General features: G+C 39.7%; 3 protein-coding genes across 7 annotated transcripts; 2 read left to right on the top strand and 1 right to left on the bottom strand.

Annotated features, from left to right (window-relative positions):
* Nucleotides 1-46,090: 46,090 nt before the first annotated feature.
* Nucleotides 46,091-48,538, top strand: SP9 (Sp9 transcription factor; the record flags this gene model as incomplete). The annotated part of the gene is made up of 2 exons (XM_081242396.1): nucleotides 46,091-46,138; nucleotides 47,126-48,538. The coding sequence occupies exons 1-2, from the start codon at nucleotides 46,118-46,120 to the stop codon at nucleotides 48,536-48,538; spliced, it is 1,434 nt and encodes a 477-aa protein (XP_081098522.1). The 5' UTR covers nucleotides 46,091-46,117.
* Nucleotides 48,539-58,410: 9,872 nt separating this feature from the next.
* Nucleotides 58,411-98,962, bottom strand: CIRSR (corepressor of RBPJ and splicing regulator). Its single transcript, XM_081242974.1, is given in 12 exon segments — nucleotides 58,411-58,722; nucleotides 58,724-59,394; nucleotides 59,396-59,402; nucleotides 60,575-60,660; nucleotides 61,721-61,827; nucleotides 82,534-82,651; nucleotides 87,647-87,695; nucleotides 88,069-88,133; nucleotides 88,221-88,231; nucleotides 89,037-89,110; nucleotides 94,179-94,273; nucleotides 98,816-98,962. Coding segments are annotated over 12 exon segments (1,395 nt in total). The 5' UTR covers nucleotides 98,888-98,962; the 3' UTR covers nucleotides 58,411-58,682.
* Nucleotides 98,963-99,002: 40 nt separating this feature from the next.
* On the top strand, nucleotides 99,003-141,881 carry SCRN3 (secernin 3). Of its 5 annotated transcripts, none has more exons than XM_081243001.1 (8): nucleotides 99,003-99,081; nucleotides 101,044-101,120; nucleotides 103,201-103,382; nucleotides 104,178-104,377; nucleotides 107,051-107,263; nucleotides 134,189-134,351; nucleotides 135,637-135,811; nucleotides 139,304-141,881. In XM_081243001.1, the coding sequence occupies exons 3-8, from the start codon at nucleotides 103,282-103,284 to the stop codon at nucleotides 139,472-139,474; spliced, it is 1,023 nt and encodes a 340-aa protein (XP_081099127.1). In that variant the 5' UTR covers nucleotides 99,003-99,081; nucleotides 101,044-101,120; nucleotides 103,201-103,281; the 3' UTR covers nucleotides 139,475-141,881. The 5 variants fall into 5 exon arrangements, with proteins under 5 accessions (XP_081099127.1, XP_081099123.1, XP_081099124.1 ...); XM_081242997.1 differs by having other exon boundaries at nucleotides 99,008-99,081; nucleotides 100,952-101,120; XM_081242998.1 differs by lacking the exon at nucleotides 135,637-135,811 and having other exon boundaries at nucleotides 99,008-99,081; nucleotides 100,952-101,120; nucleotides 139,304-139,464.
* The last annotated feature ends 2,298 nt before the right edge of the window (nucleotides 141,882-144,179 follow it).

Here is a 144,179-nt window from a genome sequence, read left to right as displayed (position 1 = left end):
ACCACTGAATTGTTTGTACACTTTAGAAGGGTGAATTTTATGGTTTTTTTCTTTGATTTTTCTTTTTTGAATTCTTTATGAATTTTCTTTTTAAAAAGAAGAGAAAAATACCGGAAAAGTGTCTTTATCAAGCAGAGTATTCTGAGAACTGAAATACTCTATTGATATGGATAACATGGATTTTTTATTTGTGTCAAATAGAGGTGATTGTTTAAAGCTGGAAGAATGTAACAGAATTGGGCATTGAGTGTAAATCAGTATTTGAAGGCCACATTCACATTGTCCCATGAAGATAATACTCTGGTAAAATTTCAATTTGTAAACATCTGGATGTTGGACATTACAGTCTTGACATTTCATCAGAATATTTTGATATTTAGACTTAATCTCTTTCCCAACAGTATCCATTATTTGATTCATCTTTTCAAATACTATATATGCAGTAAATATATGTGGAGTTATAAGTGTTGACATAGTCACTGGCTCATCTATATAATACTGAGTTCCAATTATCACTCAAAGCAAGAAACCCTGGGAAAAGAAATTTTTACTTCTGAATCTAGAGTGTAATGATGCTACAATAACATTGAATGTTGAAATATATTTCAGTTAAACTAAAAAAAAATCACTAAGTTCTGATCAGAACTGATTACTTAGTTACCTGAAGTAACCATATCCATAACTCATATTCTGAGAATTCTTGGATTTAATCATGTTATAAATCAGATAAGAATCAGAAAGTGGCAAATGCTCCCCGTTCATGATCTTCCTCTGATGTCCCCAGGAATGCTCTCAATTCAATGTTACTTTGCTCTCTTCCTGCTCCCAACAGACAAGGCCATCAAATTACCAGGACAATTTCTGGTGAGCAGCTTAATTCTAAGGTTACATCTGGTCTCATGGATCTTGGCACAAGGTGATAGATTCCTGATGGATGTACCTCCAAAGATCCTAGCAGTTAGCTCCCCATCATGATATCCTATCTTACTGTTTCCTACCACTGTCTGAAAGCCTGAAAGCAAGTTCCATCTTGTGCTGTTATCCTTCCCACACTTTTTTGTTCCCATTATGAATTATGGGTCACCTTCTGGCCAACACAGCCTTGTTCCTTGAGGGAGCAATATATGCAGAGAGCCTAAACACTTTAGTGATTTGATTTACATGAAGCCGGTCCTTTCATCTACCACAAAAGAGGCTGCAGAAGGCCAGCAGCAAATTGCCATCCGGTGCAGCACTTCAAAGGGGACAGGATAGTTGTGTGCAACTTCCAGAAATTCAGCCAAATTAATTTGTAGTATTCACCCACCATCAAATGGATTTTCTGGAATCACATGCTTCCTGGATACAATCTTTGTGACAGAAATAGGAAATATGCAGGGAAACAATATACTTTCATTATTCTTAAAAAGAAAAGGCCCGCTGAAATAAGGGCTGTAGAACAGCTTTCTCCTCAGTTTCACCCATAAAAGACTCCTATATGTAAAACACCTGTAGAGCATGGATTGTCTGATATGTTTACCATAAGTCCACTACCCAGTATATTGCTTATCCAGTCATGAACCTGTGCAAACATTTGAAACAAATGAAAGCCAAGCATTTGTAGACCTGGAATCTGAACACCACTGAACACATTTGGTAGCCCTGAAAATCCTGCCTGTTTTTTCTTTGATGTTGCCCATGAAGAGTGAATTAATTCTCTCCAAGCAATAGAATGAAGCAGGGTTGGAAACAGGTTCACGCTGGTATATCCTGTTCTTCACAGAAATTTCCAGGGCACAAGAAAGATTTCTTTTTTCCTTTTTTAAAGAATCCTACTGGATTTTATTTTACACAGAATACAAAATAGCTTCAGGAATACCAAACTGAAAAGACAAAGCAGAAAAGACATGGTTCTACCTAATTTATAATTATGTAACAGGAGGGCAAGTCATTAAATGCATAACAAAAAGTTGAGCTTAATGGAAGAATTCTCCTTTCCTGGTACACATACTTTTGGAATTCCCACTCTCTGCTGTCCAACAAACACACCTGTTATGTTCTGAGCCTGCGGAGATGCAATGGAAGTGAAAAGAACGTTACAGACTCCCCATGCAACAGCACACTGTTCAGAAGTAGCAGATGTCTGGTTAGCTTGACATTCTATGCAAAGAACCATAATGTGGTTCCTGCAGGTGGCACAGTTATCAACCACAATATCCCAGGCCCAGATTTTCCACTTTTTCATTCCATCTTTTCACTTCAAATTGCTTCTCACCCACACCGCTGGTGGAGCTGCTCAGGATATCCACGACCAACACTGCTGCTGTCTGGAAATGCACAGTTGGTCTTCTGGCCACTACAAGAAATATTTCTTAAATTGCTTAAGAATATGGGTAGTTTTACCTGGGCCAAGCGAGACCACACTTCCCCTGCAGGAGACTTAACCCAGGAACTAAAACATCTAATGAAAAAGGAGAGAGAAAGATAACCCAGCCTTCCCTAAGGAGGCAGGCTCCAGATCATCTGATTCCTTCTGCTGCATGAGTGAACAGAAAGTACCAAAAAGGAGCAAAATATCTGAATGGGTTTTTTTGGTTGGTTGGTTTGTTTTAAATTTTATTTGGTTTTGGCTGTGTTGGGTCTTTGTTGCCGCGCACGGGCTTTCTCTAGTTAGGGTGAGCGGGGGGTATTCTCATTGCGGTGGCTTCTCTTGTTACAGAGCACAGGCTCTAGTCACGCGGGCTTCAGTAGTTGTGGCTCACAGGATCAGTAGCTGTGGCTCACCGGCTCTAGAGCACAGGCTCAGTAGTTGCAGCACAGGTGTAGTTGCTCCGCGGCATGTGGGATCTTCCCGGACCAGGGCTCGAACCATGTCCCCTGCATGGCAGGCGGATTCTTAACCACTGTGCCACCAGGGAAGTCCCTATCTGAATGTTTTGGGCAGAGGCCGTGTCAGCTCATTACATGAAAGCAAGGAAGAGAGAAAATCCATGTCTTTAATCACAGTGACCCTGCCCACAGGTAATTGTAGTCTAATAAGTTTCTTGACTTCTGACAAGAGTATCAACTCCTCCTCGGTGAAGAAATGGACAGATTTCCCTTTCCCTTTTTATGGTTTACAGAACACAAAATCGTTATCTAAGAAACTAACTTTCAGCCCCAGATAGGCTTTGGCTGACAGAGCGCCCACCTCCATGCCTTGCTCCAGTCTGAGTTAGATACTTGGTGAGGTAGATACTTAGCAGTCAGAGTGCTAACCTGAGCAATATCTGGGCAGGCACCAACACCAGAACTGACAGAATTCTTGTCTCTTCCAGGAACCATCTGCTGGTTCTTATCACAGGATGTGGGCCCAATGCCCTAACCGGTACCACCAGCCACTTTGCTTCTTGAGTTCTGCCTTTTCCTAATTGCCTAGAGACAGAAGAGAGACTTCTCTCTCTGGTTTCAGAATTCCTTGGAGGAATCCTGTATTGATTGACTAGTCATCTCTTTCACATTGGTGAAGATGGGGCCTTTAACCTTGACCTTTTTCTCAGTCCCTTATAGGATTTCTGAAGCCCTTTTGTTGGTGAATTATAAAGGCTTTTAAGAAACATTTGCTTTTTCAGCAATTCCATTCATCTTAGTGCTCAAAGCATGATTTCCATCTTATGTCAGCATCCCACCAGGGGCAAGCAGAAGAATTTCTGACTCTTCAAGTTCAAAGTTTATGCCTCACTGTTGGATCTTCCACTCAGTTGATGTTTTTTTCTTTTGGAAACCTCGAACTCTCCACTCAAGTGCTTGGCAAAGATAAGAGGTGAGTTCTAAACAAAATGAATAATCTTACCTTTACCTATATACACTATCAGAACCTCCCATTATCCAGAATCTCTTTGATGACTCAACTCGTCCAAAAAATAATGACCAATTTCTCTATAAAAGCAGCAGCGTGGGGTGGGATGGCGATAATTCTCTCATGTGCACTAATAAAGAAAATTTAGCAATAATATCAGGAAGACCATCATATAATGGAAACTGAAAAACAGGGCGGCATCAAGCTACAGACAAAAATTAAGGCCTTTGAAATGCTGGCAGAGCTCAGTCTCTCCCAAAAAAATATAAAATTCAACATCACGCCAAAATACTTGAATCACAAATGAAGACTTACAAAAACCATATGGTAGCAGAGCTCTTCAAAAACAATTCCCTGCCCAGGACATGTGTGTGGCATCAGAACAAACTAGCTCCTACATGATGAGCCAAAGTGAAGGTGTGGGGATGATTACAAGCCAGAAGAATTGTTGGAAGGATATTCACTGACATTTTGCTTCAAACAATGTGGCCTCTCAGTGGAATACTGGAGAAAAATCAATGACAGCTCTTCTTGAGGAAAGATTTTGAGTAGGGGACAAATTTTAACCTTTTTTTTTTTTTTTTTTTTTGCGGTACGCGGGTCTCTCACTGCCGTGGCCTCTGCCGTGGCTCACAGGCCCAGCCGCTCCATGGCATATGGGATCTTCCCAGACCGGGGCACGAACCCGTGTCCCCTGCATCAGCAGGTGGACTCTCAACCACCGTGCCACCAGGGAAGCCCCTAGGGGACAAATTTTAAAGGACAGAGTTACAGACAGTAATAGGAACTGTGAATGGTGGTGGCTGCCATACATTTTAACAAGAACACGTGAGCCTCGGCTTCCCTGGTGGCACAGTGGTTAGGAGTCCGCCTGCCAATGCAGGGGACACGGGTTCGAGTGATGGTCCAGGAAGATCCCACGTGCCTCGGAACAACCAAGCCCGTGCGCCACAACTACTGAGCCTGCGTGCCACAACTACTGAGCCTGCGTGGCACAACTACTGAGCCTGCACTCTGGAGCCCATGCTCCGCAACAAGAGAGGTCACGGCAATGAGAGGCCCGCGCACCGCAACGAGGAGTGGCCCCCGCTCTCCACAATTGGAGAGGGCCTGCGCACAGCAACAAAGACCCAATACAGCCAAAAATAAATAAATTAAATAAAAATAAGTTTAAAAAAAACATGTGAGCCATATGTAGGAAGAAATGCTTTACAACACCACTGTTATTAGAGAAGAGTCACTATCTTTGGCATAACTAGTTAGTGATTGATCTTGTTAAGGAGACTTTTCTCCCCCATGTTTCCACCAAAAACAACAACAACAACAAAAAAAAAACACAATAGCACTGAGTAGCAATGGTTTGTATTTCACTAGAAGTTCCATGATTCTTAAATTGAAAGTGCAATCATAAAATTTCAAAGGATGCTATAAACCATCAGATCGGTCTTCCTTGAATAATCAGAGCAGAGCAGTCTGTTCAATTATTTCTTCATCTGATGCATCCCATTTAATAATGGTGGAATATTGCATTATTGTTCTCAGCTATTCACCACACCTCCTGTAAGAGAGGTGCATATCCTACACATTTCTATGTGGCTTGCAGTCTCTTTGTATAGGAGACACATACTTCCTCACTTTATTAACATTGGGTTTAGCCATGTGATTTCCTTTGGCCAATGAAATGTGAGGTGTAATCGACATGTACATATAAACAGAAGCTTAAGTGCCTTTGCACAGGTCAACCATTACACCATTTTCCCTTTGCCACAATAATGAGTGTCCTTAATAGGTGTTGCTCCTTCAGCCTGGATCCTGAAATGAACACATATTGAGCACAGCCACAGCTGACACATTCCATGACTGACAAATAAACCTTTGAGCCACTGAGATTTGTGCATGTTTCTTACTGCAGTATAAACTATCAAAACTCATTCATACAATAACCATGTAGGGAACTCCCTGGCTGCCCAGTGGTTAGGACTCCATGCTCTCACTGACAAGGACCTGTGTTCAGTCCCTGGCTGGGGAACTAAGATCCCACAAGCCATGCGGTATGGCCAAAAAAAAAAAAAAAAAAAAAAGTGTAAATTAGTACAGTAGCTATCCATTAACAATACTTGTCAACTATTGCAATACATATTTTGAAGTGCTAGACTCCAAAGAGCTTAGACAGAAACATGCCTCACAAAGAAATATAATTGATGCTAATCTTAATTTTCTGCCTAGGAATTTTTCACTTATTTGGAAGGTTGATAACAGGTTGTAGAGTATAATATATCCAGCTTCTTCATCTTCATTAAAAAGAGTTTCACTGTACTCAAGTCAAATTAAGACTGTTATCAGACTGGTTCAAGATGGCGGAGTACAAGGACGTGCGCTCACTCCCTCTTGTGAGAGGACCAGAATCACAACTAACTGCTGAACAATCATCAACAGGAAGACACTGGAGCTCACCAAAAAAAAGGACCCCACATCCAAAGACAAAGGAGAAGCCACAATGAGACGGTAGGAGGGGTGCAATCACAATAAAATCAAATCCCATAACTGCTGGGTGGTGGGTTACTTACAAACTGGAGAACACTTATACCACAGAAGTCCACCCACTGGAGTGAAGGTTCTGAGCCTCACATCAGGCTTCCCAACCTGGGGGTCCAGCAACGGGAGGAGGAATTCCCAGAGAATCAGACTTTGAAGGCTAGCGGGATTTGATTGCAGGACTTTGACAGGACTGGGGGAAACAGAGACTCCACTCTTGGAGGGCACACACAAAGTAGTGTGCACATCAGGACCCAGGGGAAGGAGCAGTGACCCCACAGGAGACTGAGCCACACCTACCTGCTAGTGTTGGAGGGTCTCCTGCAGAGGCACGGGTGGCTGTGTCTCACCATGAGGACAAGGACACTGGCAGCAGAAGTTCTGGGCAGTACTCCTTAGTGTGAGCTCTCCCAGAGCCCGCCATTACCCCACCAAAGAGCCAGGGTAGGCTCCAGTGTTGGGTCACCTCAAGCCAAACAACCAACAAGGAGGGAACCCAGCCCCACCCATCAGCAGACAGGCAGATTAAAGTTTTACTGAGCTCTGCCCACCAGAGCAACACCCAGCTCTACCCACCACCAGTCCCTCCCATCAGGAAGCTTGCACAAACCTCTTAGATAGCCTCATCCACCAGAGGACAGACAGCAGAAGCAAGAAGAACTACAATTCTTCAGCCTGTGGAAGGAAAACCACATTCACAAAAAGACAGACAAAATGAAAATGAAGAGGACTTTGTACCAGATGAAGGAACAAGATAAAACCCCCAAAAAACAACTAAATGAAGTGGAGATAGGCAACCTTCCAGAAAAAGAGTTCAGAGTAATGATAGTGAACATGATACAGGACGTCGGAAAAAGAATGGAGGCAAAGATCCAAAAGATGCGAGAAATGTTTAACAAAGACCTAGAAGAATTAAAGAACAAACAAACAGAGATGAACAGTACAATAACTGAAATGAAAAATACACTAGAAGGAATCAACAGCAGAATAACTGAGACAGAAGAACAGATAAGTGACCTGGGAGACAGAATGGTGGAATTCACTGCTGCAGAACAGAATAAAGAAAAAATAATGAAAAGAAATGAAGACAGCCTAAGAGACCTCTGGGACAACATTAAATGCACCAACATTTGCATTTTAGGGGTCCCAGAAGAAGAGAGGGAAAAAGCACCCGAGAAAATATTTGAAGAGATTATAGTAGAAAACTTCCCTAACAGGGGAAAGGAAATAGCCACCCAAGTCCAGGAAGTGCAGAGAGTCCCAGACAGGATAAACCCAAGGAGAAACATGCCAAGACACATAGTAATCAAATGGACAAAAATTAAAGACAAAGAATAATTATTGAAAGCAACAAGGGAAAAATGACAGATAACATACAAGGGAACTCCCATAAGGTTAACAGCTGATTTCTCAGCAGAAACTCTACAAGCCAGAAGGGAGTGGCATGATATATTTGAAGTGATGAAAGGGAAGAACCTACAACCAAGATTACTCTACCTGGCAAGGATCTCATTCAGATTTGATGGAGAAATCAAAAGCTTTACAGACAAGCAAAAGCTAAAAGAATTAAGCACCACCAAACCTGCTCTACAACAAATGCTGAAGGAACTTATTCTAAGTGGGAAACACAAGAGAAGAAAAGGACCTACAAAAACAAACCCATAACAATTAAGAAAATGGGAATAGGAACATACATATCAATAATTACCTTAGTCGTGAATGGATTAATTGTTCCAACCAAAAGACACAGGCTTGCTGAATAGATACAAAAACAAGACTCATATATATGCTGTCTACAAGACACCCACTTCAGATCTAGGGACACATGCACACTGAAAGTGAGGGGATGGAAAAAGGTATTCCATGAAAATGACAATCAAAAGAAAGCTGGAGTAGCAATACTCATATCAGATAAAATAGACTTTAAAATAACGAATGTTACAAGAGACAAGGAAGGACACTATATAATGATCAAGGGATCAATCCAAGAAGAAGATATAACAATTATAAACGTATATGCACCCAACACAGGAGCACCTAAATACATAAGGCAACTGCTAACAGCTATAAAAGGGGAAATCGACAGTAACAAAATAATACTAGGGGACTTGAACATGCACTTACACCAATGGAAAGATCATCCAGACAGAAAATTAATAAGGAAACACCAGCTCTAAATGACACAATAGACCAGATAGATTTAATGGATATTTATAGGACATTCCATCCAAAATAGCAGACTACATTTTCTTCTCAAGTGCACATAGAACGTTCTCCAGGATAGATCACATCTTGGGTCACAAATCAAGCTTCGGTAACTTTAAGAAAATTGAAATAATATCAAGCATCTTTCCCAACCACAACGCTATGAGATTAGAAATCAATTACAGGGAAAAAAACGTAAAAAACACAAACACATGGAGGTTAAACAATATGTTACTAAATAACCAAGAGATCACTGAAGAAATCAAAGGCGAAGTCAAAAAATACTTAGAGACAAGTTACAAAGAAAATACTACTATCCAAAACCTATGGGATGCAGCAAAAGCAGTTCTAAGAGGGAAATTTATATCAATACAATCCTACCTCAGGAAACAAGAAAAATCTCAAGTAAACAATCTAACCTTATACCTAAAGGAACTAGAGAAAGAAGAACAAACAAAACCCAAAGTTAGTAGAAGGAAAGAAATCATAAAGATCAGAGCAGAAATAAATGAAATAGAAACAAAGAAAACAATAGCAAAGATCAATGAAACTAAAAGCTGGTTCTTTGAGAAGATAAACAAAATTGATAAACCATTAGCCAGACTCATCCAGAAAAAGAGGGAGAGGACTCAAGTCAATAAAATTAGAAATGAAAAAGTAGAAGTAACAACAGACACCACAGAAATACAAAGCATCCTAAGAGACTACTACAGGCAACCCTATGCCAATAAAATGGACAACCTGGAAGAAATGGACAAATTCTTAGAAAGGTATAACCTTCCAAGACTGAACCAGGAAGAAATAGAAAACATGAATAGACCAATGACAAGTAATGAAATTGAAACTGTGATTAAAAGTCTTTCAAGGACTTCCTTGGTGGTGCAGTGGTTGAGAGTCCGCCTGCCGATGCAGGGGACATGGGTTCATGCCCCGGTCCGGAGGATCCCACATGCCACGGAGCAGCTGGGCCCGTGAGCCATGGCTGCTGAGCCTGCACGTCAGGAGCCTGTGCTGCACAACAGGAGAGGCCACGACAGTGGGAGGCCCACGTACCGGGAAAAAAAAAAAAAAAGTCTTTCAACAAACAAAAGTCCAGGACCAGATGGCTTCACAGGTGAATTCTATCAAACATATAGAGAAGAGCTAACATTCATCCTTCTCAAACTCTTCCAAACAATTGCAGAGGAAGGAACACTCCCAAACTCATTCTATGAAGCCACCATCACCCTGATACCAAAACCAGACAAAGATACTACAAAAAAAGAAAATTACAGACCAATATCACTCATGAATATAGATGCAAAAATCTTCAACAAAGTACTAGCAAACAGAATCCAACAACACATTAAAAGGCTCATACACCATGATGAAGTGGGATTTATCCCAGGGATGCAAGGATTGTTCAATATACGCAAATCAATCAATGTGATACACCATATTAAGAAACTGAAGAATAAAAACCATGTGATCGTCTCAGTCGATGCAGAAAAAGGTTTTGACAAAATTCAACACCCACTTATGATAAAAACTCTCCAAAAAGAAAAAAAGAATAAACAGAGACAATAGGATAGGGACGGGACCTGCACCAGTGGGAGGGAGCCGTGAAGGGGGGAAGGTTTCTACACACTACAAGCCCCTTCGCGGGCGGAGACTGCAGGTGGCGGAGGGGGAAAGCTTCGGAGTAGCGGAGGAGAGCACAGCAACAGGGGTGCGGAGGGCAAAGCGGAGAGATTCTGGCACAGAGGACCGGTGCCCTCAGGCACACACCAGCCCGAGAGGCTTGTCTGCTCGGCCGCCGTGGCGGGCGGGGCTGGGAGCTGAGGCTCGGGTATCAGCTTTCAGTCGGAGCGCAGGGAGAGGACTGGGGCTGGCGGCAGGAAGAGAGCCTGAAGGAGTTAGTGCACCACGGCTAGCCCGGAGGGAGTCCGGGGAAAGGGTCTGGAGCTGCTGAAGAGGCAAGAGACTTTTTTCCCTTTTGTTTCCTGGTGCGCGAGGAGAGGGCATTAAGAGGGCTGCTTGGGGAAGCGCCGGTGACAGGCACGAGCCGCGGGTAAGGCACGGACCTCGGAGACGGGCGTGGGCCGCCGCCGCCGCCGCCGCCCGCCCGCCGCGGCCCGCCGCCGCCGCCGCCGCCGCCGCCGCGGGGCCTGTGTGCGAGCGCGGGTCACTGTCCGCCCCGCCTTCCGGGGGGCCTGTGCACCCCGCCACTGCTGGGGTCCCCGAGACCCGGGGACGGCTTTCCCGGGAAAGCGCACGGAGCGCCACGGGCTGCTGCAACGTCACGCCGGCCTCTGCCGCCGCAGGCCCGCCCCACACTGCGCGCCCCTCCCTCCCCTCTGCCTGAGTGAGCCAGAGCCCCCGAATCAGCGGCTCCTTTAAACCCGTCCTGTCTGAGCGAAGAACGGACGCCCTCCGGCGACCTACGCGCAGAGGCGGGGCCAGGTCCAAGGCTGAGACCCGGGAGCTGTGAGAGCAGAGGCAGGGAAATCTCTCTGTGCAGCCTCGGAGGCAGCGGATTAAAGCTCCACGGTCCATTTGATGTGCCCTGCGTCTGTGGAGTGCATGAATGGACAGCGAATCATCCCAAATTGAGGAAGTGGACTTTGAGGACAAGATTTAAGACTTTCCCCCCTTTTCCTCTTTTTACAACGAATTATTCCAAATTAAGGAGGTGGACTTAGAGAGCAAGATTTCAGACTTCTCGCCCTTTTCCTCTTTTTACAACGAATTATCCCAAATTGAGGAGGTGGACTTGGAGAGCAAGATTTTTGATTTTTCCCCCTGCTCTCTTTTTGTGAATGTGTATGTGTAATCTTCTGTGTAAGATTCTCTCTGTATAGCTTTGCTTCCACCATATGTCTCAGGGTTCTATCGGTCCGGTTTTTTTTTTTTTTTTTCAATAATTACTTTCTAATTTTAATAACGCTACTATATTTCATACTTTATTCTATTTTACTTTACCTGCTCTTTCTTTTTTTCCTACTCTCCCTTCCTCCCTCCCTCCCTCCGCTCCTCCTTTCCTTCTTTCTTTTTCTTTCCTCCCTCCCACCCTTCTTCTTTCCACTTTCTTTTTCTTTCCTTCCTCCCTCCCTCCTGTCTTTCTTCCTTTCCTTTCTCCCTCCCTCCCTCCTTTCTTTCCATCCTTCCTCCCTCCCTCCCTCCCTCCTTTCTTTCTTCCTTCCTTCCTTCCTTCCTTTCTTCCCTTCTTCCTTTCTTTCCCTCTCTCTTTCTTTCTTCTACTAATTCTTTCTTTCTACTTTTTCTCCCTGTTACTCTGAGCCGGGTGGATGAAAGGCTCTTGGTGCTGCAGCCAGGAGCCAGTGCTGTGCCTCTGAAGTGGGAGAGCCAACTTCAGGACACGGGTCCACAACAGACCTCCCAGCTCCACATAATATCAAGCAGCGAAAATCTCCCAGAGATCTCCATCCCAACACCAGCACCCAGCTTCAGTCAACGACCAGCAAGCTACAGTGCAGGTCACCCTATGCCAAGCAACTAGCAAGGCAGGAACACAACCCCACCCATTAGCAGAGAGGCTACCTAAAAACATAATAAGGCCATAGGCACCCCAAAACACACCACCAGACGTGGACCTGTCCACCAGAAAGACAAGATCGAGCCTCAACCACCAGAGCACAGGAATTAGTCCCCCCCACCAGGAAGCCTACCCAACCTACTGAAACAACCTTAGCCACTGGGGTCAGACACCAAAAACAACGGGAACTACGAATCTGCAGCCGGCAAAAAGGAGACCCCAAACACAGTAACATAAGCAAAATGAGAAGGCAGAAAAACACACAGCAGGTGAAGGAGCAAGATAAACACCTACCAGACCTAACAAATGAAGAGGTAATAGGCAGTCTACCTGAAAAAGAATTCAGAATAATGATAGTAAAGCTGATCCAAGATTCTATTTCCATGATCCATAATCTTGGAAATAGAATAGACAACATGCAAGAAACAGTTAACAAGGACCTAGAAGAACTAAAGATGAATCAAGCATCGATTAAAAACACAATAAATGAAATGAAAAATACTCTAGATGGGATCAATAGCAGAATAACTGAGGCAGAAGAACGGATAAGTGAGGTGGAAGATAAAATAGTGGAAATAACTGATGCAGAGCAAAATAAAGAAAAAAGAATGAAAAGAACAGAGGAGAGTCTCAGAGATCTCTGGGACAACATTAAACGCACCAACATTCGAATTATAGGGGTTCCAGAAGAAGAAGAGAAAAAGAAAGGGACTGAGAAAATATTTGAAGAGATTATAGTTGAAAACTTCCCTAATTTGGGAAAGGAAATAGTTAATCAAGTCCAGGAGGCACAGAGAGTCCCATACAGAATAAATCCAAGGAGAAATACACCAAGACACATATTAATCAAACTGTCAAAAATTAAACACAAAGAAATCATATTAAAAGCAGCAAGGCAAAAACAACAAATAACACACAAGGGAATCCCCATAAGGTTAACAGCTGATCTCTCAGCAGAAACCCTACAAGCCAGAAGGGAGTGGCAGGACATAATTAAAGTGATGAAGGAGAGAAACCTGCAACCTAGATTACTCTACCCAGCAAGGATCTCATTCAGATTTGATGGAGAAATTAAAACCTTTACAGACAAGCAAAAGCTGAGAGAGTTCAGCACCACCAAACCAGCTTTACAACAAATGCTAAAGGAACTTCTCTAGGCAAGAAACACAACAGAAGGAATATACCTACAATAACGAACCCAAAGCAATTAAGGAAATGGGAATAGGAACATACATATCAATAATTACCTTAAATGTAAATGGACTAAATGCTCCCACCAAAAGACACAGAGTGGCTGAATGGATACAAAAACAAGACCCATATATATGCTGTCTACAAGAGACCCACTTCAGACCTAGAGACACATACAGATTGAAAGTAAAGGGATGGAAAAAGATATTCCATGCAAATGGAAATCAAAAGAAAGCTGGAGTAGCAATTCTTATATCAGACAAAATAGACTTTAAAATAAAGACTATTAGAAGAGACAAGGAAGGACACTACATAACGATAAAGGGATCGATCCAAGAAGAAGATATAACAATTGTAAATATTTATGCACCCAACATAGGAGCACCTCAATACATAAGGCAAATACTAACAGCCATAAAAGGGGAAATCGACAGTAACACACTCATAGTAGGGGACTTTAACACTCCACTTTCACCAATGGACAGATCATCCAAAATGAAAATAAATAAGGAAACACAAGCTTTAAATGATACATTAAACGAGATGGACTTAGTTGATATTTATAGGACATTCCATCCAAAAACAACAGAATACACATTTTTCTCAAGTGCTCATGGAACATTCTCCAGGATAGATCATATCTTGGGTCACAAATCAAGCCTCGGTAATTTTAAGAAAATTGAAATTGTATCAAGTATCTTCTCCGACCACAATGCTATGAGACTAGACATCAATTACAGGAAAAGATGTGTAAAAAATACAAACACATGGAGGCTAAACAATACACTACTCAATAACGAAGTGATCACTGAAGAAATCAAAGAGGAAATTAAAAAATACCTAGAAACAAATGACAATGGAGACACGACGACCCAAAACCTATGGGACGCAGCAAAAGCAGTTCTAAGGGGGAAGTTTATAGCAATACAATCCCACCTTAAGAAACAGGAAGCATTTCGAGTAAACAACCTGACCCTGCACCTAAAGCAATTAGAGAAAGAAGAACAAAAATACCCCAAAGCTAGCAGAAGGAAAGAAATCATAAAGATCAGATCAGAAATAAATGAAAAAGAAATGAAGGAAACGATAGCAAAGATCAACCAAACTAAAAGCTGGTTCTTTGAGAAGATAAACAAAATTGACAAACCATTAGCCAGACTCATCAAGAAAAAAAGGGAGAAGACTCAAATCAATAGAATTAGAAATGAAAAAGGAGAAGTAACAACTGACACTGCAGAAATACAAAAGATTATGAGAGATTACTATAAGCAACTCTATTCCAATAAAATGGACAACCTGGAAGAAATGGACACATTCTTAGAAATGCACAACCTGCCAAGACTGACTCAGGAAGAAATAGAAAATATGAATAGACCAATCACAAGCACTGAAATTGAAACTGTGATTAAAAATCTTCCATCAAACAAAAGCCCAGGACCAGATGGCTTCACAGGTGAATTCTATCAAACATTTAGAGAAGAGCTAACACCTATCCTTCTCAAACTCTTCCAAAATATAGCAGAGGGAGGAACACTCCCAAACTCATTCTACGAGGCCGACATCACCTTGATACCAAAACCAGGCAAGGATGTCACAAAGAAAGAAAACTACAGGCCAATATCACTGATGAACATAGATGCAAAAATCCTCAACAAAATACTAGCAAACAGAATCCAACAGCACATTAAAAGGATCATACACCATGATCAAGTGGGGTTTATCCCAGGAATGCAAGGATTCTTCAATATACGCAAATCAATCAATGTAATACACCATATTAACAAGTTGAAGGAGAAAAACCATATGATCATCTCAATAGATGCAGAGAAAGCTTTCGACAAAATTCAACACCCATTTATGATAAAAACCCTGCAGAAAGTAGGTATAGAGGGATCTTTCCTCAACATAATAAAGGCCATATATGACAAACCCACAGCCAACATTGTCCTCAATGGTGAAAAACTGAAACCATTTCCACTAAGATCAGGAACAAGACAAGGCTGCCCACTCTCACCACTCTTATTCAACATAGTTTTGGAAGTTTTAGCCACAGCAATCAGAGAAGAAAAGGAAATAAAAGGAATCCAAATTGGAAAAGAAGAAGTAAAGCTGTCACTGTTTGCAGATGACATGATACTATACATAGAGAATCCTAAAGATGCTACCGAAAAACTACTAGAGCTAATCAATGAATTTGGTAAAGTAGCAGGATATAAAATTAATGTACAGAAATCTCTGGCATTCCTATACACTAATGATGAAAAATCTGAAAATGAAATCAAGAAAACACTCCCATTTACCATTGCAACAAAAAGAATAAAATATCTAGGAATAAACCTACCTAAGGAGACAAAAGACCTGTATGCAGAAAACTATAAGACACTGATGAAAGAAATTAAAGATGATACAAATAGATGGAGAGATATACCATGCTCCTGGATTGGAAGAATCAATATTGTGAAAATGACTCTACTACCGAAAGCAATCTACAGATTCAATGCAATCCCTATCAAACTACCAATGGCATTTTTCACAGAACTAGAACAAAAAATTTCAAAATTTGTTTGGAAAAACAAAAGGCCCCGAATAGCTAAAGCAATCTTGAGAACGAAAAACGGAGCTGGAGGAATCAGGCTCCCTGACTTCAGACTATACTACAAAGCTACAGTAATTAAGACAGTCTGGTACTGGCATAAAAACAGAAAGATAGATCAGTGGATCAGGATAGAAAGCCCAGAGATAAACCCACGCACATATGGCCAACTTATCTTTGATAAAGGAGGCAGGAATGTACAGTGGAGAAAGGACAGCCTCTTCAATAAGTGGTGCTGGGAAAACTGGACAGGGACATGTAAAAGTTTGAGATTAGATCATTCCCTAGCACCATACACAAAAATAAGCTCAAAATGGATTAAAGACTTAAATGTAAGGCCAGAAACTATCAAACTCTTAGAGGAAAACATAGGTAGAACACTCTATGACATAAATCACAGCAAGATCCTTTTGGACCCACCTCCTAGAGAAATGGAAATAAAAACAAAGATAAACAAATGGGACCTAATGAAACTTCAAAGCTTTTGCACAGCAAAGGAAACCATAAAGAAGACCAAAAGACAACCCTCAGAATGGGAGAAAATATTTGCAAATGAAGCAACTGACAAAGGATTAATCTCCAAAATTTATAAACAGCTCATGCAGCTCAATAGCAAAAAAACAGACAACCCAATCCAAAAATGGGCAGAAGACTTAAATAGGCATTTCTCCAAAGAAGATATACAGACTGCCAACAAACACATGAAAGAATGCTCAACATCATTAATCATTAGAGAAATGCAAATCAAAACTACAATGAGATATCATCTCACACCAGTCAGAATGGCCATCATCAAGGAATCTAGAAACAATAAATGCTGGAGAGGGTGTGGAGAAAAGGGAACACTCTTGCACTGCTGGTGGGAATGTGAATTGGTACAGCCACTATGGAGAACGGTATGGAGGTTCCTTAAAAAACTACAAATAGAACTACCATATGACCCAGCAATCCCACTACTGGGCATATACCCTGAGAAAACCATAATTCCAAAAGAGACATGTACCAAAATGTTCATTGCAGCTCTATTCACAATAGCCCGGAGCTGGAAACAACCTAAGTGTCCATCATCGGATGAATGGATAAAGAAGATGTGGCACATATATACAATGGAATATTACTCAGCCATAAAAAGAAACGAAACTGAGCTATTTGTAATGAGGTGGATAGACCTAGAGTCTGTCATACAGAGTGAAGTTAGTCAGAAAGAGAAAGACAAATACCGTATGCTAACACATATATACGGAATTTAAAAAAAAAATGTCATGAAGAACCTAGGGGCAAAACGAGAATAAAGACACAGACCTACTTGAGAATGGACTTGAGGATATGGGGAGGGGGAAGGGTAAGCTGTGACAAAGCGAAAGAGAGGCATGGACATATATACACTACCAAACGTAAGGTAGATAGATAGTGGGAAGCAGCCGCAGAGCACAGGGAGATCAGCTCGGTGCTTTGTGACCGCCTGGAGGGGTGGGATGGGAAGGGTGGGAGGGAGGGAGATGCATGAGGGAAGGGATGTGGGAACAGATGTATATGTATGACTGATTCACTTTGTTATAAAGCAGAAACTAATTAAAAAAAAAAAAAAGAGAAATCTAGAAACAATAAATGCTGGAGAGGGTGTGGAGAAAAGGGAACACTCTTGCACTGCTGGTGGGAATGTGAATTGGTACAGCCACTATGGAGAACGGTATGGAGGTTCCTTAAAAAACTACAAATAGAACTACCATATGACCCAGCAATCCCACTACTGGGCATATACCCTGAGAAAACCATAATTCCAAAAGAGACATGTACCAAAATGTTCATTGCAGCTCTATTCACAATAGCCCGGAGCTGGAAACAACCTAAGTGTCCATCATCGGATGAATGGATAAAGAAGATGTGGCACATATATACAATGGAATATTACTCAGCCATAAAAAGAAACGAAACTGAGCTATTTGTAATGAGGTGGATAGACCTAGAGTCTGTCATACAGAGTGAAGTTAGTCAGAAAGAGAAAGACAAATACCGTATGCTAACACATATATACGGAATTTAAAAAAAAAATGTCATGAAGAACCTAGGGGCAAAACGGGAATGAAGACGCAGACCTACTTGAGAATGGACTTGAGGATATGGGGAGGGGGAAGGGTGGGCTGTGACAAGGCGAAAGAGAGGCATGGACGTGTATACACTACCAAACGTCAGGTAGATAGATAGTGGGAAGCAGCCGCAGAGCACAGGGAGATCAGCTCGGTGCTTTGTGACCGCCTGGAGGGGTGGGATGGGGAGGGTGGGAGGGAGGGAGATGCATGAGGGAAGGGATGTGGGAACAGATGTATATGTATGACTGATTCACTTTGTTATAAAGCAGAAACTAATTAAAAAAATAAATAAATAAACTTAAAAAAAAATGGAAAAAAAAAAAAAAAAAAAAAAAAAACTCTCCAGAAAGTGGGCATAGAGGGAACCTACCTCAACATAGTAAAAGCCATATGTGACAAACCCACAGCAAGCATCATTCTCAATGGTGAAAAACTGAAAGCATTTCCTCTAAGATCAGGACGAAGACAAGGATGTCCACTCTCGCCACTATTATTCAACATAGTTTTGGAAGTCCTAGCCATGGTAATCAGAGAAGAAAAAGAAATAAAAGGAATACATATTGGAAAAGGAGAAGTAAAACTGTCACTGTTTGCAGATGACATGGTACTATACATGGAGAATCCTAAAGATGCAACCAGAAAACTACTAGAGCTTATCAATGAATTTGGTAAAGTTGCAGGTTACAAAATTAATGCACAGAAATCTCTTGCATTCCTATACACGAACAACTAACAATCAGAAAGAGAAATTAAGGAAGCAATCCCATTCACCAATGCAACAAAAAGAATAAAATACCTAGGACTAAACCTACCGAAAGTGGTAAAAGACCTGTACTCAGAAAATTAGAAGACACTGATGAAAGAAATCGAAGATTACACTAATAGATGGAGAGATATACCATGTTCTTGGATTGGAAGAATGAATACTGTGAAAATGACTCTACTACCCAAAGCAATCTACAGATTCAATGCAATCCCTATCAAATTACCAGTGGCATTTTTTACAGAACTAGAACAAAAAATCTTAAAATTTGTATGGAGACACAAAAGACCCTGAATAGCCAAAGTAGTCATGAGGAAAAAAACCAGAGCTGGAGGAATCAGACTCCCTGACTTTAGACTACACTACAAAGCTACAGTAATCAAGACAATATGGTACTGGCACAAAAAACACAAATATAGATCAATGGAACAGGATAGAAAGCCCAGAGATAAACCCACGCACCTACGGTCAAATAATCTATGACAAAGGAGGCAAGGATATACAATGGAGAAAAGACGGTCTCTTCAATAAGTGGTGCTGGGAAAACTGGACAGCTACACGTAAAAGAATGAAATTAGAACACTCCCTAACACCATATACAAAAATAAACTCAAAATGGATTAGAGAGCTAAATGCAAGACTGCACACTATAAAACTCTTAGAGGAAAACATAGGAAGAACACTCTGACATAAATCACAGCAAGATCTTTTTTGATCCACCTCCTAGAGTAATGGAAATAAAAACAAAAATAAACAAATGGGACCTAATGAAACTTAAAACTTTTGTGCAGCAAAGGAAACTACAAACAAGACGAAAAGACAACCCTCAGAATGGGAGAAAATATTTGCAAACAAATCAATGGACAAAGGATTAATCTCCAAAATATATAAACAGCTCATGTAGCTCAATATTAAAAAAAAAAAACCCAATCCAAAAATGGGAAGAAGACCTAAATAGACATTTCTGCAAGGAAAACATACAGATGACCAAGAAGCTCATGAAAAGCTGCTCAACATCACTAATTATTAGAGAAATGCAAATCAAAACTACCATGAGGTATCACCTCATACCAGTTAGAATAGGCAGCATCAGAAAATCTACAAACAACAAATGCTGGAGAGGTTGTAGAGAAAAGGGAACCCTCTTGCACTGTTGGTGAGAATGTAAATTGATTCAGCCACTATGGAGAATAGTATGGAGGTTCCTTAAAAAACTGAAAATAGAATTACCATATGACCCAGCAATCCCACTACTGGGCACATACCCAGAGAAAACCATAATTCAAAAAGACACATGCACCCCAATGTTCATTGCAGCACTATTTACAATAACCAGGTCATGGAAGCAACCTAAATGCCCATCGACAGACGAATGGATGAAGAAGATGTGGCACATATATACAATGGAATATTACTCAGCCATAAAAAGGAACGAAATTGGGTCATTTGTAGAGACGTGGATGGATCTGGAGACTGTCATACAGAGTGAAGTCAGAAAGAGAAAAACAAATGTTGTATATTAACGCGTGTATGTGGAACCTAGAAAAATGGTACAGATGAACCGGTTTGCAGGACAGAAATAGAGACACAGATGTAGAGAACAAACATATGGACACCAGGGGGGGAAAGCAGTGGGTGGGGAATCGTGGTGGTGTGATGAATTGGGAGACTGGGATTGACATGTATACACTGATATTATAAGATAAATAACTAATAAGAAAAAGAAAAGAGTGATAAAATTTGTTGGAGGCCAACAGGAAAAAAAAAAAAAAGACTGTTATGAGCCTAATATCTCTCCAAATAGAAACCACATGCTGGGGCTTCCCTGGTGGTGCAGTGGTTAAGAATCTGCCTGCCAATGCAGGGGACACGGGTTCGAGCCTGGTCCGGGAAGATCCCACATGCCACGGAGCAACTAAGCCCGTGTGCCACAACTACTGAGCCCACGCACCTAGAGCCCATGCTCCACAACAAGAGAAGCCACTGCAATGAGAAGCTCCTGCACTGAAACAAAGAGTAGCCCCCGCTCCCTGCAAGTAGAGAAAGCCTGCACACAGCAACGAAGACCCAACGCAGACATAATGAATTAATTAATTAATTAATTAAAATAAAAAACCACATACTGACCTTTAAGGGAATCTTCATTTTAGGACAAAATATTACTAATTTCCAGTATAATTGTATAGAGTAAGAAATGAATTTATGTTTATGAGTTTTAATAAATAATTCAATTGCTCTGCGACATTCCAAACAGTATTAGAAGCAAAGTCATATATTAGACCAGAGCACAAAAGCAGTCGGAGCCAGACAACTTTCTATGGGTTTTTATAGCTCATGAAGCTCCAGACCATAATTAGTTCCTCCCTCGGTTGTATTTTATCATGAGAAGCCATCTTTTAGAATTTCTAGGCTTGGCATCTTTAAGGCCAAATACTGCAGCCTCAAGTGTTGAAGGAAGAAATTATTTCAAGTGCTGTATCTGCACAATGTCAAAATGATTGGTGAAATCAGTGAACATATTAGGCAAATCAGTTGTTTGATATAATGTTGGCACAAAGTAAGTCCTTATTCCTGGCTTTGGTCTTATATTTAGAAATATCTTTGCTTTCCTGTGATTAGAAAGATATGTATCATTTTCTTTGGGTTCTCATATTGGGGATCAAATTAGAAGACCTAGGGAAGTGCAGCCAGGCCTCTCTGTAGAGGGTGGCTCCCTGCCCACTAGCATCACCTGGGGCGGCAGCCCCACTAAGCCAGGTGGGGCTTTGCCATCTGAGGATTGACATAGCCAGGTCCTCCTAGCTTGAGGAAAGACAACCTGCTGCTGGTCTGTTCCTTACCATGTATCCTAAAAAGGAACCTTCCTGGATGCCTATTCCCCAATCCCAGCCTACGCTTGGCCAGGCCTACCCTCAGGGCCTGCTGTCCTGGTGGCCTGGGGACTGAGTGAAGGGGACCTTCACTCAAAGGGACACTCAAGCACTGACCTACATCATTGCTGAGGAAATCCATACCAAATGCCTGTACAAATCAGCCTACACCTTCTTTCCTTTTCCTTTTCCTTTTCTTAGGAAAGAAAATATTGGCTTTGTACTTACCAATGGAGAGCTTGACTCAGCCTCTAGGCCAGACAGGTTTTCTAATACTTCTACTAAGTTTAACAAATCAGTCAGTCACAGACAGAGCTCCTGGACCACCCGCCTTTGCCTCCCCTCCAAGCAAATCGGCGCTTTGCCCTATTGTTGTCATGCATTTTACTTCCACATATGTTGTAAACCCCACACTACATCATTTTGTTGTTGTTTAAACAGTCAATTATCTTTTTAAAAGATTGAAATAATAAGAAAAAAATCTTACACATTTATCTACATTTTTACCCTTTCAATTGCTCTTTATTCCTTTTGGTAGGTCCGTATTTACAACTGATAATGTTTTCCTTCTGCCTAGAAGATTTCCTTTAACATTTTTTGTAATGTGGATATGAATTCTTTCAGCTTTTTAATGAATGAAAAGTTCTTTATTTTGCCTTCATTTTTAAAATATATTCTAGTATAGTATATATATGACTATTTTCATTTTTTAGTAAAGATGTTGCTCCACTGGGTTTTTGGTTTGTATGTTTGTTTGTTTTGTTTTGTTTTTTGCTTACATTGTTTCTGACAAGAAATGTTCTGTCATTACCTTTGTTCTTCGTACCTGTCATGTTTTTCCACCCCCTCTGGTTGCTTTTAATATTTTCTCTTTGTAACTTGTTTTAATGAATTTGATTATGATGTTACCTTGGTGTAGTGTTTCTTGTTCTTGGGGCTGGTTGAACTCCTTGGATCTAGTTTTTATTGCATTTGGAGAATTCTGGGCTTTTATTTCTTCAAATACATTTTTTCTGTAAACCCCTCCCCCTGTCACCTTTCCATCGGGGCTCCAGTTACATATACATTAGGCCACTCGACGCTGGCCCACAGCTCACTGAGGCTCTGTTCCTTTTCTTCCCCCAGAGTTATTTTTGTCTGTGTTCATTGTGTATAGTTTATATCGCCATGTCTTCAAATTCACTCCTGATTTTTCTGCAGTGTCTAATCTGTTGTTACTTAATCCTATCCAGTGTATTTTTTCATCTCTGTCATTGTTGTTTTCATCTCTAGAAGCTCAGTTTGTGTCCTTTTCACATTTACTGTGTTTCTACTTAACATGTTCTATCTTTCCTCTAGATCAGGATCTCGCAACTTCAGCTCTACTGCTATTTGGATTGAATAACTCTCTGTTGCGGAGGCTGTCCTATGTATTGTAGGATGTTTAGCAGCATCCTTGGCTTCTACCCACCACATGCCAGTAGCACCACTACCTTCAGGTTGTGATAATCAAACTGTCTCCAGAAATTGCCAAATGTTGGCTGGGGGAAAACAAATCAGTCCTCTCTTGAAAATTACTGCTCTAGATTTTGGAACATATGTGATACAGTTATGATAACTATTTTAATGTCATTATCTATTAATTCTATCATCTGTATCAGTTTTCTCCAATTTCTATTGTTAATTTTTCTCCTTATAATTTTCCTGCTTCTTCACATGCCTGATAGCTTTTTTATTATATGCTGGACAATGTGAAGTTTACTTTGTTGGTTATGGATATTCTCATATCCCTATAAATATTCTTGAGCTTTGTTCTGGGATGCAACTAAGTTACCAGGAAAAAAATTTGATCCTTTCAGGTCTTGCTTTTAAGCTTCATGAGGTAAGACCAGAACAGCATTTAATCTAGGGCTAATTTTGCCCTGCTACAGAAGCAAGACCCTTCTGCATGCTCTACCCAATACCCCATGAATTATAAGGTCTCCCAATACGGCTGGTGGGCATTGGCACTCTTCGTGGCCCTGTGTGAGCTCCTCATGGGTGGTCCTTTACATGATCTAGTATAGTGTCCTCACACACATGTGCTGGTAAGCTCTCAGGTGAATACTTCAGGGAGGACCTCTGGACATTTGGGGGGTTCTTTCTCTCTGAGAAACTTTCTCCTCTCTGGTTCATTGTTCTTCGAACTCCAGCAGCTTTGGCGTCTCTCAACTTCATCTCTTCAACTCCCAGCTCCACCTGCTCCACTCAGAGATCATTGCATTCTGCTTGGGTTCCCCCTCCTGCACTGCAGCCTGGAAACTGTCCCCAGGCACTAAGCTGTGATAGTCAATGGGGTCGTTTGCTGTGTTTCCCATCTCTCAGGGATTACTGTCCTTCATTATCTCATGGCCAATGTCTTGAAAACCATTGTTTCATATATTTTTTTTTTAGTTGTTTCAGGCAGGAGGGTCAATCTGGTCTCTGTTACTCCATCTTGACTGGAAATGAGTACATTTTTGAGTTACTTGGAATTGATGTGGGTGTTAAACTTTCTGAATTATTGAATTTCTGAGAATAACTGTACATTGCTCTTACTCTTTTTTTAAATATTTTATTTATTTATTTAGTTAGTTAGTTAGTTGTGCCGGGTCTTAGTTGTGACAGGTGGGCTCCTTAGCTGCAGCTCACCAGATCCTTTGTTGTGGCATGCGAACTCTTAGTTGTGGCATGCACGTGGGCTCTAGTTCCCTGACCAGGGATCGAACCCGGGCCCCCTGCATTGGGAGTTTGGAGTCTTAACCTCTGTACCACCAGGGAGGTCCCTGCTCTCACTCTTGATTGAAAAGTTTGGATTGAAATAAAATTCTACTCAATATAATTTTCACTACAAACTGAAGACATTTCCCCCTTGTTTTAAGCATCCAATGGTGTGTATGGGAAGTCTGATGTTTGTTTAATTTTTTTTTTTTTTTGCGGTACGTGGGCCTCTCACTGTTGTGGCCTCTCCCATTGCGGAGCACAGGCTCCGGACGCGCTGGCTCAGCGGCCATGGCTCACGGGCCTAGCTGCTCCGCGGTATGTGGGATCTTCCCGGACCGGGGCATGAACTCGTGTCCCCTGCATCGGCAGGCAGACTCTCAACCACTGCACCACCAGGGAAGCCCTTCATTTTTTGTTCCTTTGTAAATATTTTTTTTTTCTACAGGATTTTAGAATCATCTCTTGACCTACAGCGTTCTGTAATTTCAAAGTGATCTGTTTAGGTTTTTTTTTTTTTAATAGTACCTGTGAAATCATGAGTTGACTAATTAATTTTACAACCCATTATAAAATAAATATATGATCATTAAGATACAAAACATTTATCCATGCCACTTAAAATCATCTTTAGTATCACTAGTGTTATATCTTCTACCCTTTGGAAAACTTTGGATTAAAGCATAGTGTTAAACAGCAAAGGAAACCATAAACAAAATGAAAAGACAACCTACAAACGGGGACAGAATATTTGCAAATTATGCAACCAACAAGGGATTAATTTCCAAAATATACAAACAGCTCATACAACTCAATATCAAAAAAAAAACCAAACAACCCAATCAAAAAGTGGGCAGAAAACCTAAATAGACCTTTCTCCAAAGAAAACATACAGATGGCCAACAGGCACATGAAAAGATGCTCAACATCGCTAATTATTAAAGAAATGCAAACCACAACTACAATGAGGTATCGCCTCACACTGGTCAGAATGGCCATGATCAAAAAGTCTACAAATAATAAATGCTGGAGAGGGTGTGGAAAAAAAGGGAACCCTCCTACACTGTTGTTGGGAATATAAATTGGTGTAGCCACTATGGAGAACAGTATGGAGGTTCCTTAAAAAACTAAAAATAGAGTTACCATATGATCCAGCAATCCCACTCCTGGGCCTATATCCAGAAAAGATGAAAACTCTAATTCGAAAAGATACATGCACCCCAATGTTCATAGCAGTACTACTTACAATAGCCAAGACATGGAGGCAACCTAAGTGTCCATCAACAGATGAATGGATGAAGAAAATGTGGTATATATATATATATACCCAAAGGAATATTGCTCAGCCATAAAAAAAGAATGAAATATTGCCATTTGCAGCAACATGGATGGACCTAGAGATTATTATATTGAGTAAAGTAAGTCAGACAGAGAAAGACAAATATTATATTACATCACTTACATGTGGAATCTAAAAAATAATACAAATCAACTGATTTATAAAACAGAAACAGACTCGCAGACATAGAAAACAAACTATGTGGGGGGAGGGATAAATTAGGAGTTTGGGACTAACAGATACATACTACTACATGTAAAATAGACAGGCGACAAGGATTTACTGTATAGCACAGGGAACTATATTCAGTATCTTGTAACAGCTTATAATGAGAAAGAATCAAAAAATTATAAATATATGTGTGTATATATGTATAAGTGAATCACTTTTCTGTATACCTGAAACTAAGACAATATTGTCAATCAACTCTACTTCAATTTTTAAAAAGCATAGTGTTAAGAAAAATTATAATAGATCATCAGGGAAAATTCAGAATGGGTGAAGATTACTAGGTATCTTCTCAATGGATGTTGTCTAGGTGACCCTTTGGGGTTTTCTGACTATATAGGTGTCTGTGGTTTTCATGATCTTCAGGCAATTTTACATCCAACTCTAAGTCATATAAAACTGACGCAAATGAGTCTTGTCTGTAGACGTGACAATAAATTGTCTCTGGTGAAGATGCAATTGACTGTCACCATGTAAAAGAGATGATTCCAAACATTACATTTTATTTCCTGTAAATATTGTTTTATCACCTATTGGCAATTTCATTTCAGCATTCCTGGTTGCTACTATACGTGTTTGTTCTTTGAATTCTCTTTTGAAAAAGTTTTAACCTCTCACTGTTTCTCTCATTAATTATTAATAAGTTAAATAAGATCTTTGACCTGTGTGTTTTTGTATTTACATGACAACTATGATTTTGCCTTATTTTTAAGTATATTTTATTAATAGCATATATGAATTATTATAATGTGCATTATTACTCTATTTATCATGTTTGAGAGGATTTGGAGAACACTTCAGACTGGACTTTGGAACAAAGTGCCTTTTTGCTAAACCTTGGCTTGGTATCAAATTCTCTATGACAAATCTGGCTGGCCACCCATTTTGTAAATAAAGTTTTGTTGGCACACAGCCATGTTCATTCATTTACCTATAGAGTTGACAGTTGTAACAGAGACCATATGACCCACAAGCCTAAAATATTTACTATCTGGCCTTTAATCGAAAAAGTTTGTCGACTCCTCTTTTACTATATGACACCAACCTGCTTTAGCATATAAACCGCAAATGAAAATTCTATTACTTTTTTAGCTTGAGATGGTTAGGGTTTTCTGTACTTCCAAATGGATGTACAATGCCATTTGCAGGGATAGAGGGAACTTCTTCATTTTGGGAGACTGAATATCATAGTGTTTAATATCTCCCACTGGCCTTGAAGTCAGAGTGTCCTGGGTTTGAATCCACACTCTCTCACTTACAGCTGAGAGACCTTGATCAGGCTGTTAAAACTTCCTAACCTTTAACCTTCCTAAGCCTCAGGTACCTCATCCATAAAATAGGGATAATGATATTTTATATGGTAGTTGTAAGAATTAAATGAGCTGTAATATGTAAAGAGCTTAATACCCAGAACATAGAAATCCATGTTGTTATTGGGCACGGGCAAACTTCGGAAAGCACAGAATAATTAGACTTATGCCTGTTTTTGTAACCTTCAAAATAAAGTCCAATATCTGTCACCAGCCTACCCAACTTCAAGCTTCTCTCCACTATTCCAAAGAAATTCTCTTCTTCTTACTCAAGAGGTAAAATACTTTGGTTAGTTGGGGACACTCCAAGAGGAAACCTCACTAAGGTATCACTAGCAAAATCTCATCTTTATTATGGTAGACTGATTGCAAAAAAATGGCCCCAATTCTTCTCTTCCAGGTATGCATGTCTCTTATGATGTGACTTTGCATCCCATGTAGAAGTGGAATCTATTTTCCCTGCCTTTCTCTGCTGGCCTTGTTACTTGCTTAACCAGTAGAATACCGCAGAAGTGAATGTGCCAGTTCTGAGCTAAGGCCTGCAAGAAGACTTACACACTTCTGCTTGCTCTTTTGAACCCTGCCTTCACCATGACAAGCATGGGATAGCCTGCTGGAGAACAAGAGTGCAGAGATGAGTCATCTCATCCATGAACATCCTGTTTCAATCAGCTCCCAGCTGACCTGCCCACTGAGATCAACCAAGACCAGCTCAGATCATCAGAACTACCTAACCAATGTATAGATTCATGAGCAAAAATACACATTTATTGTATGTCAAAATAAATTAATGTCCGATAATTTCTATCACTGTAATCTTGGCTACTGAATGATTGCTCTCTGCTGTTATTTGCTAGGGGAGTGTTGAGCATACATATCTCACACATAGGACTAGAGTGATAATCTGAAAATGTGGTCCTAACTCAACCCTGTTGTGTCAGGACATTGCTGAAGTGATTGATCCAGATGCATACTCAGGTAGAGAATTTCCCATGAAAGACTTGGACAGAAGTCACAGCTCTTGGCTACAGAGATCGTGTAACAGCATTATGAGAACTTTTAAAGAAAAGAGGTAAGTAGTCATTCCATTTACAAAACCAATTCTTACAATAGTGACCATTAGAACCAAAATGTTTGCATGACAAAAGGACTTTTGAGCCCCCTCTGTTTGGTCTCCTGTTTAGAAATAGTAGTTAACAAAACAAAACTGAGTACTGTTAGAAAATGCACTGTTCCTTGGGACTCTAACAAGAAGTGACGTGATTATATTATGGCATGTTTTTCCCAAGGTAGTTAAAAAGAAAACAACATTCTTTTCTGGGTCTCTGGTATTTCCCTTGTAATTTTGAGGATGACTATGCCTTTGCCTTTCCACTGTACTGACCCTCTGCCACCGTGTGTCACTTTAAGCCAGTCATTTAATATGTACTATGGATAAGTTCTCATGTCTCTTCTAGCCCATGTCAGTTGCAGATACAAATTTTTTGCTTACTAATTTTTGTTCTCAGTCATCGGACATTTATTTCGTATCTATTATGTGCCAGGCATTTTACTAGTCACTGGAGATACAGCAGTGAATAATGAGACATGGCCTTTGCCCTCACATTAATAATGATAACAAAAATGACAGCAAGCATATCATTAACAATAACTGATACCATACTACATTATAGGTTCCGAAACACTTTCACAGACATTTTTATGTTTGACCCTTGCTGTGGCACTGTTAAATGGTTAGGACGAGTTATTATCATCTGCATTTTACATATGAAGAAACTGAGACTCAGTAACATTAAGTAACTTGGCCAAGGCTACAAGGAACTCATATTATCACTTAGCATCTAGAAATGTCAATCCTGATTATTTACAAAAAAATATTTTATAATGAAATGTTTCAAACTTACTAAAAATTGTAGGATGATAAATCCCATATACCTAAAACCCAAAATTTTAAATTATCAATATTTTGACCATATTTTCATCTTTCCCCCATTTTTCCTTTGCAGAAATATTTTAAGCAAATCCAGAGATCATGTTATTTCATCCCTTCATACTCAACATAAATCTTTAAAAAGTAAGGCATTATGTGGGTAACATAACCACAATGCCATTTTCACACTTAACAATATCAATAATAATTACTTTGTCTCATTTAGATACAATTTTTTTTTTTTTTTTTTTTTGCTGTACGCGGGCCTCTCACTGCTGTGGCCTCTCCCGCTGCGGAGCACAGGTTCCGGATGTGCAGGCTCAGCGGCCATGGCCCACGGGCCCAGCCGCTCCGCGGCATGTGGGATCCTCCCGGACCGGGGCACGAACCCATGTCCCCTGCATCGGCAGGCGGACTCCCAACCACTGTGCCACCAGGGAAGCCCTATATACAATTTTTGATGTTTACTTGGAATAGAATGAAATTTAAAAATAATTTTGCTATTCACATACTGACTAGCCCAATGTTGTACAAATTTGCCTCACCACAACAGTTTGTTGGATTCTAGATCATCCCTCCTCCCTCAAAGCACATATCTTGTGGTAGAGGATACTATTTGGCCTCCAATGTCTCATCTCTCCCTTTTCCTTATAGATTTGTTACCTAGAAATATGGCCATGAGGAATAAAGACTGTACTTCCCCGCATTCCTTGCAGCTGGATGTGGCCATGTGAGTAAATTCTACTACTACAGATGTTAAGTGAAGTGTTAAATTAGCTCCTGGGTAACATTCTTTTTTTTTTTTTTAAGATTTATTTATTATTATTTTACTTTATTTTTTGGCTGTTTTGGGTCTTAGCTGCGGCACACGGGATCTTCGTTGTGGTGCACAGGCTTTTCTCTAGTTGTGGCGTGCAGGTTTTCTCTAGTTGTGGCACACAGGCTCCAGGGTGCATGGGCTCTGTAGTTGTGGTGCATGGGCTCTAGTGGAGGTGTGCGAGCTCAGTAGTTGGGGCACACAGGCTTAGTTGCCCCGCGGCATGTGGGATCTTAGTTCCCTGACCAGGGATCAAACCTGCACCTGCATCCCCTGCATTGTAAGGTGGATTCTTTACCACTGGACCACCAGGGAAGTCCCCTGGGTAACATTCTTAAGGGGAAAGACTATGTTTTCTTTTCCTTTCCTCCTTTTTGCTGACTAGAATGTAGAATCAGTAGCTGGAACTTAACATCTTGACCTATAAGGCTGTGTCCTAAGCAAAATAGGTGAGACATCAAGAGAGGCGGAAGATCCCTGATGATCATGGAGCTGCCATATCAGTTTAGAAGTAAGTTTCTATTTTGTAAACTTCAAGCCAATGTTATTTATCTTGGTTTCTGGTTGTTTTGACACATGTAGCCAGATGAATCCTAACTTTTATACACTTCTGTGTACATCTTCCCCATCCCTCAATTATGAAGGAACTAGCACACAGAAAAAGGGGTTAGCTCTGAGCTAATGCCTCCAGATCTAATTTAACTATTCACTGAGATGTATTCCATTCAACTTGATGCTTTAAAATGACAAATTGTCAACTTCCAAAACTCCTTTCCGTTGAGTCTGTCCTTGTAATATGATCAACATCTTTTCTGTCTTCTTAATTGAAAGATCACCCAAACGCACCAATTGTTTGGTTCTTGAAAAAGGTGTTTTGTTCATAAGATTTGCAGAAAGGATTTGGAGAAGAGTGGAAAGGGCCTGGACTATTGTATGCATAGCAAGCATTGGATAGTGAAATCAAGTCCAGCCTTGTGACATGTCTCAGATCTCTGAAAATGCATCACTGATTTCAGAGCTGGTCTGGGTGAGCTGCAGTGAGCTGTCACAATTGATATTGTCATTATCAGAAGATCACAGTATATGTACAGAAGTGAACTATTGTTAACAGTTCTACCTTTAAAAAATTTCTTACGGAATTTTACAGCTGATAAATCCACCCCTGATGACACAGTGAAATAGGACCAGGATGTTAAAGCATTTAAACATGGGTTTTTAATTTGTTAACCAAACATTAGGACATTTCCTCAGTCTTTTTTCATATTAAAAAAAAAAAGACTTGCAGTAACAAAGAAAAGTATTAAAGTTTCTTTCAAAGGTGCCCGCTAATTTTGAATATTCCAAAACTTTGCATTATATAATCGAATAGAAGCTAATAAAAAGGAGTGCACAACTGAGAGACCGGGCACTATATTTTTCTATTATCATTAATTCTCTATTAAAGCAGTCTATCACATTTTACTTTAAAGAGATGCGAGTGATCGAGTTATTAGATCAATACTTTTATTACAGTATTTTGAGCCAAAAGAGAAACTCTGGTAGTTACTGAAATTCTGTACTTGCTGTTGTTCATCTGCTGATGAGAAGTTTAAAGAATTGTAATGCGCTTGCCAATTATGCGTGTGAGAGCAAAATGTTAATAAAAACACTGCAAACTTTACACTTGCAAGAAATTAGTGGAAAATAATTCTTAATAAAGAAAGCATAGGGAAGATGTAAAATCCTGCTTTACATCTCAGACTGACTTTATTATTTTTTAATGGATAACACAAAATATTTATTTCTCACTTCTATGAATTCCAAAATGGGTGTTCATGTTTGGTGAGCAGCTGCAGAGGAAAGACTTTATTTTATTTATTTATTTTCAACACTTCATTTTTTAAAATAAATTTATTTATTATTTATTTATTTATTTTTGGCTGCGTTGGGTCTTTGTTGCTGTGTGCAGGCTTTCTTTTTAGTTGAGGGGAGTGGGGGCTACTCTTAGTTGCAGTGTGCAGGCCTCTCATTAAGGTGGCTTCTCTTGTTGCAGAGCACGGGCTCTAGGTGTGTGGGCTTCAGTAGTTGTGGCACATGGGCTCAGTAGTTGTGGCTCATGGGCTCTAGAGCGCAGGTTCAGTAGTTGTGGCACACAGGCTTAGTTGCTTCGCGGCATGTGGGATCTTCCCAGACCAGGGCTCAAACCCATGTCCCCTGCATTGGCAGTGGATTCTTAACCACTGTGCCACCAGGGAAGCCCTATTTTTTTTTAATATTTATTTATTTAGGCTGTGCCGGGTCTTAGTTGCAGCATGCGGGGTCTTAGTTACAGCATGTGGACTCTTAGTTGTGGCATGCAGGATCTAGTTCCCTGACCAGGGATCAAACCAGGGCCCCCTGCATTGGGAGCACGGAGTCTTACCCACTGGACCACCAGGGAAGTCCCAGAAAGACTTTAATTTTCAACTGCCACAGACAGTGAAAAATAGCTCTCAGATGTTAACTCTCTGCACTCTGTTAGGAAGCTCCCTTTACATGTATATACACATGTTATTGCAGACAGTATTTTCCAAAAGGGACTGAAACAGTATCTTATACCCTGAGTGCTCTTTTTACAATGTGATCTTAACACTCCTCCCATGGAGAGGTGGAGTTTATGTCCTTTCCCCTCAAACCTGGGCAAATACTTGTGACTGTCCCAATCAAGAGATCACAAAAATACCATGCTATTTCATCTTGCTCTCTTGGGACACTGGCTCTAGGAATTCACACGCATGCTGTGAGGAAGCACAAACTAGCCCATGCAGAGAGACCACGTGGAGAGACCATGTACAGATGTCCCGACCAGCATCCACTGCCAGATGTGTGAATGAAGAAGACTCATCCTGATGATTCTAGTCCCTGCTCTTTGAGTTTTCCCAGCTGAGGCTTCAAATATGGTGGAGCAGAGACAAGCCATCTATACCCACTGTACTCAATCTGAATTCCGGACTGGCTGGGGGGAGGAGAAACAAGGAGATGTTGGTCAAAAGGTACAAACTTCCAAGTCATAGGATGAATAATTTTGGGGGATCTAATGATGTACAGCACGGTAACTATAGTTAACAGTATTGTACTGTGTACTTGAAAGTTGCTAAAAAAGTAGATCTCAGGGCTTCCCTGATGGTGCAGTGGTTAAGAACCTGCCTGCCAATACAGGGGACACAGGTGCGAGCCCTGGTCTGGGAAGATCCCACATGCCATGGAGCAACTAAGCCCGTGTGCCATGACTGAGCTGCGCTCTAGAGCCCGCCAGCCACAACTACTGAACCTGTGTGCCACAACTACTGAAGCCTGCGCTCCTAGAGCCCGTGCTCCGCAACAAGAGAAGCCACCGCAATGAGAAGCCACGCACCGCAACGAAGAGTAGCCCCCGCTCACCGCATCTAGAGAAAGCCCACGTGCAGCAACAAAGACCCAATGCAGCCAAAAATAAATAATAAATAAATTTATTTTAAAAAAGTAGATCTCAAATATTCTTACCATCACCATTACCAAAAAATAAAAATAAAAAGGTAATTATGTGTGGTGATGAATGTGTTAACTAATCCTATTGTGGTAATCATTTCACAGTATACATTTGTATCATATCAACATGTTGTATACCTTACATTTACCGAACGTTATGTGTCAGTTATAGCTCAAAAAAGCTGGGGTGGGGGCGGGGGGGAATGAAGCAGTAGATTCCTTTAATGATTCAAGTAGTTAAGAAAAAGCCCTAGCTGATATTGCTGTTTCTGCTTTTTTTTTTTTTTTTCCTATTTTGACCTAGAGAGGAATGTGCATATGTTTGCAAAAAATTTTGTTGTTGTTCAGGGTAAGTTTACTGTACAGAAATTACATTTTCCGCAAATGGAAGCAACATTCTCTCTTTCCTCTCTTTTTTTAGTTCTTACCCTGGCTCAAAATGTAATTCCTCAAGTCAAAATATTTTACATAGATAGGGCCATCTAAAATAAAAAGGAAGGACTGGAACCTTCGTTTTGTCGAGCCATTACATTACCAAGGAGGACTTCCTGGCCCAGGAGACTCATAAGGGGAGGCATCTTACCAACAGGAGCAGAACTGCCCAGCACTTCTTTTGCTACCTTTTGGCTCATTCACACCATAGCCCCAGGTCTTGAAACCAATCTTCCTTCTAGTCAAGAGAAAGGATTTGGATCTTTGTAATTTATAAAGTCAGTTTGTTTGTTTTGTAAAGAAAAAGGAATCGAGAGTTGTGTGCATTAGACACATGATTGCGAGGGGAATTTTATTCAGATGGAAATGCATGAATATTCTTACAAATGCTCATAGTCTAGTTGCTCCAAAAAGCCCTAATGTACAGCTTTTTTCCTTGCTGAGTCTTCTCTACTTCACCTCCTCGAAATACTAACACATGTTTTATCAGATCTATAAAACTCAACGCTATGTGCATCACCCCCTCGCTTATTCCGTCATCTCACTAACTAATGTCATTGCCCGCTTTGGCAATTGCTCCCCTACCAAGGTGTTTCCAGAAAGATTCCATAGTAGACTATTGGCTCTTCTACTCACTTTTTTCCCCCCCCTCTTGCTAAGTCTCAAGGGACTGATCTAATGCCCTCTAACCATCCTCCCTCTTATTTTTTAAATAAATGAAGCCTTTAGGTTTGTTTTAGTGTTTCCTCTCACCTAGAAGCTCCACTGGCAGGTTGAGGCCCTTGTATGGTATCCAGTGATAGGTGCTGAATCCCATCCTTACTGGTATTTGCTCCTTGGAGGTAAAAAAAATAAATGTTTTATAAAGCTCAGATTGGCCTTATCAAACAAAACATCTGCTAGATCAGTGAAGGACGGGTGACAGCAGGAGACAACAGTGCTGGCCTCTCCAGTAGAAGTCACTGCGGTTAATGGAGGCTATTACAGGAAAATTCTGGCAATAAGTTTTCTTTTTCTTTTTTTTCTCCTCCAGACAGCTAAAAAATTTTTTAAAGAAAAAAATATATTCAGTTGCTAGGGTAACTGTGGTTTCAAAACTACCGTAACAAAAGCCAGATATCACATATCAAACTACCAAATTGTTAATTTGACTGGTATTTTAAAATAACTACTTAAAAGAGATGTGTTTTTTCCTTATCTAGCTATGGAGAACAGAGAAAAGGGGAATATAGGAGGAAAATAAGGAGGAAAGAAAGAAAAAGGAAACTGGTAGATTCGTTTAAGAAATGTTTTTGCTTTGCTAAATATTTGTTGGAAATAAAAATCCCCTCACCATGTCACAGATACATATGAATGCAGGAATTATTTAGTCAGATTCAAAACAGAAGGAGGATACTGGGTTATCCTGTTTTCAATTTCTCTTCCCACATTCAAACCCTGCCTTGGTTTGAAATGAACAGCTTTCTGTGTACGCTTAGTAAAGGAACTAGTCACTTAGGGGAGTTAGACATGTTCCGAAATCTTTTATGGGTGATTGTGTTTTTCCTGTGTCTTGCTTTCCATCATTTGATTTAAAGGGAATATAATAAAGCCATTAAGCACTTGGACTCTGGAGTCAGACATGGCTGGGTCTGAATTCCTTTTCTATCTCTTACTAAATTCCTTTAACCACTATGAGCCTGTTGCTTCATTTATAAAAAGGATAAATGATTAGGTTACTTCAATAAACAAATTGCAAGGAAAGAAAAAGAGGGAGAGGGACCTCTGATTAAAAGAGACATGAGAGACTAAATGTGTGGATATTGCTTAGATCTGATTTTGAAAAAAAAAGCAATTGTAAAAAATCATTTATGAGATAATTGTGAGGACTTGAACACTGATTAGATGTCTGATAATATTAAGGAATTATTTCAAATGTGTTTATGTACGATTATAACATGGTATTGTGTTTTCGGTCTTTTTTTTAGTTGTCCTTTGATATTTTGATAGTAATGGAATATTTACAAGTAAAATGATATGATGTCTGAGATTTGCTTTAAAATAAGGGAGGAGGAAATGGATGGGGTAGGGATTAAAGAAGTCTGGCTATGAGCTGACAATTATTGATGCTGGGTGATCAACATAGAGGGGTTCATTATAATATACTCTCTACTTTTAAATATATATTTGAGATTTTCCATAATAAAAGTTTAAAAAGAGAGATATCAATAATACTCATAATACTTACCTGATAAGATTATTGTGTTCATTAAATCACATGCTGTGTGTAAAGCACTTGGCAGAATGCTTGGCATATAATAAGTGCTCAACAAATGTCAGCTATTATTGTTAGAGACAACATCTCCTGTTTCCCATGTGCAGACCTGTGAAAGCCAGACCATAAAATGTGTTGCTGACTGGAGCAGCTAACCTCACTCCTTCCCAAACAGGCAGCTGCTAGCTGTTGTTGCATTCGTCCTCCTCCAACCTGATTTTGTACTAGGCCCCGTACTTCCCACACACACTAAAATTCTGTATTATAGTAGCTGTTGATTTTGCTTTTAGTTCCACAGTAAGTTTTAGCTGGTAATTTCAATGGAAAATGGAAGGCAACTATTAATAAGTATTGAGCAGTTGCTAGGAATTTCCCTACACAGTTTTATTTAACCCTTCTAAAAATCCTTCGAAGTCGAAATTATGAGCTTCATTTTCGAGAGGAAGAAACTGAGAAGCTTCCTGGCCCACCCAAGGTCACAGCATTAAGTGGTGGACCTTAACTCACACCCAGGTCCTGAGAGCCCCAAAGGGCTTGTGCTGATCCAGGAGCCCTGGCCATCAGCCTCCTTGCCTTTCTTTCCTTGTCCTCGCTTAAAAACAACCACAATCCAGAAAAAGTTAAGTTGTCCCCAGTCAAAGGAGTCCGATACCATATTTATCTGTCCTGTGGACTTCCTGGCAGGCTGGTTTGCCGCAGGGTGGTAAAAGATCTGCACATCTGATAAGGAGAGTCACAGGCTTGGGTGGGAGCTTGAGGCTGGCAGAGGGAATTCTCAGGAAGAAGTATTAGAAAGAAAAAGGACTTCAGGATTGCCCTGACATTTGTGTTTAATTTTCCTCTTGTTCTAAATGCTATTCAACTTTTATGGGAAGGAGAAAGCAGAGAGAGATACCTTATACGAGAGCATTCAATTCCAAAAATTAAAACCAGGCAGCTACCATCCAAAACCGTGGGCCCCAATTCAAGCCCCAGCTGTCATTTAGTTCCGTGGTTACGCCGACACCCTAAACTTGCAAATCATCAGTTGACTTTAGAATCCAGCTTATTGAAAGCGGGTCAATTCCGTGCTAGGAGAGTATCTGATTACAACCGGAGTTACTGGTTGTTTATATCGAACATTCCCGGGAATGGAGCGGAGAAAGAGACACCAGGAGAAACAAACTCCAGCGACCAAGTGCCCAAGGAGATAGTGCCTCAAACTAGAGGCTCAGCCTCTTGGGCCCCGCTCCAGGGCGTCGGGAGGGGTTGGGTTCTTCCAAAAGCCGCCGGGAAGTGGCCTAGCTAATTAACCCTTTCCCTTCAGAGCCCAGAGGCCCTCACTCTTAAGGCCACTCCCGCAGCCGAGCTGCAGGAAGGCGTCGACACCACCCCTCGCCAGAGCGGACCGCCCACCTCCCCAGGCCTGCCTATTCCCTGCTGCGAATCCGGGTCTCTCCGCCTAGCGCCGGGCTAAGGTCCTCTTAATTAGGAAACAATAGCTGTTTAGGAAGAAGCGCAAATATCCCGAGCTCTGCGCACCCAAGCCTGGCATTCTCGAGAGTTCCCGCGGGGCGAGGAGCCCGGCAACTCAGGGCAGAGGGAGATGAAGAGGCGGAGCCCGCTTGCGGAGGTCTGGGCATCAGGAATAGCCCGACCTGTCTCCCGGGGCCCTGCCCTCAGCCTTCCCGTCTGGCGGGGACCTGCCGGGTGGGGAACCACCCTCTTCACTGCTGCAGATTTGGAGGGGAGGGGCCAGAAGCCCTGGGGGAGAAGGCGCGGAACGCGGGATTTAGCCCCTCGGACGTCAGGGCGGTCCCCAGTCCAGCCTCAGGCCCCCGCGCCCGGCGCGCGGGGTCACAGCCACGAAGTCCTTTTCCTCCCCGAAGGGAGCCGGCCCTCGATCCCTCGGAGGGTGGAGATTCCTCACGTTCCCTCTGCTCGCTCCCCGGGGTGGGAGAAGAGATGTGGGATTAGGCTGGAGTGAATATTCCGTGTGCTCTGTAATCACACACACAGTGAAATCTTCACCGTTGACTTAAGTTACTTGGCGCTGCGAGGGCTGGTGCCCCGCGTACTGATTAAACGCAGCCTCTATTTACCTAAACAACAAATGTAGAGATTAGCAACGTTCACTTGATCACAATAATGGGGTTGACAATTAAGGGGCAATGCATCCCAGATGTAACCGAGCCTTGGAGGAGGGCGGGCGGGCGGCAGGCTTCTTGGAGACGGGCGCTCGGGGGTTGCGGCGGTGAAGGTGCGGAGCCGGACGCAGAGCAGGGGGCGGCGCGGGGAGCGCGGCAGCGAGGCCTCCGGCCACGCGGCAGGGGAGCCCCGCAGCTGGCTTTGGGGGACCCGAACATCCCCACTCCCAGGGTGGCATCTGGAGCGCGGAGTCTGCCTCCCTGCGGCGATGTCACCTGCCTCAAGGCCGTCTCGCCTGCTGCCGCCTGGCAGGGAAGGAGGATCGACGCCGCTGACGCGTGCCCGAGTGAGTGTGTCAGTGTCATCAGTGTGCATTCTGCCTGCGGCAGCGGGGGAAGTGGGAGGGGCAGGAGGAGGCGCACGTGTCTAATGTGTGCGGAGCCTGCCTCTGCCCCTCCGTGTACCCGGCTCTCGATATTTCAATAGGCGAGTCAGGGTGGAGGTGTCAATCTGGCCTCTCGATGGGGGTGGCTGTGACAAGAGAGGACTCTAGAGTGGCTGAAATTCAGAAAGCATGAAAGTGTCGGCCCAGGACAGGCCTGTTCTCGGAGATGTCACAGGAGTACCTGGGTGCTTGGTGGGACTCTTAACCGACCTTCTTTCTCAATCTCTCACTAAGCTGTAGAGCCCTGAGAAGTCCTGGGAAAGGGGGCGGGGTGGGGAATGAAAGGAAACAACTCAGGAGAGTAAGATATGGGGTAATAAGGGACAGATGAGAGCGGTTGTGGGGAGAGGGGTGTGTGTGTGAGGTCACCATCCGCCTAGAAGAGTTTCCGTATCCTGGGCTCCCATCGCAGGTTGGCTGCAAAAGACACAGGTGGCAACTCTCCCAACGCATGTAGTTTCTCTGTTTTTCCCCTCTTCCCTCTGTGCCCCATTATCAACCCGGAATGCTTCCCATTCCACATATAGACACAAACAAAATGATTTGTCCCAGACACCCGTGGACAAGCCAGGACGAAGCCCTTTCCCGCCAAACCACTAAGGCCGGGAAATAAACTGCGCCTGCCCAGGCTCTAGGCGCTGGAGCCCGCGAGAAGACTTGAGTGGTAAGAGGATATAGAGTATTGGAAAAAGGGAGGGAGAAAGGAAGAGAGAAGGTTGGGAAAGAGAAGAAGAGAGAGGAGAAAAGGGGGAGAGGATCTACAGGGACAGAGTTGGACGTGGGGTTCGGTTACTATCGTCCCCTCCGCGCCCAGGGTCTTTAGGCCCGCTGCCTGTCCCCCATTTCGGAGCTGAGGGCGGACTGGGGGAAGAGGAGATAAGACAAAGGGAATTCTCCCCTGGGAAGTGTGAAGTGCGTCTGTCCTCTCCTTTCAGGCTCTGGAAAAACTGGCTGGAATTTCCTTGTCGTGAGAAGACCGACGAGTCTGCAGTTCAGGAGACAACTACAAACAGACTTTGGGGCGGGAAGAAGGGCGGGAGGAGGGGGCTGGCAGGGGCCTGCTTTGATCGCTTTGGCTCGGTTGTAATTTTGTCTTCGCCAGTTAGATTAGCTGAAATAGTCAGCCCGAGCGAGGAGGTCGGTTCCGAGGAGTTCTCTCCCTCCCCGCCCCCCGTCCCCCGCGTCGTGTGCAAGCGGGGAGCTGGGTCGCGGCTCCTCCCCGAGTCGCGCCTGAAACTTCAAGGGCTAATGGCTGTGTGTTCCTGCCGTAATTAGGAGGCCACACAGCACTCGAACACTCCGTTAAAACAAATCTGTAAGTCATCCTCCCCCTCTCCGGGGACAGACCCGGGGAAAGGAGGCAGCTGGGACTGCTCGCGGCAGTGTCCTCCGCTGGGGGAGTGGCGTCGCTGTGAACCCCGGCCTCGGTCCTTCTAAGCTCTTCCTTAAAAAGGAGAGAAAAGGGGCAAAGAATGGGCACCTCGCAATCCATCGAACGAGCCAGGGGAGCCTGTGTCTTTGCTTGAAAAGTTTTCAGAATAAATCGCTCTGGTGGTTCTAAGCAGTGACGAAGAGAGGCTGGGCCCGTGTTTTCTCCAGAACATTGCGATAATGTGAAGGATATGGAGTCGTCCTCCCCCCACCCGCCCCTTTTCTTTTTCCTCTCCATATAAATCAGCCATATAAATCATTTGCATTGTTTAAGGTACATTGATCAATCTAATGGCTTGTAATAGGCTCCTAATTGCCACTTGCAGAGTTCTGAAGGCTCCGGTTTGAACGGGGAAGGTTCTCGATTCCAGACCAAGGAAGAGCACCACGGTGACCAGGTCATCTGCAGTCTCAGAGCCTCAGGGGAGGGAGGAAAGGGGGCTTACTAGGGATATTTGCTATACCTTTTCTTCTTTCTTTTTTTCAAATTTCACTAATGAGCAAAGCCCAGGCTGTGATTTATTGATTAGTGTAGACAGGATGATTTTGCTTTTATCAGACAAGAAATCTTCCTTATTTGCATTCCTTGTGTCTGTATATAATACAGTAAAAAAATTCCTTAGCCACAAACCGCTCTTAGTCATACCTTTTCTTTTTATTTACTTATTTCTCACAGCGTAGGATTAAGAATTGTGATAGGAAATAATATGGGGGAGGGGGATGCTGTTAAAGGAAGGAAGAAAAAGCCAAACTTTCTCCAGTATGGAGTCCTGGAGATATGCCTAAAGTCCTGTTTCACAACTTGCAGTTGTGCCTCCTTCAAACCCTGAAAGGAGGAGGGAGAGTTGGAAGTCTCTTCAAAGCCTGCCTATGAAAGTGTAAAACTGAGGAAACTGGTACCCTGGCTGGGAGAAGCTGATGAATGACCAGAATTCCCTGGCCTTTGGCTTTTTAAAAAATATTAGCTTAAGGTCTGAGTGAAAAGATTGCTTTAATATCTCCAAAGATGGTTCGATTAGAGTTGGCTGAGACACAAATGTGCTCCATTTTGGTAGAAATGCCCTAAAAGAGAAGAAGGAAGCCAACAGTGAATGGCACATTTGCTTAGGTCTAATACCCCTCTGTGGTTGTTGGTGAGGGAGGGAGGAAGGTAAAACCCCAAGCCGAATAGGCCCCCCATAGTTTCCAAGTAAGGCAGTAAACAAATCTATGATGCTTGTCGAATAATCTTCCAATAATTGCAGTCATTAAAATCATCACACAGTCTACAGTCACCTTCCTTCCTTTGACACACCAGAGTCTTTCCTTTAATTGTTCATGCATTTTTGGCTCAGATAAACAGATCAAGGCAGGCTTAAAATATATGGCCCAGATACATCTAGCAGCAGAAAATTAGTTGTGTAGCAAATGTTTGGAGTGTACTTAATAGACTAAGGGTTTTCAGTTTCTCCAGTAGACCTTATAGACAAAACGGATTTGCATCTCCTGCCATCTCTAAATAGCAGTAACACTTCTGAGATGGAGAAAAGATGAAAGTTCCAATGGCCTGGTGATCTTTCCTGGCTCTTTTATTTGCAAGGGTTGGGATGGAATGAGGGTGTTATAGAACAAATATTAAATGAAAGCTCAATGGAAATTGTGGGAGAGTTCCTCAGTTTTCAATTTATTTTCTCCACCCAGTTGATCTCAAGGCTAGTGCTTTTAAAAATATAGATATGTTAACTATAAAAGATTCCCTTCTAATCAAAAGCTGCATTTCATTTTCACCCACAACTGACAAACTCCAACTGAGGAAAAGACTCATTGGACTCAACAGGCACTATAGTCTGTATTGGCTTCCTCAGCCCCTGTTCATGGCAGGTGACTGTGGTACACAAGGGCAGCTTTTCGTGTGTGTGGTTTTTTTGTTTTGTTTTTTAACTCGTTATTAATGTATCTCCCCAAATCCCACACTGTGCTGACCTGATAATCACTGCTGTAGTGTAGATCATGCAAATGAAAAGCATAATTAATTGCACAAATTACCCAGAAAGGGAGAGTTGTGGCTAAGCAAATAAATAAAGGCATGCTGGAGGACGACAGGTCAGATAAATGCTTTATACGGGCTCCTCTCCCTGCCTTCTCCTTTCCCTGCTCCCGGGCACCCAGGTCCTGGTGGCTGAGGCTTTGGCAGCAGCCAGCAGAGCCCAGACGAGAACCTTCGGTTCCTCCTCCCCAACCCCTCCCCTCCTGCCCACATCCTCTACTCTCCCCAACTCTACCTCACCCCACCCCTGTGCAGTACATCGCTGCTCAACTCTGCGACTGGCCAAAGCCCCTGGGAGACTGGGCAGCCACCTAATATTTCGAGTTATTCAGAAGATAACTGTTCCTCCCCTGTCTCCCTGTGCATCAGGGAGAAGCTGCTTTTTTTTTTTTTTTTTTTTTTTCCTGTGGCGTAGGAGCTCCAATCCTTCGGATCCGCGCTAATGACGGAATTGTTTCCCCGGTTTTGCCCACTAAATGCAGCAACTTGAGCAGTTGCTCAGATCAAAGCTCTCGGGAGAGGCAGGATGGGGGAAACAATATTTGTTCAAAGGAAGTGAACTCTCTCCTTTAATTACCCCATTCTTCTTTATTAGGATTCCTATTGAAATTTTTTGCAAAAAAATTATGTTGATTTAACCATAGTGTATTTACGATGTAAATATATTCCAAGATGAAAACGTCACGGATCAATTGTAAAGGACCCGGATACATAATTTTAAAAAATCAGTTTCAGTGTATATGAGGTTCTCACCCCACTTTCGCTGCTCAGTCAGATTTGTTTATGCAGAATCGACATTTAATAGTGCTAATTGCACTCCAGTTAAATTGCCCTGATTGCAGAAAGGGAAGCAATTTTCGTGCTCTCTGTCTGGGTTTGGAAGAAATTGTTTTATATTCACCTCTTTATAAAGAAGTGGAGATAAGGCACCGGGGCCTTTGCACAAATTGCACTTAGAGGCTGACTGGCAGCATTCAGGCGCTATAATAGAGCATTATTTGGCCGTTTTGAATAATGTAAAGCGTTTGCTGAAAGCTATTCTCTTGAAAATTGCTTTAACTTTTAAAAGGGTGATGATTCACTCCAAACCAGGCCTTTGTTACATTGTCATTATTTCCCCAAATGTTTTAACAGTCAGCTCAACACTTCAGCATAACACATTGATCTTTGTTTAAAAACTAGATTTTTTAGAGAATGAAAAAAACTGTCACACACACACACACACACACACACACACAAACTGGACTTCTTCTGAAAGATTTCCATGGGGGCCCCACTTTAGAGTTGAAGTGCCCGGAGCGTCTGCCTGCGATCGTTTGGAAGATTTCCTAACTTTTATTGTGATCCGGTGATGTGTATCTAAAGGAATATCCGAGTGCCCACGTAGAGAGTCTGACAGCTGGAACTACACTGAAAACGGAGGGAGGAGGAGGGGGAGGGGAAAGGAGGAAGAAGAGGAGGAGAAGAGACAGGCAACCAGGGCGCCGGGAGCCCGAGGTGCCAGCGTGAATTGTTTTAAATGGTTGACTTGAAAATGTCACGAGTGCTAAGTGGCTTTTCGGATTGTCTTATTTATTACTTTGTCAGGTTTCCTTAAGGAGAGCGTGTGTTGGGGGTGAGGGAGGATGTGGATGGGGGAAACCTCCGCGCTTCTCCTCCCGGGGCTGCACTGGGTGAGTCGGCAACGCCTGGCTGCCACTTAACAATCCCTCTATTAGTAAATCGACGCGAAGACTCTACGCGAAGCCGAGCACCAGTCTGACCTTCCAGGGCAGAAGTCACCTGTTGGGAAGGGGTCCTGGGTCCCACTGCCGGGCTTTCTGGCTCTTCTGGGCTGCTTGGACTCCCCCTCACCCCTCCACCCCGAGTGTCCCGGGGGGCTTTTCACACCTTTCCCCGCCCCCTTCCCTCGCCGATTGCTACCACAACCCCCCAGGACACAGAGCTTCATTATAGCCGCGCGGGTCTTCTCACTCTCTCCCCTTTCTCTGTCATACTTGCCTCGGTGCTTTCGCCACCTTAAATCAAAGTGCGAGGGGAGGCATTTTTGAGCAAAGATATTCTAACGACTAGCAAAGAAAGCAACCCAGATAGCCTTCTCCACCTACGAAGTGCTCCGGGATACACGCAGGCTCCATCTCAGGGCCGAGAGAAGAGCCACGGTGGTCGCACTCTTGCGCCAAGAGATATTGCAAAAGAAGGAAGAAAACGCTGGGGGCATAGTTCCACGTCCTCCTCACATGCTCCCCCTCCTCAACAACTCGCCTTTTGCACCCAAGCATCTGAGGTTCGTGGTTTAAAATGTCTTTGAAAGCAGGATGTGGGCTTTCAGGAGAATGTGGTACATTAAAACCAGTACCCAGGTCTGTCGAGGGCACTGGTATTTCTGGTTCAAAAGCTGCTTCTGGCTGCCCAGAAAAAGAAAGAGAAAGGGAGACCCAGAAAGAAGAAAAACAAACAGCTCAGCGGGTGCCGAGGGGCTCCAGGATGCTCAGTTGTCCGTCTGAGGACGTGTCTCCTCACACCGACAGGATCCGGAGAGGACTTCAGGATGCTTCCAGCCTGCAAAATGTGGAGGCGCCCACGTGTGGCCTCGTCCCAGGCACTCGTGGACAGAGGTCCGGGAGAGAAGCTCCCTAAGCACGTCCACGAAAGCAGGGCTAGGGGCGAGCCCACTTCTCAACCCGGCGCCCTTGCCCTGCAGAGGAGCCTCTAGGCCTAGGCGGTCTGCAGTGGGAGTGGGCTGGAGCTGGGGCAAGAAAACTCGCTTCCAGGCTGAAACGTGACATGCAAATTTTCACCGGGTTAAACAAACAGCCTAGCAAGCTGCAGCTTCAGCGGGGGTGGCGATGGGGGCGGACGCGGCTCGCGCGGGTCTCTGTTTCCAAAGTCGTTACACTGTGAAAATAAGCAGCTTCGTGCAGCGTGTTGTATGGGCTGATGACTCCCACCCCCACGCCAGCCCCCAGCGAAACCCGGCAGATAATCAGCACGTCCCACTGTTTAGTCATATTTGACAACTGGGTTAGCCTGGTATCTAGGCGCTGGCGAAACGGTACAAAGGGTGCCCTCAATTACCACTAGAAGCTTCTGGTGTGAGTGGCACTTGTATTACCCCCCGGGTCAGAGGCCAGAGCGACAATTAGGAAGTCACTTAGGCCGCTAGGGGAAATGGCGGGATGCGGGAGGCTCCAGGCCCTCCCAGCAAGTCTGTGGGTGTAGACCTGGACGGAGAGGCCTATTTCTCTCCTCTCGGAGGAGCTGTCCCTTCGCCCCTTTCTCTTCAATGTGACTCTGAGAGTAAAACTGAATCCAGTGGGAATAAGGAACTAGGTAGACAAATGACAATGATAAAATCGCAAGCGAGAATGATGGATGCCAGCTGAAGTTGTGCTCCGCAGGCGAGAGCCTGGACACACAAAGTGAGCGCTGACATTTCCGTCTCCACTTGGGTCTTGCTGGTGCGGCCTCAGCCTCGGGCCCCCTCCCCTCCTGCCTCCTTTCCCACAAGTGGAGAGTCGAGGACTGTCAGTCCTAACTTGCATCATCTCGGGGAGGTTCGGGGGTCTTGTGGCTCGGTCTCAACGATAGTTAAACCTGGCTTGGTGCGTGTGTGTAAATTTTTAATTGCACTGTAATTTCTTCAATCTCTAGCCCGCGAACCCCCTCCCCCCCCGCCAGCCGCGGTGACTGGCACGCGCCAGGAGCCCGGGCTCGGGCCCCTCGGCGCGTCTGATTGGCTGCGGGGCAGCTCCAGTCTGCTCTGCCTGCGCCCTCATTGGGTGAGAGGCGCCGCCAGCGGCACTTCAAAGCGGGTGCTCCTAGCACTTAGGCTGAGTTTAGCCGGCGGGAGCCCGGAGTCCGCTCGGCGCGAGCGCGGGGACACGGGAGCCGTGCGGTACCCGAACAGTTCTCCCCAGCAGCCGCCAGGTTCAGCCCCGCTCCCGGCCCCGCCGCGCCGCCCAGGGACCTGCTATGGCCACGTCTATACTTGGGGTAAGTCGGAAGTGCGGCATTTGCTTGTTTTAACTGGAGTAATTTTTCGTTATGGCTTCTCCGGGTCCGCGCCTCTGGAGAAACTGTTGCTGCCCGACTGCAGCCTCAGCTTCTTTTAGCACTTTCCACATTTCCAGGACTGATTCTTCCCAAGTTATTGGAATCCAGGAGGTGCCTTTGTAAGAAAAGGATTTGTTAAGCAAGTCCTTTTAATATTCGGTTTTAGAGGTTTCTTTTCTGCACCTCGTGATTTATACCCCATCCCCCCGTGCTTCGGGGATTGTTGCAATTACGCGACATTGGTGTTTCCAGAAAACAGCCTTAATTGTTTTGCAGTCCATGTAGTCACGTTAACAAACATTTACACTTTTGCGGATCCCCAGTTCGTCTGTGACTCTGAAATCCATCGCGGGGGTCGCTTCTACTCGGACTTCTTCTTTTCCTAATTGTGTGTGTGTGTGTGTAAACATTTAAAATGTTTTCTGTTAAAAAGAGTCAAGTCCTAGACACCCTTGGGAAGAGTGCCCCAAGTTTCCCTCACCCCCGGGTCGCTATTTCGGCCGCCTCTGCCCTCACCTGGCGTTTGTTGTCGATGTGTTTACCTCCGTGCTTCACCCCGAAGGGTGATTTGGGGGCTTCTGTGAGAGGAGCGGGCTTATGGCGAACGGAAGGCGAGCGACTCGAGTCCGGTTTGGGGCAGGGTTTGCAGCGACTGAGGCGGGGAGAACCGAGACAGCTTTGATTTGTAGTCCCACTGAAGAACAACTTTCCAGCGCCGGGACCCTCGCCCTTGTGATCGCCTCTGCCCCGCGCGGGGTGCGGCGCATCCTCGGCGAGCGTGCGGGGAGGAGGCGCGAGCCAGGGAGCCACGACCCCCCGGGACCAGCCGCGGGAGGACGAGGCTGCTCACGGGTGCACTCTGTGTCTTCCTCTCACTTGTTCCTGCCCTCCTCCTCCTTGCTCCCTCCCCCACCCCACCCACTCTAGGAAGAGCCGCGCTTCGGAACGACCCCGTTGGCCATGCTGGCGGCGACCTGCAACAAGATCGGCAACACGAGCCCGCTGACGACGCTGCCGGAGTCGAGCGCTTTCGCCAAGGGCGGCTTCCATCCCTGGAAGCGCTCCTCGTCCAGCTGCAACCTCGGCTCCAGCCTCTCGGGCTTCGCCGTGGCCACCGGCGGCCGCGGCTCAGGCGGCCTGGCAGGCGGCTCTGGCGCAGCCAACAGCGCCTTCTGCTTGGCCTCCACGTCCCCCACGTCGTCCGCTTTCAGCAGCGACTACGGCGGCCTCTTCTCCAACTCGGCGGCGGCCGCGGCCGCGGCGGCCGGGGTGTCCCCGCAAGAGGCGGGCGGCCAGTCGGCCTTCATCTCCAAGGTGCACACGACGGCGGCCGACGGCCTGTACCCGCGCGTGGGCATGGCGCACCCGTACGAGTCGTGGTACAAGTCAGGCTTCCACTCAACGCTGGCGGCGGGCGAGGTGACCAACGGCGCGGCGTCGTCGTGGTGGGACGTGCACAGCAGCCCAGGCTCGTGGCTGGAGGTGCAGAACCCCGCTGGGGGGCTCCAGAGCTCGCTGCACTCGGGCGCCCCCCAGGCCTCGCTGCACTCGCAGCTCGGCACCTACAACCCCGACTTCAGCTCGCTCACGCACTCGGCCTTCAGCTCCACGGGCCTCGGCTCCTCGGCCGCCGCCGCCTCGCACTTGCTCTCCACCAGCCAGCACCTGCTGGCCCAGGACGGCTTCAAGCCGGTGCTGCCCTCCTACTCGGACTCCAGCGCCGCCGTGGCGGCCGCCGCAGCCAGCGCCATGATCTCGGGCGCCGCGGCCGCCGCCGCCGGGGGGAGCTCGGCGCGCTCGGCCCGCCGCTACTCCGGCCGCGCCACCTGCGACTGCCCCAATTGCCAGGAGGCGGAGCGGCTGGGCCCGGCCGGGGCGAGTCTGCGGCGCAAGGGCCTCCACAGCTGCCACATCCCGGGCTGCGGCAAGGTGTACGGCAAGACGTCGCACCTGAAGGCGCACCTGCGCTGGCACACGGGCGAGCGGCCCTTCGTGTGCAACTGGCTCTTCTGCGGCAAGCGCTTCACGCGCTCGGACGAGCTGCAGCGGCACCTGCGGACTCACACCGGGGAGAAGCGCTTCGCCTGTCCGGTGTGCAATAAGCGCTTCATGCGCAGCGACCACCTGAGCAAACACATTAAGACGCACAACGGGGGCGGCGGGGGCAAAAAGGGCAGCGACAGTGACACGGACGCCAGCAACCTGGAGACGCCCCGCTCTGAGTCCCCCGACCTCATCATGCACGACTCCGGCGTCAGTGCCGCCCGGGCGGCGGCGGCGGCGGCGGCGGCGGCCTCGGCAGGAGGCAAGGAAGCCGCGTCTGGCCCCAACGACTCTTAGAGGCCGGGCGAGAGGCGCGAGCGAGCGAGTAGAGACAGCGAGAGCGAGCGAGAGGTTCGGAGGGCGAGCGGGGTATGGACGGGCGGGAGCTCCACGGCCGCCCCCAGGCCGGCGCGAGGTAGAGCGGCATCCGGCTCGCGGGCCGCCGCTTGCCGGCCACGCCAGGAGCTCCCCTCTGCTGCCCGAGCCCAGACGAGAATCAAACGCGTGGTCCAGGAACAAAAGCGAAGCATCTTTCGACACAAACAACACTTTAAAAAGCTGCACGCACAGACACACACACACACCGGAGACCTACAACCACAAGCACGCACACGAGCGCGCGCACACACACTTAGCACTCGCACAAACTTCTCGAGCGAAGAGCAATACACAGAAACGCTCCCTCCTCCCCCACCGCCCACCCCCTTCCACCACCCTTCTCTTTCCTTTTTTCCAAAAACAAGCCACCACCCTGCAAAGGACTGTCAGAACATTTGAGAACAAACGGGACCTATAAAAACAGACCCTTTGCGTGGATTATATTATATATAAAATGCTCCAAGTCCTGCTTGATATCTACTTACAATAAGACTTTTTTTCTTATAAAAGGAAGCATCAAAAAAGGCCGAAGGTGAGAAATTAAACTGGAAGTCTAGTGACAGTTTCTCTGTATTTCATAACATCTGTATAAATAGGGTTCAAAAGATTGTGTTCTCTTTTATTTTCTTGTAAATGTTCATTCGAATAGTTTTTTTGGTGAATTCCTGAAATTCAGGGAGTTTTTTTTTAATTTTCTGATGCACTTTGTGAAAGTCAGTATATATGTAAAAGATATTTAAAATGTTGAGTTATCATTTCACTCACAAACACGTAAGTTAAGGTCATCTAAAGAAATTAAATGCGTTTATCTGTATGAAGAAAATCTTGACATCATATTTTCACTTTGGTATTATTAAAGGACTCTGAACAATACACTTTCTTTTTTTTTTGATCCTGTTACCCCCTCAATAACCTTTAAGTGGGCCGACTTTTTTTGTTGGGAAGAATTCCCTTAATGTTAGTTTTAGGTGATGTAAGGTTTATGTGAGTTATAAAAGCGATACGTTTTTGAGAAGTGAGAATTATTTATTTGTATATTAACAGCGTAAATTAAATTAGGTTATAAGAAGGTGTAGTTGTATTACTAAACGAGAGAGCTCTCAAAAGGTGACATTTTAAAACTCTGGAGCCCCTTCAAAAAAGCAAAGGTCCTTGACAGCTTTAACTGGGGAGGTGCCTGGTCAGACGAAAACTCCAGTGGGTTTGTTTGTTTTAAAAAAGCGGTTTTAAAACAATCTGTGAAAGGAAAAAGCTTTTTAAAAGAAGTCGTAGCTCCCAAGACCCTCTACGTTGGGAGGTGACTCAGGGGAATAAATCGCTAGAGTCAATACCCCGGAAAAGACATTTCATGCCTAAATGAAAATCTTGTTAAATGTTATTAATTTTGACTTAGAGCACACAGCAGCCCCCTGTGCCTTGTATTCCCTTATTAGGGATTCATGTCTTATCAAATATCTAATTAATCTCCTAGACATCATTTGTTCTGGCCAACTTTATCTCAGCTGGTCCACGGGGAAAACTCCAAATATTCTCCGTGACAAAGCTCCCTTGAAGATCTTTTTAATTGTCTAAATTAACTGCACCAAATTTGCATGTCAAACGGTAAAGGGCAACCTGAGATAAAATGTAAACGTTTTAAAAGCCCCCAAACTAAGCACTTGATTTGATAACTAGGCTTTTTAATGTTATGGAAGACAACTGCTCCTTTCCTTTTCAAAGACGGCTGATCTATGCAAATAGTGAATTGGAAATGCCTAGGTCCCCGCGCCGTCAAATGGCCCTCGCAGGTTATTTGAATATCAGTGGCGCTGCTTCTGAAAAGGTTCAAGGATGCTCTCTGACTTCTTTGTGATTACTCAGTGCGGCGTCTTATTCTGAAGAAAAAAAACTCAGGAATAATTAAAGGCTGGGATCAGGCCTGGGAACACATTTGGGACAGGAATCTCATTTAGACAGTCTCTTTCAAAATAAGGCACAGTTAAATTGACCAGAAGGCAATTATTGAAATGAAAATTATTTTCACTCTCTTTGTCTTCTGACCACCAACTTAACAGCCCCAGTTTAAAAGAGAGGGAGAGGGAGAGACGAAAAGAAAATTGGTAAATGAGATAATTTCCCAATTCGAAAAAATGTTAGTTTAGAAAATAAAGTACATATTTACAGAATAAAAATATTTCTAAAAAGCTCCCCACACAATGGGAAATGCAAGTAAAGTCAGCCGCAGTGGGGGGGAATTTTTTTTATTATTATTACTGTCTTGGGAACTTGAATGAATGTTTTTATTTTTGGGGGGGAAATAAATTGTTGTTATTAATAGTCAACCAAATTTTTCTCGCAAACTGCAGTGAAAAGCCAATTAGCAAAGTAGCGATAAAACGTACAGCGAAGGTCCCCAGAGAGGCGTTTGCAGCGTGGCGCTGGGTGGCTTCTTCCCGCTCCTCCTTCTTGCTGTTCCCGCAGCCTCGGCTGCCCCTCTCTTCCTCGAGTGTTTCTTTTCTTTGGCCATTTTCGCTCCCCGCTCAAACAGTTTATCACCGGGCGCCCCAGCCCACACTCCTCGCGCCTCTGGTCCAGGTCTGGCCTGGAGCAGCTGGCCAGGGGGACGTTCACCCTGGGGGCTCGGGGCCGAGGTGCTGGAGGCCGGGAGGGTGCCTGGCGTGTTTGGGGGCTGAGGGCGGGCGGCGCGGAGGTGAGGGTGTGGTGGGGTCTCCCGAGGAATGAGGGCGCCCGGGCGTCTGTCCCAGGCAGCTTTGTTTCTCGTGGATAATAAAAGCAGATCAAAGGGACTGGCCGTGCAGGTCCCGCTCGCCGCGCGGCTCCCTCCGCAGCCCAGTGATCAAGGCCTCTGCGCGCTGCCTCTGCCCCGCGGGTCAGCCGACGTCCATCACCGCGGCTCCCGGGAACGGCGGGCGGCGGCCGGGCCCGAGCGTCCAGCCAGGGGGTGGGGCAGAGCTCGCGGAACCTGCACGCGGAGGGAGCGGGCCCCTGCCCCCAGCCGAAACCAGCAGGCAAGGCAAACCCCCGCCCTCCTACCCAACCCCCAGCCCCAGGGGGCTCTGGGGGCGCGGGTATACCTTGACTTGAGCGGGCAGCCACCCGCTGCGGCCGAGCAAATTGGAGAGAGCGTGCGTGGGAGGAGAGCCCACGAACCCGGGAAGAGTTCGGTCTCCACCCGAGGTGGAGCCGCGTCTCCCCTGGGCCACCTGGGGGCTACGGGGCCCGGGCCGCTCTGGCCGCGGCCAGGGGTCGGGGCGCAGACGGGGGCTGCTGCTCGAAGGCCGGTGTGGGGCGAGGGGCGCAAACAGGGGTCCTGAGTTCGCTCAGGCCCGGGTGAGGGGAAATGCGATTTCGTTTCAGCCGGTTTCTCCCAGCGTTTCCTGTGCTGTAGCTTCCTGCGTAGTAGAGGAACGAAGACCAAGTTTTCCTCGGCTCTTCGCCTAGCCAGCGCCGATCCACACCCTCCCCCGGCGATTTCCTTTTCTGGCTTTACATTTTCCCCCTCGGAGTGAATTGGATCCTACCTGATGAAGGGAGAAAAAAAGAAAGAAAAAAGAAAGAAAGGTTTTTCTCTCCTCAAGGAGGGAAAACAACATTATTTTGACACGATTAGATGGTGCACCTGAGCGGCTTGTCTGGACGTTCCGTTAAATCGTTAAGTCGTGTAAAATTGAATTTCTTTTTATTCAGATGGAAACTTTATTTATTTTAACTCTAATCTTATTTGCATCTATTATCTGTATTCACCAAGGCTCTCTCCCACTACAAAAATGCAGATGAAGTAAATCTTACATAAATCCCGCCCATTTGTGTAATTGGTATACTAAGTGTTTATTTTAAGTGAGAATAATTTAGCTACAAATTTTCTTAAGGAATAACATTCTTAACACATTAAAAAAACTGAAAACTCTGATTTGCTTTTATGTTTGACAGTCGCTCTTGATTCCCTTAAGAGGAGCTTGGCGAGTGCGGCTCGCTGGCGCCATCTAGAGCTCCGGGCTGGGAAGGCCGCGCTGTCCGCCCTTGCTCGCCGCTTCGAGCGCGGAGTCGGCGTTTGCCGCGAGCTGCAGCAACCCAGCGAATCGAGCAAAGAAAAGCGAGTTTTTGTGCTTCGTGGGGGACAAGCCCCGCTACTGGGCGGCACTGCTTAGTAATGGCCGGTATTACTGCTCCCAGGAAAGGAAGTCTTTTCTGGAACTTGCTAACTGAAAATCCAAACAAAACACTATAACGCCCTGCTTGGCCCTAGTCTTAGAACTGGCGCACTTAACATTTCCTTCAAGGCAACTTCAGGGTCTTCCAACTTGGAGTTGAGCACGCTGGGCGCTGTCGGCGGCGACGTGGACCCCGGCATGGGGACCCGGCCGTGGCTGCAGCGCCCCCGCGCTCTTCCCCCCAACTACCCGGATCCGAAGGCTCCCTCCCGGTCGGCGGGACCCACGTGGGTTATCTGGGACCGACCGAACCAAGTTGATTAAACCAGGCAAGCAGACCGTCCCAGGTCCCCAGGCCCCCCTGTGAAGGAAAGGGAAGCGAGGGACCCGTAGTTTTCTCCAGCCCAGACCCGGGGATGGCCGAAGCAGCCTCCTGCCTCGCCCCTGTCCTCCGGGAGCCGTCCCGCCCGAGTCGGGTGCTGGGGGCTGCTGGGCAGGCCGGGGCCCTGCGGGGCGCGCAGGGCCCCCTAGGGCTGCCAAAAGTCCCGAAACCCCTGACCCCAGACCCTTGCGAAGGGTGCGCACTCCCTGCCGGCGCAAACTGACCCCTTTGACCCCCACCTTTTCCCTTTGAAACCCAAATCTAAAATCGGATAACACTTGGGGGCGTTGACCAATTTTCTCTCCACTCTGCCTCACCCTCCTCCCGCCGCCCCTTTCCCTCCTCTTCCTAGTCCACTACCCAACCCCTCGTCTTCAGACGTCGTGCAGTGGCTTCTTCCCCTCCTTTCTTGTCCCCCACCCTTCCCGCACGTTTATTGTATTTTAATCTTGAAAGCTACACCTCCAAATCCCGCGCCAGAGGCCGCAGAGGCGCCGGAGCCCGCAGCAGCTAGAGCCGGCCCAGGCACTGGGGCGCCGGGCTCCCCGATCTCGCGCCAGGGAAACGCCGTGCGTTTCCGGGAACTCGCAGCCACCTTTGCAGCCGGTAACTCGGTTGGGTTTGTATTTGCTGTTTTAATACAAACCCCGCCGCACTGCCTGTTTCAAAAAGATGTGCTAATTACTACTTGGATAGCAGGGCGCAAAGTCCTTGTCCATTTCCCAGTACAAAGTAGGTTGCTAGAAAATTTGAAATTGCCTTTCAGCCTAAAGCTGCCTTACCTGAATGTCATAATTACAGTAATTATGTACATCCAAATTACATGCTAATTAAATTAGAATCAAATCGTTCTAAATCGAAATCAAATGAGGTAGTGAAGAATTAATCAATGACAACATAAATAGAGAGCTTCCTTCAGAGATATTTATTGTAACGATCCAAGGAGGGATTTGATCTGAAAAAGTCACCTGTTTATTTACTTTCAAATTAGTAATCAGTTATTATCCCTTCTCCATAATTTTAACCGTTCGGGGTTATTTACCCCCACCCTTTCCAGACGCTGGAGTTTATAGAAATATGCATGAGGTAAATACATACAGACATGCCTACCCTATATGTTATTGATATAAATATATACAGTGTGTTTGCAACTCCAGTTAAGGGGAAGGTTTCAGTAGGTCTGTGGAAACATGTTCCGTCAGGGCCTGTTCTCAGGGACCCGGGAAAGAAAAACAAGGTTTAAGATTTTCCAAGACCCTTGCACTCATACCAGGGATTTTGCATTGTTTTGCAAACATCTAACCGTTCCAGGGTGATTCATTTATAAAAGAAATGCAAAGTGATGTGTTGTCCCCCCCGCCCCCCTCCTCGGCAACCCCAATTTGTTTTCTGCTTGCAGATTGCTGGCGAGAGTCAACATTTTCACTTTTGCCCCAGGAGCGAGAGATTAGCAGCGGCGTCCTAAAGCGCCCTCTTCACCTGTGGAGCCCGAGAGACAAGAGAAATTCGCTCGCTTTCCTAACTAGTGAAGGCAAGTCCACCCTCTGACCTGCGTAGGCGAAAGGCGCTGGAGGCCGGGCGAGCTTAGGCTGGAACTGGCAGGCGAGGGCGCGCGGCGGCCCAGGAGTGCTGGTCCCCAGGGCGCAGCTCCCGTGGTCCGCAGCCTGGAATTTCTTCTGAGTGGGCCACTGGCAGGGTCGCGGGGGAGGGAGACCCTTGCCGCGAGCTAGCCCGCATCCTTTCCCGTTACACTTTGTCGGTGGGGAGTCCAGCGGCCTCCTCGCACGGGAGGCGCATATTCTAGGAGGGAGACGCTCCCCCTAATTCTCAGGCTTTCATCTGGGTTTGAGGTATGTTCAGAAGGTTGCCAGGCGCGCGTCTAGAAGGAAAGCACCACCGTACGCAGGGGTGGAGGCGCCTGTGGGGATGGGAAGGGGCACGCCAGCCCGGCACTCACTCCAGCCCCCTTCCGGCCTCCGGTCTAAGGCGAGGTCCTTGGAAGCCTCGGTCCGGTCAGCACCCAAGCCGCTGGACCTCCACTTCTGACCACCCCCTCGGGAGGACCTTCGAACCGAAAGGACTGGGTTCTTTCCGTGCCTACGAGTCGCGGAAAGGCGACTCACGGGCAATTTGGGCCAGAGCGTGCGTTTTCCATGACAAGCCGTTCCTGCGTTTCACCCCACACCTCGCTTCATTATTACTTTTACATTCTGAGGGTGATGTTAAGTGTGGCGTGAAGGGAGGAGAAAGGGGGAAGGGCACGAGGATCTGCTTCCTTTTCTGTCAGCAGGAACGGGGTTTGAGGAGCTTCATCAGCTCTCAGTTGCCATGGCATTTCCCAAAACTTAAGAGTTCCCTCGGTCTTATTTGTTCCTCACAACTTTAAAAAAGCATTTCTCCTTTTGGATCCGAAAAACCCGCTCCCAAGGTCTGCAGCTATTGCATACCTTTAGCTCTTTTCAAGAAGTGGTAACTATCAAGGTTTTCTTTTCAGAAAACCGAAATAAGATTTCTTAATACCCCTCAGCTACTGAAGCTAAAATGCAGCTTTCTCCCTGATCTTAAACACAGGGTGTGGAGGACGCGGCCTTGTTGAGCGGCCTCCACCTGCGTCTTGGCCGAGTGGTCGTTAGGTAAGGAGAGTCAAATGGCGCAGGTGGATTTGAAATCTTTGAGATTCAATGCTAAAACATAGTAAATATTTGGTGAATGAAACTGGGAAACGCCGAGCTCCCAACAGCGTGGACTGATGTGATTCACTATCAGCAAGCCATCTCATGGAAGAACAAGGAAGGTCTCTCCAAGCCTTTCAGATAAAAAGCTTTCTTCAGATTAAAACCGTATGATACAAAGTAAGATCTCCATTTCCTACTGCAAGGTAAGCGGACCTGCCACTATGCTGCAGCAACCTCTGCCTATTTTGGCACATTCATTAGATGAAATTATGACTAACTTACCACATAGACATTCAGATAAACAAGTCCTAACCTAGTAACCTGATCGTGCCTGACCATTTGTAAATCGACAGCACCTCCTACAGGAATTAATTTGCTAGTGTTAAATTATGTTAAATGTTAGGCCAGGGAAAAGGGGAGGAGGGGACCCCAATAATGTCTCCCAAGTTGGCCAGTGCAGTGCCAGGACGCTGGACAAATGTCACTAGGCACACCCAGATTTCTTTAAAAGAATTTCTCTATTAAGGGTAAGAAGAATGACATATCACCAGACTTTTCCTGTGGTTTTCTAAAAAAAAAGTCACTCACTGTTGGGGACTCTTGTTCTTGAATCGTACTCATTAAACTTGGAGGACTCTTTTTTGGCGTTAGTACTTAGGGGAACCTCTACACATACAACTAGATATCTTTTTTATTATGAGGTTTATCTCTTTGGTTTTTACCTTGTATTTCAAAAGCAAAAGTGTAATTAGATGCTTAACATTTTATTTAAAAAATCACTTTCAATTCCTTTTACCCTTATCGTTAGAGTGTGCAGAACAAGTCAGGTGAGCCTCTTAAAAGCTATTTATTACCATGTTATGATTGTACGTGAAAATGCCTCCCCTCAGTTTTTAAGTTTGCCAAATTGGAATGCTAGCCCCTTGGGGCTGTCTAGCATCCTTCGGTGACCAAGTCTGAAAGCCAAACAGCAAACCAACATTTCCTATAATTACATGGGAATTTTTCTCACCACTGGATAGATAAGAATGTTGGGGCTATTGGTACTTTATAGTTTCTCAATCTTAACTGTGAAGGATAAGTAAACCAGAGATTTGAAAAATTCTTGCAGTCACTTATAAAGTTAAATCCTTTAAGGCAGTAAATATTGCATAGGTTTTGATATTATAAAAATTATAAAGTCTAAAGGCATAAGATAGAAAATAATCCGTGCAACACTGATGAACTCAAGGTGTAAATTAGTGGTCTTTATCAATCTCAAATGCATGCTTTCTTTTTTTAAATGAAGAGGGAAAGGGATCTTTGAGGTGCACCGTAAGTTATTGAAGAGTACCGTAGAAAGAATTCAAGTTCTCCCCTCCCAACTCTCTTAAAAATGTAAATAATCAAAGGGTTGCTTATGCCTTTAGTTAGCTGCTTGTAAATCAGAGGACATCTCTGTGTGTGCATATACAAGACAAAGATATATATACCAGACTACACAGAGAGGTTTTACTTAATTCTTCTTTCAAACTTCTTTTCTATAAAATTTATGAAACTAGGACTTCCATTCTCAAAACCATCCAAACTAATCAATATTTGTATTGTATTAAATAAAAGGTGTTTTTAAAATGTGGAACCCTGATAACAATACTTGTGTCCATCCATGATGGTTAGTATATATTTTTTGGAATGGCATGTTACTTGTAATTTGAACTAAATGATTTTTTTCTATAGTTTTCCTTCACCATATGCTTTGAAACACAAGGGGAAACTTGCAGCTAAATTTAAACATACCTTATATACCTATACTTATGAAATGTATCTAAACAGTTTACACTGGTTCATTTGTGACGTTATGTAAATGCTTCACCTTTAGAAGTAAAATCTGTAATAGCTGAATGTCAGTAGTAGAAGGGCCATCTGTCCTAGGTAGAATAATGGTCCCTTAATGACATAGCAATCCCAATCCCTGGAACCTGTGAAGATGTTAGGTTACATGGCACAGGGCAATTAAGGTTGCAGATAGAATTAAGGTTGCTAATCAGCTGATTTTGAAATAGAGAGATTCTCCTGGTGGGCCCAATGTAATCACAAGGGTCCCAAAGAGTGGAAAACAATGCAGAATGTGAAAGTGTCAGAGTGATTAGATGTGAGAACTTGACTTTGTTAGCTTTGAGATGGAAGAAGGGGCCAGGAGCCAAGGAATGCAGGCGGCCTCTAGAAGCTGCAACAGGCAAACAGACTTTCTCTAGAGCCTCCAGAACCAAACCTGCTGACACCTTGATTTTAGCCCAGTGAGACCCATTTCAGATTTCTGATCTCCAGAACTGTATTCGGTTACGACTGAGGTTATTTGTTATGGCAGCACAGAAAATTAATAAATCATCCAAATGTAAATAGCTTCTGACCCTAGAGCAAAACACCTGAAGGGAATTTAAAGTCTTAAATACTGACCAATCCATTACTTAATTCATAGCAGTGAATTCCTACAATGATTACACTTGGCTTCAAGTAAATTCAAATCTTAAAAGTAATAAATTTGAATTGAAAAAAAAAAACTATACCCATTCAATGTACTGTCTGTCATTCTTTTAATGATGTTTCAGAATAAAGAAAATGTCACGCAGTTACATGGGGCTTTTGTTTTAGTATAGGGCACAAGAAATATTAATGAACAGAAAATATTTTTACAGCCCCAAAATAGATCACTTACAAATATTTGCCAAGTTCATTCTTATGGGATTCATGTAGTTTTGTAGTTGATATAACAGTTTACAGAGATGAAAAATTAAAATAGAGCTTTTTTATTAGAAAGACGATAGTACATAATTTAGCCCTTGCTAAAGGTATTCAAAAAGAAAGTGGAGATATTTTTATTTCCAGGTAATTGTCACATACAAGTCTCTATTCTCTACTTCTACATTCTCTTTGCATCACTCTAGTGTGCCTGTCTCCTGATAATGCTCTGTGCATTTTCCCTCCTCTGTATCTATCTGTGTCATGGCTTCTGGCCTCATTTCTTCTGTCCCACTCTTCACTGGGACTTCGCCGTGGCCGTCTTCTTGTTTCTCTTGGCTTGTAACCACCATGACTTCTGCTTCGGCTTCTCCTCCTCCTCTCATCCCTGCTCTGGCTCCTGCTGCCTCTCTCATTTCTTCCAGATCCTCTCTCCTCTGGACTCTGGTTATGGCTTCTGGGCTTTCTGTCAGAATCAGAATGCCTCCATTTGCTCTTCTCCCCAGAATTCTCTTGTTTTAAAAACCTAGGCTTTTCCTTGTTACTGTGACTGCTAGAACGTTCTTCATCAAGTTTTCTCTTCTTAGACTTGTCCGTCTCTTCAGAACCACTGTTGTAATTCCCTGAACGCTTGTTTTTCTTTCTTTTCTTCTTCTGTATTTTTTTTTCTTTGTTGTCACTCTCACTGCTGCTTTCTGAAGTGCCACCAGAGGAGGAAGAGGAGGAGGATTTGTTTTTATGTTTTTTGTGTTTACTTCTGCTCTTCTGAAGCTTTTTCTTTTTGCTATCTTTTCTCTTTTTCTTTTTTTTCTTCTCAAGTCGATCCAATTTCCTGTTATTGGGAAAAAAGTGACAGGCTACGTAAAAACAGTCCTTTCACCGACAAATATAAAATTTTGAATAGACAATATAGTTTCTTAGAAGCTATAAAAGTGGTATTCAAATACAAATACATTCTTTACTTTTATTAAATGACAAATCATTTTCTTCCCTGTAAATTATTCAAGTCACATATACTATAAGTTTAAATTAAAAAATGCATTAACTGTTTCAGTTTACTTTCCTCAATAGTAATGACTATTAAAAAAATTCTTACTGAATTAGAATTTGAAATTATATAGTACCCTAAATAAATGGTCATCCTGGCATAAAGAAAAGTTTGTAACATTAGCTGGACCAACTGCAAACTGAAATATAAAGCTCTAATCAGATGAAACATTAATTTTATGTATGTACTATTTTAAATATGGAAATACTCATCAACATTACACTATCAAATTTCAAGGGCATTTTCTCCAGAAAGTCTGAATAAGTATAATACATTTTACATTTTTTTAATATTCTAATTTAGTTACATAAAATAATCACATATTAGTTTTCAACAATTGTTTAGACTTATAAATAAATAATTAGGACAATTCTATTATGACATTCTGAATTTCTAAAGAGTATTTCACATTCTCAGAAGAGTAACTTGTTTATATGATATGTTTGAGTTACTCTGAAATAAAAATGTCTTCACTGGATTCTGTCCAGCCATTCTCAAAACTCCACATATTGAAACATCATGAGCTCCCTCTATTGGACTCAGCAGACATTTCTTGGATTCTTTGATGCTTAACACGATTCATACTGACTTTAAATTTAAGCATTTTTCGGCATTCCTCATAAAATTGTACAAAATGTAAGAAGAGTAATACACGGCCCACAATTTTCTAAGAACAAACCGTATGCAAAGATATACACAAATCTATGAAAACTAAAAGCTACAAATAAATCTATTTCCAAATTAAATGTTCTGAAAAGTGCAGTGACTTTGCGGTATAAACTGAGTATATAATCTCACATTCATTTTCATATTACTGAAAGAAAGATAAAATTGTACTACTATAGCTGAAGAATAAATCAATAAATGAATGTGATACATGGTTTAAGTACCTTAAACTTAGGATCAGAGTTGAATATGACACTAAGATGAAACATAAGAAAAAATGTAGTTGAATTCATTAAACAGACACTTTTTAATCACCTGAGAAGTTTCTGTTTTTGTTTGGTTGTTAGTGACTTTAAAAATTCGACTTCTGGATCTTCTTCACCCTCACTTGCAACATATTCCTAAGTCAACAAAGACATCATTAAATTGCCAGATTACAAGACAAGTTAGTTATCAGACAGGAAAGGAAACATTTACAAATAAGAAGTTTTATATTAGGGACATACTGTAAATGAGTATGACATTTTGGATTGGAAAGTGGAATTAAAAAATTTTTGTAGTCTACCTGCCAAGGAGGATCATAATGCCCTAAGAGGTTAAGATGATTGCTTTGCCACCATTAACAAACTTTATCAGGAGAGGACGACAGAGAAGCATAGACAAAATGTTTATAGCATGGCTTCTACACTCTCAATTTTCTTTTTAATTTAATGGAACATAAAAATCAGGAAGATCGTGAACTTTAGGGGAAGGTCAAAACATGCACAATTTTTGCCTTTACAAATTCAGTAGTACATTATCAAATATATTAAACAGTACAAATACATGATATATACGTTATACGTACAATCCCTAGCAATGTTTGAGAAGGAATGTGACTCTTTCAGAGCAGCACGAGTTTACGCCAGTGGGAGTCTGGGTTTTAGTCTCAGCTCTGTCTCTAAAAAGCCACATGATCTCAGGGAAATCACTTAACTTCTGTGGGCTCCAGTTTCCTCATTAAATGAAATAAATGGTTTGTATTAGAACATCTGCATTTAACCCTTTAAACTCAACCATTTTCTGGATCTATGTACACTTTAAGCAAGTAACTGTTGAAAATATTTTCCATATTTTTTAGGGGTTTGCTTTTATACACTTCTTCCCATTGGTTCTGTTTAGTGTCACTTCATGGGTAAGTTAGCAGGAAGGAAAAAGTAACAACCTTATCACCAGATCAGTTAGATATTTTATCTACATAAACCCAGAGGAGCAGGTTTGTTTATTAAAATATAGGTTTAAAAACAATTTCTCATTTAGGTTAAAATAATAAGCAAAATCAAAATACGTTTTAGGCATTTTCTTTGCTCTATGTTGCCTTCCTATGGATATATACATATTGGAAAACATTAAGTAGCAATTCACAAGCAATCACATTTAGATTTATAGACATTTTCAGCTTACTGATAAAAAGATCATTACCTGTGATGGATCATTTGCGGTCAAGTTTCTCCCCAGTACGTTTCGTTTCAGTGCAAACCCACTGTTTCTCATCTCCGCTATTAGCTCCGAGGGGTGCATCGATGGTCCTGTTCACAAAAATCACAGTTTGAATGTATCATTTATATCTCTCTCTACCTTTTTCAGACTCCACAGTAGGAATGGAGCTGAAGCTTTCTTAAGTAAAATCACAGCTAAATCAACTCAATAATCTTCTGCTGAGCAAATAATCAGATATGATTTTCTAAAACAGCAGTCTGGAGATTCAGAATAGAAAATAATTGCATTTTTCTTACGTGCTAGGGGATTCTCTTATGTAACTTTGTCATATTGAAAAAGATACACTTAAGTGTTATCTGCTTGGTAGTTTTTAGTATAAAATCAAAGCAAAGTGATAAAAGACTGCAATTAAATTTTTAATAGTTATTCTCTCAGTAAGAATTCAATTTGAAAGATACACATATGCTATCGGTAACGATCAAGTACTTTAGTTAATCTTGCATATATACATTTTCAGAGTTTGAAACTTCTAGTCATTAGTTTGGGGTTGGTGACAAGCAATTTTAGGCTAGCTATAGGTGTGTATGTGTTATACTTTCTACAAGCTGTTGTTTCCACTTTTACAAAATCCCCAAACTTTTTGAAAAGTGAGCTTGTTTTTGGTCACATAATATGCTCTAAAGACAAATAATATGGACTAAACATAGATATAATTAAAAATAAAAAATTTTAAACATCTGCACCCTTCCCTCAAACATTATTATGTTTACATAAGATAGGAAAGATTCTTTCCTCCTTCTTTTGTATATTCCAGTTTCATTTTGTTTTCCCTGCAAGTAGCAAATAATGACAACATTTCATGGAAGCTTTTTAGTTTCTGGCCTAAATCATTACACTGGCTTAAAAGAACTGTACTGGGCAATGTATCTGGAATACAGGGAAGAATACGACAGTTCCTGCCAACAAGGAATTCATAAGGGAGGGTGGGGGATAGAGAAACATTCAGAAACTGATACTCTAGTTTGTTGATTAAATACGTCATCTAATTTCTTTACCTTTTCCCTGATTTATTGGTCTTTTACTACTTATTTTGCATGCTCACTTACATGTTACCATAAAAAAACAAAAGGCAATAGGCAATATAATTTAAATCTGTTCTCTTGCCAATAGCATCTTTGGTAAAAAGTTTGGTCAGACAAGTTCAGGTGTAGGTTAATAACTTTTATTGGACTCTGGGCTTTACCATTCTACTCATATTACCAAAAACAATTGAAAGCTGGCTATAGGTATTAGGGAGATAATTAGAAAAAACTGCCTATTACTGGTGTATGGGAAGTATTAATAATGTGATGCTTTAATTTACTGGGGGGAAAAAGCCTTATTTAATTGAAAACAAAACAAAAACATCATAAAGCACCATCTTTATTTCATTGATATTAATATTTCATTTTAAAACAATACTGGATTTTTGGTTTGTTTTTTCTTTTATACAATTAATTTAATTTCCTGTGGATTACTTCAATGACTTCTAGAAAAATTATTCAATTTGGTTGATAATACTGATAATAAGACGTTAAGTAAAAAACTGAATTTTATAAATTCGTTTATTTTACTTATTTTTGGCTGCATTGGGTCTTTGTTGCTGCGCGCGGGCTTTCTCTAGTTGTGGCGAGCGGGGGCTACTCTTCGTTTTGGTGCGCGGGCTTCTCATTGCGGTGGCTTCTCTTGTTGCAGAGAATGGGCTCTAGGCATGCGGGCTTCAGTAGTTGTGGCACGCAGGCTCTAGAGCGCAGGCTCAGTAGTTGTGGCACACAGGCTTAGTCACTCCACGGCATGTGGGATCTTCCTGGACCAGGGATCAAACCTGTGTCCCTTGAACTGGCAGGCGGATTCTTAACCACTGTGCCACCAGGGAAATCCCAAAAATTGAACTTTTAAATATTAGTATGAAGTGCCTCTAAATGGTACTGAAGTGCTAATACAATTAATAGCTTTAAATTAATTATAGAGTGTTTCACTTTGGTGGCTTCTCAAATTTCACATGTAGGAACCTAATTTTATAAAGTAGAAAATGTCTTTCCTGAAGTGTCAAAACTACATTTCCTTGTCAACAACTTTTTTAGATGTTCAATGAATTCAGAAAGCAAACATGCTAAGAATTAGGATAAAAACTACTCCAGTAAAGGGCTAAAGAGCTTGGCCATTATGATGAAAGGGTACTGATTTCATCAGTTTTCATCAAAAGATGGGTAATTTTAATAAAATGCTTTAGAAAACATGCTTTAAAATTTTTCATTACAGTACTTCCAACTACTTCAAGAAAATGATCTCTCCTTCCCCAGGCTGACAGAGATTATTCAGATGGTAAAACAAACATTACTCTTCCATCATTTGTATTTCTCCAAAATCTCAACTGAAATTTTGTAGTACATATGCTTAGCATATACTTCCACACTGTAAGACTCTAAACAATGTTTAGTGAAGTACCTAACAAATAGTAACTATTATTTTTGTCAGTAGCTATAAAACTTTTGTGATTATTATATATTTTTCACAAAAAATGCTCTTAATAGTAACATTTTTCAAAATCCAGTCTTACTCACTTCTTTTTGTACTTAAACTTTCTCCTTCCATCATCAAAACTTCCAGAAAGATATGACAAGTCAGGTTCAATTAAGATATGTTCAGCAAGGTATCTTTATACTTTCATGTTACTGTGATAGTGGCTATGTAGAGTTAACCTGACAGAAATGACTCCAGCTCTCTGAGAACTCAAAATTTAATTTATATAATATGAATAGATTATATAGGTATGTTGAAGACAGATTTTACAATATGTTCAAATGCAAAATGACTACTTTTTTTGGATGCCTTTATAATTTAAATTACAGATGGAGCTGGGGTTCAGGAAGGTTTGGTTTGCTCTTAAATTTGTCATGGAAGTATGATTCTAGAGAACTCAGAAAAAGGGCGTTTGTTTTAAAATGTAGATTTGTGAAGGCTCCTTTCTAGATCACTTCAGTCAGGCTGGGTTAAGCCTCCATAGCTTGAAAACCAGTGTTCCAACTTAGAAAAGTTGGTCCACTGAAGAAACTGTTTTCAACATTCATTAATTTTGCAAACTTTCTTTGCTGTGATGTGGGTAAGCACCAAAATACTAATTGTGACTATGGTATTCAGTTCTATGCCCTTATTAGACCCAGACTATTTTCTACTAGAAAAAAACATGAAGTCAATGTCACAGAAAAAATAAATTCTCAGAAGGCAAATTATGGCATACAAAATTATGTTTGTAAAGGGTTTAATCTATTCATTAAGAGCATTCATTTTTATAGAACGAAGCAATAGAAGGTAAAAATTGTTCTGTAGTAAAATAGGTATTTTATCAGAGAATAATATAGGAGTCAAAAGTGCTGGCCGTGACAAAGGCCCTGTCGCCGACTTCCCAATTAGAGGACAGCAGTCCCAGGTGAATCCCACAAATGGCACAGGAGGGAGACTAATGCTGAAGGCAGAGATATTCCTGTGTCTCACTGTTAGCCTGGGCCCATCTGCTCTTCCCAAGGACAGAGCTATCTTCCTTCCAAAGTTCACTGTTCCTTTCAAATAAAGCATTACCTTCTACAGTTTTATGGTATTCAGTGGGAAAGAGGACACTGAGTTACAGGTTAAGTATGGCTGTATTAGAAATACTTTCCCCTCCTTCCCCCAAATTCAATACAGTAATTTATAGGAAGCTACTGCTTCCTGAGACTAAAATTCTATTCCTAGAGTGAATATCATTTTGTTTGTGATGACAGTGGTGATTAATTATGTTCCTTCTCATTCTGTGTGTGTATTTTAACTTGATACAAAGAAAAAATCTCAAACCTAGGGAGAATAAAGAGTTCTATATATTCATCACACAGCTTCAACAATTATCAATGTTTTGCCATCCTTGTTTTATTTATTACCTCCAGGGTTTTTTGTTTCTTTTTTGATAGAGTATTTTAAATAAAATTTCAGATGTCACTTTGGTATATAAATCACTAATATGGGCTATTTCTTAAAAATAAAGCCCTAACACCTTTGTTACACTTATTAATAATGACAGTTTTAAAATCTAGTAGTCAACATTCAGATTTCCCCAATTATCTCAAAAAAAATTTTTTTTTACAGTTGGCTTGTTCACATTAGGATCCAAACAAGTTCCACACATTGCATTTGGTTTATGTATCTCTTAAGTCTCTCTCTCCCTCTCTACTTTTGAGGTACAAATGACACATATCTTAAATCTTTTTTCATCTAAAAAAATGCAGCCACTTTTCCTCCACTCCCCCCTTATTGCTATTCATTTGTTGAAGAAACTGAGTCATTTGTACTGTAGAATTTCCCCCATTCTGGGTAGTGATGTCATTTAATATGTTCTTCTGGCCCTTGTATTTACTGTAAATGAGCAGTTAGATCTAGAGGCTTATTATTAAATTATTTTGGGATTTTATAACACATACTTTAGGGGAATAATGGAAAGTTTTCTAAAGTTTGGATTCAGGAAAATGACACCTGAAAAAAACCACATTTTTGCTAATGAACTAGACTAAGGAAAAAAGGCTGAGACTTCAACCTGGTATGTTCTTGCTTTCATCATGTATTTATTGTAGTCACAGTAACAGCGATACAACCTTAAAAATGCATGGGTTTGAAAATAAACCCCCAAACACATCACAAATGAATTATGATTCTTATTTCCATGAAAAGTATGACATTTATTTCTTCCTTCTTTCTTACGGTTAAACTGACTATATATTGTGAAAAAGCCACTCCCTGTCACTAAATGTAAAACGGACACTTAGAAACACTAGTAATAGTACATGATCAAGAGGGAGAATTATCACAATTATCTTACATTTGTATCTGAATCCTAATATTACCCAACCTTTTTGCTTTAAAGAAAGCTTATAGAAAGTTAAAAAGACTGAAAAGGGGGGCACAGCGTGCAGCACAAGTCCCAGGGAAAAAGTGAACAAAGCTATTAATAAAGTGTGTGGGTGATTTTTATTTATATAGATGAGAATGTTTTATGTATGATTTTCTAAAGGTTATGCAAGAACCAATTGTACTGAATTGTAATAAAACTGCTCCATACTGAGAATTTTCCTGACACGTTGCCAGTTCATCTTAGTGGAGGCTGGAAACAATAAGGTTTCTTATTGCCCTTATCCTGAGTTCATACTGAAGAAAGCTAATTTGATCTCTATTAAGACATACAATGTAAAGGAAAAATTAAACATTTCATTTTTGTCTGTGTGTCTGGAAAATACACAAAGGCAGGGAAAGATGAAACTGCCCTTATTGTATGCTAGTGAAAAACACTTTATAAAAAACAACCTTGCCTTACAGAATCAATAATGTTAGAGATATTTGAGGTATATCTGATTATGTCTTTACACTTATATTTTCAACTTAATTTACATGCAGGTATTTTACTGATGATACAACTATCACTAAATAATAAAGTGAATAAAGGTAATGAAGTGAATTCATAGTCCTAGAGGACTAAGAAAAATCACTTGTGTTGTGATGAACATGAAGTATTAGAAGTCAGCACTATGTTTTAAAGAAGTTATGCGAATATGAACACTCTTGAAAAGCTGTGCATCCATGAACCTCAAAAACAATATGTTGAGTCAAAGAAGTCAGACACAGAAGAACACATACTCTATGATTCCATTTATATGAAGTTCACGAACAGGTAAAAGTAATATATGGGATTAGAAATTAGAGTAGTAGTTGTAGGTGGAGGATGCCAACTGGAAGGGGATAGAAGGGTATTTACCAGGGTGACAGCAATAATGCCAGGGTGACAGCAATGCTCTATGCTCTGTATTTGTCAGAAACATTGGTTACATGGGTGCATACATTTGTCAAACTCAATCTACACTTAAGACCAGTGCATTTTACTTAAAAATATATTAAATCAGTCAACAGTAATTACTGAATGACTGAGTTACTATAGATTTTCACTACATTTCTATACTAGATCTCTCTCAAAATATGGAGAGAGCCCTGCATAGGGAATTTCAACTTATTCTTCCCTAGTATAAAACATAGAAAGTGATTTTATAAATCAATATGTATTATTGAGGGCTTCTTATTTTATCTCGCTAGGTACTTGAGAAATAAAGAATGGAGAACTTGGTTTTTGCCTTCAAGCTTATAATCTTTTTTGGGAAAATTAGTTAATATAAAAGAATAAGAAAAATATAAATTGAAAATTTGTGTTGTAAGATATATTCAGAGAATAAGATGATAAACAGTGATGTTTAGTATAGCTAGCAAAGCCTTACTCTTCAGCCACTCACTAAACTATTATTTACTAAGCATGTGCATTGTGGAAAGCACTGGGAATACAAAGATAAATAAGATACATTACATATTTCAGAAATCAATACTTTCTAGGAAAGAACTAGAAACTGAGTTTGACTTTCAAACTCATAGGATTTAGAAAAAGGTAAAAAATATGGCATTATAAATGAGTGGAACATGACGAAGGTTCATGTTAACTTAAGTCTGATTTGGGTAGAATTATTAATATTTACTAGGTAGACTACATTTCATTCATTCTCCTTTACCCAGGTAATCAGTAGTTAATTTCCTTTACTTGAAGTTGGCAGACCTTGAGTAGATGGAATGATATTAACAGGAAGAGTCATATAAAAGAGAGTTATGATTGGGATCTGAGAATCATAATACCCCTTTGAGATTATGGGAGGTGTAGCCTCCACTAGCCCTACATATGCCTTTAACACAGAGCAGAGCCATTTACTGACAGAACAGGATTGCAATTAATTTGTTAATGGAATTTCAAGGCATAGCCACTCTAACAACAAATTTAATCACTGAATTGTAATAGTGCCTATAAATAGTTCAAAATGAGTAACCATCTGTAGTCACTTAAAATAGCCAAAATTTAAAGTACTAATCAAGAGCATCAATTTGACCTTTGAAACACTATGAATTGACAAGTTTTACTGAGTAATCTCTTTAGTAGGTCAATATTTCTTTTTAGATAATTAGTTTTCTCATGCATTTAAAAACATGTTGTTCCCGATTTATCAATATTTTTTAAACTTCTTATTTTATGTTATTATTTTTTTAATTTAATTTTTATTTTTGGCTGCATTGGGTCTTCGTTGCTGTGCACGGGCTTTCTCTGGTTGCGGCGAGTGGGGCCTACTCTTGGTTGCGGTGCGCGGGCTTCTCACTGCAGTGGCGTCTCTTGTTGCAGAGCACAGGCTCTAGGCACGCGGGCTTCAGTAGTTGCAGCACGCGGGCTCTAGAGCGCAGGCTCAGTAGTTGTGGCGCACGGGCTTAGTTGCTCTGCGGCAGGTGGGATCTTCCCGGACCAGGGCTCGAACCCATGTCCCCTGCATTGGCAAGCGGATTCTTATCCACTGCACCACCGGGGAAGTCCCTAAAACTTTTTATTTTATATTGGAGTATAGCCGATTAACAATGCTGTGATAGTTTCAGGTACACCACAGAGCGACTCAGCCATACACATACATGTACCCATTCTCCCCCAAACTCCCCTCCCATCCAGGCTGCCACATAACATTAAGCAGAGTTCCCTGTGCTATAACAGTAGGTCCTGGTTGGTTATCCGTTTTAAATACAGCAGTGTATACATGTCAATCCCAAACTCCCTAACTATCCCTTCCCTCCACCCTTCCTCCCTGGTAACCATATGTTCGTTCTCTAAGTCTGTAAGTCTGTTTCCGTTTTGTAAATAAGTTCATTTGTACCATTTCTTTTTAGTTTCTGCGTATAAGCGATATCATATGACATTTCTCTTTCTCTGACTTACTTCACTCAGTAGGACAATCTCTAGGTCCATCTACATTGCTGCAAATGGCATTATTTCATTCTTTTTTATAGCTGAGTAACTACTGACAAGGGCCTAATTTTCAAAACACACAAAGAGCTCATACAACTCAATAACAAAAAACCACACAACTACATATTAAAGGAGAGAAGAAATGGTGCCTGCCTAACTTTCCTTTTTATTTTGAGGTCAATCCTTTATTAGTTTTAATATCTACCTATTTGAAGAGTTTAGCTTTAAAGGGATTCTGGTAACACAAATACTTTTTCTGCTGTAGAATTATGTTGAAGGATTTAAAAAAATTCTGCCATCAGATGTAGGGCTATCTCAGTAGCTATCCTGGGAGGATTCAACTTCTTCAAAGAGTTACATAAAAGAACTCCATAATAGATACGGGCGGGATGTGCCAGAAGGACAACTGAGTTTATCATCTTTCTTTCTAAACAAAGTCCCTCCAGCATGTTCCTAGGTGTCCTTCTAGTACAAGCTTATGATCAGACAAATATTTTGTTAAATTTCCCAAACATATTCTCAAGCAACAAAAATTCCTCCAACATGATAGGTTGATGGAAAGATGGAGGAGCAGCATGTGGGAGTACTATTGCAGGAAACTGCTATTAGTACTACAGCTTAGTGTAATATTCTTCAACAAAAATTAAATCAAGACTTAGGGGAAATAAGGCAAGGAAAAGAGCACCGATATGTAAACAAACGTTTGCAACAAGTATAAAATAATACTTGCCTCAATTTAAGCTATTCTTAATTTTCATATTGTTTAAATGCCCTAAAACCTTTGGCGTACACAAGACTGGTTAGAGAAACCTGAAATATTAAGTACCAATCATCATTTTAGCTGTTAGTGGTATGGCTGGATCTCATGCTTAGGCGTTATAAAGAAAAACAAATTTTGTATATGTCAAGAATATCCAGTGATACCATTTTGCATTTAAAATGTACTTTTATTAAAAACATGAAATTTACCATATTATCATATAGAGTCAGTTCCAAATATTCTTAAAATTAAGTTTAAAAAAACGGCAGGGGGCTTCCCTGGTGGCGCAGTGGTTGAGAGTCCGCCTGCCGATGCAGGGGACACGGGTTCGTGCCCCGGTCTGGGAAGATCCCACATGCCGCAGAGCGGCTGGGCCCGTGAGCCATGGCCACTGAGCCTGCGATTCCGGAGCCTGTGCTCTGCAACAGGAGAGGCCACAACAGTGAGAGGCCCGCATACCGCAAAAAAAAAAAAAAAAAAAAAAAAAAGGCAGGGACTTCCCTGGTGGCACAGTGGTTAAGAATCCTCCTGCCAATGCAGGGGACACAGGTTCGTGCCCTGGTCTGGGAAGATCCCACATGCCACAGAGCAACTAAGCCCATGCACCACAACTAGTGAGCCCGTGCTCTAGAGCCCGCGAGCCACAACTACTGAGCCCATGTGCCACAACTACTGAAGCCCATGTGCCTAGAGCCCGTGCTCTGCAACGAGAAGCCACCACAATAAGAAGCTCGCACACTGCAACAAAGAGTAGCCCCTGCTCGCCGCAACTAGAGAAAGTCCAAGCACAGCAACAAAGACCCAACACAGCCAAAAATAAATAATAAATAAATTTTAAAAAATCATTTAAAAATGGCAAAGTAACTTTAAATATATAGCAACTTGAACCTAAAAAAACAAAAGTCAAATAATTAGTACAATATGAATCTTATGTTAACAAATTTTGAATCAATGTTTCTTCACTTTTATGTTGCTTTTACAACTTTTAGGCTTCAGTCCAATATATGAAGAGCCTGAAATTCCTCCCATTCTCACAACAAGTAAAAAGCTGAAAAAACTGAAAATCAATAAATCTTATAGATCTATCAGAGAATTGAGGTCACAGAGCAAATCACTGCCCCCAAATGGGAGAGACAGGTGATACAGAGACTCAGTTTACCAAGACCAGAAACCAACAGAGCCAGCAATTGGTAGAAATACTTAAAGGATAACTGACTATTCTTGGAGACTGAGCAAGGACTAGCTTGAGAGATGAAAACTCCTGGGGGCTCAACCTTAAAGGGGCCCTAACACTTCTGTGAGTTTTACTTCCAGAAGTCCCACCAGGTTCTCACTGTGAACATCAAATAACAATTCCCTTGTACTTCCAACAGTGGGAAGGGAAAAGTAATCATCTTGAAATACGCCCAGAGCATTTTGTTGTCCTGAACAAATGCTTACCCTCAAAGGAAGCTATTTCACCAGAGCCTAACCTATGTGGGTGAAGAAAAAAAGCTGAGAAGTTGGGGGAAAAAAAGCTGAGAAACACTTGTGAAGGTTACAGCCCAGGGGCAGAAGCTCACTAAAAAACTGAAACCTAGTCGTAGGATTATAGAATGCTTCCCCTCCCCACATATCTTACCACTACAACAGTAGGGCTCCTGTAAAATAACAGAAGATTACAACTGAAGCCAGGCTCAGCCTCTATTAACAGAGTCTGTAGGGAAACCCAAAGATAACAGAGGAGACCAAAACAATGACACCAGAGGATATTTATCCTCTAAAATCTACAGCTATAGCAAAGAGTAAATACAACCTAACTCCTAGCCAGATAAACACAAAACCTCACACTAAAGGCCTATTTATCTCAGTTCTGTCTACCTGATACACCATGTCCGGCTTTCAACAAAAAATTACAAGTATGCTAAGAGGCAAAAACCACAGTCTGGAAAGACAAAGCAAGCATCAGAATCAAGCTCAGCTATAATGAAGATTCTGGAATTATCAGATTGGGAATCTAAAATAACTAAGCTTCATATGCTAAGGGCTCTAATGGAAAAAGTGGACAACATGCAAAACAGATAGGTACTGTAAGCAGAGAGGTGGAAACTCTGAGAAAGAATCTAATGGAAATGATAGAAATAAAAAACACTAATAGAAATGAAGAATGCTTTTGATGAGGTCATCAGTAGACTAGGCATAACTGAGGAAAGAATCAGTAAGCTTTAATATAGGTCAATAGAAACTTCTCAAACTGAACAGAAAATTAAAAAAAAAAAAAGGGAACCCAGAATATCCAAAAACTTTAGGACAATTACAAAAGGTGTAACATATGTACAACAGGAATACCAGAAGGGAAAGAGAGAAGACAGAAAAGAATAGAAAAAAATACTTGAAATAATAATGGCTGAGATTTCTCAAGACTAATGATAGACACCAAACCACAAATCCAGGAAGCTCAGAGAACATGGAGCAGGATAAATACCAAAAATCTGTACCTAGGTATATGATATTCAAACTGCAGAAAATCAAAGATGAAGAGAAAATCCTGAAAGATGTCAAAGGGGGAAAAAAACCCTACCGAGAGAGGAACAAGGGTAAGAATCATGAGACTTCTCTTAAGAAACCATGCAAGCAAGAGGAGAGTGGAGTGAAATATTTAAAAGTTGAAAGGAAAAACCTACCAACATAGAAATTATCCAGTATCCAGTAAAATTATCCTTCAAAAGTGAAGAAGAAATACTTTCTCAGGCAAACAAAAATTGAGGAACATGTTACTAGTAGACCTGCCTTTCAAGAAATATTTAAAAGAATTTATTCAGAAAGAAGGAAATGACATAGATCAGAAACTTAGATCTACATAAAGAAAGGAAGAGCATTTGAAAAGAAATAAAAGGTACAATATTTTATGTTTTTTATTTTTAACTGGTCTAACAGATAACATATTATTCAAAATAACAACAGCAAGAATAAACTGGATGCATTATAACTTATGGATAAATGAAATATATGACAGTAATGTTATAAGAGACAGGAGAAAGGAATTGTGTTATATAACAGAAATTGGTTTCCTCTGTTATAAGGTACTGGCACTACTCATGAAGTGGTACAGTGTTATTTGTAAGGGGATTTAGATTAGCTGTAAATGTATATTGCAAATTCTAGGGCAACAACTAAAATTTTTTAAAAATTAAGCATAATTGATATGCTAAGAGAGGAGAGAAAATGGAATCACATAAAATACTCAATTAAAACCAGAGAAAGCAGAGAGTGGAAGACAAAAACAAAGAACAAGGGCAACAAATAGAAAACAATTATAAATATGGCAGATTTTAATCCAATTATGTCAATAATAGATTAAAAAAGATCCGACTCTGTGTTGTCTACAGAAACCCAAGTTAAATATAAAGACACAGCGAGAGAGATTAAAAGTAAAGATATGGAGAAAGATACACCATGCTAACACTAATAAAATAAAGCTGGAGTATTACACTATTTTCAGATAAAGCAGATTTCAGACCAAGGAAATTTATCAAGGATAAAGAAAGACAATTACTTCATGAAAAAGGGGCTCATTCTCCAAGACATAACAATCCCAAATGTATATGCATCTAACAACAGAGCATTAAAATATGTGAAGCCAAAACTAACAGAAGTGTTTTTAGAAATAGACAAATCCCCAACTACAGTTGGAGACTTCAGTGCTTCTCTATCAGAAACGGACAGATCCAGCAGGCAGAAAATCAGCAGGATATAGTTGAACAGCACCATCTATCAACCAGATCTAGTTGTTATTTATTGAGTACTTCATCCAACAACAGCAGAATACACATTAAGCTCATATGGCAGCAATCCCCAACCTTTCTGACACCAGGGACAATTTTAACACAGACAGGGGGTGGGGGGTGGGATGGGATGGTTCAGGCAGTAATGCGAGTGATGGGGAGTGATGAGGAGCGGCAGATGAAGCTTCATTTGCTCACCCACTGCTCACCTCCTGCCGTGTGGCCCAGTTCCTAACAGGCCGCGGATCGGTACTGGTCCACGGCCCAGGGGTTGGGGACCCCTGTCATATGTAACAGTCACCAAGACCACATGCTGAGCCATAACCTTAGCATATACCTTAATACTAAAAGAATAGAAATCATACAAAGAATGCTCTCAGACCAAAATGGAATTAAACCAGAAACGAATGACAGAATGATAGCCAGAAAATCCCCAAATATTTGGAGATTAAATAAACACACTTCTAAATAACACTCAGATAGAAGAAGCCTCAAGAGAAACTTAATATTTTGAACTAAATGAAAATGAAAATATAACTGCTGTATAATAAAGAACTCTGCCCCCAATTCATGGAAGGGAGCCTCTAAATCTCAGAGTTTTCTTGAGTGATAGGAGTGTCTTTGTTATTATTCATGGTGAGCCCCTAGATAGGTTTTGCCAAGGAGATGACTCAGGATGGGGCTGGCCACACCAGAAAGGCTAACCATGTGATTAAAGAGTTGAAGCTTTGAGCCACATATCAGCCTGACCTCTGGGGGAATGGAGAGGGACGAGAGATTGAGTTCAACCACATGGCCAATGATTCAATGAATCATACCCATGTAATTAAACTCTAATAAAAACTCTGGGCCTCCTGGATGAGTTTCCCTCGTTAACAATACTCTGTGCATATTGGTGTACATCAGTAGGTAAGGAAGATGACATGTCCAGACCCGTGGAGAGAGGACACTGAAGCTACGTGTTTGGGGTAGGGAGAGGCAATGAAATTTTGTGTTAAAGTGTGAAATTTTTCTTTTCTACATATTGTATGATTCCATTTATATGAAATGTCCAGAATAGGCAATCAAAAAAAAAAAAAAACAAAAAAAGCAGAAAGTAGGTTAGTGGCTGCCTAGGACTGGGGGAGACTGGGGACTGGGGATAAGAACTGAGGGGTGTGGGGTTTCATTTTGAGGAAATGAAAATGTTCTAAAATTGACTGTGGTAATGGATGTACAACTCTGTGAATATACAAATTCAAAGCCATTGAATTGTATACTACAAATGGGTGAACTGTATTGTATGTAAATTATAACTCAATAAAGCTATTAAAAACACTTGCTCAAGGAAATGAAAAGACAAGCCACAGACTTGGAGAAAATGTTTGCAGAAGACATATCTGATAAAGGACTGATACCACAAATATATAAAGAATTCTTAAAACTCAACAATAAGAAAGCAAATAACCCAGTTTAAAAAAACGGGCCAAAGGCCTAACAGGTACCTCTCCAAGAAGATATACAGATGGCAAATAAGCATGTGAATAGATGTGCTGCATAACATGTCATCAGGGAAATGAAAAATAGAACAATGAGATACCACTACATACCGACTAGAATGACCAAAATTCCTAACACGGACAATGCCAAATGCTGGTGAGGCTGTGGGGTGACAGGAACTCCCATCCATTGTTGGTGGGAATGTAAAATGGTGCAACTACCTTGGATCAGTTTGGCAGTTTCTTATAAAACTAAATATACTCTTACCACATGATCCAGCAATCACATTCCAAAAACCTGCACATAGATGTTTATAGCAGCTTTATTCATAACTGCCAAAACATGGAAGCAACCAAGATGTCCTTCAGCAGGTGAATGGATCAATAATGTACATCCAGACAACGTGCTATTATTCAGCACTAAAAACAAATACACTATCAAGCCATGAAGAGACATGGAGGAACCTTAAATGCATATTACTAAGTGAAAGAAGCCAATCTGAAAAGGCCACATACTATAGATTCCAACTATATGACCTTCAGGAAAAGGTGACACTATGGAGACAGTAAAAAGATCAGTGGTTGTTAGGGGTTAGAGGGGAGGGAGGGATGGATACTCCGAGCACAGATGATTTTTTAGGGCAGTGAAACTACTCTGTATGATACTATAATGGTGGATACATGCCATTATACATTTGTCCAAACCCATGGAATATACAACACCAAGGGTGAGCCCTAAGGTAAACTATGGACTTCGGGTGATAATGGTGTGTCAATGTAGGTTCATCAACTATAACAAATGTACCACTCTGATGGGTGATGCTGATAATGGGGGAGGCTATGTATTTGTGGAGGCAAGTGGTATATGGGAACTCTCTGTGCTTTTCTCTCAGTTTTGTTATGAACCTAAAACTGCTCTTAAGAAAAAATCTATTAAGAAAAAACACAAATAAGACTGAAACAAAACAAACAAAAAGATTAAGTAGTAGACATACAGATATATGTGACCATTAAATCTACTAAAGCCAAACAAAACAAAACAAAACAACCCACTTGCTTTGTTGAAAACCCCCACTGTGGATTTCAAAAATGATGTTTAATTTCAATATACATTAAAAACATGAGTAAGTAACAGAAGGTAAGAGGCAATGATAAGAGTAAGGGCTGGGCTTCCCTGGTGGTGCAGTGGTTGAGAATCTGCCTGCCAATGCAGGGGACACGGGTTCGAGCCCTGGTCTGGGAGGATCCCACATGCCACGGAGCAGCTAAGTCTGTGCGCCACAACTGCTGAGCCTGCGCCCTGGAGCCTGCAAGCCACAACTAGAGCCCGTGTGCTGCAACTACTGAAGCCCACGCGCCTAGAGCCCGTACTCCACAGCGGGAGAGGCCACCACGATGAGAAGCCTACGCACCACAACAAAGAGTAGCCCCCACTCACCGCAATTGGAGAAGGCCCGTGCACAGCAGTGAGGACCCAACGCAGCCAAGGATAAATGAATAAAATAAATAAATTTATTAAAAAAAAACCAAAAACAATAACCTAATCTTAACCTTAATAAGCAAACTAAAACCAAAGCAAAAAGAAAGAAAGGAACAATAGATATTGGGGTGAAAATTTATGAAATAGAGAATAAAATACAATAGAGAACATCAACAACAACAACAACAACAACAAAAGAGTAAGGGCTACAGAGTATAAACAAAAGGCTGGTGGGCCAGGCATTTAGTTATGTTGTAATATAAAAATATTTTATAAAAATTCAGTCACCACTGAAGCTTATAAATTTTATATATAATTTTGATGTATCTAGAGTGGACAAAAACTTATAAAGTTAAGATGATCTTATCAGTAAAAAAGATATTCTAAACCAGCTTAGCCAAAAGAAGCATTTTGATTGCCTAGTTTAACTTTGTAAAGGAGAAGTAAATCTTATAGCTGGTCTCTGTAAACCTCACAGCTGGAACGTTCTAATAGCACCTTGCAGTTTCCAGTGATCAAAGTAAGTTACTTTATATACTAAACTAAGAATTTCATAATAGAAATAATGTAACACCAGGGGGTGCAGTTATCATGAAATAATTACACTCCTGGGAGATTACAGGCACAAGGCTGTACCCCAGGGGTGTGATTATCCCATGATAACCGTATCCACTGAAATTGCCTTATTGCAAAAATAATCTCTATTCACTGGTGAGACATTATTCAATAGGTGATTTTTTTTTAATGAAAAGTTTTTAGCTTGAATCAGCAAGTGGATTAGGAAATTGGCCAGTTTATTTTTCATTGCATTCAAATTTGGAATATAACATCATTATTTGCTTTCCTATTTGATACAGTAGAGTATTTTTGATTTGGTTTTGAGAAACCTTTAGGAGTTTCTAATAATGTTAGTTAAGTGGTATTGCTAAATTCAGGTCAAACTTTAAAAGGTGTTAAGTGAGCAAAACCATTTTAAATAATTTATTTCTATGTATAATTCCTCTAATATTCCTTTAAAAACTATAAATGTATAACCACTGTTAATATTTTAGTGTATCTCCTTCCAGGCATTTTTATTTTTCTAAAAGTATCTCTCTATATGTCTACCTAAAGATATAAAGAGAAACATGAATGGAATCCATGTAATTACCTTGTTTTATAATGTTTTTTTATTTGACCAAATGTTGTAAACAACATCCATTCATTAAGAAATCTTCCTATCATTTTTAATGGTTGCATAGTATAGTAATTCCCCTGTGGCAATATCCCATAATTATTTACTTACATCCTTTTGTTAGATATTTAGGTTCTCTACCTGTCTTACTATTATACACAATGCTTTATGACAAAAATCTTGGGACGTATCAATGATTATTTCTGTAGGATAAATTTATGACTGTGTAATATTAGTAAAACATAATTTAAACAAACAAACAAGGTCCTGTTTCCCAAATCTTCCGTTGTTCTTACATACAGCTGAAGCTGATGGTTCTCAACGCTGACAGTACATCAGAAATAGCTCAGTAACTTTCATCATCTTATGTGGTATCACAGATGGTGAAAGTTACTGATCTATTTTTACCATAATCTTATCATAGAGTTCAGTGCTTTGAGGTATTCTTAGAAAAGTAAGACACAGGATTTAAGAAACTTAAAATACTGCTTCTTAATTTTTTTTTTTACTTGATATATCCTGGTATACCCTCATGTGTCAACATAGATCAATAGCTTGATTCATATATCTATATCTAATGGCTATATGGTATTCCATTTTGGCTATATTGGTATTCCAATTAATTCCGTAATTAATTTATTTTAAAAATTAAAAAAAAATTTTTGGCCACGCTGCGCATCATGCAGAATCTTAGTTCCCCAACCAGGGATTAAACCTATGCCCCCTGCAGTGGAAGCATGGAGTCTTAACCACTGGACCGCCAAGGAAGTCCCCATAATTAATTTTTAAAAAATACACCAATAAGGCTTCCCTGGTGGCGCAGTGGTTAAGAATCCGCCTGCCAATGCAGGGGGCACAGGTTCAGTCCCTGGTCCAGGAAGATCCCACATGCCATAGAGCAACTAAGCCCATGTGCCACAACTACTGAGCCTGTGCTCTAGAGCCCGCAAGCCACAACTACTGAAGCCCGCACACCTAGAGCCCATGCTCTGCAACAAGAGAAGCCACTGCAATGAGAAGCCCGCACACTGCAACAAAGAGTAGCCCCTGCTTGCCGCAACTAGAGAAAGCCCATGTGCAGCAACGAAGACCCAATGCAGCCAAAAATAAATAAATAAAATAAACTTATATATGTAAAAAAATACATCAATAAAGTGTATGTGCCCGGTGCTATTCTAAGCACTACACGTGTATTAACTCATTTAGTTTTCTTAACAACCTTATGAGGTAGGTACTAGTATAATACCTATTTTACAGACACTGCAAACTGAGGCACAGAGCAGTTAAGCAGCTTGCTTAAAGTCACATGGCTACTAAGCAGAGAGCAGGGGTTCCAAATCAGGCATCTATGTACCTCCACACCTCCACAGTCTGAACTTACGGTTCCTTCTGTGTGGAAGGTTGTTCCTTCTGCCTGAGATACCAAATGCTCTTCTCCCAGATCCTGCATGGTTGCATTTTTCTGTCATCTAGGTCTCAGCCTAACATCACTTCCTCAGAGGGGCCTTTCCTGACCACCTCATCTAGTTATTCCCCATTTAGCTCTTATCACAGTATCCAATGTAATTTTAACCACAGAATTTATAAATACCTAGTACTTTCTTATTAGTTTATTTTGTGTCATTCCCAATAGAATGAAAGTAAGAACCTCTTCTGTCTTGCTACTGTGTTCTGAGAGCCTAGAAAAATAGCTGGCGCAGAGTAAGCACTCCATACGTGGTTGTTGAATAAATGAGTGAGTTTATTTTACCAACACCTTACTGACAGACGTTTAGGGTTATTTCTAATCTTTACTACTATTAACCTTTGAGCATCTACCCTATCACTTTCTTACTATAAATTCCTGGACATTGAATTTCCAGTAAAACGATATGCATGTTCTTAAGACTTTTGATACATATCATCAAATAACTCTTGAGAAAGGCTGCTCCAATTTATCAGTAGTGGATTAAAATGTTCATTTCATCATACTTGCTTCAACACTGGATGTGTTTTTCTTTTAAACCTTTAGCACTCGTTCTTTTTGTTGCTGTTAGTAGACTTTCTAATACAGATTCATGAGAAAGCAGGTCTGTTAGTTACTAAATAAAGGGCTATCCTAGTCTACAGTCTACATCCTAGTCTCCTAGTATCCTGGAGTCTATCCTACTCATTCTCTCCAAGCAGAATCAAAGTAAGACAAGGCTGAGGAACAAAGACAGCAACTGCCACTGCCTGCCCCTAGCCAACACAGGGGTCAGGTAGCTGGAAGAGCACCACAAGGATGGCGAAAGAATGAAGAAAGATGCAACCCCTTCCAGCAAACAGAATATACCTTTCAAACACAACAACAGATCCCTGTGACTACCAAAATAAGTGGTCAGAGATATTTACGCCAATGGGTTCTTCATCCTACTTCGCCCTCATTTTCTTTGGGGCTTTATTTCTTTGGGAGCTTCTCTCCCGTCTTTCATCAGTTGAGTGAGGGCAGGGGAGAGGGAGCATAGTATGTGGGTTTTAAGAGTACCTGCACTTTGGCATCAACGGGATGTTCTTTTGTCAGAGATTGCCAGACCAAGGTCTGTATGGCTATTTTCTCACTACTGAGCAGTTTTCCCTTTACTTAAGATGTGGTGTTTTTTTTTTTTGCGGTAGGCGGGCCTCTCACTGTTGTGGCCTCTCCCCTTGCAGAGCACAGGCTCCGGATGCGCAGGCTCAGCAGCCATGGCTCACGGGCCTAGCCGCTCTGCGGCATGTGGGATCTTCCCAGACCGGGGCACGAACCCGTGTCCCCTGCATCGGCAGGCGGACTCTCAACCACTGCGCCACCAGGGAAGCCCAAGATGTGGTTTTTTAAACTTGTTTAAAGAGCAATAAGGATTTTTTAAAAATCAGTTGCAATATTCTGTCTGTACTTCCTCTAGCCATCCTGACATTCGTAACACCATTAATGAGACAGTGTCAAACCTGATAATGGATCAAATTTCTAAACTCCTAATATGAGAACTGGCATCTTGAATCCTATAGCCTGCATCTGGCTTGCTGGAAGAAAGCCCAATGTCTAGCTGTAGAAGAGGGCTGAAAGTCGTATGCTGATTGAGGGTGAACCCTGGGCTCAGAAGTGGCAGTGGAAGCCTCAGGGAGCCTAAAGAGGTGCATCACAGGCCTAGATTAGCTGAGAGGTTGGGGCTTCACGCCCAGAACATTTGCTTCAATATAGCAGCTCTGCCTTTATATGTTCTATACGCTGGGATTACGTGTAGGATTTATTTTTAAAAATTTTGAAAAGGTTCTATAGCTGTTTAAAAAATTCTGAAAATCTCGAGTTATATTATCATCCTTATTTTAAAATGAACTGAAACTCATAAAGGTGAAATGACTTAAGGTTACAGGGTTAAGCAGGTTATTGCTATTATGATTCACTATGAGTTACTGTTGGATTAGCGTGGCTGTCTCAACAACATACTAACAAGGCACCGATAAATTTAAGTTAAAACTTCTCAGTTTTAGTATCTTTTGATAAAAAGAACCCAAATGATCCAAACCAAATTAGACCAATTTTTCTTTTTTTTTTTTTTTTTTTTTTTTTTTTTTGCGGTATGCGGGCCTCTCACTGTTGTGGCCTCTCCCGTTGCGGAGCACAGGCTCCGGACGCGCAGGCTCAGCGGCCATGGCTCACGGGCCTGGCCGCTCCGCGGCATGTGGGATCTTCCCGGACCGGGGCACGAACCCGCGTCTCCTGCATCGGCAGGCGGACTCTCAACCACTGCACCACCAGGGAAGCCCCCAATTTTTCTTAAGTAGACAATAACATGCAGGAAGGTAAATAACTTTCAAGTAAAAATTAATTTTAATATATCTAACATCTTTAAAAACTCAATTTTGATTTTATCTCGGAAACAAAAAGTGCAATTGTTGAGGCTTTTGTCCAGCCCAGTTCTACAACTCAGAAGGACATGAATATGAGAAATAGCCATTTCTTCCTTCTATTTTTAGGTTACCAACCTGATAAACTATGTTTAATACATCTGTTACTTTTAAAATCAATTTCACAGGGCCCTTGGCTAAAAAAATTAAATTCTAATATACAGCATTTCAAATTCAAAATATATGATCAGAGTTTCCTGTTGACCATCATATTTTGGGTATGTAACCTAACCCCCAAAAACCAAACCAAACCAAATCAAACCAATACCCAGAGAGACAAAAAAAAAAAGTTATTTTAGCTTCCCTTGTTTGCCCTCTTATAAATTCTAAAACAAATAAATTATGTCCAGTGCCTACCTGAGCCATCAGTGGGAACTGAACTTGCATTAATTCCAGAAAGACCAAACAAAGGACATTCTCGATCTGTATTGACATGACCCCACTTGTGACATTTAATGCACCTCACATTTCGAACCTGAGAAATAGTAAACGTTAATTATTTTGGTTACTAAAATACTAATAATCTAACCAATGTTCAACTCCCCACTCCTTAGCAGAGTTTAAGTTAAATTAGTCTTGTTTTTAAAAGATCTCCAGGGAAAGAGACTCTACAACTATATTTGGTAATGTAATTCAAACACTAAAATCTTTTATCATAAATTATGCCTAAAAGCCAAGCTGAATCCTGTTTCTTTTTTCTAAAAATATTTATTTATTTATTTATTTGGCTGCATCATGTCTTAGTTGCAGCACATGGGATCTCCCTTGCGGCAGGCAGGATCTTTCATTGCAGTGCGCAGGCCCTTCTTTGCAGCATGTGGGCTTCTCTCCAGTTGTGGTGCACGGGCTCAGTAGTTGTGGCGTGTGGGCTCTCTAGTTGTGGCACGCGGGCTCTAGAGTGCACGGGCTTACTTGCCCTGCAGCATGTGGGATCTTAGTTCCCCAACCAGGGATCGAACCCGTGTCCCCTGCATTGGAAGGTGGATTCTTTTTTTTTTTTTTAACATCTTTACTGGAGTATAATTGCTTTACAATGTTGTGTTAGTTTCTGCTGTATAACAAAGTCAACCAGCTATATGTATACATATATCCCCATATCCCCTCCCTCTTGCGTCTCCCTCCCACCCTCCCTATCCCACCCCTCTAGGTGGTCACAAAGCACCGAGCTGACATCCCTGTGCTATGTAGCTGCTTCCCACTAGCTATCTGTTTTACATTTGGTAGTGTAGATATGTCAATGCCACTCTCTCACTTCGTCCCAGTTTACCCTTCCTCCTCCCCATGTCCTCAAGTCAATTCTCTACGCCTGTGTCTTTACTCCTGTCCTGCCCCAGATTCACCAGAACCATTTTTTTTTTAGATTCCATATATATGTGTTAGCATACGGTATTTGTTTTTCTCTTTCTGCCTTACTTCACTCTGTATGACAAACTCTAGGTCCATCCACCTCACTACAAATAACTCAATTTCGTTTCTTTTTATGGCTGAGTAATATTCCATTGTATACATGTGCCACATCTTCTTTATCCATTCATCTGTCAATGGACACTTAGGTTGCTTCCATGTCCTGGCTATTGTAAATAGTGCTGCAATGAACATTGTGGTACATGACTCTTCTTGAATTATGGTTTTTACAGGGTATAGGCCCAGTAGTGGGATTGCTGGGTCATATGGTAGTTCTATTTTTAGTCTTTTAAGGAACCTCCACACTGTTCTTCACAGTGGCTGTTATCAATTTACATTCCCACCAACAGTGCAAAGGGTTCCCTTTTCTCCACACCCTCTCCAGCATTTGTTGTTTGTAGATTTTCTGATGATGCCCATTCTAACTGGTGTGAGGTGATACCTCATTGTAGTTTTGATTTGCATTTCTCCAATAATTAGTGATGTTGAGCAGCTTTTCATGGGCTTTTTGGCCATCTGTATGTCTTCTTTGGAGAAATGTCTATTTAGGTCTTCTGCCCATTTTTGGATTGGGTTGTTGGTTTTTTTGATATTGAGCTGCATGAGCTGCTTGGATATTTTGGAGATTAATCCTTTGTCAGTTGCTTTGTTTGCAAATATTTCCTCCCATTCTGAGGGTTGTCTTTTTGTCTTGTTTACGGTTTCCTTTGCTGTGCAAAAGCTTGTTTCATTAGGTCCAATTTGTTTGTTTTTATTTCTATTTCTCTAGGAGGTGGGTCAAAAAGGATCCTGCTGTGATTTATGTCATAGAGTGTTTTCCTTATGTTTTCCTCTACGAGTTTTATAGTGTCTAGCCTTACATTTAGGTCTTTAATCCATTTTGAGCTTATTTTTGTGTATGGTGTTAAGAAGTGTTGGTTTTTTTTTTCTTTTTAAAACTACTTTATTGGAGTATAATTGCTTTACAATGGTGTGTTACTTTCTGCTTTATAACAAAGTGAATCAGTTATACATATACATATGTCCCCATCTCTTCCCTCTTGCGTCTCCCTCCCTCCCACCCTCCCTATCTCACCCCTCTAGGTGATCACAAAGCACCGAGCTGATCTCCCTATGCTATGTGGCTGCTTCCCACTAGCTATCTATTTTACGTTTGGTAGTGTATATATGTCCATGCCACTCTCTCACTTTGTCCCAGCTTACCCTTCCCCCTCCCCGTATCCTCAAGTCCATTCTCTAGTAGGTCTGCATCTTTATTCCCGTCTTACCCCTAGGTTCTTCGTGACATATTGTTTTTTAGATTCCATATATATGTGTTAGCATATGGTATTTGTTTTTCTCTTTCTGACTTACTTCACTCTGTATGACTCTAGGTCCATCCACCTCACTACAAATAACTCAATTTCGTTTCTTTTTATGGCTGAGTAATATTCCATTGTGTTTAAGTGCCACATCTTCTTTATCCATTCATCTGTTGATGGACACTTAGGTTGCTTCCATGTCCTGGCTATTGTAAATAGAGCTGCAATGAACATTTTGGTACATGACTCTTTTTGAATTATGGTTTTCTCAGGGTATATGCCCAGTAGTGGGATTGCTGGGTCATATGGTAGTTCTATTTGTAGTTTCTGAAACAACTTCCATACTGCTCTCCATAGTGGCTGTATCAATTTACATTCCCACCAACAGTGCATGAGGGTTCCCTTTTCTCCACACCCTCTCCAGCATTTATTGTTTGTAGATTTTTTGATGATGGCCATTCTGACCGGTGTGAGGTGATAATTCATTGTGGTTTTGATTTGCATTTCTCTAATGATTAATGATGTTGAGCATTCTTTCATGTGTTTGATGGAAATCTGTATATCTTCTTTGGAGAAATGTCTGTTTAGGTCTTCTGCCCATTTTTGGATTGGGTTGTTTGTTTTTCTGATATTGAGCTGCATGACCTGCTTGTAAATTTTGGAGATTAATCCATTGTCAGTTGCTTCATTTGGAAATATTTTCTCCCATTCTGAGGGTTGTCTTTTTGTCTTGTTTATGGTTTCCTTTGCTGTGCAAAAACTTTTAAGTTTCATTAGGTCCCATTTGTTTATTTTTGTGTTTATTTCCATTTCTCTTGGAGGTGGGTCAAAAAGGATCTTGCTGTGATTTATGTCATAGTGTTCTGCCTATGTTTTCCTCTAAGAGTTTTATAGTGTCTAGCCTTACATTTAGGTCTTTAATCCATTTCGAGCATATTTTTGTGTATGGTGTTAGGAAGTGCTCTAATTTCATTCTTTTACATGGAGCAGTCCAGTTTTCACAGCACCACTTATTGAAGAGGCTGTCTTTTCCCCACTGTATGTTCTTGTCTCCTTTACCAAAGATAAGGTGACCACAGGTGCGTGGGTTTATATCTGGGCTTTCTATCCTGCTCCGTTGATCTATATTTCTGTTTTTGTGCCAGTACCATACTGTCTTGATTACTGTAGCTTTGTAGTATAGTCTGAAGTCAGGAAGCCTGATTCCTCCAGCTCCATTTTTCTTTCTCAAGATTGCTTTGGCTATTTGGGGTCTTTGTGTTTCCATACAAATTGTGAAATTTTTTGTTCTAGTTCTGTGAAAAACACCATTGGTAGTTTGATAGGGATTGCACTGAATCTGTAGATTGCTTTGGGTAGTATACTCATTTTCACAATGTTGATTCTTTCAATCCAAGAACATAGCATATCTCTCCATCTGTTTGTATCATCTTTAATTTCTTTCATCAATCTCTTATAGTCTTTTGCATAAAGGTCTTTTGTCTCCTTAGGTAGGTTTATTCCTAGGTATTTTATTCTTTTTATTGCAATGGTAAATGGGAGTTTTCCTTAATTTCTCTTTCAGATTTTTCATCATTAGCGTATAGGAATGCAAGAGATTTCTGTGCATTAATTTTGTAGCCTGCTACTTTACCAAATTCATTGATTAGCTCTAGTAGTTTTCTGGTAGCATCTTTAGGATACTCTATGTATAGTATCATGTCATCTGCAAACAGTGACAGTTTTACTTCTTCTTTTCCGATTTGGATTCCTTTTATTTATTTTTCTTCCCTGATTTCTGTGGCTAAAACTTCCAAAGCTATGTTGAATAACAGTGGTGAGAGTGGGCAACCTTGTCTTGTTCCTGATCTTAGTGTAAACGGTTTCAGTTTTTCACCATTGAGAACATTGTGGGTTCCTGGCTGTGGGTTTGTCATATATGGCCTTTATTATGTTGAGGTAGGTTCCCTCTATGCCTACTTTGTAGAGAGTTTTTATCATAAATCGGTGTTGAATTTTGTCGAAAGCTTTTCTGAATCTATTGAGATTATCATATAGTTTTTATCCTTCAATTTGTTAATATGGTGTATCACACTGATTGATTTGTGTGTACTGAAGAATCCTTGCATGGAAGGAGGATTCTTAACCGCTGGACCACCAGGGAAGTCCCTCCTATTTCTTTTTGTGTGTTACTTTGTGGCAATAAAACAATGTCATCCAAAAAGATATGGTAAAATACCAAAAAAGAATGATGTCATGGCTTAATGTTAAATCCTCTCATTTAAAAAAATTAACCTTTGAGGTTTCAATTTCCTAAACCAGGGGCTGGCATACTTTTTCTGTAAAGGGCCAGATAGCAAATATTATAGGGTTTATGGGCCAAAGGTCTCTGTTGCAACTACTCAACTCTGCCAATATAACAGTAATATGTAAATGAATAAGTAAGGCAGTGTTCAAAAAAATGTTATTTATAACAAGGACCTGGCCCTCTGATGATAGTTTTTTCTGGTTCCACACAGTTTTATATATTTTTTTGACCTTGAGCTAATTCTCCAAATTCCTTGAAAACCACAGAGACCATTATCATTATAACCCTCACTACAAAACTTTGAATCCTATCTTTTATCAGTTTAGTACATATAATATTTTCTCTCCTAGTCCTTCTATTATCTGATACAAATAGAAACCACAGAGCCCCTTTTCAGCTTAAATACCTTTTGGACAACAGTATAAAGAAGTGTTTATAAAAAAAACTTATTCTTACAGTATAAATATGTGTCACTTGCCTGAATACCAAAGGGCTGATCTCTGATGTTCATGTCATCTTTGGCATATCTATTAAGGAGAGAAAATGTACAAACTCAATATTAAGAATAATTTAATAATTAAACTAAAAATAGTTTTATAGTTGAGTAAATTATGAAATGTACAACTTCAGTAAATAAATAGAACCATAAAATCTATTTAGTATTTCCAAACACCACTTCATTATTAAGTATCCAGTCTGATGATCTGTGATTTTAAAAAATGAAAAAAATAAAAATAGAACTAAAGACTATAATCAAGCAAATGAGTTGCATAAGACAAATCATTAAAAATAACTTTTCACATTAGTTGCTTTCTCTAATGAATAAAAAGGCAACATAAGATGGGATATTATCTAAATTTAATGATACACATTTTATCTTAAAAGAAAACCAGCTCTTACTTTTCTCGTGGGGCCCCTTTTTGCCATTCAAATTTGTATTCGGTCTCTCCTTCTGTTTCTTCTTTCTAAAAACATTCATTAAAGTCTTTCAATTTTTCCATAAAATTATAATCTGTTGCAAATAAATCCAAACATAGAAAACAGTACTTTACCTCTTTGTTTTCTTGATTGCACATCAAAAACATGGGAGGAAAAAAAGGTAGGTCAAGTTAAAAACTTCAACATAAAAGTCTGCTATCATATACGACACTATGATATCATGGTATTTAATTGTAACTTGTAAGAATGTATTAGTTTGACATTTTTTCTTTCATAAGATAAAATTCAAATCACTGAAGGATAAAAAACAGTGAATAAGAGATAGTATTTAATAAGCACATTTATTTCTAGTCTTTAAACTTTTATATTTTTCATTGACAGTGAATATTATGCTTTGTATTTACAAGTATACTCAGTAAGAAGGACTAAATACACAAATTATAAAAGAATAAATGTACTTCTGGTGATGTTGAGATTATTTTCCTCCCCAAAGGACAAGTCATGAAATTATTACTAGATTAGACAAATATTTTTAGTATTTATTCTACTGTTTTTTTGTTTTGTTTTGTTTTGTTTGTGGTACGCAGGCCTCTCACTGTTGTGGCCTCTCCTGTTGCGAAGCACAGGCTCTGGACGCGCAGGCTCAGTGGCCATGGCTCACGGGTCTAGCTGCTCCACGGCATGTGGGATCTTCCCAGACCAGGGCACGCACCCATGTCCCCTGCATCGGCAGACAGACTCTCAACCACTGCGCCACCAGGGAAGCCCTCTTCTACTGTATTGATTGCAGTATTTTAAAAAATTATTTTGCAAAAATAATAGCAATTTTAAAAGATGAAGAGCAACTTCTAAACAATGTCTGTCATAATAATTCGCAATCTTTAGTTGCAAACACATCAAAGACTTAAAAAAAGGAAATGACCGAGTACCTTTTTTAGCCCCTGGTGGAGCCTCATACATGAAATTAAGGCCATTCTTTACACGTTCATCTCCCATAAGCAATCTAAATAAAACAAGACATAAAGTTAGCAATTTTTGGTAGGAGGAAAAAATTACAGAAAAACTGTCCCTCCATACCCCTAAATCCTAAGGGAATTAGGATTAAATATTTTTATTAGAGATAAAGTTCCAGAAGTTTACTCCACTGATTAGATGACATCTGAAATATCTGACTGGAAATTCCAACAGTGCTGCCTCTTTAGTAACTAGTTGTAAATTCTGAGACTTTCTCGTTACCTGAGAGATCCCGGCACTCCCAACTGAAATGAGGGAAAAAATGCCATGCTTCCCCTCACATGCTTTTCTTAAACTTTGAAATGCTGTGGAAATAGGAACAATTTGAAATCCTATACGCCAACACAAATTTGCAATTAAGTTAAATAGTGCCAACACTTTTCCTTAATTGTGAGGAATCAAACAGTTCTAGAAAAATAAGTCTCTCTGGAATTTCTTTAGGAAGGCAAATCCAATTAATTCTTAAAAGAGTCACAGGCAATAAGAGAATCAAATTCTTTAGCGAGGCCAATGAAGAGAGAATAGTTTAAAGATAATCTACAACAGGTTAATTACTATGATGGACTGCTGCATCTTAAAAATCCTTTTCTTTCTTTTTTTAAATAAATTTATTTTGTTTATTTATTTTGGCTGCATTGGGTCTTCACTGCTGCGTGCGGGCTTTCTCCAGTTGCAGTGAGTGGGAGCTACTCTTCGTTGCAGTGCACGGGCTTCTCACTGCTGTGGCTTCTCTTGTTGCGGAGCACGGGCTCTAGGGGCACGGGCTTCAACAGTTGTGGTCGCCGGCTCTAGAGTGCAGGCTCAGTATTTGCGGTGCACGGGCTTAGTTGCTCTGCGGCATGTGGGACCTTCCCAGACCAGGGCTCGAAACCGTGTCCCATGCATTGGCAGGCGGATTCTTAACCACTGCACCACCAGGGAAGCCCCTCATTTTCTTTTTTATCATTTCCGTTTTATCACCAAAAGTTCCCTGTTTGGGTTCTGTTTAGAGAGATATGCTGTGCTTTTTAGAAAAAAAGCTCTGCTACAAATTGAATCAATGGTCAAGTTAAAGTTTTAATTCATAAGATCCAAGTAAAGTACTGATTATAAAGAAGAAGGCTAAAGAGTGAACAGAATTTCCTCTTATTTGGAAAAGGCTATCACAAAGGACCTCCTACATGATTATAGTTCCTCACTTCTTATTCCCACTGGTGTTTACAAAGAATTGTAAAAGAAGAAGAGGGCAAAAGGATGACAGGATCTACCTCTATACAGTGGGATATTATTCAGCAATAAAAGGGAATGAACTACTGACACATGCTACAACATGGATGAACTTCAAAAACAATGAAAAAAATGTTTTTTAAAATACATTTAAAATTTTTTAATTTTTAAATTTTCAATAATTATATTAAATGAAAGAAGCCAATCGCAAAAGACCACATATTGTATGATCCCATTTATATGACATTTCCAGAATAGGTGAATCTATAGAGACAAATAAATTAGTGGTTGCTTAGAGCTGAGAGGTATTAGGGGGCACAGGGTGTGGGAATGCGGAGTGACTGCTAATGGGTACAATATTTCTTTTTCGGATGATGAAAATGTTCTGAAATGAGTTATGGTGATGGCTCCAAACTCTATAAATACACTTAAAACCAACATATACTTTAAAGTGTATAAACTGTATCTTATATTAAATTAACACCATTTAAAAAATTAAAATGGACCACATGAAAAGCTCAACATCACTAGTTATTAGGGAAATGTAAATTAAAACCATGAGATATCATGTTGTACTCATTAGGATGCCTATTATCAAAAAAAAAAGAAGGAAAATAACAAATGTTGGTAAGGATGTGGAAAAACTGCATTGCTGGTGGGAATGTAAAATGGCACAGCCCCTATGGAAAACTGTTCGGTGGTTCTTCAACAGCCAAACACAGAATTACCAGATGATCCAGCAATTCTACTCTTAGGTAATACCCAAAGGAACTGAAAATAGGGAGCTGAACAATATGTGTATGCCAATGTTTATAGCAACATTATTCAAAACAGCCAAATGGTAGAAGCAATTCAAGTGTCCACTGATGGATGAATGGGTAGACCAACTGTGGTATACACATACAATGGAATGTTATTTGGCCATAAAAAGGAATAAGCTGTGATACATGCTACAATATGGATGAATCTTGAACATGTTATACTAAGTGAAGTACGCCAGACACAAAAGGACAAATATTGTGTAATTCCACTTATATGGTATACCTAGAATAGGCAAATTCATAGAGACAGAAAGAAGAATAGTGTTTACCAGGGGCTGAAGGGAGGGGGAATGGAGTTATTGTTTAATGGGTATAGAGTTTCTATTTGGGGTAATGAAAAAAATTTTGGAAATAGACAGTGGTAATGGTACCAACACTGTGAATGTAATTAACGCCACTGAACTGCACACTTAAAAATGGCAGATTTTGTTTTATATATTCCCACCCCTGAAAAAGCATTTCACTTATACTGAAACAAAAATAACAAAATCAAAACTGGAATATCAGTTTCATTTTGTGCAAAACTCAACAGGTATACAAAATAAAAGGAAAAACTATGATATTGGCATTTCTGTTTTAACTTCAACTAAAAACCTGTACAGATTCTTTTTTTTTTTTGCTGTTGACTCTAAGCAGAGTGAAATGTACAAATTTTTGGACATCCTTTTATTTATCCAGTCAGAAAATAAATGTGATTGTCATCTTTAAAAAAAAGTATGTAGGGATCAATATCCACAAACATTAAGAAACATCTAGGACAGTTAAAAACTTAAAAGGGAAAAAAATAGAGTACTAAGGAACAGAATTGGCTATCAAGGACAAAACTTTTGAATGGGAAAAAAGAAAAATGTAGCAAATCACTCCAAATACTCATAAATTTGCTTTTATATACTCATAAATTCAAACAAACAAACCTAGAAGCAATGAACACACCTAGTGTCTAGATCCTGGTATGTAAATATCTTTCTCCAATAAAAGGAACCAATAAAACTGCTCCAATGTTGGAGCAGGGAAAAATAAAAGACAAATTTTTGATGATCTTGTAGTGCCAAGAAGAATTTTTTTTTTTTTAAAGGGATGGGGCATGTTAAATGAACATAGGAGTCAAGCTGACAGAGCAGGCAAAGGCCAAAACTGGAACAATTTGAGCAAAAAATAAGAGTACTAGATTATAACCAATTAAATAAATATCTGAGTCCATGCTGATAGGAATAAATGATTAAATAAATAAGTGAGGGAAAGGGAGAAATCCTCTTTCCAGAAGAATTCAAATTAAATAATGTAGAGGGACTGAAATAGAAAATCACTATTAGAATACTACAGTAATAACTGATGCAGGCAAGATCTATCAATGAATACTGACATCAGTGGGCAAAGTTCAGAATATTTGCATAGCTTCAAATATTTCCACCTCCACTATCTCTTCATTGGTGTAACTCAACTATATTGGCTGTTTCCTGAACATCCTCTCCACCTTCCCACCGTGATCATCCTTAATAAGCTTTTACTATATGTAAATCACAACGGTAGTGCTATTGACATTTTGGACTTGATCATTCTTTGAGTGCACTGTAGGCTGTTTTACAGCATCCCTAGAATCTACCCACTAGGTGCTGTTATCATCCAACCCCTGAGTTGTGACAATCAAAAAATGTGTCCAGGGACTTCCCTGGAGGTCCAGTAATTAAGAATCCACCTTCCAAAGCAGGGGACACAGGTTCTATCCCTGGTCAGGGAACTAAGATCCCACATGCCACAGGGCAACTAAGCCTGTGTGCTCTAAAGCCTGTGCGCCACAACTAGAGAGCTGGCAAGCTGCAACTACCGAGCCTGCATGCTCTAGAGCCCACACGCCGGAACGAAAGATCCCACATGCTACAGTGAAGATCCCGCATGCCGCAACTAAGACCTGATGTGGCCAAAATAAATAAATCTATATTTTTTTAATAAAAAAAAATGTGTCCAAATGTTGCCACATGTCTCCTAGGGGTAATAGTGGCCCTCAGTTGAGAACCAAAGATCTAAATCCTTACCATTCTTCACAGTTCAGCTTAAATGTCACCTCTTTTATGAAGTCTTACCTTGTTATCCCAAATGGAATTCTTTCCTTATGCTAGCATGCCACAGTTTTTATAAAGTGTGTTTTCAATCAGTTATTACCTTCAGCCTTGAACTATATGTATGTACATATCCCTTATTAGATTTCCTTGGGGGTAGAGAGAAACTATGCATCACAATTTTATAGGCCACTACAATACCATTTGTTGTCTTACATGAAGTAGGCACTCAATAAAAGTTAATCAGATTAAATAAATTAGTGAGAAAAGTACTTAATTAAACTAAGCATTTTATTTCCTTAATTTTGCTCTCGATATACTACATTTTAAAAAGAGTATTTAGTAATAGTTTAGTATTACTTCGCTTAAGTTCCATGTTTTGATGAAATATACGACTGAGTGGAAGAGAAAATATGACCTATCTAACTAAAGCACCACTATTCATTTGCTTGATTAACCAAGAGAAATCAGCTTCAGAGTTAGACCTGCAAATACAAACATAAATGACAATAGCTAAAGGGCAGGTACTGTACCGTAGTAAACCAACGAAGAACTCTAGCTCTGATCCTGCCATTAACAGAACAATGACACGCAGGTCAAGTAGAGACACTTCAATTTACTTCTTGAAGCTGTCCTGTGCGCCTTTTCATTTCAGTGCATGTTGAAGAAATATCTTTGTAAGAGGCCTCAGTAGTTCAAGTATAGATATTTATTTTTCTTCTAAGTTTTGTATAAGTTGGGACTTCCCTGTAAACTGTATGCGGAGTCACATCAATCAATATTTTATGTGAATTATGGGTAAGGTTGGAAAAAGTGCCCATCTATCAATATAAGAGTAAAGACAGTTCACAGGGAATACAATCCTATCATTGGGTCATTCAATTCAATAAAGCTAATTTAATATATGATTCAGTAAAGGATATTCTCATGCAATTGACGATTCTAAAAACACCAGCATAGTGGAATTTCTTACCTATTGTCATATGATTCTTGTTCTTTAAGATATTGTTGCATTAATTCTTCTTGTTTCTTCTTATCATATGATATTTTCTGTTCTGCCATCCATACCTAAATTAGTAAAGTACAAAACTTAAGTAGGAAGTTTACTCTCTTTTATAATAAAATATAAAATGCTATTGTATATAGTTTACAACATCATCTATTTTGGTCATAATGTCGTTATCACAAAACAACAGTTGAAAATCTGATTTGTGCTTTTATATAAGTCCTTAAATATAATCATTCAGAACAGCTAAACTTTCAGGCAAAAATGTCAAACTTGAGAACCACGCTGAGCACTTGGGGTACAACTGCTTCTTGCATTCAATCCCTCTGTTGTTGTTTCAGAGATGAGAACAACCATCTCTCTACATGGAATATGTCTAGTCCAAAAAACATATAGGGCACAACCAGTAAGGTTAAATGGTGCCCATGGATGCCAGTGGGTGTCACTGACATCCCAAGAGAGGAGAAATGGAAGACAAATAGGAGAAAAAAAGGAAAGGAGATGAAAGGTAGTTGTAGAAAAAGGGAAGAGACAAGAGAGGAATCAAAGAGATGCATCTGACGTCCTGCAGTTGCTCAAGGGCACCACCACCACAGGCTGAATGCGTCCCTATGTGAAATTCTCAGAATCGTAAAAGTGGTGAAGGTAAAAAGCCCACACAACTGATGTAAGGATATTTAATCATGTTACTTCCAGATTTAAAAGGTATCAGTGACTTCCCACCTCCTATAAAGTAAAGGACAAAATGTTTGATAACCATTCAACATAAACAGCAAGGCAAAACTTTCTCTCGCAACAAGCTAAGTTTTAAGAAGGTAAATTCAAGGAAAAATACTTACACTGATAAAATTATAATTATTAAATGTAGGTGGGGGCAGGTAAGTGTGGGGAGAAGGATGGGGGACAAGACTGACATTATTTAGATGCAAAACAGTAGTTATCAGTATTTAATAGTGCTCAGAAAGAAAGCTTCTATGGGCACCACAATCTGAGATTAATATGGAGATAAAAGCAAAAATAGAAATGAAAAGAGAACCCTTCAGGGACAGATATACCAGAAATTTCTTTTGGTATAAGTTTCTGAAAGTTTCTTCCACTGCCTTCATAACATAATATACATAACATACATGCCATAACCAACATAACATTACCAATGTAATGTTATAGTAGAAGAAAAGTCTACACTTGGGATGGGCAGTAAAAAGCACATGTTTGGAATTTTCACCGTAGCTCAAAATGCAAACAGTTGCAATAGAAAAATGCAAGGTGTCATTGCCTGGTCAAATAATATATTAAAAATAACATTCTAATGATTAACATATTACTTCTAACAATAAGTACCATTTATTTAAAGCTTTAGATTTTACAAAGTTATTTTACTAGTCTCAATTGCTCAAGAGCTTAAATACATGAATATTTATGATGAACTAGAATAAAAAGTAGTAAAACATATTCTTGCCTACATAATGCTCAGAATCTGCTAATAGAAAATCATACTAACTTTTCCGTATGTTTAAGATATTTCATAATAAAAAAGACAGGAATTGTGTAAATAAACAGTAACAATATTTGGGCCTGGGCTAAGGGCAGGGGAGAGGGGCACATGGTGACTGTGTTTTTCATAACTGATGTTTTTATATGGTTGCATTTATGCCAATAAATCCTCAGCTGGGAAAAAATAGTAACAATAAAAATTGATATTTGGAACAGAGTATGTTCAACATGAAGAAATAGAATAAGACAGTGTTCTAGGGGGCAAGGAAGAAGGCTGGTATAATGGAATGCTTTATAGCCAAGTTTTGGTTTTTAGAAGTTCTTTATTTTTTAAATGAAGTAACTATATTCACAGGTAGCCAATATTATTCCTGTTTTGTATATTCTTCCAAAGATGTTCACAAGGACATACACATAATATACATAATATAATACAAACACATGCATTTTTTGGTCATTCTTTTCACAAATGGTAACATATACAGCATATATATACAATATGCTGTACACAGAGAATATGTATAAAATAAAATTCTATACCATGAAGATCATTCCCAGATCAGTAAACAAAACACTTTCTTGTTTTCTGGGGGATGGGGTGGTGAAGAATATCCTTCTTTTGTGGGGCTACACCACCATTCATTTAACCAATCTCCTGCTGTACTGATGGGCATTAAGAAATTTCCAATATTTTACTATTACAAACTCAGCTGCAATAAATAACCCTGTTACACAAGTAGCTTCATACATGTTAAACAGGATTTTGAAGCGGATCAAAATTTTGCCAAGGGAAAAACAGAGTGAGATATTACCAGCAGAGGGAACAACTCAGACAAAGATCCAAAAGTGTAAAACAGGAATTAAGTAGCTTGATTTTACTGGAGTATAAAATCTATGGTGGGAGAATAGCAGTAAGGCATGAAGAAGGAAAAATAAACTGGAGCCTGGTTACCTGGACTTAATCCTGTAGTATTTTAATAAGGAGCTAGAAGAAATCAGAGTTGTGCTTTAAAATGACTACTCTATGGAAACACCCAAATATTCATCAAATGATGGATAAATAAAATGTGCTATATCCATATAATGGAATTATTCAGCAATAAAAAGGAATGTAATACTGATACATTCTACAACATGAACTCTGAAACATTATGCTAAGTGAAAGAAGGCAGTCACAAAAAAATCACATATTGCATGATTCCATTTATATGAAATGTCAAGAATAGGCAAATCCACAGAAACAAAAAGCAGATTAGTGGTTGACTAGGGCTGGGGAGGGGGAAGGATTAAGGACAAATGGGGAGTGACTGTTAATAGATATGGGTTTGGGGGGGTGATGAAAATCTTTTAGAACTTTTGTGGTGATGATAAAATTCATAAATATACTAAAAACTACTGAATTGTACACTTTAAATGGGTGATTGTATGGTATGTGAATTATACCTCAATAAAACTGCTAAATAAAAAAATAATTATTCCAGGGCTTCCCTGGTGGCGCAGTGGTTGAGAGTCTGCCTGACGATGTAAAGGACATGGGTTCGTGCCCCAGTCCGGGAAGATCTCACATGCCGCGGAGCAGCTAGGCCCGTGAGCCATGGCCGCTAAGCCTGCGCGTCCGGAGCCTGTGCTCCGCAACGGGAGATGCCACAATAGTGAGAGGCCCAAATACCGCAAAAAAATATATATATATATATTCTGATGGCTAGATGGGTAGAGAATGGATTTGAGAGGGGTCAAGACTGGCAGCAGAAAAACCAGTTAGGAAATATAACTGTCTAGGTGAAAGACGATGAGGGTCTAAGCTAAGATACAGGCAGTAGTGACAAGGAGGAGAGATGGATTCAACAGATATCTGAGAGGTAAGACCAACTTAGCTGACAAGATAAAGGAGTGATGGGAAAGGACGAATCCCGAGTCTCTGGCCTGGGTGACTGGATGAAGGGTTGTGTTACTACCTGTATTTCCTACTGATACGAGAACAGGAAGTATAAAAAGAAGAGCAGATTTAGGATAAAAGGTAAGTTCCATTTCAAATATGTTGAGTTTGAGATGCCTGTAGGATATCAAGATGAAACTGTCTAGTATATAGTTGTCTTCAGGTGCCTCCAGCTAAGGGGAAATTCGATCTCGCACTGTAGATTTGAGAGTCAGGAGTAAATAAGGGGTGGTTAAAACTATAAAATTGGCTGTGATTGTTTGGGAAAGCATACAGAGTAAGCAAGACATGGGCCAGGGATGAAACTCTTGTTACCACCTGTATTTTAGGAGCAGGCTAAGGATAAGGGTGTGTGTAGGGGCAATTAACACTTTATTGAGCACTCCCTCTATGTGTTGGGCAGAGTGCTAGGTGGTGGTACTTGTTTCAAAGTCTTTATCTACACCATCTTATTTAGTCCTCATAACAATTTTCACAAGTCAAGGCAACTGATACTAATCATTCTTAACTTATAGATTAGGACACTGAGGATCAGGGACATTAAATATTTTGTGTAAGGTCTCAGGGCTAAAAGTGACTGTGCTGGAAAAAGAGAATCTAGGTCTGGTTTCAACGCTCATACTCCTCCTACCTCACCATTCTGCTTTCCACTACTATAATATTCAACACAGTTTTTCTGTACTGGACGTAGTAGACCTGTAAGTAGTTATTTAAAAAGCCAAAGTTCAATGAGGTCTCCAGACAGACGGTACATGATCAAGTGGGATAAAAAGAGTAAGCAAGGTGTGACTTTATTTCCCTTTTAAGATCTATCTTAAATAGACAGGGAGTCTTCTTTGTATAGGACAGCAGAGCTCAGAAGCCGTGATCTCTGGGATTCGAAAAGACAACATCAGAATCTGCTGCGGGAAGTTATGAGGAAGCCGGTTATCGGTCTTCATATCTTAAAGATTTACATTCTAGCTGACAAAACCGAAAGAGCACACAGAGCCGCCCGTCTCCTGGCTGATGTACAACAGAATAAACGTCGAGGGCCAGCGGAGAAGGGAAGAGAACGCCAGGGCTTTAGGCATGGAGAAGAGGCGACTGTCCCAGGGATCCCAGAGACTCCACCACTCTCACCTCCAGGAACCCCTGGGAACCCAGGCGCCAAAGGCCTGCTCCTCGTACTCACTTTTTTGATGTTGGATTTGGAGGCAGGATGAAAGTCCTTCTTGCACATGAAATTGGCGAAGGATTTTCCCATTTTGGAGCCTGAGCTCAGGAAGGCAGCCGCTAGATCTGAGACCAGCGTAAACAAACTCTGCTGCCTAACCGGAACTGCGCCTCCCGTGGCAGAGAGAACTTCCGGGGTCAAAAGGGACAGCTTCCGGCAATTAGCGCCTGTGCCGCTCCCTGTTCGCCCCTTCCTCCTTTCGCTTTGGGCCCCTCGGAGGCCAGGTGAGGGGGGTGCACGGGGGTGGGGCGAGCATAGTAGTTGTTGGAAGCGGGAAGTCGGGAACTGTGGCGCGGCGGGGCCGAGGGGCTCCTGGGAGGGGCTGCTGGGGGCTGGGAGGGGCTCCTGGGGGCTGGGAGGGGCTCCTGGGAGGGGTCCGGGTCGCGGCGCGGGCTGCAGTTTGAGTGCAGCCAGTTTGGGTGAGGAGCGCTGGCTGGGTGGCGGCTTTTGTACAAGGAGGTGCTTGAAGTCCGAGCCCTTTACTCTGTGAACTCCATTTCGAGTTACATAAACTTTTCTAAACCAACTTTTTCCATCTGTGTTACTAAAGTAGTAATTCTTGCCCTAACTGTAGCACGTTTGTGAGGATCAAACGATGTGATGTTTCTGAAACCGCTTGGTGAACTAAAGCATATAAAGTAGAATGTCAACTCCAAAGGAGCGATGACTCTTTTGTTACCAGTACGGTGCCTGGTGCAGAAAGATATTCATGAACACTTGTTAAATGACGAATACATTTTAGGAGTTAGTAAAGGCCCTCAAGGCTTCCCCTCCTAAATGGGCTAGGTGTCTTACTAACTGGGTGGCATGTTTCCTTAGCTTTCCTTATTACCGCAGTTTGCTCAGATCACCTAGTGAAGCTTGATGGCTCTTGAAACTTCACGGTTTTGAGTGGACGTGGCTGTAGGGGATCCACCAACCAAATCCTCTCGCGGGAGGGGGTGAGCGTGATGTCAAGAATAAGCCTTTTGTAAGAAATTGACTCTTCTGATGAATAATAATAACAGCTTTAAGTGTCTGATATGTTCTAAGAACTGAAGAACGCTTTACACACTGTCTTATTAAATTCTCATAACAGCCCCCAAGATATTTACCGATGAGGCAGGAGACTTAGACAGAGATTAAATAGCCTGCCAAAGTTAAGTAGTGGTGGAATTAGCTTTGGAACACAAATAGAAGGCGATCTAGGATATAAAGGTTGAAATTCACACGGAAAAGAACAGAAGCAATGGTGACAGTTCTGTTTCCATCATTGAGGAAAAAAGAAAAACCCTTAGGTGTTTCAGGCTGAAGTTGTTTCTTTCTTACTTGAGTCATTGTGTTTTCTTTTGAATGAATCATTTATTACACTTAAATCTGAAACTTTAAAACAATGTGCCATTCTGGAAGCAAACAAATTCTACTAAATTGAGGATTTAAGATTCTCCAAATTACAAATGAAGACATGATCTTGATATTAAATTATACAATCAGGATTCACAAGTTGAATGTGAACATCTTCCTGAAAATAACAACAATTTGGAATTTTATTGACATGTTTTTGTATTTGTCCGATTCAGTGAGTCTGTTTCAAAATTTCAGTCTTATTAGTATTGTAACCATTCAAAAGAGACCCCTTCTTCCCATCTTTGAGGAAACACTGGGTATATAATACTGTGACTTTTCCATAAGTGCCAGTGATGAGAATACAAAGATTAATAAGACATACTCTCAGCTCTCAAGGATCTCACTGTCCACTAAGACATATATATACAAATATAGTCTTTATAACAGTAGAGCTAGGTACAGGTGTTCCCAAATATGGAAATAGTGAAAGGAGATTCAAGGAAGACTTCAGGAGAGAAAGAGCTTAGAGAGTAAATTTGACCTATAGACTAGAAGAAGGTACTTGTCATTCCTATTTTCTTACTAAATCTTGTAGTACTAGATTCATTCCCAAGTCATTTTCTTACTGATACGAAATTTGAAACTTTAATGAATATCCTATGTTAGATATGGCAGTAATATCCCCTGGTCATCAAGTAAAACTCTTTGTTTTGTATATACTAAAAATGCTTTTCTCTTTTTATTTTGAATCTTCCATATGATTTTTAGTTTTAAAAAAATGGAACCTTGTTCCTGTGACACTTTTGTGGCACTACCTCCAGCAACAGTTAATAACAGGATTATTTTTGGAAAAAATTCAGATAGACCCTGTGATGAAGTACAGGAGGTAGTTTATTTTCCTGCTGCAGTTCATGACAATCTGAAGGAACATCTTAAGGTAGGTGAAATGCATGTTTTGTTAGCAATATTTTTCTTTAAACATATCATGAACAGGTTTTTAAAAATCATTAGCCATTTGGCAGAGGCTATAGAAGTTAAAAATTTAAGAATTTAAATTTGAAAAATAATTTGAATCAGAACTAGACTTCTGGTCTTTAATTTCAATGATTTGGAGGAAGCTGAAATAACAATAATAAGAATTGTTAATTCTTTGATCACATATTTGAATGCTTACCATATGCAAGCATGTCGAATAGGGCAAAGGGATTTAAAGCCTGCTGTCAAGACTAGTTCTGTCTTCCAGGAGCTTAGAGTCTAGTAGAGGAATAGGATGTGTATGTAACTAACCACATTGTAAAAAAGGATGGTTTAAATGCTAAATTTAAGTAAGGGCAGCAAGTTGTGACATCAGTGGAGAAGCAAGTAATTCAGACTAGGAATTAAGGAAGGCTTCACCAGGAGTTGGGGTTTCAGCTGGAGTTTGATGGGCAAAAAGGATTCTGATTGGTGTAGAATAGGAAAAATCATTCCAGACTCTGGAAGTAACAGTTTTATCATCAAAAAAGGTTTTTGGATCCATTGGTAATAATATCAACACTATGCACTTTATGCAGTCATTTGATAGTATACAGGTCAATTAAAGGATCCTTTAAATTTTTTATTTAAAAAATCCATTTAGCATGGAACTTAAAGTAAAAATTTCATACTATGCTTTTATTCCTAAGTTATATATTTTTTAGATTCCATTTTACTGATATTCTAATACCAAAATATATTAAATATTAGACATTTTTATGTATACAGTTGTTCCTCCACATCCATGGGGGATTGGTTCCAGGAGCCCCTAGGATATCAAAATCCTGTGATGCTTAATTCCCTTATATAAAATAGCATATAAATGCACATAACCTATGCACATCCTCCCGTAAACTTTAAATTATCTCTAGATTATATATAGTACAATGTGAATGGTATGTAAATAGTTGTAAATACAATGTAAATGCTGTCTAAATAGTTGCCAGCAACTGTCAAATTCAAGTTTTGCTTTTTGGAACTTTCTGGAATGTTTTTTTTTTTCCTGAATAGTTTCAATCTGTGTTTGGTTGAATCTGTAGACGTGGAACCTGTGTGTGTGGAGGGCTGACTTTACTAGGCCAAATTTTTTCTTTTGCTGAGATTATTTATTCATCTTGGGTCCATTTCTTTTTTTTTCTTATTTTTTATTTATTTGGTTGCACCAGGTCTTAGTTGCAGTAGGCAAGCTCCTTAGTTGCAGCTCATCAGCTCCTTAGTTGAGGTACATGGGTGCCTTAGTTGTGGCGTGCGAACTCTTAGTTGCAGCATGCATGTGGGATCTAGTTCCCTGACCAGGGATCGAACCCAGGCCCCCTGCACTGGGAGCATGGAGTCTTATACATTGTGCCACCAGGGAAGTCCCGTGGATCCATTTGTATTTTATCTCTTCATATTTAAGTCTCACCTATCCTCTAAGCCAGTGGTTTTCATTCTTTTCACTGCTGTGGACATACTCGGTGATTCCCACATGTGACATTGGCATCTGTATATTTAAGGGCTACCATATGGAACTTACATCACCAATCAAGAAACACTGGACATTGAGTTTGAGATCTGTTTCCCTACACTTCAACTCAGATACATCTTTCTCTACAAAATGTTTCAAGATTCCACAACTAGAAACTATCCCTTTCCTGAGCTTCCATTAACACCCCATCTTCACTTTTGTTCATACTCTTTATACTTTATATTTCATTGTATCTTAGGTAATGTAGAAGTCTTAGTTTCTTGACAGCAAGATCTGCATCTGATTCATCTTTGAAACCAATATATCTCTTAACAGAGTGTTTTATCGTAGGAGATGCTTAGCAAATATCTGAATGAATAAATGCTCTAGGGACAATTTTGAATATGTTTTAAGTGTAATGCCTCTATTATTGAAATTTTCAATTTAGTTATAATCTCTTTCATAATCGTCATGTCTTCTGATGGATTTTAAGATTCTAGACTTTGATAACTTTTCTTTTTTGGTTTTATTGTTATTGTTATGACTTTCTCTACAGTGTACTTACATAAAGATTGATCAAGTTCCTGAAACATATGCTATTGTCCTTAGTCGCCCAGCTTGGTTATGGGGGGCAGAAATGGGAGCCAATGAGCATGGAGTTTGCATTGGGAATGAAGCTGTATGGGGAAGAGAAGAAGTTTGTGATGAAGAGGCACTACTGGGCATGGACCTTGTCAGGTTATTTTTTTGTTATATTTTTGCACTGTAGAACTTGTCTAAATTTAAAATTTGTTGTAACTCTTAACATGTTTTTATCTTCCCTTTTTTTTCATTTTTTTGGACTTTGATACTTTATAGTTTGTGTTAAAAATTCTTCAGGGGGCTTCCCCGGTGGCACAGTGGTTGAGAGTCTGCCTGCCAATGCAGGGGACACGAGTTTGTGCCCCGGTCTGGGAAGATCCCACATGCCGCAGAGCAGCTAGGCCAGTGAGCCATGGCCGCTGGGCCTGCGTGTCCGGAGCCTGTGCTCCGCAACAGGAGAGGCCACAACAGTGAGAGGCCTGCGTACCACAAAAAAAAAAAAAAAAGCTTCAGAATACAGGCATGCAATTTCAAGACTCTCAAATATCATTAATTAGGAGAAGGGAAGGAGTTGAAAATTATGATTCATTGGAAGTACCTAACTTACTTTATCAGACTGTAACTAATTCTCACAGTCACCTTATGGGGTATTATTATTATCCTAATTTTACAGATGAGATACCTAAGGTTCAGAGATAAAGTGATTTGCCAATAAACTCCCAAGTTGGAATTTGAACGATGATATTTTTGACTCCAAATCTTTGTTTTCATGATTCCAAACTGACTTCACTACTTCACAAGGAATAGTTTAGAAGTTGGATTTCAGTGTATCTGTTAACTTGAAAGGATTTTTACTTGGAATATAAACACAAAATCTCATGTGCATGAAATTATTTAAGAAACATAATGGAAATTTATTTTAATCTGAGAACTTTAATATTTTTATTTTAGACTTGGTCTTGAAAGAGCTGATACAGCTGAAAAAGCCCTCAATGTCATTGTTGATTTATTAGAAAAATATGGCCAGGGTGGAAATTGTTCAGAGGGCAGGATGGTATTTAGCTATCACAACAGTTTCCTGATAGCTGATAGGAATGAAGCCTGGGTTCTGGAGACTGCAGGGAAGTACTGGGCAGCAGAAAAAGTACAAGGTATGGACAACTTTTCATGATTTAATTTGTTTTACAATTAATAAAAAACTTCTTAGTTGCAGACATTGCATTTAATTGTTTTTCAAGATTTATACTCCAGTGCAATGAAGGCGAAAACTGAAGGGGAAATGAAAAAATTTGAAAGAACATACATTGAAAGAACACTATAAAGGGCTTTCTTGAAAAAGAGGAAAAGGTGGTGTTATGTCTTTTTAATATATATGATATTAATTTCATATAACCTGTATACATTTTCTGTGCAGTAGCTCTTGGCTGTTTTATACTACTTTTTCACTTTTTTTAAACCCCTCCCCTTTTTCACTTTTTTATGAAGTGAAACCATTTCTTTACCATTTTTTCCTGTTTTAACTTTGGGCTGAACTCCAAAATTTTATCATGTGTGGATATGGAGGTGAGGACAGGGTAGTGTTATTGGGGATTCGTGACTGTGGGTTTAATCGTTAGAAAGAATATATTGATACAATAGTAAAGTATAAAAATTTGATATCATTGAGTAAATAACACAGTTGATTGTTTTGGAATGCTTTGCTTTTTTTTTCTTGATTTCTTTGTAACCATATATTCCTCTCATTTTTCAAGTGAGTAGATCCAGAGATATGAAGTGATTTACTCAAGGCAGTGAATGAGAGACTTAGAATTTAAATCTTTCCATCCTGACTCTCAGTTCAGTATTCTTTCACTAGAGTACAACCTTGTGCTTAAGCTTGACCATGTACTTCTTGTGTAATTACCTCCTGGATCTCATAGTTTTACAAGGGGGATAAGATACACATGTGAAAATATTAAATGGCAAGTGAATGACACACACACATATATGCTATGAACATTTAGAGAAAAGAAAAGTCATCGTGAGCTGGAGAAATTTGGGAAGTCTTCATGAAGGTAGCCTTGAGCTTTGGAGGATTTGGATGTTATTTTTCAAAACAGGTCATTGACAGTTGTTTTGATGGACATTTTATATTTTGCATGTGTGTTTATTAATGCACAAAACTGAATTTAGACTCTTTTCATTATTGTGATAATTGGCCTGATTATACCATTAATTACTTTTTATTTTGTCAAGTGTGCTATATCCAAGAGAAAAACGAATTCTGTTGAAAAAGATAGCCCCACCAAGCCATCCAAAACAAACACCTTCACTGAGTCTGATTATCCAATTGTAGATTAACTTTGCCAACTTGTTTCTCTTCCTATTACTAAATTAGCCCAAGAACTAAGTAGTTTAACTATAGGGAATTATCTACTCGATGGAAAATTCCTCTTCTCTTTGATTCTATCATGACTTAAGTCTATTTTTGTAGTGAAAATATCCCAGGTATGATTTCATTAGAGTAATTAAATTGATTTCTACTTGGCAGACTATCATTCCAAATCTGTTTTAAAATGTTATTAATTTTCATTTATCATGATCTATTTCATTTATTCTGATCTGTTTAGCACAGACTTTTATTGTTTCTTCTATTTTGTATTTTAGTTGAAAATTTTGTTATAACTTAGTGCCATGATATTTTTAGAAGCCTTATATTTCTGTTCTAAACTTACTTATGACTATTTTTTAAACAGTAATTCATATAAAAGACTAATATCTAGAATATATAAAGAACTGTCAAAACTCAACAGTAAAAAGACAAATGACACAAAGAGACATTTCACCTAAAAGGTTATACAGATGTCACAAAAGCACATGAAATGATGTTCAACGTCATTAGCCATTAGGGAAATGCAAACTAAAACTACAATGAGATATCATTCTACCTCTATCAGAATAGCTAAAAATTTTTAAATGACACTCCCAAATGCTAGTGAGAATCTGGGGGATGGTACATTGCTAATAAGAATGTACAGTCACTCTGGAAAACAGTTCGGCAGTTAAAAAAAAACCTTAATATGCAACCATTATACAATGCAGCAATTGCAATCTTATGCATTTATCCCAGAGAAATAAAACTTAAATGCACACAAAAACCTGTACATGAATTTTTAGAGCAGCTTTTCCCATGATACCAAAAACTGGAAACAACCTAGCTGTTCTTTAACTTGTGAATGTTTAAACAAACCATAGAATGTTTATAACATGGAATACTAGTCAGTAATAAAAAGGAATGAATTGTTGATACATACAATAACCTGGAATAATCTTTAGGGAATTAAACTGAGTAACAAAAGCCTAAAGATTGTATATTGTATGATTCCATTTATATGATTTTCTTGAAATGACAGTTATAGAAATGGATAACAGATGGTTGCCTGGGGTTAATGAAGGGCTGGGTGTGGGAGATAAGTGGGTGTGGCTATAAAAGGGCAACATGAGTGATCCTTGTGATATTCTGTACCTTGACTGTATAAATACTAGTATTTTGGTTGTGATATTATGCAAGATGTTACCATTTGGGGAGATGGTGTAAAGGTGCATAGCTCTCTCTTTAATTCTTACAACTGCATGTGAATCCATAATTACCTCAAAATAAAAAGTTTAATTTAAAAAAGTAATTTATTTATCTATTTGAGTCTGTTATAAATAGATACACATGGTACAACATTTAGAAGCCTATATTTACATTGAAATAATGATTAAGGATCATAATGTACAGAGATAGATATATTACATTAAATATGACTTTTCTTCTCCCTTCCTGTCTTCTTTGAAAATAGAGGGAGTTCGTAATATTTCTAATCAGCTTTCTATAACAACCAAGATTGATCGGGAACACCCAGACATGAGAAGCTATGCTAAGCAGAAAGGTTGGTGGGATGGTAAAAAGGAGTTTGATTTTGCTGCAGCATACTCTTATCTTGACACAGCCAAGATGATGATTTCTCCAGGCAGATACTGTGAAGGCTACAAGCTTCTGAATAAACATAAAGGTAATTTTAAATAATATTAGAATGAAAATGTTATTTCATGTAAATATAATGTGGGTATAATAAAGTCTGTTTTTTGAAAAATTATTCTAAGTAAGATATAGTTTTATTAAAACTGAAAACAGGGAATTCCCTGGTGGTCCAGTGGTTGGGACTCTGTGCTTCCACTGCAGGGGGCACGGGTTCGATTCTTGGGGAACTAGGATCCTGCAGGCCGTGCAGCACAGCCAAAGGAAAAACAAAAAGAAAAAAAACCTGAAAACATTGTGATACTGTAAGCTGTTTTTTGAGATGAGTGAAGTGCTATATAATTGTGAGACGGTAATAATTCTTTCTGAACGACAAGTTCAGATTTGCAATCCTCAAACCCTTTTTTCAGTTCTTAGTAATATTCTTAAGGCCAAATTTGGATTACTTTTCTTCTCAGAGTTCATTGGAACATGGAGATGGTTTTCTTTGACTATTGCTGCTGCTTCTTTCATTTATCTTTTGATAGTACCCTTATTGGTTATTTTCTAATTTCAAAAGTTATGTCTATAACTTGTCAAGAAGAAAAACTGAGCAGATATAAGAATTCTCCCTTTCCACTCTTAAACTCTAGAAATGTTGGATAAAATATTTAAACATTAAGGACATGTATAGATAGGTTTAAACACAAGAAGAGGAAATCACTAGGTACCAAAAATGAAGAGAGAACCCATAGTGTCAGCAAGATTTGAGGTGTCTCTTCTCCATACAGTCCTCCTTCTCTCTGTGTCAAAGGGGAGATGGTGGACCACATATCATCCTTAGAGGCTAGTTTTAACATCCATGAGAATGTAGGTGACTAGCTGAAAGACCTATCTGGGGAGCAGGAACTGGACTAGTTACTAAGATTAGAACTCTGCTCCATGCCCAGAGTCCCAGCCTGGAATTGAGCTGTCTGCTGTCCCAGGCTAGGGGTCAGTACATTCTCTTGTGAGTGACTGAACTCTGAGCTACATGTATTTTGTAGACTCAGCTGAGGCTACCTGTGCTGTGTTGAGAAACAGACTGGTTTGGAACCTGCAAACCACAGGTATGCAGAATTCCAGCATACCTGTGTCTCTATGAATATATGACAAATACTCAAATTTTACTCAAATTTCCCATCCAGATGAGAAATCTGCTATAATGAATCTTCATGTAACTGCCATTAAAAACATGGACATTCAGATGAAAGGATGTAGTTTCTACATTTATTATGGATAGTTTCTATTATTATGTCCTCAAGTTCATTGATCTTTTCTTCTGCATTATCTAATATGCTGTTAATCTCACTTAGTAATATTTTCATTTCAGTTATTATATTTTTCATCTCTACATGTTCTATTTGGTTCTTTTTGTATATCTCTCATTTCTCTATTCATTACCTTCATGTTTTTCTTTAAATCCTTGAGCATATTTAGCAGACAGCTGTTTTATAATAGTTGTTTTAACATCCTTGTCTTCTAACTCTATTATCTCTGTAATTTCTGCATCTGTTTCTGTTGATTTGATATTCTTCTGGTTTTGGGTCACATTTTCCTGCTTATTCATATGTTTAATAATTTATTATTAGATGATGGACATTGCAGATTTTAATCATTGAGTTCTGGATTTTGTTTTACTCCTTTAATGAGTGTTGGACTTTGTTTTATCAGTTAATTTCATTATTTAGGGAACAGTTTCATCTTTTTTAGGCCTATTTGCTTTTCTAGGGTAGCTCTAGAGTAGCTATTATACCAGGGCTAGTTTAGTCCCACTAAAGGCATGTGATCCTTCTGGGATCTCTGCTGAATGCCTTATATATTAAATGAGATCTTCTTATTCCAGCTAGTAGGAACTCAAAAGATTCCCAGCCCTGTGTTAGCTTTATGTATTTTTTAAAAACTAATAGTTTCCAATAATTGCTCTTTCCTTATAATTTGTCCTTTGTTTGGTCTTGTGGAGTTTCACTCTATGTGTGTGTGCAAATTGGTATTCAGCCAGAGGCTCAATGGACCCTCTGTACAGGTTGCTAGAAATTTTTTGAGAGGTAGCTCATTCCTCTTTCGTGCTCTGCTTTGCAAATTCTACCACCCTGACCTCCCTGAACTTCCACCTCTGTTTCCTCAACTTAGAGTGATCTTTGGGCTATGTCTGGGTCCCCCTCCCTGTACTGTTGTCTGAAAATTGCCTCCAACAACACTGAGCTCCTGGAGTCAACACAATGGTAGGGCTTACCTTATTTGTTTCCTTTCTCTCAGGGATCATAATCCTACATTACCTGTTGTCCAATATCCAAAAACAGTTTTATATATTTTGTCCAGTTTTCTGTTTGTCTACAGTAGGAGGGTAATTCTAGCCCCAACTGTTCCTTCATGGTTGGAAGCAGTTCTATTTACATTATACTGAGTGTTTTTTGCAGTACAGAAGAGAAATGCAATTCATATCCAGTAAGATATGTTATTATTTTGAACTGCACACAGCACAATTATTGGACATTCATTGAGAGTTAAATAAATAGATGATTAGTGTTTACACACTTCCCATTATGCAGAAGTTCTTGGTTGATTGTTACATAGGTTTTACAAGTATTTAGTAATATTTGGGGAAATTGATTGAGTTTTTAAATATGGGCTAGGAATACATTATTATTTTTTCCATTTAAAATAATGGGTTGTAGGCTCTTGCTATTCAGTGTTTATAACAGTTTAGATTCAGGTAAGGAGGCTGTATGTATTTTATTAACCACCCATATGGAAGCCTTCATTATCCATGGTCTGCCAGGACTCTCCCAGAAATTCCCTTTGAAGATGATTTCACAGGAAAAAAATTATAAAAAAGTTATAAACACATGAGCAAATATAGTACTAAAAGAGAAACAATTCATAGACCCAACAAATACAGGAAATTCACACCTGAGAACAAATTAGCTGATTTAAAGTTAGCTAATGATTAAATAATATTAAGGAATTATTATTTAAAAATTCAGATGTGGTCATTGTATTTTAGCTATATTTATAAAAAATTCAGATGTGGTCATTGTATTTTAGCTATATTTATAAAAAATTCAGATGTGGTCATTGTATTTTAGCTATATTTATAAAAAAATTCCTTTTGTATAGATAACGTACTGAAATATTGTGGATGAGATGATGTGACTGGGATTTTCTTCAAAATAATTTGATGGGAGAGATTTGATAACTGTTGAAGCAGTAATGAATATTTGAGGATTCATTGTATAATTTTTCTGAACTTTTATATATTTGAAATTTCTATAATAAAAAGTTAAAAAAATAAAATTAAAATGTTCAAAGATATAAAGGAAGGAATGAAATCCATAAAGGAAGAGTAGGAGATTATGAAAAATAAACAGATAAATTTGAAAATTCTAAACTGTGCAGAAATTCTAAAAATGAAAATTACAGTCACTGAAACAAAACCAAAATTGAATGTTGTAACAAATATTCAAAGTTAAGCATTTGAAGACTTCCGGGTAAGATGGTGGAAGAGTAAGACGCGGAGATCACCGTCCTCCCCACGGATACACCAGAGATACAGCTACACGTGGAACAACTCCTACAGAACACCTACTGAACGCTGGCAGAAGACCCCAGACTTCCCAAAAGGCAAGAAACTCCCCACATACCTGGGTAGGGCAAAGCGGAGAGATCCCCGCACAGAGGATCGGTGCCAAGCGGCACTCACCAGACCGAGAGGCTTGTCTGCTCGCCTCGGCGGCGCTGGAAGCTGAGGCTCAGGCTTCGGTCAGAGTGCAGGGAGAGGACTGGGGCTGGCGGCGAGAACTCAGCCGGAAGGGGGCTAATGAGCCACAGCTAGCCGGCAGGGAGTCCGGGGAAACTCTGGAGCTGCCGAAGAGGCAAGAGACTTTTTCTTCCCTCTTGGTTTCCTGGTGCGCGAGGAGAGGGGATTAAGAGTGCTGCTTAAAGGGGCTCCACAGACGGGCGCGAGTCACGACTGAAAGCGCGGAGCCCAGTGACGGGCGTGGGACGCTGGGGCTGCTGCTGCCGCCGCCAAGAAGCCTGTGTGCGAGCGCAGGTCACTGTCCACACCGCCCTTCCGGGAGCCTGTGCAGCCCGCCACTGCCGGGGTCCCGGGATCCAGGGGCAGCTTCCCTGGGAGAACGCACGGCGCGCCTCGGGCTGGTGCAACGTCACGCCGACCTCTGCCGCTGCAGGCTCGCCCCGCACTCCGTGCCCCTCCCTCCCGCCCGGCCTGAGTAAACCAGAGTCCCCGAAGAGGCTGCTCCTTTAACCCTGTCCTGTCTGAGCGAAGAACAGACGCCCTCCGGCGACCTACACACAGAGGTGGGACCAAATCCAAAGTTGAGACACAGGAGCTGTGAGAACAAAGAAGAGAAAGGGAAACCTCTCCCAGCAGCCTCAGAAGCAACGGATTAAAGCTCCACAATCAACTTGATGTACCCTGCATCTGTGGAATACATGAATGGACAACAAATCATCCCAAATTGAGGAGCCAGGAGTCAGTGCTGTGCCTCTGAGGTGGGAGAGCCAACTTCAGGACACTGGTCCACAAGAGACCTCCCAGATCCACATAATATCAAACGGCGAAAATCTTCCAGAGATCTACATCTCAACACCAGCACCCAGCTTCACTCAACGACCAGCAAGCTACAGTGCTGGACACCCTATGCCAAACAACTAGCAAGACAGGAACACAACGCCACCCATTAGCAGAGAGGTGGCCTAAAATCATAAAAAGTCCACAGACACCCCAAAACACACCACCAGACGTGGACCTGCCCACCAGAAAGACAAGATCCAGCCTCATCCACCAGAACACAGGCACTAGTCCCCTCCACCAGGAAGCCTACACAACCCACTAAACCAACCTTAGCCACTGGGGACAGACACCAAAAACAACGGGAACTACGAACCTGCAGCCTGCAAAAAGGAGACCCCCAACACAGTAACATAAGCAAAATGAGAAGACAGAAAAACACACAGCAGGAGAAGGAGCAAGATAAAAACCCACCAGACCTAACAAATGAAGAGGTAATAGGCAGTCTACCTGAAAAAAAATTCAGAATAATGATGGTAAAGATGATCCAAGATTCTATTTCCCAGATCCAAAACCTTGGAAATAGAATAGACAAAATGCAAGAAACAGTTAACAAGGACCTAGAAGAACTAAAGATGAATCAAGCATCGATTAAAAACACAATAAATGAAATGAAAAATACTCTAGATGGGATCAATAGCAGAATAACTGAGGCAGAAGAACGGATAAGTGAGGTGGAAGATAAAATAGTGGAAATAACTGCTGCAGAGCAAAATAAAGAAAAAAGAATGAAAAGAACTGAGGACAGTCTCAGAGACCTCTGGGACAACATTAAACGCACCAACATTCGAATTATAGGGGTTCCAGAAGAAGAAGAGAAAAAGAAAGGGACAGAAAATATTTGAAGAGATTATAGTTGAAAACTTCCCTAATATGGGAAAGGAAATAGTTAATCAAGTCCAGGAGGCACAGAGAGTCCCATACAGAATAAATCCAAGGAGAAATACGCCAAGACACATATTAATCAAACTGTCAAAAATTAAACAAAGAAATCATATTAAAAGCAGCAAGGCAAAAACAACAAATAATACACAAGGGAATCCCCATCAGGATAACAGCTGATCTCTCAGCAGAAACTCTCCAAGCCAGAAGGGAGTGGCAGGACGTATTTAAAGTGATGAAGGAGAAAAACCTGCAACCAAGATTACTCTACCCAGCAAGGATCTCATTCAGATTTGATGGAGAAATTAAAAAGTTTACAGACAAGCAAAAGCTGAGAGAGTTCAGCACCACCAAACCAGCTTTACAACAAATGCTAAAGGAACTTCTCTAGGCAAGAAACACAACATAAGGAAAACACCTACAATAACGAACCCAAAACAATTAAGAAAATGGGAATAGGAACATACATATCGATAATTACCTTAAATGTAAATGGACTAAATGCTCCCACCAAAAGACACAGATTGGCTGAATGGATACAAAAACAAGACCCATATATATGCTGTCTACAAGAGACCCACTTCAGACCTAGGGACACATACAGACTGAAAGTAAGGGGATGGAAAAAGATATTCCATGCAAATGGAAACCAAAAGAAAGCTGGAGTAGCAATTCTCATATCAGACAAAATAGACTTTAAAATAAAGACTACTAGAAGAGACAAAGAAGGACACTACATAATGATCAAGGGATCGATCCAAGAAGAAGATATAACAATTGTAAATATTTATGCACCAAACATAGGAGCACCTCAATACATAAGGCAAATACTAACAGCCATAAAAGGAGAAATCGACAGTAACACAATCATAGTAGGGGACTTTAACACCCCACTTTCACCAATGGACAGATCATCCAAAATGAAAATAAATAAGGAAACACAAGCTTTAAATGATACATTAAACAAGATGGACTTAATTGATATTTATAGGACATTCCATCCAAAAACAACAGAATACACATTTTTCTCAAGTGCTCATGGAACATTCTCCAGGATAGATCATATCTTGGGTCACAAATCAAGCCTTGGTAAATTTAAGAAAATTGAAATTGTATCAAGTATCTTTTCCAACCACAATGCTATGAGACTAGATATCAATTACAGGAAAAGAGCTGTAAAAAATACAAACACATGGAGGCTAAACAATACACTACTTAATAACAAAGTGATCACTGAAGAAATCAAAGGGGAAATTAAAAAATACCTAGAAACAAATGACAATGGAGACACGACGACCCAAAACCTATGGGATGCAGCAAAAGCAGTTCTAAGAGGGAAGTTTATAGCAGTACAATCCCACCTTAAGAAACAGGAAACATCTCGAATAAACAACCTAACCTTGCACCTAAAGCAATTAGAGAAAGAAGAACAAAAACATCCCAAAGTTAGCAGAAGGAAAGAAATCATAAAAATCAGATCAGAAATAAATGAAAAAGAAATGAAGGAAACGATAGCAAAGATCAATAAAACTAAAAGCTGGTTCTTTGAGAAGATAAACAAAATTGATAAACCATTAGCCAGACTCATCAAGAAAAAGAGGGAGAAGACTCAAATCAATAGAATTAGAAATGAAAAAGGAGAAGTAACAACTGACACTGCAGAAATACAAAAGATCATGAGAGATTACTACAAGCAACTCTGTGCCAATAAAATGGACAACCTGGAAGAAATGGACAAATTCTTAGAAATGCACAACCTGCCAAGACTGAATCAGGAAGAAATAGAAAATATGAACAGACCAATCACAAGCACTGAAATTGAAACTGTGATAAAAAATCTTCCAAGAAACAAAAGCCCAGGACCAGATGGCTTCACAGGTGAATTCTATCAAGCATTTAGAGAAGAGCTAACACCCATCCTTCTCAAACTCTTCCAAAATATAGCAGAGGGAGGAACACTCCCAAACTCATTCTACGAGGCCACCATCACCTTGATACCAAAACCAGACAAGGATGTCACAAAGAAAGAAAACTACAGGCCAATATCACTGATGAACATAGATGCCAAAATCCTCAACAAAATACTAGCAAACGGAATCCAACAGCACATTAAAAGGATCATACACCATGATCAAGTGGGGTTTGTTCCAGGAATGCAAGGATTCTTCAATATATGCAAATCAATCAACGTGATACACCACATTAACAAATTGAAGGAGAAAAACCATATGATCATCTCAATAGATGCAGAGAAAGCTTTCGACAAAATTCAACACCCATTTATGATAAAAACCCTGCAGAAAGTAGGCATAGAGGGAACTTTCCTCAACATAATAAAGGCCATATATGACAAACCCACAGCCAGCATCGTCCTCAATGGTGAAAAACTGAAACCATTTCCACTAAGATCAGGAACAAGACAAGGTTGCCCACTCTCACCACTCTTATTCAACATAGTTTTGGAAGTTTTAGCCACAGCAATCAGAGAAGAAAAATAAATAAAAGGAATCCAAATCGGAAAAGAAGAAGTAAAGCTGTCACTGTTTGCAGATGACATGATACTATACATAGAGAATCCTAAAGATGCTACCAGAAAACTAATAGAGCTAATCAATGAATTTGGTAAAGTAGCAGGCTACAAAATTAATGCACAGAAATCTCTTGCATTCATATACATTAATGATGAAAAATCTGAAAGTGAAATCAAGGAAACACTCCCATTTACCATTGCAACAAAAAGAATAAAATATCTAGGAATAAACCTACCTAAGGAGACAAAAGACCTGTATGCAGAAAATTATAAGACACTGATGAAAGAAATTAAAGATGATACAAATAGATGGAGAGATATACCATGTTCTTGGATTGGAAGAATCAACATTGTGAAAATGACTCTACCACCCAAAGCAATCTATAGATTCAATGCAATCCCTATCAAACTACCACTGGCATTTTTCACAGAACTAGAGGAAAAAATTTCACAATTTGTATGGAAACACAAAAGACCCCGAATAGCCAAAGCAATCTTGAGAACGAAAAATGGAGCTGGAGGAATCAGGCTCCCTGACTTCAGACTATACTACAAAGCTACAGTAATCAAGACAGTATGGTACTGGCACAAAAACAGAAAGATAGATCAATGGAACAGGATAGAAAGCCCAGAGATAAACCCACGGACATATGGTCACCTTATCTTTGATAAAGGAGGCAGGAATGTACAGTGGAGAAAGGACAGTCTCTTCGATAAGTGGTGCTGGGAAAACTGGATAGGGACATGTAAAAGTATGAGATTAGATCACTCCCTAACACCATACACAAAAATAAGCTCAAAATGGATTAAAGACCTAAATGTAAGGCCAGACACTATCAAACTCTTAGAGGAAAACATAGGCAGAACACTCTATGACATAAATCACAGCAAGATCCTTTCTGACCCACGTCCTAGAGAAATGGAAATAAAGACAAAAATAAACACATGGGACCTAATGAAACTTAAAAGCTTTTGCACAGCAAAGGAAACCATAAACAAGACCAAAAGACAACCCTCAGAATGGGAGAAAATATTTGTAAATGAAGCAACTGACAAAGGATTAATCTCCAAAATTTATAAGCAGCTCATGCAGCTCAATAACAAAAAAACAAACAACCCAATCCAAAAATGGGCAGAAGACCTAAATAGACATTTCTCAACAGAAGATATACAGACTGCCAACAAACACATGAAAGGATGCTCAACATCTTTGCTCATTAGAGAAATGCAAATCAAAACTACAATGAGATATCATCTCACACCAGTCAGAATGGCCATCATCAAAAAATCTAGAAACAATAAATGCTGGAGAGGGTGTGGAAAAAAGGAACACTCTTGCACTGCTGGTTGGAATGTGAATTGGTACAGCCACTATGGAGAACGGTATGGAGGTTCCTTAAAAAACTACAAATAGAGATACCATATGACCCAGCAATCCCACTACTGGGCATATACCCTGAGAAAACCATAATTCAAAAAGAGACATGTACCAAAATGTTCATAGCAGCCCTATTTACAATAGCCCGGAGCTGGAAACAACCTAAGTGTCCATCATCGGATGAATGGGTAAAGAAGATGTGGCACATATATACAATGGAATATTACTCAGCCATAAAAAGAAATGAAATTGAGCTATTTGTAATGAGGTGGATGGACCTAGAGTCTGTCATACAGAGTGAAGTAAGTCAGAAAGAGAAAGACAAATACTGTATGCTGACACATATATATGGAATTTAAGAAAAAAAAATGTCCTGAAGAACATAGGGGTAAGACAGGAATAAAGACACAGACCTACTAGAGAATGGACTTGAGGATATGGGGAGGGGGTAGGGTAAGCTGTGACAAAGTGAAAGAGCGGCATGGACATATATACACTACCAAACGTAAGGTAGATAGCTAGTGGGAAGCAGCCGCATAGCACAGGGAGATCAGCTCGGTGCTTTGTGACCGCCTGGAGGGGTGGGATAGGGAGGGTGGGAGGGAGACGCAAAAGGGATGGGATATGGGAACATATGTATATGTATAACTGATTAAATTTGTTATAAAGTGGAAAAAAAACAAAAAACAAAAAAAACAAATAAAAAACAAAAAAAATAAAATAATGCAAATAGTATTTGATCACTTAAGGAAATGGTCATGAATTGTATATTTAAAAAGCGAGATATGAACTCTATATAATGTGATCCCAATAATGTAAACTACAAATAAAATATGTATGCACAGAAGAAAGAATGGAAAAAAAAAAAGTTAAGCATTTGGAAAATGCAGGTAAACACAGAGGAACAAAAATTACTCATAATAAGTACTCAGCACTCACTTAACATTTAAATATTTTTAATTGCAAAAGTAAAATATATCATTGCTAGCAGATATTCTTTGTAGCCATATTTCCCTGTATACATATACAGCTTTTTTTTTAAAATAAAAATAGGCCAATACTGAATATATTCTACTTTAATCCACTTTTTAGTTGATGGTATATTTGGAATATCATTCCACATCTTTAGTTATCATTCATTTGAAATGTTTTAAAATTTCCCCTGTGATTTCTTTTCTGACTTGTGAATTATTTAGAAGTGTGTTATGAATTTCCAAATATCTGAGGGTTTCCTAGATATCTTATTGTTATTGATTTCTAATTTAATTCCACTGAACTCAGAGAACATACTCTATATGACTTCAGTCCTTTAAAATTTACTGAGACTTATTTTATGGCCTGGCATATGATCTGTTTTGCTGTACAAAATATGCACCTTGCACTTGTTAGGTATAGAGTTTTATAAATGTCAATTAGGTCAATTAGGTCAAGATGGTTACTGTCATCATCTACATCTTTAATGATTTTTTTTCTTGTTTTATATATTACTAAGAGAGGAGTGTGAAAATCTCCAATTATGCTTATGGAATTGTCTGTTTCTCCCTTTAATTCTGTCAGTTTTTGCTTAATATATATTAAAGCTCTGTTATTAGGTGCATACATATTTATAATTGTTTTGTCTTTCTGGTGAATTGGGCCTTTTCTTCATGAAATATTATTTCTCACTGTTAATACTGTTTGTCTTGAAGTCAACTTTAGCCCAGCTTTCTGTTTACTGTTTATATGACATATACTCACCTATCCATTTGCTTTCAAACTATCTGTATCTTTATATCTAAAGCACATTTCTTGTAAAAAAAAATATATGGTTTAATCTTTTTTTTAAACCATTCTGATAAGTTTTGCCTTTTAATTAGAAACTACAGTTCATCAACATTTAATGTAGGCTGGTTCTGGTTCCAGATAAGATGCTGTAAGTAAACTCTATCTCTTTTTCTGAATATAACCAAAAACCTGGAAATATTGTATGGAACAGTTATCTGAGGACCTTTAAATGTAAAAAGGGACAGGCAATAGGAGAAAGAAACCAGAACCCAAAGTATGAATTCATCCAGCAGTGAGTTTCATGGTTTTTTTCCTTCCATATCACCTGGCCTGGTTTCAAACAGTATGATTCCTGGAACTATGCACTGGGTGTGGACAGAAAGTAGGCCCAAAATCTCATAACATAATGTTGTAATCTAAATGGTACAATCCAAAATTACCCAATATATGAAAACTAGGAAAATCTCAACAATTTGGAAGGGAAAAGACAATAGATACCAATGACAAGATGATCTAGATGTTGGGATTATCAAATGAAGACTTTATTCAGTTATTTTTTTGATTGAAGTATAGTTGATTTACAATGTTGTGTTAATTTCTGCTGTACAGCAAAGTGATTCAGTTAAATGTATATATATATATATATATATATATGTCCTTTTTTATATTCTTTTGCATTATGGGTTATCATAGGATATTGAATATAGTTCTCTGTGCTATATAGTAGGACCTAGTTGTTTATCCATTCTATGTATAATAGCTTACATCTGCTAACCCCAACCTGCTATTCCATCTCTCCCCCAACCTTCTCCCCCTTGACAATCACATCACGTCTGTTCTCTATGTCCATGAGTCTGTTCCTGTTTCATAGATAGGTTCATTTGTGTCATTCAAATGAAGACTTTAAAGCAGCTATTTTAAGTGTGAACACTCCCAATATGAATGGGAAAGTAGAGCATCTCAGCAGAGAAATAGAAGCTATAAAACAGAACTGAATGGAAATTTTACAATTGAAAAACACAGTAACTAAAGTAAAAAATTCCTCTGATGGGCTCAATAGCAGAATGGATATGACAGAGGAAAGTGTCAGTGAATTTGAAGATAGCTCAGTAGAAATTATCTAATATGAACACAGAGAGAAAAAAAATTGAAACAAAGAAACAGAACAGAGCCTTAGGGACTGTGGGATAATACCTAAACATCTAGAGTCATTAGAGTCTCAGAAGGAGAGAAGAGTGTGATGCAGAAAAGTTTTAAAATAAATAATGGTTGAAAACTTCTCAAAATGGCAAAAGACTTAAATTTACAGATTCAGGAAAGTTAGCAAACGTCAAACAAGATAAATGAAAAGAAATCCATGCCTAAATGCACAAACTGCTGAAAACCAAAGACAAAAAGGCTTAAAAGCAGCTAAAGAAAAATAACACATTATATGTAGGTAAAAAATGATTTCTGTGTGTTTTTCATTATAAACCATAGATGCCTAAAGGCAATGAAACAACATTTTTAAAGCTCTGAAAGAAAAGAATTCTGTATCTAGACAAAGTATTCTTCAGGAATGAAGGTGAAATAAAAACATCCTGCCATGTGGGAAAACTAAGAGACTTTGTTGCCAGTATTCCTGCTGTAAAAGAAATGCTACAGGAATTTTTTTAGATAGAAGGGAATAGCACAGCGAAACATGGAACTTCAGGGATGAAGGAAGAGCCACAGAAATGGTAAATACTGGGGTAAATATAATACCATGTTTCTCCTCTTAAGACCTTAAAAATGTGTCTAACAGTTATAAGCCAAAATTACATTTCCTATAATATACATGATAATCACAGTATAAAGAGGGGAGTACATATGGTGTTAAGGTTTCTACATTGTACTTAAAGCTGTAAAATATTGATTCTAGTAAACAGATAATTTAATTACATATATTGTAGCCTTAGAGCAACTATTTAAAAAGCTATGTAATAAGATACAGTAAAAAAAAACCCAAACACATGAATTAAAATGGAATACTAAGAAAATATTCAAAAAGAAGGCAGGAAAGGGGAAATGGAAGAATAAAAATAGAAGCATCGAACATAAAACAATATAATGTAGATCTAAAGTTCAACATATCTATAATTACATTAATTGTTAAATGGTCTAAACATACCAATTAAAAGATGACGTGTGTCAGACTGAAGTAAAAAAACAAACCACGACTCAGCTATATGCTGTGTACGAGTGACTTACTTTAAGTAGGCGAAGAGTAAAAGAATGGGAGAAGTTATAGCATGTAAACACTGATCAAAAGACAGCTGGGTTGGCTATATAAATATTAGATGAAGTAGACTTTAGAGCAAGGTACATTATCAGGGAGAGACATATCACATAATCAAAAAAGGGTCATTTCAGGGTTATTATTTTCTCCATGGTAAATGTATACGAACCTAACAACAAATCTTCAAAATATATGAAGTAAGAACTAACAGAACTGATAGGAGAAGTAGACAGTTCCACAATTATAGGTGGAGACTGTAATGCTTCTCTCTCAGTAATGGGAAGAACCAGTGGACAGAAAATCAGCAAGGATATGAAAGAATTGAACAGTATATCAACCACTGGATCTAACTGATGTTTATAGAATTCTCCACCCAACAACAGTGGAATGCATATTCTTTTCAAGTGCACATGGAACATACACTAAGTTGACCATATCCTGGATCATAAAACAAATCTTAAAAAGAGACATAACAAAGTACAGTCTTTGACAATAATAAAATTATATTTGAAATCAGTTACATAAGGATATCTGGAAAATCCCCAATACTTGGAAATCACACAACACACTTTATTTTTTTTTAATTTATTATTTATTTTTGGATGCGTTGGGTCTTCGTTGCTGCGCACGGGCTTTCTCTAGTTGCGGCGAGCAGGGGCTACTCTTGGTTGCGGTGCGTGGGCTTCTCATTGCAGTGGCTTCTCTTGTTGTGGAGCATGGGCTCTAGGCACACGGGCTTCAGTAGTTGTGGCTCGCAGGCTCTAGAGCACAGGCTCAGTAGTTGTGGCGCACAGGCTTAGTTGCTCTGCGGCATGTGGGATCTTCCCAGACCAGGGCTCGAACCTGTGTCCCCTGTATTGGCAGGCAGATTCTTAACCACTGCGCCACCAGGGAAGTCCACACAACACACTTTAAATGTATGGGTCAAAAAAGAAGTCTCAAGGGAACTTAGAAAATATTTTGAGTGGAATGAAATGAAAATCAATATACCAAAATTTATAGCATGCAGCAAAAGTAGTGTTTACAGGAAAATTTAAAGCATTAAGTGCTTATATTAGAGAATAAGAAAGGTCTCAAATCAACAATGTAAACTTTCACCTTAATAAACTAAAAAAAAAAAAAAAAGAAAGAAAAAAAAAAGAACAAAAAATCCCAAGCAAAGAAAAGAAAGAAATAATAAAGTGCAGAAATCAGTAAAATTGAAAACAGTGGAGAAAATGGATCAAACTAAAAGCTGGTTCTTTGAAAAGATTAATAAATTGAAACAGCTCCACAATGAAAAAAAAAAAGAGAAGAAAACACAAGTTACATGTCAGGAAAACATATTATTATAGACCCCATAGACATTAGGAGGATAATAGGGAAACACTATAAACAGCTCTAAGTGTGTTCAGTAACTTAGAGGAAATGAACCAATTCCTTGAAAGCCACCAATCACCAAAACTCACCTAGGAAGAAATATCAATAACTTTTGATTTAGCAATTGAATTGGTTGTGTTCTGTCTGCAAAGTCTGTCTCCTGGTCAGCAGCTCAAATTTCAGTTTCGTTCTTTTATCTTTAGCTGAGCTGCTATCATTCTCCCCCACATATGCTGATTCATGAAACAGATGGAGATTTGGGCAGAGTTTTTTTTTACAAAGAATTTGGGGGTTGCTCTCTATAACTCTCTCCTTTCTGCGATTCTCCCTTCACCTTCTAGTACCAGTAGTTGGCCTCTGGTTCTTCAGGCCATAAAGACCAAGGTTTTCTATAACTGCCTGCGCCACATTGCACAGCATTGACCATGGCCTTCCCTCAGGCTAAAGCCGTAACAAAAGTGGGAAATTTACTCTGTGCTTCATCCCATCTTCCAAGTGTCACCTCTCCTCCAGAATTTTCCTGCTTTTGCTCACGGTAAAGAGCCTTAGTGTATTTTGTCCCAAGTTTATAGTTATCTGAGGGAGGGTTAGTATGATAGAAGCTTACTCAGCCTAAATGAAAGCAGAACTCCTTCCCATGTCATTTAATACTCTATGACATTCTTTTACTTATAAAAATAAATATATTCACATGATTCAAAATTCAGAGGTATACAAGAGTATACAGTGAAGCCTCTCCTTTCTAACATGCCCCTGTTCAGTCCTTTTTCCTACAGGCATTTCCTTGTATATGCCTTCAGAGATGATGTATGCTTAATGAAACAAATATGTATAAGTATTCTTGTTCTCCTTTTTACAGAAATGGTAGCATGCCATACACACTCTTCTGCACATAAGTTTTCTCTAGGTACCAATATATAATGTAGATCATTCTATTTTAATATATATAGAACTATCTCATTTTTAACAGATGCATAGTGTTCTATTATTTTGGTATAATATTTATTTCCATGTGGTTGTATTTTATCATTATATAGTAAAGATTGATTGTATGAATCATACTTTATAAATCATACTTTAGTTAACAAATTCTCTGTTATTTAGGTCATTTTTAGGTCACTGAAAATTTTACAGTATGCTCATAGCTTCTTTATTTTCACATCCATGATTATTTTCCTAGAATAATTTCCTACAAGTAGAATATGGGGTCAAAGCATGTGCATGTTTTAAGGCTTTTGAAACACATTGCCAAAATGACCACCAGAAAAGTTACATCAGTTTAAATTTCCACCAGCAATATTTGAGTGCCCATTTTCTAATATATTTACCAATATAGGATATTGTTTTTGTTCCATCTTGTTAAATTTTTAGGCAAAATTGGCATGTTATTACTTTAAAATATATTTCTCCTATTAGTGAGGTTAACCATATTCTTAAGTTTATTGAAAATTTATAATTTTTAAATAACTTTCCTGTTCTTAATATATTTTTTCCCCATTTTTATATTTGGTTACTACTAACTCTTAAAAAATTATTAGTAATGTACCTTTGTCTATTCGCCTCCAAATAATTCCAGAAAAATAACTTTTATTTAGAAGATTATTGGGTGGCGGATAAATGCTAAAAGGGTCTTTCCACTCATAAAAATCTGTGACTGATTTATCTTCCTTCACTTGAAGGATAAAATGGTTCTATAAATCAATCAGAAAGCAACTACTCAGAGATAGATAAGTTAGTGATGAATACTTGCTTCTCAAGTATTCATTAAACAAATTAATTATAGGTATAGCAGAAAAAAGTTTGTGACAGAATGTTTTTAGAATGCCTTAACATCATTGTTTTCAAAGTATTTAATATCTTATATTTTAATTTCCAGAAGAATGTTGTCATTTGAAAAGTTTCCTATAAAGTTTCTTAATATTAGTTTGCCATTTTATAAGTAGGTTATTTAAACTATCTTTTTTCATATAGGTACATATGTAGAAAATGCTAAAATATGTTATCCTAAGGATTTTGATTTTAGGCTTACTGTCATTGTAAAAGTAGAGACAGAGTACTGGCTGCAGCAGCACCTACTCCTATTTATTAAAAAAGTGTATCAAAGGCTAGACACTGTGCTAAGTGATTACATTATTTTCTTTAAGCAACCATGTGAAGTAGGTATTATCTTCATTTTACAAATGAGGAAGTTGTGTTTGTGCTCTTCATTTATCTCCCGTATGAAATTGAAAAAAAATGGACTCTCATTTGTCCTTATATTTCTCTCAGCACCTAGTTCAGTGTCTTGCACTAGTGTGTGTGTGCTTAATAAGTTTCTTTTTTTTGTTAAATTAACAAAGGATTATTAGTTGAATTGAATTAAATTATAATTTGCAGATAGTTTAACGAAGGTCATTGTTGTATCCTTTTTTTCTGGCAATAAACCTAAAGGCTTAGGACATAAAATTAGCAGAAATGAAGAATAATAACACATAATTAAGGCGGAGAGGAAAATGTCAAGAATCATAAGGTTTAGGGTGATCAGACGAAAGGAAGAAAAAATAGGTAGAAAGAATTATAAATTAATTAGCCACTGTATCATAATAATTAATTCTGTTATATTTAACTACAAAATAACTGAATTATAGATTTGAAATGCATAAAATATTATAGTAATAGATGCATCTGACATGAAACTTATTTTTCCCCTAAGTATGAAGTATAGTTCATCCAACTTTCTGTGCTTTGCCAAAAGAATAAATGTCTTTCCAGTACTTTTATAGAAAATTGTCTACTAGTACATTATGGCTAATTCTTCCTATGAGTTTTCTAGATGGAAGAGCCTACCTCTCTTCTTTACAACTATTCTTACCTGATAGCTATTAACTGTGCTGCATGTATATCCAAATTGTATCTATATTCACTCTTGTATTATAAATAACTAGTTTAAATTGCAGTGAAATTGTACCCTGTGTTTTGCATTCATTGTAGTGAACCCTGCCACTGCAGTCTCAGTACTTATCCAGTGCTTGCAAGTGGATTACTTATAGTTATCCTACTCAAGTGATTATGTAAATCCTTCTTTCATTTTGAGAATTGTAGGTTTTGACTACAGAAAACATTTTCATAATACCTGTGTTAATGCAGTGTTATGGTTCTGACACTGTTTTCATTAAAACTTGCCATTTACAGGAATTTATATTTGAATCATTCTAAAATCTCACCAGGTGCAGAAGCTATGTGTGTGATAGATAGGTGTGGATGGCTTTTGCTTTATTGTTCAGTTTTAATATTAAGGGTTGTTTTCAGGTGTATCCTTTTTTTTTCCTTCCTGCATTTTTCCAAAACTAACAGAAAGATATTGCTCCTGCAACAAGTTGTCTATACATTATTTTTCTTGAATTTGAAGTCATAGCTATATTATGGAGAAAGTGAAAATTTGCTATTAACATAAAACAGTTGGAAGTTTGCGTGATTAACTGAGGGTGGAACATTAGACTGTTTTGTATGGAAATCAATTTTATTTTAATTTGAAATGTCACAAAAATCACAACGTGGGTGCAGACTTGATGTAAGCTTTTTTTCTTTTAATTATTCTCATATATCATGGGGATGGGGGGAAATTCTTGCTCTTCATGCTTTCTTTGTCTTTGTGAGTAATTTCATTTTTTATTCCTTTGCTGTCATTGTAGTAGGGTTTGGAGAGAGAGGAAAAACTTACCTGTGGTCAACCAACTATGTTAAATGAAAGTTATTTGTTTCTTTAGAACTAATTTTAATGAAGTAATTAAACATTTCCATACAAAGTATCTGAAAATATCTTATCCGCTGACAGGAACTATATGTTTTGTGTTATTTTTTTAAACTCTACTTGTTACAGTATGGGTCTATCACATTCATTACTGTTATTCAGAAATTGATACTACTTGAGGGTAAAAAGAGACTGATGTATTTAATAAATGGGAGGCATAATATTGGAGTGGTTAAAATCACAAAGCTGGACATTTGCTTCTGGTTAACAAGGAGTAGCTAGTACTAGACTAACCTCTCCCCAAGAATAACTAAAAGCTGGGAAAATAAAACCCACTGTTTGAAGGCATGGTGAACACCCAAAACAGTTAGGACATGAGGGGCCTAGATCCAGGAGATTGGAAAAGACTATGTGCACTCTGAGAAGAGTCTGACCTTCTATGTCACAATTTCTCCTTAAAGCAGTTGCTGACTTCTAAGCAGTGCATATGTAGGATGAGACTCTGTAGGATTAGTTACCAAGAGCTTAAAAAGTTAAGTAGAGGGCTTCCCTGGTGGCGCAGTGGTTGAGCGTCCACCTGCCGATGCAGGGGACATGGGTTTGTGCCCCGGTCCGGGAGGATCCCACATGCCGCGGAGCGGCTAGGCCCGTTAGCCATGGCCGCTGAGCCTGTGTGTCCGGAGCCTGTGCTCCACAACGGGAGAGGCCACAACAGTGAGAGGCCTGCATACCGCAAAAAAAAAAAAAAAAAAAAATTAAGTAGAGATTTTGGCAGTCTCACAAGGCCTTAGGGACAAAAATTGGATTTGATGAACAACCAAGAAGAAGAGGCCTGGGAAATACCCTAGGCTTTCAGTTGAAACCCCATAAAGGCTACACTTTAGGAATAAGAACAAACAGAATAGACCAGTCTCAGCTGGATCAATAGGTAATCTACCTATATTCCATCTGTTTGCCAGAAGAAAATTAAATACTCTGTGGAGGAAAATATCATGCAGTGCCTCTACAGATTTTAATCTATAGTGTCCAACATTCAATAAAAAGTTATCAGACATGCCAAGAAATAGGACCAAATGATTGAAAATCAAGAGAAAACAGACAGTAGAAACCGACCCACTGGTTATCCCCAAATTAGTTTTATCAGATATAGACTTTAAAATTAGTATGTTTTATATGTTCAAGAAAATTAGACAGGGCTTCCCTGGTGGCGCAGTGGTTGAGAGTCTGCCTGCTGATGTAGGAGACACAGGTTCGTGCCCCGGTCCAGGAAGATCCCACATACCGCGGAGCGGCTAGGCCCATGAGCCATGGCCACTGAGCCTGCGTGTCCGGAGCCTGTGCTCCGCAACGGGAGAGGCCACAACAGTAAGAGGCCCGCATACCACAAAAAAAACCAAAAAAAAAAGAAAGAAAATTAGACAAAAAGATGGAGAATTTCATCAGAGAACTGAAATCTATAAAAGAGAACCAAATTGAAATAATAGAAATTTATAATAACTGAAATTAAGAATTCAATAGATTAGTTTGACAACAGATTAGACATAGCAGAAGAAAAATATTAGTGAACTGGAAGATTAGTAGAAAGTTCCCTGATTGAAACAGAGATAAGAGTTTGGAAAATATGGACAAGAGTGTGAGAGCCATATAGGACTCATTGAAAAGGTCTCATATATATGTAGTTGGAGTCCCAGCAGGAAAGGAGAGAGAGAATATGGAGGGGCAAAAGCAAGATTTGAAGAGATACTGGCCACAAATTTTTCCAAACTAATAAAAGTCATCAAGCCACAGCTTCAAGAAGCTCTGCAAATCCCAAGAATAAATAAAAGGAAACCACACCTGGGCACATCGTAGTGAGATTGCTGAAGGGGGAAAATAGAAACAAGATCTTAAATGCAGTCAGAGAGAAAATATATATTATCTTCAAAGGAACAACTATAAGACTGACAGATAACTTTTCAAAAGAAGGGAAAGAATCTGGAAGACTATAAAATGACATCTGTAAAGTGATGGAGAAAGATAATGACTACCAATTTAGAATTCTATACCCACTGAAAATATCCTCCAAAAATAAAGTTGAAATAAAATTGAGAAAATTTGTCACTAGCCAATTGGCATTAAAAGGAATACTAAGGGTCATTCTTCGGGCAGGAAAAATTATCTTTGATAGAGGCAAGGTAAGCAGGAGTGAATGAAGAGCAACAGAAACAGTAAATACGTGCATGAAACTGAATGAATATTGTCTGTTTAAAATAATAATAATTTTATGACCAATGGCCATAGCTGCAGTGCTCAAATTCTGTTGTGCATTGAATTCATGTAGTACTAAGGCTGCGCTTCCCACAGGCTGCTCCTGGCCAATGACTGAAAGCAGCAGGGAGACTAAGGCAGGCCCATTCCTGGGGTCATTGGACTCCTCTGATGGCCGACTCTGGGTCAAAGACTCCCTGTGGGCCTCGCAAAGCTTTCCTTAGGTGGCATGGCAGTCTAGGTCACTTTCACCCAACGTTTCTTCCCTCTCTAGTAAAGCCAGGTTCGGACTTCTGTCACAGTCCAGCTTCCTCCCCATTTTCTCTCATAGGCATTTTCCCTCATAAAATCCTTGTACATTTAATCTCATGTTGTGGCATCTGCTTCTCAGAAGACCCAGATGAACACAGCAGAATTAATGTATGAGAATAGCACTAAAAACAGGAGACAGTAATTGGAGTTAAAGTGTTACAAGGCCCTTGCGTTAACTAAGTGGTGAAGAAATAATTTAAGGCAGACTGTAATAAGTCAAGAGAAACTAATAAAATAATAAAAGAATATATAAGTAATAAGCTAACAGGGGAGAAATAGAATAGTAAATACTTGTTAAATTCAAAAGAGGGCAAGAAAGGATAAAAAGGGCTAAAGAATAGCTGGCATAAATAGAAAAGTAATAATAAAATGGTTGATTCTGTCCCATGTGGAATTGCTCTTATATGGTTCCTAGCATTGATGTCATGCTTTTAGAATGGCCATTTCACTGTACCAGAAATGGTTATCTACATCTTATATTTATAGTTTGATTTTTTTAATTTATAATTCTTCTGGAATTATTCTAAAATAAAATATGAATTAGGATTACAGTTTTTTCTCACTTCTCAAATGATTACCCAGTGATCTCAACACCACATTTTAAATGAATTATCTTTTCTGTTGATTTGAAATGCCAAACCAACTTTATTAAATATTAAATTCCTAAGTAAACCCAAGTGTAAATTAGATTACTGTATTTGTCCAGTTTCATTTAGAACAGTGTAAGTGTACGTAATAAGTGCTCAATACTTGCTTTATGAGCCAAAGGACAATATGAATGAATTTACAGGGTTTTTTTTAATGTGGTAGGACAAATACCTCCTCATTATTCTGCTTTTTCAGAATTTTCCTGACAATCCTTGACTGTTCATTTTTCAAGGTTAATTTTACAATCATTTTTCCAGCTTCTCCCCGAAGAATCTTTTTGAGGTTTGATTGGATTTGAATTAAAACTATAGATTATTTTAGGGGAGAGTTCACATCTAATAATATTGCCTTCTAGTCAAGAACAAGATATGGTTGTCCGTTTATTGAATTTTTCTTTTCTGTTCTAATTAGACTTTTATAATTTTATTTGTCTAGGTTTTCCATATTGACATTTTTTGTAGTTGTTAAAGAAATCTTTTATAAACACTTGCTCTGTGCTAGGCATGGGGCCACATAGTGGCAGACATGATACAGTCTGTGACCTTCTGGAACATAGTAACTGGTGGACGGGAGGACACAAATGGTATTGTTCACTCTTTGGTTGTTTCCCTTTTACCACTGTAAATCATGTGAACATCTTATTTATTAAGTTTGTCTGCATTTCAAAATTACTTTAGAATAGATTCTATAAGTGAAGTGGGACCTACAAAATTTGCAGTCTCAACATAAATGAGAAGACAGTGTCTCTAGTTCTCTTCTATAAAGCCTAAACAAATTGTTTCTTAATAAGAACTTCTTTTCAAAATTTCAGATTGTTTTAATTACTTTTTTGTATGTTGATCTTGTATTCTGTGACTTTGCTAAATGAATTTACTGGTTCTAGGAGGTTTGTTTTTCGGGGTTTTTTTTTTGGATAGACTCCTTGGGATTTTTATGTATAGACTATCATGCCATCTGCAAATAGGGACAGTTTAGTTCTTCCTTTCCAGTCTGTATGCTTTTTATTTCCTTTCCTTGCCTTATTGTGCTGGCTAGGACTTCCAGCGTTATACTGAATAAGAATGGTGAGAGCAGACATCCTTGCCTTGTTCCCAGTCTTAGGGGGAAAGCATTTAGTCATTTACCATTAAGTATAGTATTAGCTGTAGCTTTTTGTAGATGTACTTTGTCAACTTTATCAAGTTAAGGTAGTTTTCCACTATTCCTTGTTTGCTGAAAGTTTTATCATGAATAGATACTGAGGTTTGTCAAATGCGTTTTCTGTGTCAGTTGATATGATTCTCTTTTTTCTTTAGCCTGTTGATATGATAGATTACATTGATTTTCTAATATTGAACAAGCCTTGTATCCTGGGAATAAACCCACCTTGGTCATGGTATATAATTCTTTTTATATATTGTTGGGTTCTATTTGCTAATATTTTGTTGAGGGTTTTTGTATCTGTATTCATGAGAGATATTGGTCTGTGTTGGTTTGTTTGTGCTGTCTTTGTTTGGTTTTGGTATAAAGGTAATATTTGCCTCATTAAATGAGTCAGGACATGTTTCCTCCTTTTTTTATTTTCTGGAAGAGGTTGTGTAGATTTGGAGTTAATTCTTCCTCAAATGTTTGATAGAATTATCCCGTGAAACATCTGGGCCTGGAAATTTCTGGAAGTTTTAAAGTCAATTTCTTTAAGAGATATAGGGCTAGTCAAATTATTTCATATTGAGTGTGCTTTGGTAATATGTGCTTTTCAAATAATTGGTCCATTTCTTCTAAGTTGTTAATTTATGGGTATAGAGTTGTTCATAGTATTCCTTTATCATGCTTTTAATGTCTGCAGGGTCTGTCATGATACCCCTTTTTCATTTCTGATATTGGTAATTTTGTAATTTGTGTTTTCTCTTTTTCTGTCAGTCTAGCTAGAGGTTTGTCAATTTTATTGATCTTTTCAAAGAACCACTTTTTGTTTCATTGACTTTTCTGTTTTCTGCTTTCAATTTCATTGATTTCTGCTTTTATCTGTATTATTTCTTCCTTCTGCTTGCCTTGAGCTTATTTTGCTCTTCTTTTTCTAGTTTGTTAAGGTGGAAGCTTAGATTACTGATTTCTACTTGACTTTTAAGTTTTTTTCTGGATATTTGATATTTTTTTACTGGTAATGTGAATGGAATATTTTTCTATTATGTTTGTTAATTGGTTGGTTTTGATATATAAGAAAGCTGAGGAGTGTTTTTACTTATTTAATGGGACACCTCATTGATAGTCTATTTTTTCCGTAGTTTTAAAATCTATTCTCTTTGGTTTTTCAGGTAAGTAATTATATGTTAGTGATCCTATTTTAATTTTCTTGTAGAATTATACTTTGGGGAATATAAACTTTGTACAAGCATGAAAAATTAGGAGGTCATATAAGAAAATTGGGGGAGATGTAGGTACTTTAAAAAAATGACCTCATTTTAGTCATATATCAGCTGGTTAATGAAGCAAAGATTGCAGCAAGTTGTGATGGATGGTAGGAGGGATGTCCATTTTATCTGAATTTTCAGTCTGATGCCCCAAAGTTACAAGGGTTGCATAAGGAAGCAAAGGTAGTCTTAAATATAAAGATAATCACTCATGAACCATCTATTTATAAAATTAGTCCTCATTCAAACATCTTTCCCGACTTAACACTATCCTTCCTCTTCTTTGCATCAATATTTTTGTTGATGTCTCTTAATGATTAGTAACACAATACAAATAAAATACAAACTGAAAGTCTTACAAAAGATGCAAGATTTCCAGAAGCCCATGAAATTAACATTAGATAACTAATTAGGTCACATACAAAACCACTGGCAAATTAAAAAATGGACAGAGAGTTAGACCTATTGACAACTGAAGAAAAACTGAGAGCAGTAACACGACAAAGTGCTTCAAAAGAAGATGATTTGAGTATTAAATAATTAAGAATAGATAACTAATAATAACCTGCTGTATAGCACAGGGATCTCGACTCAGTACTCTGTAATGGCTTACATGGGAAAAGAATCTAAAAAAAAAAAAAAGTGGGTATATGTATAACTGATTCACTTTGCTGTACACCTGAAACTAACACAACCTTGTAAATCAACTATACTCCAAAAAATTTTTTAAAAAGGAAAAAAAATAAAATTATTTTACACTAAAAAAAAAAAGAATTAAGAGAAGGACTTGAGAAACTTGATGAAGTCCTCATATATTTTTGCAATCATTATCTGTATGATCATTCTGCAATAGTCAAATAAAGTCGAATTCTCTTACCATTTTGTTGTAAAACACTTGTTTCATTCTTTGTTCTAAGAATTAGCATATTAAAATTTTAACCTTAATCTTGTTAACTATAAGCCTATATAAACTTATTTTTGTATTTTAATTTCATTTTAAAGACCCAGACAATCCTTTTCCTCCACTACTTACCATGAAGTTTTGATTTCTTATTTTAAATATGTTGCTTTAAGTGGCTATTTTCTGGTACCAGTTTTCTTCTGATAATGAGAATTTCTTGCATTTATTCAAAGAAAAGGTTTCAGACCTGTTCTGAAACTCTTCAGGAGAAATCTTTTCTTTAAAAAAAATTATTTATTTATTTATTTATTTATTTATTTATTATTTATTTATTTATTTACGCTGCAGCGGGTCCTAGTTGTGGCATGCAGGATCTTTTGTTTTTAGTTGCGACATGCGGACTCCTAGTTGTGGCATGCGGACTCTTAGTTGTGGCATGCATGTGGGATCTAGTTCCCCGACCAGGGATCGAACCTGGGCCTCCTGCATTGGGAGCGTGGAGTCTTACCAGGGAAGTCCCAGGAGAAATCCTTTTTGAATTGTTAACTGTAGTTACCTCAATTGAAATTGGATCAGGAGACTTTCATTTCTTTATATTCACAGAGCTGTATATCCATGTTTAAATCTATCAATATCTGTCTTTCTGTCTGTCTGTGTCTGTCTGTCCATTGCCTAGGACAGTGCCTGGCATTTAATAGGTGTTCAATAAATATTTCTTGAATGAATGAGAACTAAATAGAGAAAATCCCATTCTTGTCTTGAGAGAATTTGTAATCTAATGGCAGAGATATGACCAATACAGACAAAAGATCAGGAATTTATAATCTGATGGCAGAGATAGGACCAAGATAAACAAAAGATAGGACTAATACAGACAAAAGACAGATGGAGAGGAAAAGTTTATTTCAGTTAAGCTTAGTAGTAATTTGAAGGAGTTCTAATGTGATTCAGGGAGAATTGAGTCATAAATTTTGGAGAAGAGAATTATTATCATGTGAGAAGAAGATATTTTGGCTACTTCTGGAGGACTGCATTGTGGAAGAGTAAGATTATTCATCTTGTCATGAGATAGATCCTAAATCACATCTTTGACTATGGATATATATAGAAAGAAACAGAGCTGTCTGAGGGCATAAAATTGGCTTTTAAAATTTTTTGGTGGAAATGCCTTCCAAATATGGGATTCTGAGGTTCTCTGTAACCATGGTCATGTTGTGTTTGCTAAAGAGAGAGATTTTCTTCTATTTTTCTCAAAAAAACTCCTTAAAATATCAAACTTTACCTATGAAAGCAGAAAACAGAATATAATGCCATTTATTTTCATCACACATGATGGACATTTAAATTTTTAAAGTAGTCCAGTGGAACTATGTACACACAAATTCCATTAGCCAATAATGTCTTTTGCCTCCTTCATTCCCACTCAGGTTACAATTCACACTTTCATACAAGAGTATTAATGTCAGGCATAGAAATTATATTACAGGAAAAATAATTTGTTATTTTGTAAAGAACATCTTGTATAATATTGGAAACTAAGCACAATATTCTCTTAATATTTGGTTCCCAGAATGGATAGACTCAGATAATAGTTATTGATGTCATCAGTTAATTGTTAACTACATAGCTCTTAAAAATTTTTGGAAGGGCGGTGAGATTGAGTGTATTTTGCATTATTGATGTCTTCTTCTTAGGAAATAACAGATTTAACCTGTTACAATGTTTTGAGATTTTGTATATTTTATATTAGAAAAATATCTTCCTTGTGACAGTGCAGTGAGTCTAGCAGTTATGATACAAGATTTGCTTATAGTCAATCTTACTTAATTTATACCTAGACCAGTGTCTCATATTATGTATTATCAATAGAGAAAGCAGTTCATAATTGCAGGATACCAACCTGCAAATGCATATGTATTTGATCGTCTTAAAATTCATTTCCCTAGGAAACATAACCTTTGAAACAATGATGGAAATTCTCCGAGATAAACCAAGTGGCATTAATATGGAGGGAGAATTCCTGACCACTGCAAGCATGGTTTCTATTTTACCTCAAGACTCCAACGTTCCTTGCATCCACTTCCTTACAGGGACTCCTGATCCTGAGAGGTAAAGTCACAAAGTACTATAAACCAGGCAGGGGGTTAGGGGTAGGGTAGAGTCATTAGTTTGGTGATGATTTTGTCAGGCTAAATTTTTGTTGCACAAATACCACAATAATTTTTGAATGCATTTTCTTTTTTTAATTAATTAATTAATTTTGGGCTGTGTTGGGTCTTTGTTGCTGTACGTGGGCTTTCTCTGGTTGCGGCGAGCGGGGGCTACTCTTTGTTGCGGTGCGCGGGCTTCTCATTGCGGTGGCTTCTCTTGTTGCGGAGCTCGGGCTCTAGGCTTCAGTAGTTGCGGCACATGGGCTCAGTAGTTACAGCTCGCGGGCTCTAGAACACAGGCTCAGTAGTTGTGGCACACGGGATTAGTTGCCCCGTGGCATGTGAGATCTTTCCGGACCAGGGCTTGAACCCCTGTCCCCTGCATTGGAAGGCAGATTCTTAACCACTGCACCACCAGGGAAGTCTCTTGAATGCATTTTCTATTCAGGTTTTAGTCTGCCATTTTCCTATGTGTATCATTGCCATAACTATTCTCATTCATATGGGATGAAAATGTTTATAGTTTCTGGTATGCAGTTATCCCTACTCCCTCTTTCCCTAACTATGTTTAAAATTGTCAAGAAAAAAAAGTAGATTGGTTTTCTAATGCAGATTTCAGTATTAAATATTAGATGATGAGTAAGAGTAAAAAGGTTAAATGATCTAGAAAATACGTACATGTAAAACAAAATATCAATAGTTCAGGTTATATCTTAAGTAGTATATATACAGACTACCTTGATTTAAATCATTGGTATCTCATAAAACTTAACGCATGTTACATTTAGAAGTGATCTTATGTTCACTACCTCTTAGTATTATAATCTTTCATATTATTAAAGATATCTTCCAGAAAACGGAATAAAACTTGTGAGTCCCTTATTAATACTGCTGCTTATTTTCATCCCAAATCCTAATGCTCCATCTGTTACATTGAGGATTGTTCTTACCCTCCAACAGTGGAGTTTGCAGTAGAAAATGATGAACTATAATTTTACTTGACACTGTTTATATGCCAGGCCCTTTGTTAGGTTCATGGGAATACAAGGCTAAATAAAATATGATCCCTTGCCCCAAAAGGAGATCCCAGTGTACCAGGGAAGACAGGCATGGGTATAAGTAGTATGACAGGAACAATTAGTATGTTATAAATTAGTAGAAATTAGAGGGAATCTTAGAAGATTTAGAATAATGCTGAATATTTTTATATCCCCACATACCAAACTTAATACTTTTTCTTCTAGATCTGTTTTTAAGCCTTTCATATTTGTACCAAATATTTCACAACTATTGGACACCAGTTCACCCACATTTGAAGACTCAGTTAAAAAGAAGCCACAGTTTAACATTAAGCCTGACAGAAGACACCTACTCTACCAAAAACATCAACAGGCCTTGGAAATACTAGATAATAAGCAGGTATGATTAGATTATATTCTCTGTTTTATCATTAAGAATAACTTAAGGGCTTCCCTGGTGGCGCAGTGGTTGAGAGTCCGCCTGCCGATGCAGGGGACACGGGTTTGTGCCCCGGTCCGGGAAGATCCCACATGCCGCGGGGCAGCTGGGCCCGTGAGCCATGACCGCTGAGCCTGCGCGTCCGGAGCCTGTGCTCCGCAACGGAAGAGGCCCGCGTACCGCAAAAAAAAAAAAAAAAAAAAAAAAAAAAGAAGAACTTAAAATATGATTCAATCCACATTTTTTTTTTTTTTTTTTTTTTTTTTTTTTTTTTGCGGTATGCGGGCCTCTCACTGTTGTGGCCTCTCCCGTTGCGGAGCACAGGCTCCGGATGCACAGGCTTAGCGGCCATGGCTCACGGGCCCAGCCGCTCCGCGGCATATGGGATCCTCCCAGACCGGGGCACGAACCCGTATCCCCTGCATCGGCAGGCGGACTCTCAACCACTGCACCACCAGGGAGGCCCTCAATCCACATTTTGAACTTTGAAATTTCAGCTTTCTTTCCTTTATATAAAAATAGGTTTAAAAATAGTTTAGATGCTTAGACTATAATAAAGCTATATTATTTTTGAACTTTGGTTTAAAAAATGGTGAAGAATGTATTGTGAATTCAGAGAAATTTAGTATATTAAACATAATAACAATAGCTAACATTTACTGAACACTTATTATACACCAAGCACCATGGTACTTTTACATGGGATATTTCATTTAATCTTCACAGCCACTTTATCAGGTAGGTACTATTATTGTTTCCATTTTACTGATAAGAAATCTGAGACTTGGAGAGTTTAAGTAGCTTTCTTAGTGTATCTCACACCAAAAATTACAAAACCTCTGGAGGGGAGTTAACCTGGTCTCTAAGATAATGTTCTTAATCATATACCCTCAGATTAATTTTAATTGAAAGTGACTTGACACCCCATAGACTTAAAATAATAATTATTATAATGAGTTGAAGTTTTTAAAAAAGATAAATGCTTATTATTTTTAAATGTAAGCATAATAAAAGATTAAACACATCACCCACAATCTCATCTCCAGAAATAAGTAGATATATATTTTGGGGGGACAGATAGATTGACGGGTAGACAAATAATTTTATAAAGTTCATACCTCTTCAGCCTTCCTGCCCTCTTCCATCTTTGCCCCAGAGATTAAAAAAATAGATTAGAAGGAAATGGAAGGGCTACCTAAAGGCTTTTCTCAGAACTCACAACTGAGTCCTTGCAATGATGGAAAAGATTGGTCATCTTATACCTTTTCTCACCTGCTTCTACCAGCTTCGCTTCTGATTTTTATTGCCTATAATAACTTTTACTTTGTGAAGGTATATACATTTACATTCTTTCTACATTAAATGAATTAGATGAATTTTCCTCCTCGGCAATTATTTACTTATATCCTTTTTCTGTAGTATGTTTACATAGTTGCCATACTTTTCCCTCCCCGACCCCCCTGGCCCACCCCCGTGGCCCACCCTGGTGCTTATGCTTAAAGCAGACAGCTCTGTACAGATCCTCTATTTGCTATAGATTCTTGACACTACTGCTTTTTTCTGAGACCAGTTTGTTTTACTTCTGACCTACAGTGTAAACACCCTTTTGTAACCTAGTGGCATGGAGTGAGAGGCAAGTGTTTTGTTCTAGGAGCCTATTAAGTGCACTGACTAGGGCCCAGTGCACCAGGCCAGAAGTGTCATTCCCTCCATGGGCTTGGCCCATCCTCCAGACTCAGCACAGTGCTGTGAAAAATGATGAGCCCCTGGTTCTTCTTGCCTTTGCTCAAGTTCTTCAGTGATATGTTTCATGAATGTCTGCTCTGGAGGGATTTTCCCTCCTTCCTGAGCAGCCTCTGCACTGCTCTCATTGCTCATGATAATTCTCAAGAGTTGTTAGCTCCCTTTTCCCCTTAAATACTGCTTCTGGGAGGTGGGTTTTGTAGACTTATTACTAAATGCCCATTAAACTAAATTAAACTGCTGATTGACATTTTTCTAAGTAATAATGAAATAAAATTTAAAAGCAGTTACTATTTTAGGCTTTATTTAATAGGTATTAAATGTTGATTGACAACATGAAGTAGTGGAAAGACAATGGGATTTGAGGGAAGAAGTGTCAAAGAGCTGGGTTCTAGTCCTAGCTCTGTAAATAACTACTTTTGTGTTTTAGGGAGAGTCAGTCCTGCTGGTAGTTTAGTTAATATTTCTTGATTACTAATGAGGTTGAAAATTTCATATGTTTATTGGCCTTTGTATTTCCTCTTAAATGACTTGCCTATTATTTTCCTTAGTCTGTTTTTCAATTGATTCTTGGTTGTTTTTGTCTTTTGCCTCAAAGAGGCAAAAATATGTGAATAACTTTGTTGTGTAGAAAATTTTTAATCTCAGTTTGTTTATTTAACTTTTTTGTCAGACAGAAGTTTAAAATTTAATCAGTTGCATTTGTTAGTCTTTTCCTTTAAGGCCTCTTGATTTCATGCTTCAAAAGGGCTGCCTCACCTCAAAATAAATATAACTTCTGTATTTTCTTTCAAATACATATATGTATATTTGCATAAAAAAATTTAGTTCTTTATCTGGAATTTATTTTTATGGGTGTTATGAAGTAGGGTTCTAACTTCGTTTTCCAAAGAGATGACCAATTATTCTAATACTATTTATCGATAAAATACATTTTTTGCACTGATAGGAAGTACAGTGTTTCTTCAGAAAAAATTGCATACAATTTCATACCGAAGTATAGGTCAAAGTTAAGAATCCTTGTTTTGTGGAGTTCTGCCCCATTATGGTTCAAATTTTTTAAATTACGCTCACTTTCTAGTAACTCTCTTCTTATACACTTTTTCTGTCAGTACCTACCCTCTAACTGATGATGGTAATTCATTAATAACTTAAAAATTGCCCCTTTCTGTAAGAATCATGACCTTTTCCCCCCTTGTTGATACAAGGAGGAATCATAGAGAAAATGACTTTTCTTTTAGTTGCTCTTTCCCTTGAACGTCACTGTTCTATTTCCTTTGTTTAATCTGATAATGCTGGTTTTAAATGTAGAAGATCCAAATTCATAAAAATATTTCAGCCTTAGTTTTCAGCAACCTTCCCCATCCACAATTAATATCAAATTTTCAATTGACCTGTTATTTGTCTTTTAAGTTTCTTGCTTATAGACTAATACTACATAATTGTTATTGTATTTTCTATTAAAAATAACTAATAGTTTGTGGTTAATAGATTAACTGAATCTAGAACAATGATTTTTCCCAAAGAATTTCATTCTTTCTTTATCTAAATAATAGGAGAAGGAGAACCGAACCAGAAGTTGAAACCAGAATGAACAAACCTTGTCTGTAGAGGTGGTTTGGAATTTTGTTAGACTCATGTGTGTGCATGTGCACTCATGCACACATGTGTGTCTGTGTATTTACTTATTTTTATTTTTTAATTGTTCAGGAAAAAGCCAAAACAATGTTGGACAACATGAGCAAACTGGAGAAGGAACTATTCAAAGAGATGGAATCAATCCTTCAAAACAAGCATCTTGATGTGGATAAAATTGTTAATCTTTTTCCTCAGTGTACAAAAGATGAAATTAGAATTTATAAGCCAAATATTAGTTCTTAGTGATCGCATAAATGGTCAGCAATCTTCCTCAAAATTAGAATCTGTTACCTTGGTAAATAATATAAATTAAGTTTGTGCAGATCTGATTATTCTTTAATAGCATTCAGGTGATAGCTTGGCTATTAAAACTACATGTAGCCTTGATGAAATATTGAGAAAGAAAATAACATTGGATTTGGACACATATATCATGGATAGCCAGGTGTCACTTTAGGTACCAACTTGTATTTTTTTTTCTAACCACAATACCTTTTAAAAAATCACAGTAATTAAATATCCAATTCTGCATAAAGCATGAAACATTAAAATAATGTATACATTTATTATAATTATATATTGTCCTCAAATAATTTTCTCAGTTATAACAAGAAAGCAGATTTTTCTTTAGTAATGGAAAATATTGATTCAACTAATAAGTTTTTTTGTGCTTTAGGCAAGTATTAGCCAGCTCTAGCAAAATTTTCTAGATTTACATTGTCTTATTCCAGTCTTTTAATTATGCAAATGTTTTACTAAACTCAAACATGCTCTTTGTCAAGACTTAGCTGACCAGTGAGCTTTTAGCTCTAATTATCTAGCATTTTTTCGCCCATACCCCTTAACAGACTCTTACGTTAATATTTTTAGAAGAGCTTTCCTGGGAGATTACAAAATGGAATAAGCCAAGACCTTAGGAGGTATTATTTTGGTGTCTCAAATCTCTCTCATCTTTTACTTCTGTTCATTCAGTGAAAACAGGAACAGGAATGAGACAGTGGTGATGAAATAGAAGTATTAGCATATTATGAACATTAAGAATGTTATAATGTATAATGTATTATGAACATTATATATGAATAATAATACCTGTCCAAAGATTACAAAACTCTGTTAAAGTTACACAGGGATTACCAAGTAATACTCAAAGTTGGAAATATAAACAAAAGAAAAATCCAACTCAAAATAACACTATGTTGGGCTTCCCTGGTGGCGTAGTGGTTGAGAGTCCGCCTGCCGATGCAGGGGACACGGGTTCGTGCCCCGGTCCGGGAAGATCCCACATGCCATGGAGTGGCTGGGCCCGTGAGCCACGGCCACTGAGCCTGCACGTCTGGAGCCTGTGCTCCACAACGGGAGAGGCCACAACAGTGAGAGGCCCGTGTACCGTGGAAATAAATAAATAAATAAATAAATAAATAAATAACACTATGTTTTTATTGGTTTCTAGAAATTTCCATTTTAGGTGTTTGATTGCATTATCATATTTATTGGTCACTATCACTGCAATTAGGATTATTACTAAAATAGTGGATCATTATATTTAAAGAGTCCTCAGAAATTATTTTTTAAATTCTCTCATAAAAATCATAATCTGCCTGATGGCTCTTGTCTGATGCAGGGCTGCCATTACAAAAGAAAACTGTATCAAACGCTCAGTTAATTCTGGTTTGCCTTACATATAATTCAGTGATAAGTTCTTCCTAAATCATGAAGCCCCTTGGGCAACCCCCAAATGTCCCCCCCTCTCTTTTTTAATACGTGAGGAAACTAAGGGTAAGCAGTTCATTGATTTATTTAGGCACAGAAACGTGCCTCTCTCTAGGGCCTGCGTGTTTTCACTTTCTCCTTTGACACCATGCTAGACCAAACTAGTACCAGGCTCTCACCTGGACCACTGCAGTTAAGTTCTGCACCCATTTTTGCTCTTTATCTTCATCCACATGGGTTACTGCAGCTAGAGTGATCTATTAAAATTTTAAATATGTTCATGAATTTCCCTCCTAAAACTTAAAAAAAAATAGACTTGGGGGAGGGGAAAAATAGACTTTATTTTTAGAGCAGTTTTAGGCTTAAAGCAAAATTGAGCAGAAAGTACAGAGTTCCCTCGTACCCCTGTTCCTCTATCCTCCCCTCCACCATCAACATCCCACACCGGAGTGGTACATTTGTTATAACTGATGAATCTACACTGACACATTATTATCACCCAAAATCCAGAGTCTGCATTAGGTTTCACTCATTGTACATTCTGTGGGTTTGGATAAATGTATAATGACGTGTATCTACAATTATAGTATCATACAGAACAGTTTTACTGCTCTAAATATCCTTTGTGCTCCACCTATTCATCCCCCCCTTCCCCTAACCACTGGCAATCATCTTTTTACTGTCTCCACAGTTTTGGCTTTTCCAGAATATTGTATAGGTGGAATCATACAGTATGTAGCCTCCTTTTCAGATTGGCTCTTTAACTTAGTAATATGCATTTAAGTTTCCTCTATGTCTTTTCATGGCTTGATAACTCATTTCTTTTTAGTGATGAATAATATTCCACTGTCTGGATACCCTGGTTGCTGATATCCACTACTGAAGGATGTCTGGTTGCTTCTGTGTTTTGGCAATTATGAATAAAGCTGCTATAAATATCCATGTGCAGGTTTTTGTGTAGACATGGTTTCAAGTCATTTGGGTAAATACCCAGAACATGAGTGTTGGATGGTGTGGTTAGAGTATGTTTAGTTTTATAAGAAACTGCAAAACTGTCTTCTAAAGTGACTACTGTACCATTTTGCTTTCCTACCAGCAGTCAATGAGAGTTCCTATTGTTCCACATCCTCGCCAACATTTGTTGTTGTCAGTGTTCTGGATTTGGGCCATTCTAATAGGTATGTAGTAGTATCTCATTGTTTTAATTTGCATTTCCTTAATGACATATGATGCAAAGCACCTCTTAATATGCTTATTTGCCATCTATATTATCTTCTTTGGTGAGGAATCTGTTCAGATCTTTTGCTCATTTTAAAAAATCAAGTTGTTAATTTTCCTATCGTGTCTAAAACTGTAAAGAGTCAATGAGATAAGTCCCAGTCCTTAACAACTATCAACAAGATCCTGCCAATCTGCCCCATCTATATCTTATTATGCTTTGTTTTTTTAAAGTTTCTATTCTCTTTCAATTCCTTGAATGTGCTGAGTTCCTTCATCATGACTGTACCCTCTGCTTGCACCATTCATTTCATGTGCTTTTTATATAAGTAGTTCTTTCCATCCTTTAGAGTTTTGCTGAAACATGACTTCCTCAGGGAAGTTTTCCCCACTTAAGATCAAGCCTCTTGATACATACTCTGAGAGCCACATGTGATCCTGATCACAAGTGTAATTAAATGTTTCACATCTGTCTCTCACAGCAGAAGCAGCTTTATGAGAATAAGAACCATATTTTTTCCCACTGTTGTGTGCTTAATGTTCAACATTATGTCTGGCACAAGTTAGATGCTCAATAAACATTTAAATTAACATTCAAGGACTGATGGAGAGAATTTACACAGTTCTCTTCTCGGCTTGTAAAGTTGAGAAAATTAGCTAGACAATCTATCTGTACAACTTGATAGCCTTTTATAAGGCTGAGGTCAACCTGTTCCCTTTTTCCATATTCAAAATAGGAATAATAACTCCCCAGATAAAGATAAGGATTATTATATTTATAAAACAGCCAATTAATTTATAAAACATTTTGGGAGGCTTTCACTCTATAAATCCAATATGGTATTGGGCTTTGGTACTTCAGTGAGTAATTAATACCTTGTGGAATATTTTAGAAAAGTTAAGCTTTTCTTAAATTTCATGTGTTTCTTAAGAGTAAAAAATAGAGTAGCTGGGGCTTCCCTGGTGGCGCAGTGGTTGAGGGTCCGCCTGCCAATGCAGGGGACATGGGTTCGTGCCCCAGTCCAGGAAGATCCCACATGCCGCGGAGCAGCTGGGCCCGTGAGCCATGGCCACTGAGCCTGCGCATCCGGAGCCTGTGCTCTGCAACGAGAGAGGCCGCAACAGTGAGAGGCCCGTGTACCACAAAAAATATATATATACATATAGTAGCTGGAGGGACCTTCAAGATGGTGGAGGAGTGAGATGTGGAGATCACCTTCCTCCCCACAAATACAGCAGAAATACATCTACATGTGGAACAACTCCTACAGAACACCTACTGAATGCTGGCAGAAGACCTCAGACTTCCCAAAAGGCAAGAAACTACCCACGTACCTGGGTAGGGCAAAAGAAAAAAGAAAAAAGAAAAGAATGGGAATGGGACCTGCACCTCTGGGAGGGAGCTGTGAAGGAGGAAAAGTTTCCACACACTAGGAAACCCCTTTGCAGGCGGAGACTGCGGGGGGCGGAGTGGGGAGCTTCGGAGCCGTGGAGGAGAGTGCAGCAACAAGGGTGCAGAGGGCAAAGCAGAGAGATTCCCGCACTAGGATCAGTGCCGACCAGCACTCATGAGCCTGAGAGGCTTGTCTGCTCACCCGCCGGGGGGTGGGGGTGGGGGCTGGGAGCTGATGCTCCAGCTTTGGAGGTCGGATCCCAGGGAGAGGACTGGGGTTGGCTGCAAGAACACAGCCTGAAGGGGGCTAGTGCACCACAGCTAGCCAGGAGGGAGTCCGGGAAAAAGTCTGGAACTGCCTAAGAGGCAAGAGACCATTGTTTTGGGGTGTGCAAGGAAAGGGGATTCAGAGCACCACCTAAACGAGCTCCAGAGACGGGCGCGAGCCGTGGCTATCAGCATGGACATCAGAGACGGACATGAAACGCTAAGGCTACTGCAGCTACCAAGAAGCCTCTGTGCAAGCACAGGTCACTATCCACACCCCTCCCGGGAGCCTGTGCAGCTTGCCACTGCCAGGGTCCCGTGATCCAGGGACAACTTCCCTGGGAGAACAGTGTGCCTCAG

The sequence above is a fragment of the Mesoplodon bidens genome (genome assembly GCF_964165515.1).
Source record: "Mesoplodon bidens genome assembly, chromosome: 8".
NCBI classification, from domain to species: domain Eukaryota; kingdom Metazoa; phylum Chordata; class Mammalia; order Artiodactyla; family Ziphiidae; genus Mesoplodon; species Mesoplodon bidens.
Note: the sequence above shows the minus strand (reverse complement) of the source record. Positions and strands in the feature narration are given on the sequence as shown.

What these genes read in the sequence shown, in the direction of transcription:
- SCRN3 (XM_081242997.1), top strand. Translation starts at nt 100,962, where the DNA reads ATGGAACCTTGTTCCTGTGACACTTTTGTGGCACTACCTCCAGCAACA. An exon ending in CTGGGCATGGACCTTGTCAG is followed by an intron (nt 103,383 to 104,177) that starts GTTATTTTTTTG and finishes TTTTTATTTTAG; the next exon opens with ACTTGGTCTTGAAAGAGCTG. An exon ending in AAATACTAGATAATAAGCAG is followed by an intron (nt 135,812 to 139,303) that starts GTATGATTAGAT and finishes TTAATTGTTCAG; the next exon opens with GAAAAAGCCAAAACAATGTT.